Below are 120,908 nucleotides of genomic sequence, written 5' to 3'. Positions count from 1 at the left end.
TAGGCCTGTTTGTATTGTGCGGTGATGACAAGACAAGGCATTCAGCTGAGAGGAAACCGAAAGTCTGAAACCCTGTAAACAACAATCAAGACGTGATATTTTTAGATTTTCAATGCGTTCGGCCATAAATATGTTTTTATCACTTCTTCTGGGCCGACAAGTGTATTTGGACTGCTGGTGGAGGGACCTTCTACACCACTGAGCAAAACAAGAGTTTGTGAGCGCCCGTGGCCACAAGGAGCAGCTCTGAATGTTTTGTTGTCAGCACATTGGGGGGATTTTACCTGAATTTGCCACCTTTATATATCTGTTGTTTACCTGAGGCTGAACATCTCTGGTTTGTGTCCCGGGTCTCATCTTTCCGAGTGCACATGTTCTCCCTGTGCATGCAGAAGATTTCTCCAGGTGCTCTTGTTTTCAGTCTCGTAAATTGACGAAATGAATTATTAAATTCCATAGGAGAGTTTCTCTGTTTTCCTTATGATTTACGGGCTCAAATTCAAGCTGGAAAAAGTAATAGAAGATAAAAAATGGATGTTGGACATCTGATACAGTTCAGATTTGCTTCAAAGATGTTTAAATCTACCTGACTGTTTATTTTGGTGGCACAGGGGTGTAGTGGTTATCATTCCAGCCTCACAGTAAAGAGCACCCTGGTTCTATTCTCTGTGTTTGTATCTACTCTCTGTGGAGTTTTTTTTTTTTTGTCGAGATGCTGCTGCTTTCTTTGACAATCCAAAGACTTGAATATTTATGTTGATTCTTACCCACAGTCTGTGTTTGTCTGTGTTTGTCTGTACATTGTGCATCTTAACTTTTGTGTATTCGCTTTGGAGTCAGCTAGAGCTTCCTATTACCTTGATAAAGCCATATAAAATAATAATTAGGAGTTATATTAAGAAATATTTATTTTATTCTGACCACATTGTTGACACATTTTAGAGGGATTCAATATTAAAAATTATATAGTCAAGCTAAATGTTGCAACAAAATTCAACCCAACTTATGATATTAAAATAAAGCCTATCTAATGATCATTACGACTTTTATAATGACTGTTTGTACAGAGTTCCCCAGTGAGTGTATAAAGCGTCCATAAAATTTCAGTAAACAGAAACATTCCCACTTGAGTTGCACCTGCACCACAACCACCTGGCAATAAATCTTCTGCAATTGGGGAGTATGATTACCATCTTCAGTTGGTAGACTGGCAGTTCTATCTGCTGCAAAGGATTGGTCATTTACAATAAATGTGATATAAACGTGATATGACAGAATATCATCAAACTTCCCCTTGCCTCAAAAATAAGCTTGAAGGTTTGGGTATGATCCAATTCCCTCTCTGAAATCGCTGCTGTCAGAAAGTTCTATTCATCTTCTTTTTCATTTTCTCTTGTAACCAGGAGCTGTCAGGGCCTGGGGGGGCTTTGCCTTGCAGTTTGCTTGGCTACATTTATAATTGGACCCTGTCAACAGTGTCCGGTGCAACTCAAGTGCGAGGTTTGTTATGGCAGCTACTGTGCACTGATTTCAACACATGCCAGCTGTGAGTTGGTTTGTATGTCATTAAGGCATAACTATAGGTATGGCGCAGACACAGTGGATACACCCATGAGCTTCTGGATGGAATGAAAATCATCTAATGGCGATCAAAGGAGACAGAGCACAGCTGATGTCAAATTCTTCCAGGCAATAAAAAGCTCTGGGGGTGCTCCACATTTACAGGCAAGCAGAGGTATGTGTGTACTTGCAATGTACACAAAAGACTGTCGGGTTCCTCGTGCACACAGAGCAGCTGAGCTTCTGGTATATAAACCAATTCCTTTCCCCTTAATCTTGCTGACTACTTAACTGAATGTAAAAACAAATTCCACGGAGAAGATCAAGGATTTTAGGATGACTTCAAGACTTTGTTCAACTGTCTTTCACTTCCCCTTCAGATGCATATCTTAAGCTACTCTGTCAGATCTTTGATTCCCACACAGCGGTTCTCTTTGTGCCGACTTCAAACTTACTTTTGTTAGAATTATTATATATTTTGACCTTCCTCGCTGCATTAAGAGGTGCGGTGCTCCCCTAATCAGCACTGCTTCTCCAGGCGAGTGCTACAGGAAGAGACCGGATCAAAACTGAACATGCCGAGAATCAGAGGCGAACGCTGTGCCGGTCGATGCTCTGACATCCAGGAGGACCTGTGTGAAGACAAACAGGCAATGGCGCCTATAAACAGGAGTTTAGTGTGCAGACGAGAAGCTGGGGACGTATACAAATGTAGTGTTCATCGCTTCATAGCGAGATGGTCGTGGGTTTAATTCTGGGCGGGGACTTTCTGTGTGAAAATTTTCATGAGCGACTCTGATTTCATCCCACTGTCAAAGTGGTGACCCCAAATGATCTGTCTCTCTGTATTTGCCCCATGATGGAGGGGGCTTTTGTGAGAATGTGCCAAAGATGAGGTGTCAAGGTTCTCATGTCCACAGGAGGTGTGTTTCGGATTGCAAAGGATGTAAATAAAAGTCAACTGACGGCCGCCACTCTGATCTGATCCTGGTGGTTGTTGGCAAAAAGAGGCAAATTAAGAAAATGGGAGAGACAAGAGGTTTATGACTCCTCATAGTCCCATCCAATGTCAGCGCAGTTTGACCTTTTCAAAAGTACAACAAAAATGTAAAAACAATTCCTGTATTTTTGTAAACCAGATTAAATGCATTCACCATGCACTTACATGCAAACTATGAGCGTGACACTTTAGGTTGAATTTTGACATGTTACATAGACTTATCTTGTGGTAGATTTGATTTATTTCTAAATCCCAGGGAATTTCATATCCAAGTTGATGCATGTGTAGAGCAAAATCTACATCCACAGTACAAACCAGGAGAGGGAGACAACGCTCTTCTCCAACAAAATGATTGTTTCCATACAGCTGTACTTGTGATGTGTTTTCTTCACTGATATCCATATCGACCCACGACAATGTGACAGTTTTAAAATGAGATTTCACATGGATCAAATAGTTCGTCTGATAAATACAATGTGGAAATGTAAGAGCTGAAAGCATTTCATTGCATATGAGAGGCTTCTGCAGTCTGGGCCTTGAAGGATGTCTTAGAAGTAAATACCCTCTACCCTCTTTTCTTTTTTGCCTATCCGAGTTGACGCTACATCCTACCGGGCTCCGTTTTCACTGCCCAGAATGACACAAGGCAGCTCCATTTAAAACCTGACAAACGCATTCCAGCGGAGGAATCCGCCAATTGGCTGAGAGGAGGGCGTGACTCCGCGTTACTCCGGCAGAGCAGGAGTATGAAGTTTAGGTTATCAGTCAGTGCACAGCTGCTTGGAGAGAATGGTGCACCTCGGCGCGCATACGTGCGTAAATTCATCCAGCTCCGACTTTGCACTCCTGCAACTTTAACCGCGGTGGTGCGCGTTTCTCTTTTGTCTTTGGATTATTTCTTTTCTTTCATTTTTTCCCCCCTCCCCATGCAAAGGCTCATACGCGTAAAGTTGGTCTCCCGTGCGTCTCCGCTCTCCAAATGGCTTGGATTATCTCCCCGCATCTGCACGGGACCTGCGCCGCCTTGTTTCTGCTCGCAGCGCTTTTGACAGGTGACGCGTTCTCACAGGTTTCGGACAGCTATGGATTATCATACGCCCTGAGGTCCGAGCTGTCAGAGGACACCATATTGGTCGCCAATAATGGGATCCGTGTGCCTTTCGGGAGATCAACCTTCATCGATCCCATCAACGATCTGGTGATCCAGGTTCAGCCCGGTGATCGATGCAGCATCACAGTCCTGGATAACGACCCGCTGTCCCAAAAGCCCGGACACCTGTCTCCCAAAAAGTTTCCGTGTGAATTTGGACCCAACGACGTGAAGTACTCTCACTTTGGCTCCAGGAGTCCCCCGAGGGACAGAGTGAGGCTGCAGCTCAGGTATGACACCCAGGCGGATACAATTATAATCCCCTTCATGATGGAGGTGGAGGTAGTTTTCACACAGTTGGAGGTGCTGACTAAAAACATGCCCCTCACGGTGGAGAGACTGCTTGGCACAAGTAATCCCATTGATAGGAAGATTCTGGAGTTCACCTATGACAGGAGTACACAGCAGTGCAGAATAGCCTCCCTCTCCAGTGGGAACGTGCTCCCCAGGTATGGCAGACTTGTGGATGAGGACAGCCTGGGAACAATGGTGGACTGTGATGAATTTATTAAAATGAACACACACTATCAGCACACTTTTGCTTTGAAGTCCCCCAACAGAGATTATATACCCATGCTTGTGGAACTGCATGATAAGGAAGGCAATTTGCTCAAGCAGGAGTTTTTCCAGATTTTGGTGAGAATTAAAGAGGGAGAGGACAACACGCCTCCTAAACCCAGCTTTGTTGCAATGATGATGATGGAAATCGACCAATTTGTCATGACAGCAATAACCATGGATATGTTGGCAGCAGAGGATGTTGAGTCTAATCCAGACGAATTAATTTTCAACATCACGTCCCCCCTGTCCTTCGAGGAGGGCTACATAGTGAGCACAGATGATAGGAATTTACCAATAACCTCATTTTACCAAGGAGACCTCAAAGAGCTGAAAATTGCATACAAACCCCCTGCTGTGGACGCAGACACTGAGCGGATTTTCCAGATTGAGTTCGAGGTTGTGGACACAGACGGGGCTGTGTCAGACCCTTTTGCTTTCATGATTGTTGTTAAGCCCATGAACACCTTGGCCCCTGTTGTTACCAGAAACACGGGGCAGTTACTGTACGAGGGTCAGTCCAGGCCTTTGTCTAGTTCACAGAATTTGGAGATCAGCGACGAGGACAATCTGGAAAAAGTCAGAATTACTGTTATTGATGGATTGAGGCATGGAGAGTTAACTGTTGTGGGCACGAGGAGGAAATTTTTCACCCCAGCTGACCTGGACTCTGGAGTAGTCATCTATCAACATGACGGCAGTGACACATACAGTGATAATATTATTTTCAGAATGACAGATGGCACAAATGAGGTGGAGTTTCTATTTCCCATCACTGTCGTACCGACGGACGATGAGCCGCCCATAATAAATGCCAACACCGGTTTGATTTTGTTCAAAAATCAAATGATGCCAATCTCCTCGCTAATGCTAAGCGCAGCAGACATCGACTCGGAGGACTCCACCATAAGATTTACTGTCGAGCCTCCGTTTTCCACCGTGGGTCAGGTGATGCTGCGTCAGTCTGAGGCCCCCGAGGACCCGTCCACCTGGAAGTTTAATACAGTGGATGAAATGTATGAGAAAGTGGTCAGTGAGTGGCTGCAGCAGGACGTCACCGACGGTAAACTGTTTTACAAGCACATCGGGCCCCACAGCACCGGCACAGTCATGGATCAGTTTGTCTTTCGAGTTCAAGACGACAACGACCCTCCGAATCAGTCGAGCGAGAGCTCGTTCATCATCAAAATTCTTCCTGTTGACGACCTCCCGCCTGAACTCTACCCCGGCACGACCCTGCAAATGACTGTGCATGAGTATCAGCTTACTTACTTCCGAAAGAAATTCCTGCGCTACACTGACCTTGACTCGGAGGATCGTGATCTCAAATTCACAATCATGCAGCCACCGACTGACACCGACGAGAACAGCGCTGTTGCACTGGGAGCACTGGTTTTAACCGAAAAGCCCAACACAGAAGTCACGACGTTCACTCAAGCACAAATTAATCACCATAAAATTGCCTACAAACCACCTGACCTGGAGCTTGGAATCACCCCGCACGTGTTGCAGTTTAGGTACACAGTAGAGGATATTTCTAGAAATAGCATAGAAGGTATTTTCACAATATTTCTACAGCCGGTTGACAACAAGCCACCTGAGATAACAAACTCTGGGTTTACTGTGCTAGAACGTGGCAGACACATCTTAACAAGAGCTGAGTTGGACACCTCAGACACAGACACAGATAGTGAAAAGATAACATTCACTATTACTCAGCCACCGCTTCACGGCCAGATCCAGTTTACTTTCACTGACATGTCAAAAGGAAATACTTTCACCCTGCAGGATATTGGTAACGGTATGATTTCCTACATTCATAATGGAGACGAGTCAACCGCAGACTCAATACAAATAGATGTCAGTGATGGTATACACATTGTCCCGATAACAATAAAGATTAGTGTGAAGCCGGTTGACGACGAGACTCCAACTATCAGCCTCCCAGCTGGCACTATTGGCTCCTATATCGACGTGCTGGAAAATGGGGCGACAGAAATAACAAGCAATGTTATTCAGGGAAGGGATGAAGACACAGACGACTTCCGTTTGACCTTTATCGTTGAAGATCCGCCTTCATTCGGCGAAATCCTGGTCAAAGGTGTTCCATCTGCCACGTTCACCCAGGCTGATATCATTAACGGCTTTGTCGTGTATGCTCACACCAGCGGAGAGGTCGGCCTCAGCACAAAGGAGGACTATTTCAATCTCACGCTGACGGACATGTCTGATGAGTGGACTGTAGGAGGAAATAAGATCACAGGTGTCAGAGTGCACGTGACTATTCTTCCTCTGGATAGCCAGGCCCCGGAGGTCTTCGTCGGACCCCAGTTCACAGTTTCAGAGGGAGAGAAGAATGTCATTCAGATTCTTCATATAAGCGCGAGTGACGTTGACACGCTCGATGACGACCTCCTCTGTACGATCATCGTACAGCCAACTTCAGGTTACGTGGAAAATATCTCTCCAGCTCCAGGCTCTGAGAAATCCAGGTCCGGGACAGCTATTAGTGCTTTCACCATCAAGGACATCAGACAGAATCACATTTACTACGTTCAAAGCATTCACAAAGGAGTCGAGCCAGTGGAGGACAGATTTACGTTCAGATGCTCTGATGGCATCAATTTCTCTGAAAGGCACTTTTTTCCTATCTCCATAATCCCCTCTAATGATGAAAAGCCAGAGATTTACATGAGAGAGTTTGTAGTTATGGAGGGCATGAACATAGTCATTGACACTCCCATTCTGAACGGCGCTGATGCAGATCTCCCCTCTGATCAGCTCACGTTCTTCATCTCCAAACCCCCGAAGCACGGATTTATTCTCAATCAGCTCACCACCGGCACCGTCCCAGTGTCTAACTTCACCTTGGATCAGATCAGGGAGGCCTCCAGCATTGTGTACGAGCACGATGACTCAGAGACCACAGAGGACAGCTTCAATATTGTTCTCACAGACGGCAGGTTCAGTGTGGAGAAGACAGTGATAGTTATGATTATCCCCGTGGATGATGAAACTCCGAGGATGGCAATCAATGACGGCCTTGAAATTGAGATAGGTGATGTGAAAGTCATCAATAGCAATGTTTTAAAGGCCACGGATCTGGACTCCGAGGACAGCCTGCTCACTTATATCATTCGCTATGGCCCTGCTCAGGGGTATTTACAGAGAACCACGCCTTCTGGAGCAATGCAGAATATTACAGTTGGGATGAATTTCACACAAAATGAAGTGGATCAGGGTTTAGTCATTTACATTCACAATGGACAAGAAGGAATTCGAGACCTCATCAAATTTGATGTGACGGATGGCATTAACCCTTTGATTGACAGATACTTCTACGTCACGGTGGGCGGCATTGACATGGTTTTCCCTGATGTGGTCAGTAAAGGCGTGTCGCTTAAAGAAGGAGGCAGAGTGACTTTGACCACAGATCTCCTCAGTACCAGCGACCTGAACAGTCCAGATGAACATTTGGTTTTCACAATCACCCGAGCGCCCATGAGGGGTCACCTAGAGTGCACCGACACACCCGGGATGCCCATCTCATCCTTCACACAGCTCCAGCTGGCCGGGAACAAAATCTACTACATCCACACTGCTGACGACGAGGTGAAAATGGATAGCTTCGAGTTCGAAGTGACTGATGGCTACAACCCCATTTTCCGCACCTTCCGCATCTCCATTGCAGATGTAGACAATAAAAAGCCTGTGGTGACAGTAACCGGCCTGGCGGTGACGGAGGGGGAAAATAAACTCATCACGCCCTTTGAGCTAACTGTGGAGGACAGGGACACTGCTGACGGACTCCTGAAATTCACGGTCACTCAGGTTCCGGTTCATGGTCGCCTGCTCTTTAACAACACTCGAGCCGTCACCTCCTTCACGAAGCAGGACCTGAATGAGAACCTGATCAGCTACAAGCATGATGGCACCGAGAGTTCAGTGGACAGTTTCTCCGTCACAGTCACCGATGGCACTCACACAGACTTCTATGTGTTTCCTGACACAGTGTTTGAGACTCGAAAGCCCCAAGTCATAAAAATTACCGTCCTCCCCGTAGACAACGGGGTGCCACAGATTATAGTTAATAAAGGTGCCCCAACATTGCGGGTTCTCGATTCCGGTCACCTGGGGTTTGTGATCACCAGTAAGACCCTTAAAGCAGAGGACAGAGACAGCATCCAGGACACTGTGACCTTTCGGATTACCGTAGCCCCAGAACATGGCTATCTAATCAACTTTGACAGGGGAAATGCGACTATCACCACCTTCACACAAGGTAAGGGAGCTGCTCTCTAACACTTTATTTTGGCATCCTACTGAATTTCTAATTTGTTACAGCAACATTTTCTTTAAATTATCACTGGTATTTCATGCCAGTTAAAGCTCACTTTACATTTACTCACTCTGCTAAATGCACTCCCCATCAGATTCTTTGAAAAAGAATTAAAAAAATGCTGTGTTCAGCCTGAAAAGGTTTTTCTTTCACTCAAGAGAGTGCCTATTGACTCAGATGAAGTGTGCTACTGCCTCAGGCTGACCCGATCTCACTGGAGAATCATGTTTCTCAAGCAAAACCTTATGTATTTCACTGTTGTAAGTGGAGAAATAGAGAATTGGAGGCATGATGAGAAACAATATGATCATGCAAACATGTCAAGGGGAGAAAAAAAACATAGTTTGGCTCCCGAAAAATCATCAGATTTCTAAATAACCCAGAGCCTGACAGACTTACATCTCAAACAGATAACAGGAGTGTGTTGGTAAATGTTGAATATCAGGGTGATAGCATTAGTGTACAATCTGTGTCCATGTGTTCTCTGCTTTTATTTACTGAGCCACTGTGAGATGCTTTCCCCCAGAGGCCCGTTCAATATTTCAAGAGTTCTCACAAGAGCAAACAGACAGTAAATAAAGACACTATCTCCAGGGCATTTGGAGATCTTGGCTTTGCATTTTTGTGCATTGGTCCCTTTGAAGAGAGTTATTTTGACATCAAATATTGAAGGCGGCACAAGTGTAAACTTCCCAATCTTCTAGATCCAGTAAAATGAAAAAAATCTTGTCAAGCTATCAGGATAGCAAACAGACAGCTGTGATAGAGCCCCCAAGAGTCAAACTATTCTTAATGTTCAGTGTCATCCAGGAGTCTAATAGATATACAGCACTTTTTCCTCCAGTCGGTTTCTTCTTTCAAATTCCCCTGATGCTATCAGTGTGGACGATTCATCAAACAGCTTCACTTTGTCTTCTAAAGCCATGTTTAGGAAGATTCACTGACAAATGGTCTAGAGAGTAAATCAACATATGTTCCTACCTGATGTATTGTTTAGTAAGTGTGGATATTTATGAAAACTGTCTCATCTTTTCCAGCTGATATTGATGATATGAACATATGCTATGTTCTGAGGGATGGCGATAGTGCAACGAACGACGTCTTTTACTTCTCAATTGCGGACAGTGGTAAGTTGTTTTATTTAAAATTCAATTGTTGTAGCTCTTCTATATGTGTTACCCGCTCAAGTGAGTCCTTGATTTTGTGACTTTTGAGGCTGCAATACAGAATTCTGTTCACTTGGAAATCAAGAAACTCAGATTTCTCTGAAATGGGAACAGCTTGGATGCATTTCACATTGTGCCTAATTAAGCGGAATAATTTTTTAAAAAGGTGCGCGTGAATATGGGAGGAAGCTCAAAAAGCCCAACTTTAATTTCATGTGGTTTATTTTTTTCTGGCAGAGGTAAATGAGAAAACAGGATTGTCAGTAAACAAGTGAGGGGGGGGGGGGGTGTACCTGTTGTTTCTGCCATGCTTTGTTGATTCTCTTTCAACTGGTAGCACAGAACAGGAATATTACACCTTATTAGGAATATCTATTTTAGTCACACTGCACTTTATATCTCAGGTAGGACATTCTTATAACAGCCAGCCGTACTCACTCATTATTTTTGAGACTAATGATTGATTTAGAAAGTAACTAATTAGTGGCACAAATACCAAAGACTCCCTCTCTCCTGTAGATCTTTAATCAGCCTCTGGTTTGAGGCAGTATTGGTAGTGCTGGCGATTAGTGGCGGCAGTGTGCCTGACAGTGTGTCCTTTCTGCTCCCCTTCAGCTGCAGTGGTGGAGCACAAAGAACCACTCTAATAAGGGCCCTCTTTCCCCACAAGCACCTCAGTGGGCCTCGTACCCATTCTCACATTTCTCATTTCTCGGGACTAATCTGTGGCTTCGGTGTAATAACACACAGGTTAAAATCAATGCCAGCAGGTGGGAAGGGTGCTAATGAGCGATGACTAAGATACTGAATGGCGGTTTTATTCACCTGAGTTGGTAGTGAAAGTGTTGGGATCATGCAGAGCTCCTTTTGTTGCTGTGCTGAGTGAGGTTTCATCAGTCCTTTTACTATTGTCTCACTTGGCTTATTTCTCATGAATTTGTGCTGGCTTTCTCTCCCTCTCTGTCAAGTTCTTTCACCTTGAAATGTTGCTTGATGGTTGATGACATATTTGTGGCAGTTTATCTTCCTGAGCTGGCAATTAGAGCCACTACTTCACCACCCTCTACAATCTCTTACATTACTTTTAGACTACACAAGAGCACCCGAAACAGCTTATTCTGTCCTTGGTCATATTTGTATGTTCGTGCAGAAGGGTAGCATGAGAATCCAACTGTCAGATTCAATACATATCTCAAAAATGTCACCCTCTGACGCAGAAATCCATTTTTTTGGTGGCTCCTAAATTGCTGAACAAATCAATAAATAGTGTTATTGGATGACCCCGTCTCTAGGAAGTCGCCACATACTGCACTGCAGCTTGAGAGGCAGTCAGTGGACATTTAAAAAAAAATAAGATTTAAGCTGTGCTGGTGGCTACCCTAAATCCCCAGACAGAGCCTGCAGCTCTTTGAACAGCCGTGTTGTGGAGGAGCTGAATGGTGTTCACTGGCACACAGCTGCACTGTGTCATGTTCAGCGATGGAAAACATTCTCCTCCTCACTTCAAGTTCATTGGGAAATCTACCAATTGCACTTGGCAGTGTTTGTAGGTTTGAAAAGCTACGTTTCATGTCGCAGCTGCTCGGCGGGGTTCCGGGAGTTTGTGCCAACAGCTGTGATGACCTGTGAATGTATGCACGGTTTTAAGTATGGGCATGGACTTCCTGTTGACTTGCTTTCCAAGATATGCCTCACTGAACGTGCAAAGTATGTATTGGAGCACATATGCACCATACAGATAATTAGTTGAGTTTAAAGCCATCTATCACCTCGGTTTTGAGTCTATATTGCTGCAGTAAGGCCCCGTTTACGCAGTGTTTTGAGTGAAAATGCATCGTTTTGGCGTTTCGCATTTAGATCACAATATTTTGAAACTGATGTCTATTTACATGACAATGGTAGAAATTCTGAAAGCAATGTCATTTTCATGTTGGGCGAGTGGTGGCTGATGTTTGTTTTTGTAATGAAGCCAAAAGCACAGAAAACAATACCCTATAAACATAAACAATGGCGAGTACACAAACATTGTATGTACAGAAGAACTATTGCCTATGACCATGATGTGCATGCTCAGTCGCAGTGTTTCTGCTTCCTACACAAAGACAGAACCTGTGCATTTCCGCAAAGTTGTCTTAATATATTGGAAGGACTGTCTTGTTGGTAAGAACAGCCTTTACACTTTCAGTGAGCCGCTGCCTCCTTTGCTGTTCAACTGTAAATAGTACGTTTTAGCCCAGATTCGAATCTACGATGTAGTGAAATTGCAGTAATGTCATTTGATTTAAATGTGCACATCAAGATCAACGAACGGTGTCCAAAATGTTCTGTTGAGCCGGATAAATTATGCTTATGTAATTCAGACTGTTTTCAGTCAATTAACTTGGCTACATAAAGTCAGCAGATGGGCTATTCACCACAAATAACAACACAACAATTAGGCTGCATCCCAAAGTGCTGAGCTTTTTTAATGAGTGATTAGTCTGAGTTTGAATAAAAACGCTATGACTGCAAACTCCTCAGGGATATCAGAAACAGAGGAAATATTGAATTCACTTCTAAATCGTATTGCTCACTCAGTTTAATAGTCTTCAACTTTGTAATTATGGCCAATTTGTAGATGTTTATGTCATTTTATCTTTTCTCCTGTGCCTTTTTATTGCTTTTTCTATTCCAGAAACTGCCACAGTGAGCATCCGCAACTGTATTTAAAGGTGTTTTTGCCAAAGAGGAAATGACAGGGCTTATTTTTCTAAAGCTGCTTGGGTGTCTCACTATTTGTCAAGCTTGTCAACGCTTCAAGTAAATAATCATAGAGGACAGAAATTACACTTATTAAAGAGGCTATTTTTGAGACACGTCACACCTGAACACGAAGCCCACAAACGGACGGCCAAATTTCCTCATTGCCGAGAAAGCATATTGGCTACAATTCAGTTGGTGTCAGGACATTTGTGTGTGTCTGTATCTGTTGTGGGGGCCAACATCTGTTTACTCCCTCACAACAAACATCAAGAAATGTATGTATTTCTGAGGGGAGCTGCTGTAAAGTTGTGGTAAGGATTAGGGCTTAAACTATGATGGTATCCCTTTCTTAATTTGAAATATGATAGGTTGTTATATACATATTCTGCACCTGTCATAAATATAGATTTTTAATTTCAAATGGTCTCCTTTACACTTCCATAATTACAAAGAAAAGCATAATATGTAGAAAATTCATACTTTTGTCCTGTTTATACTGCACTTGTATCTTCTTATCATAAATTCAACAGAAAAAAAAATCAGAAGGAAAATGTTTCCCAGACCTGCTGGGAGGAATCGATGAGTTAAGGCTATGGGTGAGCAAGTTGTAGCTATGATTGAATTTGTAGTCAATCTCAGGAAATTAATGCAATTAATGGAAGTAGGTGTGTGTGTGTGTGTGTGTGTGTGTGTGTGTGTGTGTGTGTGTGTGTGTGTGTGTGTGTGTGTGTGTGTGTGTGTGTGTGTGTGTGTGTGTGTGTGTGTGTGTGTGTGTGTGTGACACCAGCTTAGACATCAGTTTGAATACATTCTGAACCATGTGGACAAAACTGCAGCCATCTAAAGGAAAAACTTGACAATGTGAGTTATGATTGTGTTTTAAGGCAGGACTACTAAACCTAACATTGCTCATGGGCCACATTTCTTCACACGGAAAAACGGGTAGGATGAGATTAAAATGAGAGTGTCTCAGAGATAAATTGTAAAAAGGACATCTAGTGCATGGTTTCATGACAGGCTGAACTTGATCTAGCTCGTCTGTAAATACATCAAAAAAGAATAATGAAAATCAAAAAACATATTCTCATTTTCAGCGTCATTTTGCTTAAGCACATGACACTGAAAATGAGATGAAAAATGTTTTAGCCACCTAACGTGAGACTTGGATCTGCGTCTTCGCTTTAATCGCCTCCAGTCTGACTGGAATGTCGATGTTGCTGCAGACAGTCACAGAGGTGCTTGTCACTGAGAGAGATGATTACTCCCATCATTGAAAAGCCACTCTCGAACACGTAGGTTGATCCAGAACAGGTCAAGATCTTTGCACGTAGGGTGATTGTGAGTGGCGGGTATGGATTGCATCCAGAAAGTGGGCGTGGATTCATCCGAATGCTTCTGCTTTACAGCATGAATTTTTTTTCCGTAATTCAATCAGCTCTTACAGAAACATTTTTCCTTTGAAACACCAAACCTCTCACAGTGCTGTGAAACATCAGTCATATCAGTGTTGTATGGATTTTCCACCATTTTAATCACTGAGGCGACCGGCTGTAGCTCATTAAAATGACTCACTGGCAAGTTCATCCAAATGAACAGAGAGAGCAGGTCCAAGTGAGACGCCGGTGCCATTGACTGACCTGTGAAAGTAGGTTTGGGAAAGTGTGCAAAAATTATTGTCACCAAGCTGGTTTCGATAAAGAGAACGCTTCTCTATGAATGCAGGAACATCATTTGCCAAGACAGGCTGCAATTTGGTGTTTCCCCGGAGCTTCAGATTTGGGGAATTGAAGTGCTTAGTTGCTGTCTGTCTGCCAACTTCTCATCATTACATAATAAGAATGCATACTCTACGCAGTGAAGGCTCAAATCCACAAACTTCTCCGATACGATGCCTCTGCTCAGCCGAGGCGTGAAACGGTTGGGAGTGTAGTCTCTAATGTAGGGAACCACTTTACCCTTCGTGGTTTTCAGTTCACCTCCTTTGATTTCGAAGCAGCAGAGCAGTTCTTGGTGAAGAAGACGACGGTACGCAGACAAGTCGGGAAATGCATCTCCTTTTCTCAGTATCGTAACGAGCTCTCTTTCTGTTCTACTATGGATGGAGCCCCGTCGGGGGTAATTGACACCAATCCCCCCCCCCCCCCCCCCCCCCCGAATCAATCTCTCTCCCTGAACCCTGGAAAAAACTCCATGTGTGCCAAACAAATGTATTTTCCTCTTGTTTGACCAGTCAGTATCAAGAGAGAAAGAATTTCATCTGCTATCAAAAAAAGCGACACATCGGTGGACTTGTCAATGGGCCAGGATAAAGTGCGTTTGATCAAGGTCGTCAGTCAATTTCATGAACAATTCGTGTAGAAAAAAATGTTTTACACACATCTGCTGAGGGTCGAACCTTAAAGCTGCGGTTCAAACATCTGCCGGGTGATCTCAACTTTGTTAAACACAACAAAAAGGGACCAAATGCTCAGAAAATACTTTTACTCTCCCTCAGTGAAAGGCCTCCGACGCTGCGATCCTGTCATTTTCTTTACAGCTGAATCTCAAACCAGTTGGTTGACCACGGAGATTTCCAGTGAGACTGCATATTCTGTCTTTTTCTTATATTGCTGCTTGGTCGAGAGTCAACGTTTGGAAGTCTTTGTGACAGCTGTCAGGGTGGCGCTGGAGATTTGAACATTTATGAAATGGACTCTTTCTTCAAAGAAAGCACACTGGCTTGTTATTTACCTCAACAAAAGCAAATCTCATGACTACTTCAGGTGTTCGTCACACAACTTGTGTGTAACTTTCCTGAAAGCAGCCATGAACTGTACTTTGATTAGTTTTCTTTTGAGTTGGGTTTTTTTTGGTGGTTAGCAAAGTTGGTCTCAGTTGGTGCATTAACCGCCACCAACTGAGAGAGTCCTACAATTGCAATATTTGCCTGCTTGTTGTCAGTAGGTCAATTATATTGTCCTCTGCTGCTAGAATGTCATCAATTCTTTGCCTTCATTAAAAAAAATGCTTACAGTTAGCCACATGCTGCGCCATCCCAGCGTGCTACACCATTATAGCATGCTACGCGATTACAGCGTGCAATGCCGTTACAGTGTGCAACGCCATTACAGTGTGCAACACCATTACAGCGTGCTACAGCATTACAGCGTGCCGCATGCAGCCTGCACCTTGAGCGGTGCAGCGTTAAGGTGTGAGCTGAGGTCCTATTTAAGCAACATTTTGAAGTAAAAACGCAGAACTTTCATTGTGTTTTGGCCTCCAATTCACACAAAAACAGTGTTTGGAGTCACTAAAAATGCAACTTTTTGAGAATAACGCTCAAGGTGGAACTTTTTGATGAGGCGCCGACTGTGTTGTCCACTTCCTGAAACACTTGGGCTCCATTTCTGTGGAGACTGCGGAGATGTTTGTAATATGCTTGTGCACCACAGCTAGTAGTAAATAGTGTGAGTAGATGGACAACAAACAGAATGGCGGCCTCCAGTGTCGTGTCCCCCAGTCCATTTTCTCCCGGGACTTTGTAGTTATATAGTTTACAATCACTATAAAAACAATCCAACTATTGTTAATGTTAATATCGTATTGTTCTCTGAACGCACACATGTTTGATTACAAAAACAAGCAACAGCACCTACTAGTGGCCCAACATGAAGAGTACATTGTTTTCGGACTTTTATTGAATGAAAATGCTAAAACGATTTGTTTTCACTTGAAACGTTGCCGTGTAAAAAGTAATGCCATTGTTTAGATTTCAGTTATTTACAGATGGCTGTAGAGTGTGGAGATGTACACCTGACCACTGAGGACATAAATGATACATTTTTTATGTGAAAACTTGCTTCAAGGTCAGACTGAAGGGAAGAGCTGTGTTCGGTCAGAATGAGGACTGTATTTTTTTTTTTTTTAAGGAGCGGTGAGGTCGAAATCTCAAAGCAATATTCCCTAAAGGTATGGACACAGTGCTTAAGTGTGTAAATGTGTGTGTGTGTATTTGCGTGCATGTGTGTGACTCTTGTCATTCTAACTCAGCTAATTGCTCTGTTTCGGTGGGCTCCAGGCTTCCCCCTTGTCTCCTGGGGATTCAGGTGCATTCAGGTGAGCTTACCTGAGCACACACAAGCCCTGGCATTCCCAGGCAGTTGTTTGTGGAGCTGAATCCCTGTCTGTCTCCAGGCAGTCAGTCAGCATCTCGGATGTGCTTAATGACAGACACACGGCTGTGGTCTTTGTTTTTCATTCCAGGCACCCTCCAACTGCCTCTTCTTTTTTATTCACTGAGCTAGAAAGAGGCAGCCAAAGATTTTTAATTGTTTGGTTGGTTAAAACAAAAAAAACAAAAAAGGATTTTCTGAAGGTCAAACTCCTCAGGTATGCCTAAGATGCTGTGCGTTTCCCATTAGACTAATAAAATGCATGCTGCAGAAGAAGCAAAGAGTATGCAGGTCAATAATTCAGATTTCTTTTTTTTGGGGTTGAGACGGTTCTGCAGTGTACAAAACAAAGCGAATTCCTAACCGAAACATTTTTGTTTTCCTCACGTCGAAGCCCTTGAAAGGGAAGATATGTTCTTTCCTCTCGAGTTTCTCACTACATTTCTGCACACTGGAAATGTTGTCTCTCTTTCTGCTCATGGGAACAGTTGAGGTCATCACCGGAACTGAATAAATCAGTTATATTTGATTTGTCAACATCTCCCACGTTATCGGTGCGTAATCGCTGGCGACACTGAGTGCACACTCCCATCTCCGTTCTCTCCCTTCCTATTTGATTCCAGGTAAGGTGGGATTATCTTACTCCCCGTGGCGTGCTAGAGCAGGGGAGGAAAGTAATGTAGAGCATGCACTCGCACGCACTGTGTCGTGGTTCCTATAGACTTTGTGTACGCTACAATATCTCGCGCAAAGGTGATGACTCAGCAGTTTTGCAGTGCGTTCCCATCCCGTTATTAATGAAACTGTCTCCTCTATACTTTTCTTGGGGGGTATAACATTCCTCTGTCCTTGGCACCTACGATATGAATCATATACATAAAGTATGCCGTAAGCCTCGGAAAATTACATATCTGGTACAGTAGTGTCTTAAAGAGGTTTTAGCTTGTTGTGTTTTCTTCACAGTCCATCTGTGCTGCCGCTGATAAAGTGCTAGGTAGAGTCATTTTACTGTTATGGTAAAAAAATAAAAAATAAATGTTTAGCTATAAAACATCTGGGAGTTGATTACAGAGCTATTCCCAGGCAACAGCTGCTTCACTTTGGGGATGAAAAAAGCTGAACTACAGAAAGGATTTAGGCTAATCGTTTTAGTCGGATGTGATTTGCGTCTCTCGCCGGCCCCATATGTCGTCAGCAGCTAACTTTGTGTTATCATTTTTTTTTTTTTGTCATCGTCGGTCTGCATTGCAGTTGTGTTTGCAGTGTTTACTTACTCACAACAAGGTGCATCTGCAAAACGTATATCCCTGAATGCACGTGGGAAAGAGCAGAAGAAGCAAAAGTAAAAGAAGTTGCAGTGACAAACCTCGTCTCATTATCTCAGGGCCATCTAACGGATCTCTTCTCAGAAAAGATTAAAAAGTCATTATTAGTCATTGGCTCATTTTTCAAAGCAAGTAAGACAAAACATGTTGATGAGAGGTTTCATTCTTTTATATTAAATTAGCTATTGAATTATCTGTCTCTGTCTCTCCTCTTGCATTTCCAATCATTGTTACCCTGTTGTGTCCTCTATGTGTGCAGATTATGGGTAAGCAGGCCATTTAGTTTAAAAAGTGCTTCAGATGTCTCCTGCATGAGTGTGGAGATAAAACTGTCACCAAGTGTAATAATACTGAGCGATCAGAAGCTGTAGCAGAGCAATGAATGGATGCCATTTACTCTTATAGCGACGTCGTTCCTGCATAAGGACACACAGATTTAGATTCGCCCTCATTTCCCCTCCAGAAAACAAAAGGGAACCCCTGCTTGATGATTCTCCTCCGTGCCTTGATATGCTGCCAAAGTCAGTGTATGGCTCCAAGGTTAACAAAGCAGAGGCAAATTCCCAAAACTATAGAAACCCCAGGCCTGGGCTTGTTCTGTGGATGATGCTGTGTCGTCATAATTGCCTTAGGATATCAGTCGAGCAGAACTGAAGTTTTCCCTGCTTTGAGTTCGTAGATAATCCTCATTATGTGAAGAGAGAGGAGGAGGAGGGGGGGGGGGGGGGGTTAGAACAGTTCCAGACATTTAGAAAATGCATTTACCCATGTGTGTTTACCAAGTACCACAACAACTATTCAGTGCAATGAAAGATGAAATATTCATAAATCCAACATCTATACTACTGTGGTGAGGCAGTTCCAGGTGACTATGGGTGAGGGTGACACACACACAACACACGTTAATGTTTATAATGTGTTGTTCTCCGTGCACACGTGTTTGTATTTTCATTACAAAAAACGTACAATGTAAATGTGAAACATTTCTGAAACAAAAAAGCAAAAACAATATGTTTTCACTTGAATTTTTATCGTATGAGCATTTCCCCCCCGAAAAGTTCCATCTTGGCAGCCCTTCTCAACAAGTTGCGTTTTCATCGGTTTGACTGCCGTGTGAACGGAACTGCCCTGAAACGCAGCAAAGGTTTTGCCTTTTCACTTGAAGATGTTGTATAAATGGGGCCTCTTGTTGAAAGGCTTTGCGAGTAGAAAGTGGCTCAATGAAAAATATTTCAGAAAATGTTTTTATAGGTAGTTGAAACCTTCAGCCCTGAATAGCCAGACTGTCACGATGAGTGTAGGACGACCAGAAAACAGCAGGAAATTTGAGTATCGGTAATGGAACAGTCGCCACTGTGACATATGTCTTTTCACAGTAGAAGTGGCTTTTGTTCACTTTTTGTATAAAAAAAAAAAAAAGAAGAAAAAAAATCACTCTGGATGATGTGATTTTTGGCCCCTCAATCCCAGCGGTGGGCTGGAGCCGCTCCGCTCTCAGCCCACCGCTGCATGATAAGCCTCTGACAGCTGTTCTCAGGCTGTAGAGTCACTCTTCTCTCCAGCTGAGTCTGGGCTGCACGATGGCAGCCCGACATTGGGTTTACACACACACACACACACACACACACACACACACACACACACACACACACACACACACACACACACACACACACACACACACACACACACACACACACACACACGCGCGCGGGAAATATAACAAAACATCCAGCAAGGGACCAGCTGCCTGATTCTATAATCAGATGCTGGGCATCAACTGCAGCATAATTGATAACTGTTTTGTCTTTGATTTCAAGCTGTTGTCTCTTTTGATTAAAGTGCTATGCGGCCAATCAGGAAGCGCTCCTGCTCCCCTCATTTTTAGCAGAATCATTGTTTCAGCATGCTAAGAAAATCCACACTTTTATACGGGAGCTGTTGCACAGTTTGATGCAAAAGATTTAGATTTTTCACACACGTGCCGGGAGCTTAAAGCATAACAGTATTTCAATTAATCTTATAAAAAAGGTGCTGGTGAAACCCTCTGGAGATCCTGGGCGCTCTCACCACCACCACCACCACCTCCGTCACCACCTACGCCAGGAGTGCAGCCAGATAGGCAGGATGTGAGGAGTCATCTCGTTGAGGAATGGGAGGGAAGAGCAGTCGGGAGGAGATGAAAGATAGAAGTGTTGTGTCGGTCCCCGTGTACGTGGGGGCGCCGCATCAGGCCCTGCAGCGACAGGGTGAATGTGCTGACGTGCAGCTCACTCTCTAAACACCGCCTGTGCCGACAGGTTCGAATGCAGTAGGTGAGCCCAGCGCGGACTTCGTCTGCATGTGAACGGAAAGTATTTGGGTATTCGCCACAGACTCGATTAGCTGTAAACAAAAAATGTCTCGGTGCAGACTCCCCGTGTGAAGCCCGCATCCGGATCCTCTACGTTTTTCTAAAAATATGAGCCAGCCATCCGACTGCGCGGTTATTTAAGTCGGCGAGCGCTCGCGTTTTTTTTTTTCTTTTACCTCGTGTTCTCTGCGGGCGCCTACAGTACGTCTTTGAAAAGTCAACTTTTAACAGGCGGCTAAAAAAAGACGGGTTTCCAATTGCAGTCTGTAAAAAAGCGCTGTGATCAAATGACTCGTAATTCAAGCGAGAAACAAGTCGTCTTTTTGTGTTAAAACGTAGCCGCAGCCCCGTAAATCACTCACACTTTTCCAACTTCTGTGTTTGGAGAGCCGTGCAGGCGGCGCATCTCCAAATTAAACAGCCCGTACTTTTTAGCCGTTCCACTTTCAACCTGCTCACAACCGCTGATCAAGTATTCTTTTATCTACTATTCTGTGTAATGCCAGGAAATGTGTCTTGGATTGCACGGCTGCCTCTTCTGATTTCACTCTATATTATTTTTCTGTCTGTGTTTGTCACATTTAAGTGTGACAAATACACACACACAAAAAAAAGAAGAAGATTTTTTTGGAATAGTATGTGAAATGTCCAGAACTCAGGAAAACCCTTCCCCCATGAAGTATACTGAGGAATGTCTTGCTGCCTGAAATGAACTGGACCATGCGTTGGCTTATCTTGGTTTTCCAGGACACGAGCTCCAAGTGAGGAGGTACATATTGGCGAGCAAACAGTTTGAGAAGGAGGCAGGAAGGACGAGTCGGAGGGTTTGCAGGTCTAGACACCTGAGCAATCTGAGACATCGGCCACCTTTCATCGCGTGAATTCTAAAGCAATTTGCCAAAGCTGTTATAATTACCTCTAAATTATTCTGGATCACTCTGGAGGTTATCACTAGTCAATGATTCATGAGCGGCGAGTCTTCGGGGAGAGAGAGTGCTCAGTGATATTGAAGAGCTTGTGATTTTAATTCAAACTTCACGTTTAAAGAAAATCAATCACATATTAACCCTTTGTCACACGTATGGCTATATTCGTTTACGCCATGCTTCCTGCCCTGTTTGTGAGAAAATAAAGGGCTGGTTGCGTAAGACATTTGGAATATGTGGAAATAACAAGAAACAACAAAGCATGACACTTTTGCTTTAAACTCCTCGACAAAGAACAATGTCATTTCCCCCCTTTGCATTGGAAAAGCACAGTCTTATATAGGGAAATAATCCTATTAGGGACACATTTGGGAAATACATAATGTAGGAAAGTATTACTGAACAGTGTCAGTATGCAACATATCTCATTTAGACAGTTTTCAACATATCGATCATTAAAAAGGCTAAAATCGGGTCAATTTCACATTTTCCCACAGATTACGTTACACAAAGGCTGATGCTTATTCACATTTGTGATTTTAAATAGTTTCAGACAAAGAAATACCACTTCAAAGAGTTCCCACAGTTGAAATTTTCTCTATTTCAAGTATTTTTCATTTCCTGCCAATTCCATGTAAATATGCATCACTCTCAAAATATTGTTCTGTAAATGCCATCAATCATTTCTGAAATGAAAAGGCAAAAAAAAGTGTTTTCGCTTGAAACGACTTTAGTGTTTGAACTATAACAGTTCAAAAGATGTTCAAATTGCTATTTATTAATTTTACAACCTTTATTTTACAAAACCTCATTAAGATTAAAAATCTCCTGGCTCCTGGCTCCAACAGGCAGCATTAAGGTTCCAGACAAAACCGGCACATAAAATACATTAAACATATAAAAACAAGTAAATACATAAAAAAAAAAACTTTAATTGCCCCCACATTAAAATTAAGTCCGTCATTCAGAACATCTGCAGAAAGATGTGTCAAAGCAACTTTTTGTTAAAAAGATTCTTCAATGGACTCTTTTTAAGTCCCCTCTTCTTGACAACATAGGATCACATAAGTACTTGGTACCTTTTTTTTTTTTTAATGCAAAAGGGATTCAGGTGTGTGTAAGCAGTTTTGGGTGAGAGAACAGTGCGTACATACTGTATATTTGTACACAATACAAACAAATGCAATAGAAACTACAGTACTATGAATGGAGACCCATACATTCATTAATATTCATTAATTTTTGTGAGTTCTGCACGACTGTGGTATAAATATCTCTTAGTACATGCTGCTTTTATTCACCATATTTAATCATTTTCAGTGTTTCAGAGATGAAAGTCATTACATCTCTCTTCTGTGGCTGATCCGTATTGTGGTCTCCACAACAGGTTGTGCCTCTTTGTGGTGTAAGCTCAGTACACTATAGTCTCTCAGGAGGAGGAATTTAAATCTCCGTTTTATGCAGTGTTGTGCACTGCACATACAATTGTTGCATAGTAATAGGTTTCGGCATGCTATTTGCCACCAGCACAGCCACAAAGCTAGAGAATTAATTCCTCCAACAAGAGGATCCCTAACATTGCACGGAAAACTTATTTTCAAAGGTTCAGTCGTCAATTGTTTCACAAAGACTTTTGGAAAGAGAGAAGTTTACAAAGATTCAAGTGCAATGAAACATTTGTACTTGCAGTGTGCAAATTAAGTTTTGCATGCTTAGAAGTAGTCTTCTTTTAGCACGCCAACACATATTTCTGAATGCCGGGTTTGTTCCCAAGCTAATCTCCAATACAATATGACAAGGAGCAGACAATAACAACACCACGGCCTCAGACATTTCCGTCTTTTCATGAATGCAGAACAGCATGCTTATCTTTAACATGCAGGTTTGCACAGTTCTCGTCGATGGCGCCTTTTCACAAGTCATAAACAAAAGAGCAAGAGTCATTTAACACTTCTTTAGGATTTACCAGTTTGGCTTTTGAGGGAGTATTTTGTCCCCACCCCCCTTTCAGGAAAAAAGCCTTTCTACATTTTTTTTTTTTTCAGGATTTGCAAGTAACAGCAGTGAAATGCAGCGAAAGCGTGTTGTCATAAGTGAAACCGGTGTTGGGCCAACCCCCCGAGCAGAGACCTGACAAACACTCCGCTTTATTAGTATGGAGCTCATGAGTCTGTGGGACCGGGATGGGGTTTTTATATTCTACGGCCTCACACTGCTGCTTTCAGCAAACAGTCCACCATTATTCGGTTTGACAAGTGAGCAAACACTGTGCATTCAGGGGTCACGAAAAAGCACGTCCCCCTCTCTTTGTCAGGTCTTGTCGTCCTGCATCCTTATGTTGCTTTGTTTTTCCGCACATTTTCACACTTCCACCTTGTTATCCCGCAGCCTCTGTTCTTCTCGGTTCAGTAACCAGCAGTATTTCGGAGTTAAAGTACATTGAGCACATGCACTTTGTGTATTAAAGCTCTGTGAGATTCGTGCTCGCTCGCTCTCCAGTCCATCACCATCTGCCATGACCTAGAATTATTTTACTTTTTCCAATATATGCTAAAACAAGTCTTTTACAGCTTATTATTTGGTGAATTCTTGTAGTGACTTAATGTATGACACTTAAATAATTATACACATGTTTTGCCTTATGCATCGTCATCGGTCCATTACAGAAAATTTGCTATGGCTACTTCAGTAAAGTAAGCGCCTATACCTTAATACTGTACATAATTGACTGGTAATGAGCGAGAAGCTCCTAATTTTAAATCCGCACTGACCTTTTTCTGTGAATGCTGAAGAAAGCCCTGTGGCTGCTAATTCAGCCTTTTGTTGTTACTTCCCTTCCTATTGTGAGCTCGGGCTTTTGCTCGCTAAACCGTGTGGCTGACAGTTAATTAAGACACTGGAGGCAGCGTCCTCTTTGACGGACAGGAATGCTATTCAAGAGCAATCAAGGAATACTTCGTCTGACCTCACCTATACAATCAAAAACAAAGCCTTCTCAGAGTACCGTTATACCTTTTTTTTTTTTTTTCTTCGGATCGAATACAAAGACGCAGGAGACTATTTTTATATTTTCGGTGTTGTACTTTTCATTCCTCGGACGTCTGTAACATTCGACTGTAAATTACTTATTTGTACGATATGTATATAATACTACCTGCTAACGTAAATACCTGGGGTTGCATATAAATAATGAACTTGTGCGTATGTTTATAGTACTCCATACAAAGGTTTAAATTCTTCATTGATTTACATTGTATTTCCTTGGGGGGGGGGGAATCTAACCATATAATACACTGAAGACACATTGATTTACTTCTTTAAACAAGCAGAATTTTTTTTAAGCTATGAGAAGGAGATAAAATACTCAGATTGGTTGACTTGTGTCTCTCTGAATGAGTTGTCCAGCATACACATGACCAAGCATACTTTCTACTACCATGTGTTTGGCAGGACACTGAGTGGCCTCGCTTGGAAAAGAGCACATCACAAAAAAAAGGAAGAAGAAGAAGAAAAAAAAGCAGTTCTTCAGCAGAGATATGTGTCCAGAGCTAATTAGTTAAAGCTACTTTTTAATCCTTCAGCTGTGTGGAAACGCTGTAGTCAAACTTCCAGTCGAGGATTCCCACGTATGAGAACAAAGTAGTTTGTTGACACTGAGTGTCTTTTGTTAAAGCTACCATCAACTTAGTTAATGTAACAGCTTAAAAAAAGACTTGAGTCCTCTTCATCAAGCTGTCATGTGAGATTTATCTGATTGTCTTTGTGTGTGGTGGACACGACACATGACGCCATTGGTGGCTGTGTGTGTGAGGACACCCGAGCATGAAGTGGACTCCCAGGACCGGAGTGACCTTCCCCTGCAATCACCATTACACAATATTTCTTCAGCCAGTGTTTCTCTACCGGACAACAAATAAAGGAGCCGAGGTTGAAATAGGAGCTCTGGGATCTCCTCGTTGCTTTACCGGGCATTAGAGGAGCTCTTACTTTTTAACCCCCCCAGAACAAAATCACTGTGTAGTTTCCACAACAACTTTGTGCAGCAGGTTTGGAATCAAAAACAGAAAAGGAGCACAAAGGGTGAAGGTTTGTGTTGCTTTTCTCACAGTCAACGCTTTCATCCTGTCCGGCTATCAGAGTCTAACACATTTACAGTAAATGGTCTTGAATTTGCTTTCGGTGGATTTTAATTAGCAGTAAAGCACAAAGCAAATATTTTGCAAGCATCGCTTTCTGTGTACATCATCTTTCTTCATGTTACTTCACGTCAAGTATCATCATAAGTTAATTCAGTCAAGGTGCTTCTTGGTTTTGTTTCATAAACACTAAAGCCATTTCGTCATTATGTTTTAGTTTGTAAAGGTGTGAAAACCCACAGGAGACTTTATAAACACAAAATCCACATTAAATTGCATCAAATACAAGAGCATCATGTTAATACAAATACTAATGCATGGATGAAGAAAACTTAACACAGATGTAAAAGCTGGAACATAAATTCAAAAGGAACAAAGTAAATGCAAAAGCCACAACACAAATGCAAAAGCTGCAAAATGAAAAGCCATAATGAATGTGAAAAGCTGCAACAGAAGCATAGAAGCTACAACTAAAATGCAAAAGCAACGGCACAGATGCAAAAGCTGCAACACAAACTAAAAAACTCCAAAACCAGTGCAACAGGCGTAGAAACAGCACAAATACAAAAGCTACACCACAAATACAAAAGCTGACATAAAAGATTCAAAAGCCAGAAATACAAAAGCTGCAACACCAATGCTGCAGGTGCAACACAAATGGAAAAACAACAATATAAGTACAAAAGATATAGCCCAATGTAAAAGCTGAATTACAAAATTCTAAAGCCACAACAAACATGGAAATACAAATAAATATAGCAGGAATTAAAATCGGCAGTACAAAAGCTGCAACACCACTGCTAGAGGTGCAACACAAATGCAAACATTTTATGGCATTTTGCTTATTATTTTTGGAAGCTCTTGAGTACACCACCTACCTCTCGAAAAACAACCATCCTGAGTTCAACAGTTTTGCTTTACCTCCTTATATATAATGTAAACGTAAAATATCAGTGATTCTATATTTGATTCAATATTTTACAATAAAACTTAAAGAAAATGACAAAGACCATTGGCTTAAGAGGATGTCTTGCACTTTTGTATTGAAATACTCTTTTATTGCAGTGATCCTTATATATATTTTGAAAAATGTAATAAATTATATACACACACACACACACACACACACACACACATTAATATATGTAAAATTCTACAGTAACAAAAATGTATATTTATGTCACTGATTGAAACCAGTGAGAATATATCACAAACACCTGAGTGGAAATAAAATCCAATACATGATTAATACCTTTCTAACACCTTTATTTCCCCACATGCTGTTCAATTAGATGATGGGTATTTCTGTCCCTAGTATTCCAGATTTGGAGAAGAGAGCTGAGCGTTAATCACCTCTGTAGTTGCGGTTCAGCTGTTAATCTCGGGGAACTTTTCCCCGCTGAGAGCAAAGCATTGCTGGGAGTCTTGCATGCCTCTCTGACCCGGCACTTTGTTCAGAAGCACCTCTGGCCTTCCTTCCTTCTTTCCTTTCAGGCTTCAGAAGTGTCGCCTCGGAGTGACCGCTGTGTCAAAGTGAACTCGGAGGCGACGGCAGCCAGAATGGCCTCCAGAATAGGAGGGGGGGTTGGGGGGGGGGGGGCAATTTATGGCAGGCCGTATCCCTGAAAGGCTGAGCTGCGAGAAAAAGGCTTTCAGGCCTGTGAAATCATAACCATTTTAAATCTTTCAAGCCACGGCCAACTCCCTACTCGTTACTGCAGATACAAGGCTTAGGGTGATTAGACCATATCGCTCTCTCGCTCTCTCTCTCTCTCGCTCTGCTCTGCCATGTGCTCTTTTTCCTTCAACAGGATTATCATATCCCTTTTCCCTTAATTGGAGAGGTGAAAAGTATGCTGGTATCGTCTGGTACACAATGAACCTCAAAGACAGGCCGTTTTATAGACTTAATTAAAGTTGTGAAAATAGAACATGTTTACTTTGCACTACAGAAATGAATCTGGTTTTTTTTTTCCTCCTCCCCTAGACAAGATTAACTATTGATTTTTGTTTTCTGAATTATACTGTAAGTCAACTGACCATGGGTCCAAAGTCAGCCAAAAAATGTGTATTTTCAAAGCCAACACTACTGCTATAATAGACAATTTTAATTAACAAGATTAAAAGTTTCAACACTCCCTACAATGCTGCATGCACTTGTCGCTGTAAGCGGGGATCTTGTACTAGCTGTACAATGCATAGGCTACTCATCCAAGTATACAGGTATTTTTAATAGTTTTGCATTAGATCAATAGAAATTGTTCAATGTTGGTTTGCATCCAAATGAGAGTTAAATGCTCCAATATGCTACATTTGGTGAAATGTTTTCCACATACTGTTTGATGTTAGGACTAATAAATTCACTAGTCGATGATAAACAAACTCAGCTTGGAGAGCAGGTTTGAGTCTACGATGTCGATCTCGCATGAAGTGAAGGTGATTACTGGTTTGACTACATGAATAAGCAGTAGGGACGTCACAGATAAACCCTGCTGGTACCTTCTGGAAACTAAGCAGCCATTCAGCCATTGTTCTTATCGTATCATAATATATGATATCTAGTACTTATAGTATTTTCTCTCTACCTGGCTTGAAGCTGTTTTGGGACTTCTTGCAGCTTGTTCACCATACATCATTTATCAAAGGTTACTTTTTTTTTTATACGTCATATGATTTCTAATTGGTCAGAAATATGAAGTGGGTGTGGCTTAATGTGGAAATATGGATGAGTTCCCTCTTTATGTCCATCTTTTCACTGAAGATTTGCACTTGAATTTCTCTTGAGGAGAAAAAATAAGGATGGATGGATGGATGGATGGATGGATGGATGGATGGATGGATGTATGGGAGCTAAATACTAGCTTTCAATGCCAGTGCAGCAACTCCTTATGCAACAATTCAAACTGAAGCATCGTGAAAACTGAAATTAAATGAAATGTCCCTCACTGAAGCAGTTTTACAAAAAACCCATCTTTCATAAAAACACTTTTGACTGTCTAATAAAGCAGGTTTTAGAGGTTAGGTAATACAGTCATTTCACCGTCAATTTAATCGTTTTATGGTTCTTTTTTTTTTTTTTTTTAATTTCTTCTGTCACTTTTTTTTTTTTTTATTAAAAACTATAACATCTAATTCTATTTGGGAGCTGAGACCTCCTAAAGCTGCATTCAGTACCGTTGTAAGAAGATGTTCTGATACCAAACCTACGTAAGTTATACTTTGCCATAGTTAAGATTTCATAGATTTATCACTAAAATGAAAACGTTCCTGGCTTCATCTTTCTTTTTAATTGTATTTCATTGGATTCCTTCATCCTGTTTAATGATGAAACAGATCATAGTGTGGAACGCAGTTTCGGTGGACATGATCATTTAGTATTTTTAGATGTACGTATTGTGTCTCAACATTCATCTGCGGCTCTCCGTTGATCCTGTGTAATGAGTGAAGCCGGGTCTGTGGGCCGCCTGCCCGTCTGCCCGCCTGCCCGGCTGAATGAACAAGACCAGGGAACTCGGGGCACCGTGGCCCCGCGCTGCTCCACGGTGACCAAATAAGGGCCGTCTGAAACATGTATGCAGGGAGGAGACGGGGGCCACGGAGTTGGCACGGCGCAGCTTTTCACATTCTTTGGCCTCTTTCAAAAGGCTCCTGTCCTTCATCGGACAGCCAGTGTGTGTGCGAGTGGACAAAAGCTGTGAGGCTACATGGAGAGAACAAGGGTTTTGTGGGATGTTCATGCACAAGGTGACTACGGTTGAGTGGAGAGAATTGTAAAAAGGTTGACACTTTGTTGGCACAATTTTTTTCCCTGCAGCAGTTGCAAACAGCTTAGCGGAATTAGGGAAAACAAATCAGTGAATTATTGCGGTGCGGTGTGCAGATGCAGTGATGTCAGTGATATTAAAGTCCACTTTCACACGCAGAACTCGGCTCAGCTGTGCGACATGTCGATACTGTTTCACTAAAGTGTGTCTCGGCGCTGTGAGACTTGGTTAAAGATTAACCGTAGTGTTTTCCTTGGGGCCTCTTTGAAGTGGACTTACTCCAACCCCTGCTTATCTTAATTAGAAAGAGATCCAGAGGAGTGAAGGAGTCCTCTGGAAAACGAGCACCTCCACTCCGCCGCTCCCTGAAGGCCACGCCGCAGCTTTGCTTTGCCCAGACTTTTCAGGTCTCCTAAACTCCATGTTTGCTAATGTCACACCGAGGTTGTTCTATAAACTGTGACTGTAAAGCTTTTTTTTTTTGTGGTCTGAGTCCTGCTATAGCGCTGTCATGGGAGCTGTAACTTCTTAGACCTTGCTGGATATGAAAAAAAATGAATTATTAATAGAGCGGGTTTATGTTTGCGGAAAAGCGTTAAAGGCAAACAGGTGTTTAACGTGATTCATCTTGAAAAGAAAATGCCTTTTAAGCAGTTTAGTTTGACGTATAGGCTCTTTTCCCAGTGCCATGTAAACACCAAGGCAGGAATCCTCCCCGTTTATTGTTGTATTTTAAATATATGAGATACTTGGGACACATTCCACCTACGATGAGTCCTGGTCTCTGTCTCGAGTGTTTGATTCTGCTTATAATCTGTTGTCTTCATGTTCTTTAATTATAATTTGAAGTTTGGACCAACAGCAGAATGCAGCCTCGGTGAAGGACGGACTCCACGGCAGGCAGTGTTTACCGCTGGCATGTTGGCTTTAATCCAAACTGTGTAGGGAGGTCCTGCCACACGTAGGTCACCTGTCTCCACAAGAACACACAGGAAGCCGAAACCCTCCTCCATGCTCCACCGCAAGAATGTACCACTTATTATATATATCACATCTCCAAAACAGTCCCCATTAGCAGTTAACAAAACACAATAGGAGTCTTTTAGATGTGTTGCCTCGATGACACCGAGCTGCTTTCAGATTGAAATGTCTTTCTCATTGCGAGCCTAACGGCCCATCTCTGATTTGATTACATCAAACCTAATTCCACAATAACTGAACAATGTTTTCCTTTTGCCATTCATGTCTAGCAATGATTTTTATGCGCAAAATGATAAAAAGATTTGGCGCGGCACGTTGCAAAAAACACTTTACGCATGAAGTGCTGAGCATTAGTGGCCGACGAGGAAACGGTTTGATGTGATGACTGTGGAAGCGAGAATGCAAAAGCACTACAAACTAAAACTCTGAATTGCCATCTTACGACTGCAATTATGTTCGAGCCGTCTGGATTTATTTAGATTTTTACGGCTATAGAATTTAAATAAATGGGCAATGATGAGTGCTTAAGTATTGCTGGTTGTTTTTGAAGGTGCATGAAGTGTGAACGTTGTTGTATGATTGAATACCTGCCATTAAAACCTGCCCTAAATGAACCTTTTAACATTTAAAGACACAATCAAAGATCATCACGATTCATCTGGAATGACCACCATCACACTCTGTCGCCTCGTAAAATTATATTTTGACATGTTTCTATTCTCTTCCTATATATTAGTCTTAGTTGTGTGATAATGCTTCCTGCACTTGATGGCATTTCTTAATTGTTCATCAAGTAATAATGTTGTTTGTTGATACTTCTAAGCCCATTGCGAAGCACAGGCAGCTTTGCAGGGTGTTGTACTAACATCAGAACCAGCTTCAGGTTGAGCAGGAAGACGTGAATAACACGCATTTTATATCATTACCTGTTAATTAAATCTGGAAAACAACTAAATTACTTTCATGTTTACCGATGTCACGTATAGGCCGACATCGGTACACAGGATCTTTAAAAACGTAAACATTTGTCATTGTTTAGTTTTAATAGCAACATTTAATAGATCGCTTCCTAAAAGTAAACACTTTATTCAAAGGCCAGAGAGACATTAGTGTGTACGGATATGGAAAGTGGTAATTCGAATAGCAATGCCTATTTTCTAGCACAGCCAGAAAGTCTGTGCTCATGAGAATTTAATGAATTGTAGTATATTGCATTAAATTATTCACCCTATTTGTTAATCTTGCAGGACAGAGAAAAAGTCTGCAGCCTTTTGTCCCCATTACTCCCCCAGTCTGTCTCAACGTCGCTCTGAAGTGGCTTTACGGGATACATAGATAAATAAAGGAGGCGCATGTTTCTTTTATTCTTCGCGGCTTCAAATCTTCTATCTTGTTAAAAGACATCAAAGTGTTCATGTTTTCATTATAGATTAAGGAGCGAAATGATTCAAATGAGCTTTAGGTTTTCTTCAACAGAGGCCGGAAGAAGAATACACTTTTGTCCTTGATGCATCATGCTGACTTTCTGTCCCTGTTCTTTGAGTTATGGCACAACTTTGTGGAGAAAAGAAAGAAAGAAAAAAAAAAAGATGTAAGAAGTAATAAGGCCAAGTTTTACTCTCTGCAAGAAAATATGTGCACGAGTAGACGAAAGGGAAAAAAGCCTCAAGCACACACACGCACACACACACAATAAAACACCCACGGTGAATGTGTATAGGTTTCACACGGCCCAGCGAAGGAGGAAATGGACACAGTGGAATGGTTGGCTGGACGTGACAGGTTTATTGGCTGTAACAACGAGAGCGGAGACTCTCAGCTGTGCCTCCAACATAAACAACAGCACCACTTCAAAACCTCCGGACAATGTCCCCGGATTCTCCCGGCGCTTTCACTTTTATTCATCCACTTTCAGCGCTGCCAGATGTTTAGTGGCTCACTCATCTGGATCTCCACACACTGGCAGAGGCAGTCGGTGGGCTTAAGACTGCAGGCTTCTTTTATTTTTAATTACTATTAAGCAGTGTAGAATTCTTTGGACTGCAAACGGCGCTCTTGAAATTATAATATTAAAATGTGGCATACTTTGTGTGTGCATGTCTTTGCAGGTTTCTTCTGTATCCGTGTGTGTTTGAAGCCCAGCTTTGAGTCTTTGTGGTCAAATGGTAGCAGCCGTGCCCTCCAGGACTTTAGCGCCGGGTCTTTGAATGCAACTTCAAAAGGCAGAGAACAAAATAACCTCGCGCAGACAGGAAACAGCCACCTTTTATCATAATTAGAAATGAAGCAATTAGATGGCACAAAACCCGCTTTTTGCGTCGGGGGTGTACACATCTCAGACCTCCCACTGAGCGCCGGCTCAGACACAAAGTCCAGTCCTAAAGGTATCTAAGGAATCATTCCAATAAACGAGGTTTCACATTTTCACCGGAAGCACGAAATACTGTGTTAATTTAGAAAACAATTTGGGATTATATAGACATGCTTGGGCTGTTTTAACTTTTCTCCCCTGTTCTTCTTTTTGCCGCTCGGTGAGCTTCAGGGAGCCGTTTCTAATAATCGTATTACTTTTCTTTGTTTGCAGGAGGCAACAAGCTGAAGAACCAACAGTTCCGTCTGAACTGGGCTTGGATTTCTTTAGAGAGGGAGTACTACGTGGTGGACGAGGAGGTCAAGGTCCTGGAGGTGGTACTGAAACGCCGCGGATACCTGGGAGAGACGTCATTCGTTAGTAAGCGATGGATGGATGGATGGATGGATGGATGGATGAACTGTTTTACAAAATTTTGACAGCTTAATATATTGTTTGCATATTCAGATGCTCTCAATGCCAGGGGCAGACGGATAGATCTAAGTACATAATGGAAATAACATCCTAATTATACAAATATGAACAAAGCAGTTATTCCATTGATAATTGTGCCACTTGGTAGTCAAGTGGTTTGCACTCTTTTCTAGTTCAAGTCTATTCACACAATTCTGTATTTATAGTTAAGATAAAATAAGATAAGACTTTACTCCAAATGTCGAAAGTCAGTTATCACAGCAATGTCAGATTACACAAAATCTATGAAAAGAACAATATTACAGAATAATACATTTTAGAATAGGAAATGTAGACAATAATAAGAATTTGCAATAAAGTGGCCACTTGCAGCCCAATTTCATCTTCAGAGGACCAGACTGGTAAAATACTGCCATAATAACCTTTAAATGTAAACTTTAATGTTTTTCTTTGTTGTAAGTGCATAATGAACGTAATGAAAATGTCTATATATTTTCATAAAGCCAAACGTTTACTATGGAAAATGATGACGATCTCTACACAAAGCCGATTTTAATTAAACCTTCTGGTGCAAAATACAGTGAAATGTCCAAAAAAAAGTCTCCTCCAGCTGTTGCATTATGCATATTTTCTCCAAACTCCCCCTCGTCAGTACATGCCTTTACTCCAATATAAGAAATACTTTTCCTTTCAGTATATTAATAATTAAATCACAGGGCCACACTGTGATGGAGTGATTTGCACTGTTCAAACTTCGCAAGATGATTTTCTCTTTGTCCAAAAATATTCACGTGAAGGTGATTTTTGAATTGATTTTAGCTGTGAATGTGTGTGTGTGTGTGTGTGTGTGTGTGTGTGTGTGTGTGTGTGTGTGTGTGTGTGTGTGTGTGTGTGTGTGTGTGTGTGTGTGTGTGTGTGTGTGTGTGTGTTTGACAGACCACTGACCTCCCTTTCCTCACTGTGGGCTGGGATCGACTAGAAACTGCAACTGATCCCCTATTTTTCCGCCTTTAAAACATCTTTGTTGTTTCACAGACTTCTTTTTTTTTTCTTTCTGTTCTCCTCACAGTTTACTTTCAAACAAACAAAGAAACAAGCGCAAAACGCCTCCCGTTCAGGAAGTATCTATTCACCAGCGGCAGAGCGCCCGAGGTTGACATATTGATGGGCGAGCACTCACAGCACACAAACAAAACCAAACACTCACACTTTCATATATTTTGCCACGATCTCAGGGCGGGCTCCAGATGCCCCGGCAGGTCACGGCCTTTCACCTCTCGCCTCTCGACAGTGTTTACGTTCCAATCACACAATGGCGAAGGACAATTCGGCCACACAAAACGTAGGCACACGAAAAAAAAGGGTCAGCTCAAGTTAGTGGCCTTAGAGAGGCGCCACTCCAAATGTTAGCAGACGCAATTTATAGGCCAGAACGAAACCGACAATAAAAAAACAAACAAAAAAACCCCAAAAAACAACAACGAGGTATTTATGAGTGGCAGGAATTCCTTAACTCCGGCGCTAGTGGTGCGTTTTAGTGGGACCATTATTTTTTCCCCCATAAAGATGAAGTATTATTAAAATGACTCGATGTTAAAGGTCAAATCCCTTAGGATCATTTACGGTAGTATTGTCGGTATCTTTGTATGCCCCACGGCCCGAAGACTAATGAAACATCTTGGAAGTCATATGCAAATTGTGCTGACCTTTCCAGTGTCTCGTGCTGCCGAGCAGATCTGCTCTACCTCGGCGGAATTAAAACTCCTCTCCTGAAGCGTTTATTTCTATACGGCGCCTCGGGAAAATGGTCAACAGTAATTCACAGTGAGGAGAAAACTGCCAAAGACACAAAATCTAAGGAAAAAAAGAGAGAAAATGGAAAATCTACTGAGAGAGAGAGAGAGAGCACCCAAAAAAAAAAAAAGAAAACTAAATCCTTTTGCTGAGTATTAAACAACAAAACAGTATATTTTATAGAAGGATGGTCGGGCAAATAATCAAAAAAATTGTCATTTGTTTTGATTTTCTGGGGCGTTGCTGCTGTTTTATTAATGCTCACATTATAATTTAATGAAGTACTACTTTGAACTTTGAATGCACTGCGTTCAGTGCTCAGAGGAAACTAGCCTTCGCGGTTTTTTTTTTATGTAAAGGATGTTTGTGTGTTTTTAAAACACTTTACATGATGCAGTTTTATTACTTCCTGATGAAAAGTTCATAAAGGGCAGAACGACTTTGTTGAGTTTAAGGTACCAACAGCAACAAAGTTCTCTCTCTAAATTGCCAGATCCTTTTATGTTGTCCATTTTTTAATTACAGTGAAAATGCGTTTACATCCTCCGGTGTTTATTCTTTGATCGTACACCGCTCTGGAATATTTTCTTTTTGAATCCAACCAGGAAGAACATTTACACAGGTGATTAAAAACCGAGCAGACCCCTCTTAGATCCCCGTTTATCTGTGATTTGCCAAAGCGTTAACACTTTTTGTGATGTATATAAATAAGCTGCTTTTAACTGGAGCTGTAACGTGAAGTTTACAACGTGACGCTTTTTGTTCATCATTTACTCTGGTGAGTACGCAGATGACTTGATATAACTTTAATTCTCAGTCAATGTCAGGAGCATTTTAGAATTTTTTTTTTGCTCTCATTGTAACCATGTGGGTTTTTTTTCTCTCATTCTGCTAATGCAGCAAGCCGTTTTGATTAACTGACACCAGAGCAACCTCGCCATTTCAAACCATCTGCCTCGGCAGAGCAGTGACTGATCCCGGGTCGGAAGACGGCACGTTGTCGTCTTCCTACCCGGCCCTGCGTGAACGAGCATTGATCAGAGGAGGCCGCCGGTGGGCTGCTGCTTCACTGGTCAATGTGTGCACCGTGGAGGTAGCGCCGGTTTGAAGGCTGCACCGAGCCCACCTGCTGTGAGACCGCTGTGATCACGGCCGTCCAGTGCAGGATCGAATGAAGGGCAGATTATGCTCTCTCCCTCTTTCTCCTCTCATAGCTGCTCTTTGAAGACAGCTGATATTTCAAGCTCCATTGAGCACGACCATTTCATCTCGGCACATGCGTACGGAAGTATTTTCCTTCTGTCTGTACTTGAATCAAAGTGTATTCCATCAAAGAGTGAATTGTAATTAAAAAATAAATCTTCAGTGTATTTCACGGTGTTTTATCGCTTTCTGTGACTTCCGTGCCTCGTTCCCTGGTAATTCCTTGTTTTCTACATTTATGGGAGCTCACCGGTTGGCGGTGGGGTGCGGGGAGGCCACGGTTCTTTCTATTTACTGCCGGAACCCCTGCTGCTTGTTGTGCGTCCAGTTAGCAAAGACAATGGAGAGGCTGTGTGACATTTCGCCGGCTTCAGTGCTCCTGCTCAACAGGAATCCCGCCAGTGTCACAGCAATGGTGGCTATAAGCTCCATCAAGCGGCTCGCATGCTGAAGGTCAGACGGCGCAGGTCGGCCTCCAAACGCTCCGGCTCTGGCCACACTGGCATGAGGGACGGCTGCTTTCATTTCAGCCATGATCATTGAAAATACTGCGGCTGGAGAAACTGCACCGAGATTTGCAGATATGTTAAGTTAGATTAACTGGAGCATGACGGTGTTTTTTTTTTTTCTTCAGATTTAACTTTTTTTTTTCTGCTTTTTTTAAAATTTGCATTAATTATGTGCGTTCATAAAAACTGTCTCACAGGCTTCACAGATGCCAGCTGATTCTGATAATGACATGATGTTTTCCATGTCCTCCCTAAGGTATCGGCACGAAGGACGGCTCCGCAGAGAAAGACAAGGATTTCCGCGGGAAGTCTCAGAAACAGGTGCAGTTCAACCCGGGCCAGACCACGGCCACCTGGAGGGTCAGGATCCTGTCAGATGACCAATACGAGGTGTCGGAGAAGTTCCAGATCGTTCTGTCTGAGGCCGTGATGGCTGCCCTTGAGTTCCCGGAGGTCGCCACTGTGGAGCTCCTCGACCCTGATGATGGTCAGTAAAAAACTCTGAAAGTGGACAGGGCACATTATGTGATTACTGATTGGTTAAACGATATACCATGAACGCTAATTGGACAGGAGATATTGATTGGACAAGATATGTCCCATAATCAGTGCTGATTTGAAAAGGAGACAGTATTTGAGTACGAATTGGACAGAAAAGATACCTGTTGATTAGATAGGAGACGTTGAAGGAGTGCTGACTGAAGCAAAGAGATTCTATGATTGTTTGAAAAAAAAGCCAAGAGTTTATGTCTCTATAAGTTTTGATTGGACAAAGGACATTCTATATATGCTGCACGAACTGGAGATATTGAAGAAGTGCTGATTGGACAGGAGACTTTCCACAAGTTTTGATTGTATAAGGTTCATTGTATAGGTCCAAAGACATACTATTTGTTCTGATTAGACGTACAAATGGAAGGTTTGGCTGATTGGACTGGACCAAGGACATGTTGCCTATTAGACACTGAAGTTGGGTCGATTGAATACGAGACATTTTACGAGGGCTAATCAGATAAAGGACATTCTCTCATTGTTGAACGGACATTCTACGTGCATTGATTGGATCTGAGACATTAAAGGTGTGTTAATTCAATAAGAGACATTGTATGAATGCAGATATTCATTGGGCACTCCTGGCAGTTGTGTTTTTTTTGTTTTTTTTACTGATACTGACTTTTCTCTCTGGCTCAGGGCGTCGGGGGGGGGGGGGGGGGGGGGGGGGGGGTAAACCATAGATTTAGAGCATTGATCAGGGATTGTCTCTTATTCCAGTGCATCAAAAGACAAATCACCTTCAACATGTCATTTTATTCACAAGAACAGTGAATGGATACTTTCAGCCGAGAGGCCGCCATATCGAGTCGAACCTCGATTGGATATGAAAATCGCTGCCTAATGAGGGAAAAGCAAAGTGCAGTCGCGGCGAGTATCTTTCCACCAGGGTGACTCAGCAAGGTCAAAAAAGGAGATGGTATAGATCTGCCTCGCATGTGAAATGATCGTAATGCAAATATGGAAGTGAGGGGAGCAGAACAGATGAGCAGTCTGTCCAAAAACAGCGCGGCTATAATGGAGAGCTGCATGATATAAATATTGATAATGTTTCCTCGTGGCTCTCGGGGTTTCGCTGGGTGAAAAGGAAGGGTTCGCTGTCAACAGCGTTTTGTTAATTAGCATGTTTAGGTTGAGTTTGTTTCACACACACACAAAAAAAAGGGAAAGCTCCAGAGGACTTTCAAAGAACTGGCAGCTTATCGCTCTGCACAATGTGAAATCTTGTTCTTTTCATTCCCTCGTGCCGTAAATGACTTATTTATCATCCTATCTCAACACTGTTTGGGTTAAATTTCTCTTTCAGGAGCCAAAATAAACACTGAAGTCTATTTAATTATGTTTGATTTATCGTTTAATATCCTGACTATGGTAAAAGTAAATTTTTCCACAGTAGAATGCCAAAAAATGCTCCAAATGATATCATGCATACACTCAACTATGTCATCTCAATGAATTATAATACATTATAATTTTCCAATATGAGTAGTAAAAATCTAAACTCAAATTTTTTTTAAATAATTCATAATATATTGAATTTGTGATGTCATAATGATGTCAAATACAATTTGGAAAATTCGCAAAACTTTTCAGTTTGCCTGTTAAGAGTGTAGAACTAAATTGCAAATTGACATTTTCAATAATAGTGTAATTTTTTAGATGCATGTCAATGGAAATAAGTACAATTTTGTCAATGTACATACCAACATCCGTTAATGTGAGCCACGGTGCAAGGAAATAGAAACAAATATCTGTGGTATAGAGTTAAAAGATATGATGGTCTGCCGGTAAAACATTTAATGATGCTGTTTGTGAAAGGAAACTTTTTACATGATGCAATTAACAGGCGTTGAACAAAAGCGTGAAGCCCATGTGATTCACACTGAATCTTGTTCCACAGGTGAATAAACAGATCTATCTGCCTGCTATCCAGTGTGAGGCAATTACAGGTGTGATATTTGGAGAAAATGAGTAATGACAAGATGTTGAATTCTGATTTAAACAAAAAAAAAACCATAATGGAAGTTCCATCAGCAGAGCTGTAACGACAGCCGCCATCGGTTCTCATTCCACTCCGGTTCTTCAATGCCAATTATGCTCAATCTGATTTGATTTGAGCTTTTCCCATTTCTTCATCTCCGCTCGCAGTTCACTTCACGTTCACTTTATCACATTTGATTTGCATTCCATACGCAGGAGGTTTCCTCGCACCTGGGGTGTCAGACGCATATTTGACAATCTATTCAGCCGAAATCACATCAACGCATGAAGGTCTAACATGTTGATGTTTCCTTGCTTTTTTTGGGGGGGGTTTTTTATTTTTCACGTCCAGAGTCAACAGTGTTTCTACCCTCGGCCGTGTACAACATCGAGGAGGACGTCGGCGAGCTGCTGATCCCCGTACGCAGGAGAGGAGATGTCAGCCAGGAGCTCATGGTCATATGCTACACCCAGCAAGGTAACAGTTAATTCAAAATAAAATATGAGCTCAGCATGTCATGTCTTTGTTTTAATAATGCCTCTTGACAGATTTAAAGCTATATTATCGGCACAGAAACTTCTCATCACACCTTCACATCAAGGGTGTCAAACACAGTTTTCTTTGGAATGGCACAGAGGGTTAACATGATGAAAATGTCCATATTTTAACAAAAACGAACAGTTATTACCGAAAATCACCTTACATTCACTAAGCACAATACAAAAAGAGCCATTCATATAGTAAATAATGTTGTTTATTATGAACATACCAATATACTGTTTTGTTTTTTGTTTTTTTAATTACACACCTTAAAGTTTGGGGATATGGTAGAATTTAAGATGGCACAAATAATGTATAAAGCAATAAAAAACGGCGACCTGTAAACATGGGGGGGGGGGGTTTGTAACTTTAGTGGCAAACGAAACTTGAAACTGAATTATGCTCGGACCAATTTAAAAAGTATGCGTATTTCCATTACTGGGGTGGTTTTGTGGAATTGTCTTGGTCTTTTGGTTTTGAAACAAAGTATGAATATAACGCAATTTAAATATTTTTCTCCAAAAGATATATCTTTGAAAAATATAGAACTGAAGAAGGAGAATGTAAATCTCACTAATGCTAATGGCGCTTGTTCATTTTGGGTTGTTTTTGATTTATTCTGTTTTTACAAATAGCTTGATTGGAGTAGTTTTGTGTTTTTTTTTTTTTTTTTGTATTGCCTGTTTAGTTATTCTATTTAATTTTTTTCATTTGTCAATGGTGAAGAATGGGGGGAGGACTTGACAAGCCTATAGGCTTCTTCCTATCCCTTTTTGAACGAGTCAAATGGTCAAATGTGTACTATATTGAAATTGGATTCTTATTTATTTGTATTTATTTTTTCTTTTCCATTGTTTCATCTAATTTTAATTGTTCCTTCGTTTGAAATACATTAATGAATGAATGAATGACTAAAACTACATGACGCCAATTTCAATGAAACCTTCTTATGTAAAGTGAAATAAGTCGTCCAAAAAAATTCCTGTAGCTGTTATTTAATGCATCACTGATGTCTCACTGTTGTGTTTTGTCCACTGCTCTTAAGATATTTTTTTACCATGTTCTTGTTGGTTTGGCCAGATTTCCTCCCACGGGCCTTATGTTTGTTACTGCCCTGATCTACAGTGTTTGTGATAAATAAAAAAGAAACACAGCTTTGTACACACTTACCAGTAGTTTTGCGCTCCAAGCGCTCAATCACAGACAATTATCTCAACGTGAGGTACGTGAAGATTTTCATAGGAAAACAGTTTGAAATACAGCTGATTAGTGCATCACAGAAAGAAAGAAAAAAAGAAGTTGGTCTGCCTTTCAAAAAAAGTGTCATGTTGCATTAAAATGATTGGCGGAGAGTGACCGTTACTCAGCAGAGTGGTTCGTAAATCCAGAACAAGCTTGTGTTCATTGTTCCATGAAAGAAAAATGAATTTCCACAATAAAGGACATCATAATTACATATTGATTTTTGGGGGAGTGGGGTGAAGAAAGAAAGAAACTCGTCTTGTGGTTTGGCTCGGATCATTAAATTTGCTCTCTCCATAATTCATTCTTTTTTTTTCCTTTTTCTTTTTTTGGTTTTGTTTTATTTTGCAGTTTCGGCCACAGGCACGGTCCCCACCACGGTGCTGTCCTACTCTGATTATATCTCCAGGCCCGAGGATCATCACAGCATCCTGCGCTTCGACAGGGGAGAGGCAGAGCAACCCTGCAGGGTGGTGATCATTGACGACTCCCTGTACGAAGAGGAGGAGAGCTTCAATGTCACTCTCAGCATGCCCATGGGAGGACGCCTGGGCTCGGAGTTCGCAACGGCTCGGATCCTAATCGTTCCCGACATGGATGACGGTGAGATGACATCACACCCATGATACTGGAGGTCAAGCAGACTGCAGATTGAGATATTACTCTGGGAATTTGTGACAGCGTCGATGTATTCCATTTAAAGTTTCACTTTTTGTCTGCGCAGTCAGGTCGATAAATATTTGGACTTTGACATAATTGTCAGCATTTTTTGCCTCGTCTGCTAACACTTCATCTTCTATACCACTTCATTCAGCTCGGGGTCATGGCGGCAAATCTCGGCTCGCCACTCCATCACAGGGCAAACACATAAATACAGTCACCCACAGTTTGGACTGTTAATAACCAGTGTACTCAGTGGAAATGGCTCCACACAGAAAAGTCCCCAAAGCTCGATTCGAAAAGGGGGGGCGGGATAACTTCTGCTCCACTATGCCAATACAATTTTTTTTTCTCTTTTTTCCTGTCTTTTGTAACTTTTCCTTCTTTTTTTCTTCTTTTTTCCTTTCTTTTTTCTGTTTTCTTTCTTCTTTTTTTCCAATGGGTTTAAAATCAAACAAGATGTTCAAACATTAGGTCCGTGTTCTTGTGGAAAATATAGACATTTTCACCACGTGTACTCACGTATCGTTTATATTTAAAGGTTTTTATGACACTAGTCATAAAAACCTTCAGGATGAAGCTTGGTTTCCTGTGGCCCTTGAACTATAACGTGTTTGACCACTCTGTTTATTTTTCCGTATTATATGCAATAATTCATAAATCATATTTCACCACTTACAGTGGGACAAAACGTTTACCGTAAAGCTCAAATTATATCTGAATGTCTTCAAAAAGCTTCCATAATCCTCTTTCCTCCACCTAATCAGCACATGGAATTAAGGTCCTTCAATAAAATGTTTTTGTTTTTTTTTTATCAGAGAAGTGAGGTTATTCACAGTTAATTTGAAGGAAACAAGAATAAGATGATTGGAGTTGATCACAACTAGTCAAATTCAAGTTCATTTCTTTCTTTGATCACTTTTGCCGTCTTTGGTGACAGGAAGTTATAAAGGCAAACGCAAAGGTATTTATAGAGCACCGTTCAGACATAAGGCGATTGACAGTACTTTACTAAGAAATATAAGAAATACCAATCTAAGGGGGAAAAGCAGGGACACCACCATTCAGCTCGATGCACCCGGTGCAGTCTAGACTCCAAACAACTCCATCACTTCTCTCAGTCACTGTTAAATATACATTTAGCTGATGTTGATAGAATATGTCTTATAATACATACATGCTGAAAACTGTGTCCATGTCCAAGTATTTATGGGATCTGCCTTTGGGTAAGCGCTCTGACAGCTGAACAGTAGCTGTGAGAAAGTTTTGCAGATGCAATAGTTTGCAGAAAACATTTATCCAAATGGAAACGTTGGAAGAGGCAGGTGGGCAGACAGACGGCACACACGTTGGTGTGGATGTGAAAAGTGTGAGTCTTTTTCTTTTTTTTTTCCAGCCTCTGTTTGTGCTGCTCTGCCAAGTTTCTCGGAGAGAAAGCGTTTGAGTGTGCGATCCTACCTTCCTGGAGGCAAAAGCCTTTATCTCGTATCTCCAGGCTCAGACTGGAGGGCTGATAGTCTCCCATATCTTCCTGACGCCTCTTTGTTCCCCCAACACCTGACGGCCTCTTCTCAGTTCTCTATCGCGCAGACAATCTCCAGAAGCACTGCTATGAAGTCAAGACTCTGTGATCGCAGGCAGACAACACTTGAGCTGAAAAAACCCGGCATGATTGCACAGCTGTCTATTTTAAAAAAAAAATTTTTTACTTCCTCGAATCAAAACCCATTTGAAGCCAAATAATTCAAATCATGGTGCAACATTTGATTCGGGCTTCCGTTGTTAGTTTCTGAAGTGGGAAAAAATCATGACCGCTAGAAAATGAGTTATTTTTACATCGGCAGCATGTCTGAAATATATTTCGCTACTTTAATGGCTCAACTGTGTGAGAAAGGAGAGCGAGCAGTCAAAAACTCCACAGGTCAAGTGACCATACTCCGTAACTTCTGCATTTATTCCTCTTTCCTCCAAACTTCTGAATAAAGCATAGGATCCCTTGCATTGGATTGATACATACATCATTTGTATTGTGCACTTAAACGTTGTGCAAACATGTACTCGATACTGCTGGCTATTCAAATACGAGGTATTTTCTGCACCAAGCCACAGTAAACAGTAGAACTGAGGTGTCATAAAATGTGAAGGCACTCTTTCACAGATTTCTATTTTCACATTTGTGACCATTTTTAGGGTAGAAATGAAATTCAACAGACATTATTTATATATATATTTTTTTAAATGCAGTTGAAATAAGAGACTTCAAAGAGGAGCCGTTACCATGTACGAGGTAAACAATACGACTTCATCACCTCTATGATCAGGGGGAAGTGAGTTCCATACTCTACCTGTGCAACCTGCATTGAAACCAATACAGGAGCATTAATGCAGTGAGCTGCGGCATACATGAACAATGCAATGCCATTGTCACCTTACAGACGCATGTCTTTGGATTTGGAGAGTCTACCGATGTACCGAGTGAAAATCCACCCATGCACCGAGGTCAAACCGACGAGCGTCCTACATTGAGGCAGTGTAAACCACTACCCTACCATTTGGTCCAAAATGACAGGTCCCTCCGATTCTTTACACACCAAGAAGTATTGAGAGATTCGAAGACTATTTTTATATTTTATATTTTGGCCAAAATCACTGCTGAGGATGTGAATCATCTGTCCATGAACTCGTCTTTGACTCCTCGGCTGCAGTTTTCAATTCTGTTTCAGAGCCCCAGCCCGTGTAACGGGTTATTTTCTACTCTTATTCCCATGGCAGCCAAGGTAGATACACTTCAAGTGCTCTGATATACTTGAGGCTGCAGGAAGTTACGTAGTTTGGAAAGTTTTCCTCTCAGTGGCTGCATCCAGTATAACTGGAGCGCGAGCATGGGGCCTTCTGCCCTCTTCCACCCGTGGGTATTGACTCCAGACTGCTTAAACAGCTGCTGAGACACACAAGTTTTTTTTTTTAATAGGACCGACAACAGCCAACAACCTTATGGCATCGGGCTTGCTTTACAAAAGAGTTACTCCTCCAGTGAAGCTATTCGGTTACATTGCTGTAATTTTTATGGATGGCCCTGACTCAAACGGGGCAAGTCATGCGTGGCTTTACAACCGCCAGACGCCTCACTTATTGAAGACATTATTGATTGTTCTGCTACTGGAACAGTTTCTCTTGAGCGCGTTGTGCTTGCAGAGGCACCAATTCTGCGGTTTATGTGGGTTTATGTTGCTTACCTCCAAAGTTAAACTTGGAGTGCAACCCCCTCTAAAAAGGGTGATACTGCATCACAGTTCCAATCACATTACGTTGTTTGTGATCAGCGTACCTGTAAAATAAGTGTCCTTGGGTAAAACACTGAACGCGCAAGTTTTAATGAAACGCAATTTCATTAAAATATCGATACCAGCTTAATTGTCTACTAATTGCTTTTTAATCACAATTTCTTCACAAAAATGAACAGAGACTTGCTGGACATGATCCAGTTAAGCAACCCCGTGACTCCCTCAAAAACAAGTTGAACCTCCTCAGGAGTACCCTGAGAAAACAACGCCTTGACAGTTTTCTCACCTACAGCTCAATACGCAATAAATTCCATCTGTTGACTGGTGCCAGTAAGACGTGTTTAAAAGCTGCACAGGATGTTGAAGAAGAAGAAGAAGAAGAAGAAGAAGAAGGTAGAGCCAAGTTTCATTCGCATAGCAGTGAAATGATAAATTATATTTATGAAACGTGTGAAAGGGCCACGCACAGAGCCCAGGGGTACACCAGTGGAGAGGGGAGACGGCTGTGATGTAAAAGATTGTAACAGAATGAAATGAGTGCGACCAGAGAGGTATGATTTGACCCTGGTGGTGCATGTGATCGTCTGATGGATGCCAGGCTATGGAGGAGGAGGAGGAGGAGGATGAAGGGGGAGATGAAAGTCAGAAGATAAAGCCAAACACACCAAGAACCTCTACTTCTGACATGCCGCTGATGAGAAATGCAGACGCAAAACGTGACGGGGGAACAAAATAAAAAGAAATCTTTGTATTTATCGCAAATGATCATTATCTTAATCCTCAACAGCATTTTTGAATGTTCACGTCACACCGCGCAGTCCTCGAAGCTACAGAACAATTATTTCGGTATTGCGTTTTATTTATTTTGGATTACATCATTCCATCTGTTCAATCAGTTTCACTGAAATATGAAGTTATGCTGAAGTTTTGAAGCTTTGTGTTTCAAACAAATTCTTCCTCCAGTACATTCGGAGCTCATTTATCTGATTTCCTTTCATCCCCCTTTAATCACAGATCACACCATCGCCTGACCCAATATTAAGCCATTGTCGGCGCCAGCAACTGTTTGTCATTTTCAATCGGGATCAAGGCTGCTTGAAAAAGCGATACTGTATATCAATGAAGCATATAGACATCATGGTTTTTGTAATAGGATAAGCTACGTCAACCTTGTGCTGTGGAACAATAGCAAAGGCTTAAGAAAGTTTTCTCATTTATTGTTGGCAGTTTCTTTTCTTTTTTTTCTTCTGATTAAAAGCATTTTGAACTGCCCGAAGTTACAGGAGGCAATTTTATGATTGCTCTTCTCCTTATAGAAAGTCAGCCAGTGTGTTGTCTCAGCTGTTATAAACAATCTGTTGCCCGAGTAAATCAATTTGTTCGTGGGTCGGTAAATCAATACAGCGTAAAACTGAGATGTAAATTCCCTCCGAAGATTTAAGACTTCCTGGAAGACCTTTACGTATATATTTGACGTCCTCTGTGTATTATCACTTTCCAACATGAGAAACAACGGCGGGATAAACTCAACTCAGACTGACAACTAACATAAGCAGGCTCTGCTCAGGTTTATTACTGCGTTATCTGCAGCCGTGTTTTCTAAGCCTCCGGATGAGTGACAACCAAAATCGTCTTACTCCTGTCTGTTGCCAGAAAGCACTGAAATCACAAGGGTACACCCATGTGCCATTAAGGGGAGGAAATATTGAATGCAGCCTCCCTCTCTCTCTCTGTTTTCTTTTAGGAAATACGCCTTATTTTCCAACTGTGACTCTTGCTGTTATCAAGATTTCCTGTGTGAGATGCAGAGAAACCGCGCCTGCAGCGATTGTCCGTCAAGTTTCCCAGTGCTTGACATCAGATCTGCTGCTCTGCACACACACACACACACACACACACACACACACACACACACACACACACACACACACACACACACACACACACACACACACACACAAGGGCATGCATGGACCTATAATGTGTGCGAAGTCGGGGCCTATAATTTTGGGATCAGGTACTAAAAGTTGCTGGAATCCACTGACTAAATGGAACGTGACGAGCAGAGAGAAATAAGGCGGCGTCAGCCATCTTTGTCTCCCTGAAGGAGGCGGTAATGAATGGCCACTTCTGTGTTGATGGTTGGAGTAAATAGTAAATAGCTCTGAGGCAAGCGAAGCAAGAAGAATCTCCTAACGAGAGAGTACAAGAGGCAGCAGATTCACTCCCAACTTTCAGGTGACCTGTATTGGCGTTGTGTTAGATTTAAGTTACCCAACTTCGCCTCTCAGCTCTGCACCACTATATCTCAGACGGAGGCGAACAGGGGCATCGCATTCTTCTCTGTCGTCCCTTTTTTTTTTTTTTTTTAAGCACCTGCCCCTGCTAGCGAGAGGTCTGTGCTGGATCTCCCCAGGTGGGCTTTCAGCAGCCTTTCCAAAGAAGTGGGCTCCGATGGAAACACATACTATGGGTATGAAAACCATAAATATCATCTTTCCGTCCCAGCAAGGCAAATTGATAAACTTGGAGCGTCACTCCCTGCGAACACCCCGGCCACCAACGAAGGTGCAAGCATGTACAAGAAACCACACAAACGCAGCAGATGGTGGAATTTGTATTGTTCTGCTATGAGCCTGATGTTAATCTGATAATTTGCGGGATTCCAAATGAGCTCCTAAAACCTCAGCAGGGTGATGTTTACCGCACTCACAACCAGTTCTGGAAACCTGTGGCATGGAGGCGACGATGTGTTTTCTTTCCGACCAAAACAGTCATTTCAATAATTAGCACACCTTCACCCACGAAGAGAGAGTAATTAAGATCAGCTTTGCTTGAAATGAAACCCACCAGGCTTTTGCATGGCTCAGAAAGTGCGATTTCTGCTTTTTGAATGAAATTCTGGCAAACAACAAGGAGAACAGCAGCCTAAGAAAACACCGATGAAGCACTCGCCGGACTCTCGAGGCATTCATTTTACTTAAAAGAACTTGAGTAAATCAGTTAAACCACAGATTTTTGAAGCAAAACTCACATACCACTTTTTTTTTTGTTCCAATATTTTTCACATCATAGGATATAGTCTTACGTACTGCTGAGATTCATTGGCAAGACAGCCTGTAGTCATCTCGTCACTCATTTTCTCTCCCAATATCCAAATATATGTGCCAATTCTGATAATTGACTGCTGACATTATGATAATGCTGTTTACTTATAGAAAGATTCCACTCTGGGAGATTCAAGAAAGTTGCATTTATATTCACTGTGTTAATTTGATTTGTGTGTGTGGGGGGGGCAATTCCCTTGGAAATGTATAAACACCATCTGTGTTAACTGACATGATGCAGGGACTCTCCTACACAGAAATTTCATGCAGAAAGAAAATAGCATGTTAGGAAAGAGACTTAACAGGCAGCAAGCAATGTTTTCTACTCCTTCCAAAATAATAAAACGGGCAGGAAGGCAACAAACAATTACACACAACAAATAAATATCTTAAGAGGAGCAAAACAAAACACTGAGATCCGAGCTGAGATATCCATGATGCGGAAATGAAAGACAGATACCTCTTTGCTATCAAACTATCCTCAAAACCATGCTGTCATGGTACATTTGTAAAAAAAAAAAAAAAAAAAATGCATATTGCGACAGCTATAGAGGAGAAGTTTTGGGGATATTTCACAATATTTTGCACTTGAAGGCTTCGTGTTGAGATTGTAGCCATTTTCAATTCTTTAGTTTTGTGAAAATATAGACATTTCAATCACGTGTACCACCACATATTGAATTTAAAAATTTAAAGGTTGTTAAGGCACCGTTTTACAGGTCCGTCCCACTGAAGATAGAATGTGGACTATATGTGGCCCCTGAAATGAAATGTGTTTGATGAGGATATAAACTGTAATTAGCAGAACACTATAAACCTGCACTTGTTTCATATTACAAAGATCTGGACCAGGAGATTACAAAGACAATGACCCCCCCCCCCGCCCCTTCATAGAGCTTTAAACCCCCCGACTGTCACGCTGCACATGCTTTGTCGTGGTTATTTATGAGATAGTTGCTCACAGCTGTTGGGTATTAAAAATATAGAGACAGCAACTGCAACACTGAAGCTCATTCTACAATTTCATCGCTATTATTCTCACAGTATACTGAGTTTATTGTTATTCTTTTAAAAATTCCAAATCAATTTGGAAAAGCCGTACCCTGACCCATAGATCTGCCTGATCTAAACCCCCTTTTACACGATTTTTTTGGCGTGAAAATGACCACGTACACACCATTATGCAGAGGGAGACACTTTAACGCTGCTGTTTTGTTGGAAAAACTCCTCTTTTCGTGACAAGCTTACCGTTAACCTTTCCACTGTTAACAGAGTTTTACAGCATTCCCATGAATAATGATGGCCTTCTCCTGCATGAAATGAATCTGGCAGCAGCTTCGCACTGGAACACTGTAAAGTTTACAAGCTGTCCGGCTCTCCTACAGCTGCAGTCCTTTTGAAAACCTGCTATTTTCCCCCAGTGGGCAGACCATCTGCACGTAAACGACCACATCCTTACAGTTTCCACTCCGCCCCCCCCCCTGCGATGGGCTTTGGAGAGACTTGTCCTCTCTTGCAGAGGTAATTGCTGTTTGATATTGACTCTGCATCCGGGAGAATGTTTTAGCGGTGGCGGACTGAAAGACAGGAGAATGCTTGTACAGCAGGACCGGTGTATTTATAGTCTCGTGTCACTCGCCTGTAAATTTCGCCACGTTGTGAAGGTATGATTACGGCCTGTTTTTAACAGATGGGCGGGTCCAGTACGTGTGCTGCATATCCTGGATGGGGATGAATCGAGGGGGAACTTGCAAGGCCCTGTCATTATGTCTCACCTGGATTCTTCATTCTGATATAAACAGATGTCCACACACTCAATCAGAGAAGTGCTGGGGGTTTTTTTTGTTTTTTTTTTATGTCAGCTTGGGAAAATGATCATGGAGCCTCTTTTGGATGTGTTTTTTGTTGTTGTTGTTGTTGTTGTTGTTGTTGGAGAGCGATTCTCGCTGCACACAGTGGGCAGGAGAGTGTTTCTTTTTTGCCTAGGCTCAATTGGATTTCACTATTAGAGAAGCCACTTCGCGCTGTGGGAATGTCACGCAAAGTTCAAGTGAAATCAAACAGTCAGTGGGAGTGTAACTCTCCCCTCAGGGATGTCTCCGTCTCTTCTCATGCTTCCCCTTTTTATTTTATGTTCGCACGCACGCACCACTAAAGATATTTCTGCTGTTTGCCATTGTTCTTCCAGCATTTTGAGCAATAGAGACTCCGTCGTGATGATTCTATTGAAAGTGGTCTGACTTACAATTCAAGTTTTGATTTCAGAAAATGAAACCTTGATTGATGAAAAAGATGAAAATCGAGCAAAGTATTCAACCAGAGAAAGTTATGAAATTACAACCAAATAAGAATCACTTTTACATATTATGTAATTGCATAAATATAATTACTGTGCTGTACATTGAGTGACAGTTCTGAGTGCTGAATGCTCGCTGTAGTGGTCCAGATTGGGTCCATGGCAAATGACACCATTGTGTTAATTATTCCCCCTGCTGATTCTCACAACAACTTAAACTAGCCTTAACTAGTCTTAATTAAACATGCTTGTTAAAGTTAGAAAATGTGCTGGGTTTAGTGCGTTTACCAGCAGAACATCAAAAGATATTCTTTCAGATTACATGATCAGAACCGCTGTTTCTCCTCATCATTCTACTCCACCTCATTCAATCTACTACAATCCAGCGAGGAATGCATTGAATGGCATTTTACATTTTAAGATATCGTTTCTGAAAAAGGAAAGATTTTCATCATTTTTATGCTTTATATCAATTTAATTGTATACTCATGTCTGAGTGTCCATAAATCTCAAGGCTTGAAATGTTCAGAAGTATCTGTGAAAAACCAGTATAAGTGGGTGTATTTGATTAAAAAGAATAAGAAATATTGAAAGTTGTATCAAAAAGTTTATTGAAGCAATGGTTTGGACTATTCTTGATTTCTCACAGCGAGAAGAAGTTACAATAATCAAATTCTGTGTAAAGGTGAAAAATTAAGTAACATAGGAGAGATAAGTCAAAGTGGTTATTTTTTATAATCACAGCATCTATTTTCAATCTCAATGAGTTATTTGTCACAAAATCCAATCAGTTTATTGAGATGATATGTTTATCTTTCAAAAACCTTGAAGTTTTGTGACATGTCTAAATTCTTAAACGAGAAAAAAAAAAAGTCCTAGACTTTACATCATTTTCCAGAATATAGGTCTAAATCCGGCACATCTTCAGCGTGTATGTAACCTTAGAAGTGTTGTGCAGTGTAGGAAGCTGAGACTGCTGCTGCTGAGCCCGACCAGGTTTACCTTTCAGTTAATGGCCCGTAGCCCTTTGAAGCTCCCTGTTTGTCTGCTGCACAAGCCTTATCTGATTACTGGACTAGTACAACAGGGCCCGAGTTCCTGGCTGCCAACCTCAGGCTGGCAGATCTGATTACTCCTGCGACCGGGGACCCGGAGCAGGCAGCCAAAACCACCTTTTGTTTGGCTCCTCTGTGGGGATTCTCTCCAGCAGCTGCAAGCCCCTTGACGCAGCGCTCAATGTCCTGGCGCTGCGTTCAGTATAGATTAAAGTCTCTAAGTTTTCTGTCCTCCGCCTGCACTTAGGAGTAATATTATTTCAACAGCAGAGATGGCTTCTCAAACCTCAAGGCTTTGCTTTAAAGGCTTTTCTTCTCTTAGAACTTGCCTCTTCTTGCTGATATTGAGCGGCAGCAGCTGCTCCTGCTAAACTCGACTCTATCAAAGTATCTTCCAAGACTCAGAGTACACAGGAGAATGATTATTTAGCGTAAAATAATAAACAGCTCTCCCTTTTTTTCTTCTTTTTTTTTTATACCCAGCCCTGATCAGTGATTGAGCCTGGCAGCGCCGTTAATTCTCTGTCTCTCCTTTTTCTTTTTCTAATCCTGCCCTCACGCTTTGGTTATAATAGATAACATAATCATCACCGACAACGGTATGGATTTGTTTTCGTTCAGTGCGTTTATCGCTCAGCTGCACATTCTCCGTTTTGCCTCATGCACGCGATGAGAAACGGCTAAGCACCGTCTTGTAGGTGCAGACTTTCATTGTCATGGAAACCACAACTCCTGCCCATGGCCGTCGCCGTTTCACTTAATTTATTCATTATCTGGTCGCAGCTGCTTTCAGCCGCGCAACATTTTTACTTCTCATTTGCGCCGTGTTCTCATTCGTGATAAGAACGATATATTCAATCAGTTGAGTTCAAATTGAAATTGGATTAGTTCTTGAAATGGCCTAATGTCCGACGCCAACACGTCGCGTCCGTGGCGATCGCTGGGAGAAGAGGAGCTCTGAGAGGGTTAAACAGGATAGCAGAGAGTGAGTTTGGCCACGGAGGAATCTCAGCTCATAGAAGCACTAATTGCAGTCAGGCAGGCCCGGGCTGGCACATTGAGCTTTCCGTCCCCCAGACCTCCTGTCAGGTCTCCTGTCTGCCGCTCAGACCCGTCGCTATCAATGCTCCAGCTCCAGCGCCAACGCTCAGCCAAAACAAAAACCTGCAAATTCAGTTACGCCTCAGGTTGCTATTTGTTTTTTAAGACTTGTTGCAGTGGCGGCGGAAAACATGAAGCCAGGAAGCCAGAAAGTGCTGTTTACCATCTACAATTACAGTGTCGACTGTCTTCTGCTGATTCGATGGAAATGTTCCCGCAATTCTCGTGTAATCAGAGATAATCTTACACTGTGCATGCTTTCTATTAGAGATTCAACCAAGCAATTACATCAGGCATTCACATATCAAGGGGAAAAAAGAGATGGAGCTTATCCTCCTGTAAGTTGTTTTTTTTTTTTTGTAATGTTTTTTTTTTTCTGTTTTGCTCCCAGATCCTGTCTTCTATTTTGGGAACACAGACTACCATGTGGACGAGAGCGACGGCTACGTGGAGGTGCAGGTTTGGAGGACGGGCACCGATCTCTCCAGAGGAGGAAGTGTGACAGTACGCTCCAGGAAGACGGATCCTGCCTCAGCCGACGGTACGCGTCCTCCCTCTGACGGCGACGTGCTCGGATCAACGCAGAGCGCAGAAAACAACAGACTTAAGTCGTCGCCCTGTCAGTCTTTGTTTTTCGAGGACTTGTCGAGAAGACGACCTGGAGAATGTCAACATTGTCTTAGGCTGGGTGGGTCGGGGGGGGGGGGGGGGAGTGTCTCTGTCGGGGCCGTGTCTTGCAGACACTGAATCTCCTTGTTTTGGGGGTAATGGTACTCTGAATACTCTGAATGAGTACAGGGGGCTTCAGGTTTGCATACCAATTGTTGTGCGTGTCGGTAAGTGCTTTGGACTGGTTGCTTTCTCCTCAAGTCTTTCCTACAGCTTCCATTATCTCCTGCCCTCAGGCAATCCTCTCTGCTTCACACACAGACTCTCTGCAGCACTGCCTTCTGCCTGTGTACCGGCATCTAATCATATGCAGCGTGGCAGAAATCTCACTCTTAACACACATAACTGGGTCATAAGTACATGGAGGTGAAAGAAAAAAAGAAAAAAGGATAAAACCTGCAGGCAAAAGGGTGAGCTCTCAATACCAAGATGCTTCAAAGAATGGCGAGTGAATAGCGGGTTTGCGCTCAAGGAGATGTTCAATTCTTGCAGCGCGGCTTTAATCACGCAACAATTTCCAGCAGTTCGTATCTATCTACCGCCAGATAGAAAGAGTCATTTTGTCAGCAGTCAGGCTCCAGTCTTTCATCTCGCTCTCGGCTTGACGTTAACAAATGAATTATGAGGCGACGTGAGAACTGCTGTCGGAGAAAAGATCAAGTACTGTAGTCCATTGGTGATACATCCACTGTATCTAATCATGTATGTGCGTGCATGTGTGTGTGTGTGTGTGTGTGTGTGTGTGTGTGTGTGTGTGTGTGTGTGTGTGTGTGTGGGGAGCAGCTGGTGTGGACTATGTGGGGATCAGCAGGAACCTGGACTTTGCGCCGGGGGTCACCATGCAGACGTTTCAGGTTACCATCCTGGACGATCTGGGCCAGCCGGTCCTGGAGGGCCCGGAGAGGTTTGAACTGGTGCTGCGGATGCCCATGAGCGGGATCCTCGGGGAGCCCAGCAAGACCACCGTGCTCATCAACGACTCGGTTTCAGACTGTGAGTACGCTGTTTGAGAAGTACTGCTCTAATTTAACATGTCGAAAAAAGAAAAAAAAACAGGAGAAGAAGTCAAATTTATTTAATCCCATCCAAAGACTTCCTGTTTCCTTGAACAAAATAAGTCTTTGAAAAGGATTAAAGGATTTTGTACTGTTCTATTTAAAGTACAGTCTGGTTATTAACCGTTTTTATTGTGTATGTCGAAAAATATATACCTTTGTGTATCAACAAAGATTTTGCTTTTGTATTTCAGTGCATACCAGTGCTTGTACTTTATTACTTTTACTTCAGTAAAGGAAGTAAGATATTTTATTGACCAGGTACATACACTAAACAACATTTATTTTCTTCTCTTTTTCTGACGTGTGAATGTCTTTTCATTTTATAGCAGACGGAGTCGCACGCGGTCCATTCTGTTGTACTGAAGCGGTTGCACTCTGATGTATTTTACGATGATGATTTATGGCTTTAATTATGTTCCAGTGCCGAAGGTGCAGTTCCGCGAAGCCGTCCACGTGGGCAGCGAGAACTCAGGACAGATCTCAGCCGTGGTTTACCGTAGTGGCGACGTCAGCTACAAATCCACTGTGCGCTGCTACAGCAGGCAGGGGACGGCCCAGGTCATGATGGACTTCAACGAGAGGCCCAACACAGACGCCTCCATCATCACCTTCCGGCCAGGTGGAGCCAGTTGGAACGAAGCTCGTATGATCTGAGATATGCAGCTACTAATTCACGTTTTGCTTCTCAGGTGAGATAGAAAAACCTTGTGTCCTGGTGCTGGTTGATGACTCAGAGCACGAGGAAGAGGAGGAGCTTCGTCTGGTGCTGGGAAGCCCCAGGAGTGACTCTCCTTATGGAGCGTCGATCGGACTGCAGAATGAAACACTCATCAAGATTAAAGATGACGCAGACAGTACGAGTCTTCTGCTTCTGTTTACTTCTTTTTTTCATTTCCATGAGTGAGCCTGTCGACAGACACTGATCAGCATCTGAATTACAAAGGACCAAATGTCTTATTTTGTCTCTACACTATCAGAATTGTTTTACTCCTTAAGCATTCATTCAAATCAACTGGCACTTTGCAATAAATACTATAAATATACCTGAAATAAGCTGAGTCAACTTATTTAGATTTCAACTATCACGAGCCTGGGAGAAGTGTCCTTTTGTCATTTTGGCTATTTTTCAAGAAAAGGTGTGGCGTCGTATGTATCTTAATTAATACATGCCCCAATCGTGTCATCAACTGTCCCTTTTTTAATAAATAAACTGCACAAAAACTGTTACAAATAGATTTTATTTACAAGAATATAGTCCTATTTCTGTGTTATTGCATTATTGGCTGCAGTTGTTTTTTCCCAATCAAATGAGAAACAATTCCCTATTTTGAGACAAGCAGTCACACAGCCGTGAAAGTTGAGGGTGAATTAAAAAAAAGAAAGAAAGAAAAACGTGCATGCATACAGCTGCAGAAAAAAAATGTAAAGCAAAACACTTAAATAACTATGATAAGAAGAATAAACACTATTTCCAAGTGCTGAATTAACATGTGCTTTACAGAAGAAAACAAAATGTAGATATTAAAGTATATGTAAATTAATGGAAATGTCTGAAGTGTGAAGATTGATTGATTAATAATATCAGATCAGCTCAACCTTTACATGATCTTATGTCCTCCCAGTTGTTTTATTGTGTTCATTTCATGTCTGTGCTTTTTCTTCTAGGGTCGATTATTAGTTTTGGAGAGACCAAGTTCAGCGTGAACGAGCCAAAGGAAAAAGGCCGAGTGTCGGTGGTGAAGATCCCCGTGCTGCGTGTCGGAGACGCCTCCAAGGTCTCCGTCGTCCGAGTTCACACCAAAGACGGGTCTGCTACATCCGGGGAGGACTACCATCCCGTCTCTGAGGGTGAATAATTCTGCCAGACACTTTTATTAGGCCAGCTGTGCGCTGGAAATCAGCTTGGGGAAAAAAAAACTATATAGAAATATTTGTTGTGTTTTTCCCCTCTGGGCAGACATTGTGTTCAAAGAGGGCGACACGGAGCACTACGTTGAGGTGGAGGTCTTATTTGACGGCGTGCGAGAGATGAGGGAGGCCTTCACGGTTCACCTGAGGCCAGACGAGAATATGGTGGCCGAGACAAAGGTGAAAGCCGAGCGGAATCAGTGCTGTTTTTACTTTGAAAACGCCTGTGCCTCCTTTAATATGTGTTTAATTGCTCTCGTTTGCCAATGAACAGCTGAGTAAAGCCATCATTTACATCGAGGAGACAAACAGCATGGCAGACGTCACGTTCCCATCAGTTCCCAGAGTCGTTTCTCTCCTCCACTACGACGACATTGAAAGGACAAAGGACTCTCGACCTGTGGCTGGATACCCAGTCGTCTGTGTCACCGTACGTCCCCACAAACAATTATTTACTCATTTAATCATAAAGGGTTTTATAAAATTTGTCAAGTTACAAGCCGCTAAATCTGCTGCCACGGTCACTATATTAAACATATTTTAGCGACCTGAAGGGAAAACACGCCTTTTAATGTATTTTAAGTGTTTATATATGAATCCTCCTTTTCAGGCCTGTAACCCCAAATACCCCGACTACGACAAAACGGGCTCCATCTGCGTGAGCGAGACCATCAACAACACCCTGACCCGTTACCGCTGGCTCGTTAGCGCCCCCACTGGCAAGGACGGCGTCACCAGCCCGATGAGAGAAGTGGATTTTGACACCTTCTTCACCTCCTCCAAACTCATAACGCTGGACTCAGTCTACTTCCAGGCTGGTTCCAGGGTTCAGTGCGCCGCCAGAGCGGTGAACTCTAACGGGGACGAAGGTCTGGAACTGAGCAGCCCCGTTGTGTCCATCAGCGTCGAGGAGGGTGAGTGACGTCCATCCAGCCTCGATAAGCAGCTGCTTTCTGTACTTCGGTATACACAGCCACACAAGTGTTCTGACTGGTGGAGTTTTTTTTTTTTTTTTTTTAGGGGGAAACAGTAAATTGGATGTTTGCTTGTGGTTGCAGGAATGTGCCAGCCTCGTGTTGCCGGCACCGTGGGGGCCGAGCCGTTCTCCGCCAGGCTGCGCTACAGTGGAGCGGAAGACGCAGAACACCCCAACCTCATCAGAGTGACTGTAACCATGCCTCACATCGACGGTAAGAGGAGTACTGTGTGTGTTTTCCACATGGATGCGAAAAAAAAAAAAAAATCAATGTATGGTGCACACAATCAGCTCATTCTGACACCAATAAGGTCACACTCCTACACACAGCTCAGCTAAAACTGAATTGATTGTACGTGTAAGAAAGGCCATAATGAGGTAAACAAACATGAGCTCAGTTTTTTTTAATTGCACATGGATCCCAACATCTCTGAGCGATAATATATTATGATGGCAAGGGGGAGTCACTGAGATATTCTCAGTCATTAACTCTTTATTGGGCACCTTCTCCTGCATGTACGATTAGTGTATCCAATTTAAAGGCATTTTAAGATTAGATTATAATTGTAAATTGCACAGAATGGTGTTTATTTCAACTGTGTTAAAAATGTCACAAACGTCTAAAAAGAAGATTTAGAAAAAATCCCAAGGGTGATATTTTAATTGGTGTTCTAGAAAAGTCACATAAACTGAACTCAATGTAACCTTCGCCCTAAAGCTACGTCTCAAACTTTAAATATATGTGATCTGGTGTGGATCCCTGCGTTTTGGGTAGATTAGGCCTCAATTAGTGTTGTGTGCATTATATTTTGGGACATCACAAAAAGAAAGACAAAAGGAAATGGTTTAACGTAAAAAAAAAAAAAAGAAATCAGTACAGTCATTAAAGGCCAAAACATAAAATTGCAACCAATCGGATTTAAATGGAATATATGTATTGAAAGCTTGGCTCTATGTGTGACTAATCAAAAGAAGCTCCTTCATTCAATTAATTCTTTATTTTTTATCTTGTAATTCAACTCCTTGTTGTGTGCTCTCCCACAGGAATGCTACCGGTCGTGTCCACTCGGCCTTTATCCAACTTTGAGCTGACGCTGAGCCCCGACGGCACTCGCGTGGGCCACCACCGCTGCTCCAATTTGTTGGACTACGCCGAGGTCAAGACTCGCCACGGCTTCCTCACCGAAGCCACCAAGAACGCCGAGGTCATCGGGGAGACGGCGCCCTACCAGTACAGCTCCTCCCTCAGAGGAACCAGCACGCTGCGCTTCTACAGGAACCTCAACTTGGAGGCATGTCTGTGGGAGTTCACCAGCTATTACGACATGTCTGAGCTCCTCACCGACTGCGGCGGCACCATCGGGACTGACGGACAGGTGAGCAGCTGCACCTCTGTGCTCCAGCTCACCTTTGACCCCCTCTTCAACTCCAGACGAGGCGGAACGAGGCGGTTCAGTGCAGCCAGGGGTGCGATTTGAGACGAGGAATGTCGTCTCTGTTTCTGCTGGTCTGTCCCATAACAAATCATTTACAGCCACATTCAAACCTGGCTTGCCTTTTTGCTTGAGAGATCTTAACCTCTGAAAAGTTCTCTGTTACTGTCCCTGGATCCATAGTAACTTCTCTTGTAATGCCTAACCCAACACTGCGCCGCAGTTACACGGGAGGCAAGGCCAGTTTATTTACAAAGCACCATTCAAACACAGTAACTTGTACCTTAAATTAAGATTAATTAAAGTAAAGCATCGAAGGAGCATTATCATTCTAATTTGAATAATTAAAGAGCCTGGGGCTGATCCCTCATGCAACAAATTTAAGATAGAAATAGGATCCCTAATGTAATTTGGGTGTGCTTAAAACTCCACAACTGTTGGACATTGATATATTTCCTAAAGATTTTTGGGGCTATAATGTGCTCCGCTCTCAGGACGGAGGCAGCCAGGATCTGGACGAGCTGCATCTGTCTGCTGGTGGAGTTATTGGTCCTGTCAGCGTGTTGGGATAATAACCAGCCGCCTAATAAAAATCATCTTCATCTCTCTGCCTCTTGCGCATTGTGCTCTTTGCAGCAACAGATGGTAAATGTACTATTTTAAAAAAAAGGGATCCTTAATCTCTCCGTCCTCCTGGCACCCATGCCTCACAGTCTTACATTTGCATTCACCTTGGAAACATCTTTTTTTTTCTCCTTCACTTCTGTCTCTTCAATTAAGGCAGAGTGTCGATTAAAAGCAGTCCTGGATGAGTGCAGGGTTGCATTATTGTGCAGGCGTTCACTATAATTCCCATTGATGGTTATTATTTCAATCCCTGAAGCACATGCAAATACACTCTCGCTCCGTATGCATGTAGGACTGTAGTTTGCTCTTATAATGGAGGTTTGTAATTTTATATGGCTGCAGGATTTTTTTTAATACAAAAATAACAAAGGATTCACCCAGGTGAGATTAAAAAAAAAAAAAAAAAAAAAAAAAAAACCTTCCTCAACAAGTGGAACATTGTTGCCTGTAGTCACGTAATGGAAATGGAAATGCTGCCGTAATAAACGTGTCCTGACAAGAAAGCCGCCAGTCGCATAAACTTTACCTCCTACGCCAGTGATGCATTGAGGTGAGAACAACTAACATAATCAATGCATTTTCAACACCTGGTTTCCTTTACGACACAGTGAAATTTAAACTAATTGGATTCTTAACTGTGTTATGACAAGGGTCGCTTAATTTATTTAGATTATTAACGGCTGGGGAGCTGTAAAAAAAAGAAAGTGCTAGGAGTGACTTTTTCTGCCCCTTTCCATGTTTATAAATGTGTGAATCGTGTCGTGTGATTGGAGGATTGTACCCGAGCAGTCTTGGGGGGGGGGGGGTTATTGCAATACCTAGTATATGGAAACAAATCTCCATTTCTCTGCATTCTGGTGGTTTTTCAATTTTCAAGAGTCCATACTCGGCGTAGGAGACGTATGCATGCCAAATCCTGTCGGCTGCAGGATAAGGAAAAAAAAGGACTCATCCATTTGCAGGGGTGAATGGCATATTTTCAGCTTGTCTTGTTTGCTATGTCTCTATGCAGTGTCGATGTGTAGAGTGAGGCCTCACAGGTTCACTTTCAGCATGTGTACGACAGGATCGGGTTGGGGGGGGGTAAAACAGTAACGGCTATTGTCTGTAGGTGCCCCGTGACCCCGGGGCTCCTCTAAGTAGGTAGGCGTGCTGACTGGGAGACAGCTCTGCGCTGTCCTGTCACAGTGCAGGGCTTAGTGCCCAGCTTAACAGGACCACAGGAATCTATTAAGGCCCAGCAGGATTTGTCAGAAGGCCACTCTGCTAATCATTTGCCCGGGCTCTTTAATGCCCAGAGGCATAGGCACGTCTCCACACGAACGCAGAGCCAGTGCAGGCAGGTACCGCTCGCAGGTCAGCGCAAAGTGCAGATACCAAAGAGTGCTCCCTCTGAAGACGTAAACCACTTAACAAATGCGCGCAGCGACACCCCATGTCCCCAACACAACAAAACCCAGTGCATTAATGTATTGCACAGCTTTTTTTTTTTTCTTTTTTTTTTTACTTTCACCAAAAGCAGATTTGAAATTTGAACCATCTTGCTGCTGGAATGATAAAATATGTCATTCTTCCTCTGCAGCGGTTTGAATGCATGAAGTGAATCTATTAAATATTACAGCTATAGATCACTGACTCAACCTAATCAGGAAATATTAAAGGGATGATAGATTTCTCTTCAAAATGTAGTTGAAGTTCCTAATATGTGCGTTATATGTATCTTCAAGGTCGAGGAAAAGTGGAATTCTTGAAACGAAGCAGTTTATTGTGCATTTATCTATCCTTTCATCCATCCCTCGTCAGTAACAGCTTCATCCAATTTGAGCTCAATCGCAGCTGACTGGACAAAGGCAGGGTACAACCTGGACAGAGCAAACAGAGACACACATTAATCAACTGTGGGAAATCTCAGTGTCTCGACTGGAACTAATGAGATAGTGTGCTGGCCACTGCACCTCAGTGTATCCTCCCACCGTCATATCTTCACGATAAAACTAGGTCACTGTGTGAGGCTTGATTTTCCTTCCACACCCACACATCTTTTTTGTTTTTGTTTTTGTTGTTGTTGTTGTTTTTCCCTCCAGGTGATGAACCTGGTGCAGTCTTACGTGACTTTGCGGGTGCCGCTGCACGTGTCCTATGTGTTCCACTCGCCCGTGGGTGCAGGAGGATGGCAGCACTTTGACTTGCAGTCGGAGCTGAGGCTCACATTCGTGTACGACACTGCCATCTTATGGAGGGACGGCATCGGCAGTCCGCCGGAGGCCGAGCTTCAAGGCAAGGACGGAATAACACATGGCTGTGGATTTCTTAAATGTCTTGTCGACTGTAAATAAGAGAATCGTCAAATCGTGAACGGCCCCTCACTGTCATTGCAGGCGCTCTTTACCCAACGAGCATGCGTATAAATGGCCAGGGACAACTTGTGGTCAATTTCCGCACCGAGGCTCGCTTCAGAGGGCTGTTTGTGTTTGCACACGCAGGTACAGTAAAAAGACAACATTTAATGGGAGGCTGCTTTATGGCACGTCATAATCTCCTGCATAAAGCCGCACAAGGCCAGTTTCTTTATACGGCGCCCTTCAGACACAAGCAAATTCAAAGTGCTTCACAAGAACTTGAAAATACACAAAACTAAGACGTGAGAGGAATATTAACGTCTTAAGAACGTTGGTCCAACCCTAAAACGATGCACGAAGCGTGTACGGATTTAGTGATGTGTCATGTCAAATTAAACAGCAGAACTTTAACCCACTCTTTTTTTTCCATCCAATATATAAATATATAATTTTTAAACAAAGGTGGACTCTAAATAGGCTCACGTTAAATAGGTTGAAACCCAAGTTGACAAAATTCAAAAGAAAACATTTTAAATATTGCATTTAGAGAATGAAAAAATAATAGAAGAAGCTGCCAAGTCTAAAAAATTATTTTTAAAAAAGCCAGGAGAGTGACCTTGTGATGGCAGCTCGAACTGTCTTCAGATTATTCAAGAGGGTATTATATATTTCAAAGCAAAGGCTACCTCACATTGATCACTGAATAACCCAGTTCTGATCTGTGGGCTCTGGGTGCTGATATATCATCAAGTGAACATTTTTCTTGGTAGGCTTAGTGTAGAGTTGCTGGTATTTCTGTCTCATTGTTGTTTTTTCTATCAGCTTCGCCGCTCACCTCCATGGTCATGTGTGCGGACCACCCCGGTTTGACCTTTAACCTCAGCCTCGTGAGGAATGAGCCCACCTACAGCCAGCCCATCCAGCAGTGGACGTTCACCTCAGACTTTGCAGTGAGGAGTCCTGTTTGCCTCCCGAAGAGCTGTTTTAATAGTTTTCTGAGCTTTAGATTCTCACTGAGGATAATTCCTCCTCTCAGGTTCGTGACTACTCAGGCTTGTACACAGTGAAGCTGGTTCCCTGTACAGCCCCCCCCGGCCTGGAGTACACCATCCCTCCTGTCTGCAACCCCAGAGAGCCCCTCACCTTTGACATGGACATCCGCTTCCAGCAGGTGATTTCGACAAACATTCACACGAAATGTGTCCATCTGTTCGTCAGGATGACACGCTTGTGTTCACTGGCTTACTCCAGCTATCACACACCCATCAGTTAAATTTGAATGAATGTTTTGAGAACATGAGAACAGAAAATCCATGCATGCACAGGGAGAACATGCAAACGCTACGCATCTCACGTGTTCACCACTAAATCACTGTGCATTATCAAGACAAACATGAATAAAGACACTATTTAATTAACTTTTAGTAAAACAACAAAAATTAAAACTTAAGGCAAGGCCAGCGTATGTATGTAGCGCCATTTAGACATGCAGCAATTCAAAGAGCTTTACAGGGACATAAAGGATATACATTAAAACAAGGAGATTAATAATCTTAGTTGATTAAGATTATGATTTTCTTTATTAAATATAAAGGTACAAAAAAAGGTAATAAAATAAGTAAAATCTATTGTTTACTGGAAAGCCTAAGCAGATATTAGTGTTATAAGTCCTGGTTTGAAAGGAGTGAGTGTGTCAGCAGTGAGTTTGTTCCACAGGTGAAGAGGTAGGAGCTGAAAGCTGCTTCACCTTGTTTCTCCTGACTCTTACTTAGTAAAGTTCTTCCTGAGGACTTCAGGGACCTCGATGTTTCTCATTCTACAAGTCAATCTGAGATGTCTTTAGGCCTGAGACCATTCAAAGCTTTGTGGACAAGAAGTGAGAGTTTGAAGTGGATCCTTTGACACACAAGCTGTGCAGAGATTGAAACTCAGGTGTGATGTGCTTCATCCTCCTGGTATACCACAACAAACATGCACATTTTACCTGGAAAAACCCAATAATCCCACATGAGCAGAAGCCACAGCAGAAAAGGAAAACACTTGTGTTATTTACTCATCATTTCCTGGAGGCCTCACTCTTGAACTCCTATTTACTTCAGTGTCCGTCTCCATTATGTATATCAGTTAGAAGTCCAGAAAGGAAACTCCCTCCTGGTTCCCTCCTTCTAATCAAGTACTTATTAAACTACAACTGCTCTCATTTACTTTAACACAAGCAAATCCCTCATCAACACTCACTTTAGTCTTTTAAGCTTTGCCTTAAGCTGTACAGTCATTCTGGTTTTCAGCATGTGAAGGTCTACTCACCTCAGGATCAAAACGCCACCGCAAAGCAAGTGGTTCTTAATGTCAAGACAAACCATGAATTTCCTATGTTCTGTTAACTCTGTACAAACTTCAGTGAATTTGTTATATATCTACTGCAATCTTACTCTAGTTTCAGTACATGGATCAATATTCCTGCCTGTTATTGTGCAGAAACAGACTAACATTCCATCAGTACAGCATTACAGAGCAGGCACGCCGAACAGCAACAGCAATTAATGGAAACCATACAAGCAGGTTCAGAAGAGCTTTGGCATCATCACAAAAACCAAAAACAGAATCATTAAAAATGACTTATTTTGATGTATTTTTGATGGATTTTTTTTCCTGTGGTGCACAGGAAACAGCACTCTTTCATTATTAGGATCACTGAATCAAGAAAGTATAAAGAAAACATCAAGACAAAAAAAAGACCAATATCATATTACAATGTAAAATATATTGTTTGTATCATAATCTGCCTAATTTTACACAATATTATTATGCAATATGTAGTATCAAGTTGTCATGGCAAGGTTTTCCATCATAGCGTGATGATGTTTCATGACACAATGATATATACCTCAATATAACATACATACATACATACATACATACAAGTGTGAAGTGGAGTACCAGGGGCATGGGGTCCCATTTGGGGGACCAGGGGCATGGTTCTCCAGGGGGCACAGCTGAAGATATTTTGTCTGAGGAATGTTTCATTTTGACTCAAAATACTAATTGGTATTAGAAAATATTTCAGTTCAATTTTTTCATGGATTTATTTGACTTTTGTAGCTGTAATTTTTTTTAACAATTCTTTGTTATTTACAGCCATATGCTGCACACATAATTTGCATTTTGTCGACTTGGAGCCTCTTCAGTCCCCTGAGACTCAGTGTTTGATGGAATATGTATAGAAAAGGGATAAATAGTGAGAAATCCATATGATAGAGTAAACCAAGTTTCAGATGAAGGTTTACTGATGCAAATCTGCAACAAGAAAGCTTGCTCTACATACTGTATCTTCATGTGCTTCCTGATTAATATCTGTCTCCAGTTATATTTATGTGTTTTTGTGAACCTTGCCTGTAAATATGAGTTGCTTTTTTTCTCTGTGTTTGCAGGTGAGCGATCCTGTGGCCGCTGAGTTCAGCTTGAACACACAGATGATGCTACTCTCCAAACGGACACTCTGGCTCTCAGACGGCTCCATGGGCTTCGGACAGGAGAGTGACACCGCCTTCTCACAAGGTTATCCAACAACACCCACATATGAAATATCGATGGGACACCAGCTGCTGTGTTGAGCTGTGTGGAAAAAGGAAATAATGCCAATCATCTTTTATTTTGTTGCTCTGACTGGTTGCAGATCAAAAAGAACGCTCTCTGTGATAAATATTTCAGTTTATTCAGCAGGAATATTTGGTAATGTTTCCTGACACAACAAGATAAAAATAATGAAAGGAATCTGAGATGTGTTATTTTTATATTTTTGACATTTTCCCCCATAACAAGCTTAAATTATAACATTTTGAGCTTGAAAAATGTGGATCGGAAAATTGTGATTCAACCTATTGTACAAGTTAGAAAGAAAAGTTCTTCCAAACTGTCATTGCATTCTCATTATTGTCCTTTACTAAACTATCATATGTACATTTATTAACTTTTCCATCCAGTGAATGAACTGGTTTGTTGTTGTTTGTGTTCAGCAGGGAAGAAAGCTGTTCTTTTCTCTCCCCAGGTGACACGGTGTATGTTCGGGTGATGGTGGATCCCGTTCAGAACCTTGGAAATTCCTTCATCTGTAATATAGAGAAAGTGTTTCTGTGCACCGGAGCCGATGGTTACGTCCCAAAATACAACCCCGGCAACTTTGAGTTTGGATGCCTGGCCGACGCCCCATCGCTTCTCTACAGATTCAAGATCATTGTAAGTAACAGCAGGAGCCCTCTTATTATTTTAGAGTGGTACACATGGATGTCATACTGGATGGAAAAGTGAGTTGTGCTGAAATCCCCGGTATTTGTTTCACACTTGCAGCTCTCGCTTAGGAATTGCACATTGTGCAGCACATATAAAACCACTCTGGTGGTGGTGTTTGGGTTGCCTCCAGTCATTATCTCATATGATTACTCCTCTCCGATGAACAGCATTTGCTCCTCTTATGTCCCAAAACACTCACAGCTGCCCCAGGAGATGTTCAGCCCTCTGCGTCCACACTGAAAATTAATCACCTCTGTGCAAAGATGCTGCTGGCTGATCCACTGGAGTCGGCAGTCAGAGCAGCATTCAGGCCGTTTTTGTCTGCCCAACAATGTTATTCCTCTTTTCTAGGAGCAGTCATCACAAAGTGCACGGCCACATGTGCAACGCAGCTGATAACGTCATTTAGCAGCACGTAGGAGAGCCAGAAGCTTTCACTCGCGAGTTGGCAACACTTTTAGCTCTGCGAGCCTGAAGTAATTCCCAACAACTGTGGCCGAACTGGACCCAAACCAAGAAGCAATTTGTCTGACAACTTTATCAACAATAATGTGCTTGTCTGAAATAAACAGGACATAGAAAGCGCCTGCTTCTCTGTGCAGCAGTGCAGCATGAATGGTAACAAATACGTGAGTAATGTGTTGTGCACTGAACATAGTGCTCCTCATATTTTCATGAACTTTAATGATTTATTTACTTCAAGGCCATAATTAGATTGAACAGCTTATTACAACTGAAGTGAAAGTGCAATAACTCACTGTTAAACCTTCCTCCTTTTATATAGCTAAGCTGTACATGCACAGACATAAGTTTCCAATTTAGTTGTTTTGGGTTTTTTTAAGTATGAGATGAGATTTCACCATTGAAAATGAATGGATGCTCTTTACTCGCTTCATAAGCAGTCCACTGCCTGGATCAGTTTTAATCGGACTGATTTCATCCCTGCAGGACAAGGCCCAGCCAGAGACCCAGGCGCGGGCCTTCGGTAGCGTGGCCTTCAACGCGCTGCTGGCAGTGGACGACCCGGCTGCTTTAGCTCTGGTGAGACAACCTGGAGCGGACGGCTTCAGGGTGGACTCCTCACCACTCTTCCAGGTCAGTATGAGGCTCACAGTGAGCAGATATCACATATGAACAGTCACTGAAGGCTTTATACTGTATTAACAAGATGAGGTTTGTTTACTTGGAAAGTTGTTTTCAATTAGAATACAAAGTTAAGAATGGTAAGTGGTCACAAGTGAACAGTTTCATGCAAAATGTTTTTAGATTTAGAAAAAAGGAGCCAGAAATAAATTAAAATTAACAAACACTAATATCTTGATTCCTTTGTGGAAAAGGTTAATAGTAGTTTGAATAATGTATTATAAAGTTGAAAAGAATTCTTCAGTGTAAAATGTGTGATGAATTTGTAATTTAATTTAATTTAATTATTTTTCCAAATCACCAAAGAAAGAACAAAAAACAACCCTAAAAAATAATTTAGATTCTCCATCAGTGTTATTATTTTCCCTGAAAAGGAATAAGTTTAAACTTATCCAATTGGCTCTTTATCTCACTCAAATGAAGTTACCAGTAAAGATTCTTCATCAGTACCCTGCTGCTGAATTTTTTAATTTCCAATAATTCTTATGATTCCTCCAATCAAATGTCAAATATATACAGCTGCAACTCATAAAACTTATATTTATATGATGTTCCAAATATTTTAGATTAAACACACAAAAAACTGATTTGCTGTTTTATTCTTCATCTTTTTAGCTCATAAATCATGAAAACTGAAAATACAAGTTTTCAAATTGTTAGACTATTTATTGACTCTTGTTTATCCAATTTTGTTCAAGCAGAGTCCATAATTATCAGAATAGATATGTAGAAATTGCTTGAAAGTATTCCATTTACAGTACAAGCTATCAATAGAATAGAGGGAGCGAGGAGACAAGGAATGGAAGGAGGAGTGAAGGAAATACTGGGGTTGGAAGGAAGAGAAAGGGGCAGAAGATGTTTGAATGGTTCCTAAAGGCCACAGGACTATTGGGAAAACTGCAGTAGAAGGAATAGAGTAGACTATAGAAGAGGAACAAGAAGAGAAACAGTCATCAGTGTCACAGGGCTGCTGATAAGAGAGAGAGAAAGAAACAGTCATCAGGGACGACGAGAGCTGTGGGAAACGATGAAGATAGATAAAACCAGCAGATGGCGGTAATGCAACCTTATGGATACAAACTGCAGTTAAACGCAAAAGAAGAAAAATGTAAAAATACCAAATCAAATTAAAGGGTTAAATATCAATTTATACCCAGCAAACGAGTATATTTTTATTCAATATGTTGGACCTCAGCTCATTATAAAAGCTGTATAAATGTCTAAATTCCCCGCAGGTGGCTGCAGGCAGAGAGTGGTACATCCACACCATCTACACGGTCCGCTCTCGGGACAATGCCAACCGCGGCATCGGGAAGAGGAGCCTGGAGTACCACGCGATGAGCCGGCCCGCAGACCCGCTTCGCCGGAGAAGATCCGCCAGAGACACCCCCGACATCGCTGAGGAGATCGGGGCGGACAACAGCCGCGGCACCAACATCTTGCACATCGCTCTGGACCGCGGCGGCCAGCGCAGGACGAGTCCCGAGAGGGAGATCTTCACCAGAGGCAACGTCCCGCAAGAGGTCAACCAGCGGGACGGCGACGACCGCCTGGTGCTGATCGTCGGCGTCCTGGTGGGCTCGCTCCTCACGGTGCTCCTCGCCATCGTGGTGGCGCTGCTCGTCAGGTCCAAGCAGGAGAAGAAGAAGAAGAAGAAGAAGAAGGAGGAGGAGGTGCCCAGGAGCTCCGGCAGCGCCGAGCCCATGATGACGCACAGCCCCAGTAACAGTGACAGCTCGGAGGTGTAGCTAAACACACTGACACTCGTGAGATTCCGTTTTTTTGTTGTTTTGTTTTGTTTTTGGTTTTTTTTATTTTGCAAGTGCCTCACATTTGAAAATTGAAGATTGAAAAAACAAGAGCTTTGAATCCATTCAGCAATCTACTTGAAATACTGCGTGACTTCCTCAAGCCGGGAGGTGAGGGACGAGGAGACGGACCCTGTGACCAGCTGTTTGAGGCACTTGTACAAGACGTCACGACTCACGAATTCATCGGCTTTTGATGCCACTTGATCCCAAAAAAAGAAAAAAGAAAAAAAAAAAAAAAAAAGCAAGGGTGTTTCTACGCTTCCAAAGGTGCTACAGAGGATGCCTCTTAACTTGAACGGCGCATGGCCTCGTGCTTCAGGTCAAGCTGGAGCTGGATGTTTTGTTTGATTTGCTGCGCCAAGACTCTGTCCACTGGTTTGCCGACACTGGAAGAATCTGTCGGTCCGTGTAGAGAACGATTTGTCCTTTAGATGATTCAGTGTGTGCCTAAGAAGACGTCACGGGATTCTGAGATTTAAAGATGTAAAATGTTTGTCCTGTGTGATCAGTGTCACTCAAGTGAAAACAGGGCTGCCAGCTTCCGATTCAACTGATGGTGAGATGTAGTTTTTGACAGGAGCTGGTGCACAAACACAAACATCGGAACAAAATCTGAGACTAAAACGACTTTCTCTCAAACAGAACAATTCAATATAAACATGTTCAAATGGTGATAAAATTCATATTAATTGATGGACAAGACATTAACTTGCATGTATTTAACAAAATCTTCATGATTAATCGAAGTCCAGCGCAGAAAAGTTGTAGACTTGAGTGTTTGAAGGTTCAAACGGCTCAATCCGAACTGCGCAAGTCCACAGATTTCCATCAATTATACAACACGTGTAAGAAATTATGCTGAAAATGGATATATGACTAGATCTATACAGGTTCACTGGATACACAGGAGTCCTATTGTACTTATAGTCATCTTATTTCACCTTTTGTCTCTGCTGTGTGGAATTTGTAATGATGAAAGGCACAAAATCATTCCTGAGCACAATACAAGATTCACTTTGTATAAGACTGACCCTAACAGTTAAAGTACGATGAGTAAAAAAATACTAGATTATCATTTATGACAAAAGAAATCCTTGTAATATTTAGAAGATATCTTATTACTTCTGCCACTTGTGAATTGATTAATGGTAGAAGTAGTGGTAGAAGTAATATTCTGCTTATTGAACACTGCATGTGTTTAGTCAAACTTATGAAGCACAAATTAAATATTTAATCTATGTAACTGAAATCTATGTACTTTCAGTTATGTTATGGACCGAACTCCAACCCACAACCCATCCTGCTGTGAGACAAAAGTACCAACCACTACGCCACTATAGCAACGGACCCCCATTGTAAAACAAAACAAAAAAATAATCCCCCCAAAAAACATGCTTCTTCTCATGGTAAATCATTACTTTAGCCAAGACGTATAGCATCAGGAGCTGGCAGCCCTAAATATCTATACAATTTGAGTGTACACTGTTTTCTTGTGCACATTTTTTTTGCATGCAGGTTTTTTATTTTTTTTTATTTTATTTTTTTTGTATTTCAAGATCCCAAAAAAAAAAAAAAAAAGGTCAAAGTGCTGATCTGAATTGTGACAAATGTGTCTGATCTGCTGTGTTTCCACCCGTTTTGTGTTTTCCAACAGCAGTATTTATCAGTAGCTGTTTGAATTTTTTTCCCCCTCCTCCTGATATCTGGTAGTTGAAACACTGGACGGTTTCACCACTGAAAATCAAAGCGGACACTTTAAAAGAGTTTGGACTTTGTCAGGACAGCTGGTCTGCTGCGGTGTACAGTGTAGTATAGCAACGGCTCCAGATCTGCTCATCGCTACGCTCACTCTCTTCCCGTTAGCTTCGTAGACGCCGCCGTGACTCCAGGCGTTTCCGCCGCCGGCGCCGACCAGTCATCTCACAATTCACTGAGGAATTCTCCCCGATTCACTGCTTTTAAATGTATTTATTTATTATTCTGTTGTTAATCCGACACAAATCAAACACCCTTTTTCTTGTTGATTTCTAAACGATATACAGTAGATGTAAACAGTTTGGAGAAATGTGTGCATTAAATTAAAGCTTTTTTTTTTTCCTTTAGTGTTTTCCTACATTCAGGCACCAGATTGCCAAAAAGTCTGATTACCTCTGACTGCTGTATCTCCTATTCAAACACTAACTTTGTAATCACTGCTTTATAAATGTCAGCTTTTATTTTTTTTTGCTTTTTGTCATTTTAAAATTTAAATCAATTCTATGCAACCTGTGACATAAAAAAAAAAACCCTTCATGAAATGTTTACCCAAACTATGTTTTGTTGTTTGTTTCAGTGCACATTTCGCCTGCTGATCGATCAATGTACTGTGGTTCTTTTACTACTCTGATGCTTTTTATTATGCACAGTCATGTATGTATGTATGTATGTTTGTATATACATATGTATTACAAATAAATATACCATTTGGATGTTTTGGGGAATGGTTATTGTTAATAAAAAAAAAAGAAAAACAACAACCGCATACTGTATGTGCTCTAAGTATTTGTAACGCAGACCAGAAGCACAACATGGTCTGCAAATAAATAATTTTTCAAGAAAAATGTGTGTCGTTTTGTGTTTTGTGCAAAGAATTAAAATAAGACAAAGACAATTGTAAGACCTTACTTTTTTTTTATATTTGACTACTTTAGGTTTCTGTTATTTATGATAAAACTTAAATTTGTACAAATAATGTGACTATTCAGGCCTTAATATACAGAAGTCATGCTGGTCCGAGTCCTGAAAGGGCACATTTTGAAAAAGTAATAGCACCACCTATGGCAAGTGGAAGTCTAAAGCATTATATTTTCACATATCATGGACCCAAACTTTATGATATCACCCTTAACATTTGACGTTCACTGGATCTGGATAAACTATGTGTCTCCGGTTGCATCTAAAGGAGTGAAGGTGGATATTTACGTCACAATTGGTGACATAATGTTTTTCCCCCCAGGATTCTGTTTAGCTTTCAAGGCTTCATGCTTCTCGTTACACTGCCCCCTACAGGTTTGGCTGCTCATAGCAGCTCCGAACCAGCCGTACGTATGAAGATTTTTTTTTTTTTTTTTAAACGTAGAAGGGGAAATATCCCTTTTTTTTTTTTTTTACAAACCAGGGTATGTGTAAACGTGGCCTGTGTCTCCCACCTGTTACTTCGTGTGTCCAGGTCGCTCCTCCTTTATGGGCAGAGAGGTGAGGCTGCACACCTGATTCACATCAGCAGCTTAAATAATTACCTCACCTGCCACAATCTCTAACTCTAAATCATCAGCGTCAATTTCATGCATTGCTCACGCCAAGTTCTTGCAACTTGCACGGGGGGGGGGGGGTTCAAGTTGTGTCAATTTTTTTGATGATTTTTTGAAAAATGTTTTTTTTGTGTAACAGAAGATGTTTAAAGTGTATTAACATCCACTGCAAGAGTTCAGTAAACCATGTGCTTTTATTACCAGTGCATATTCATAGAGAAAACAAACTCGGTTCAGGTAAAATGCTTCTTTGACAAAAAAAAAAAAAAAAAGAAAGAAAAAAGGTGAGCATTTGACTCCTACTTTAACATTTCTGCACCTGTTTGGCAACAAGTCAAGGTGAAGATCAGGTGTGTGAAGGCAGCCGCTTCCAGGAGGACTTTCTGGGTGTTGAAGGTAACGGAGTCGCACCAGGAGGCCGGTTTTCAGCTGCACCTGATCTCTCCTCCTCTGCTGTGGCACCTTGATTTCTTACAATAGACAGAATGAACAGGAGGGGGCAGCAACTGGTGCACTTCCTGTGGAGTGACGTGATGCAGGCAGAGACTGAAATCAAGCAGATTAAGATCACAACTGTGTCATGGGTGATGTGTTTTTAAGCACTGATGTCGTCACTAGTGGTCATTTACATTAATACATTTGTAAACCTTTCTCATGTGAAAGTTACAACTTAACAAACACTGTAAAACAGAATTCATATCCCATCCCATTAATTTTTTTTAAAAGAGCCAAACTGTATTTGCACAAATCAAGAGTTTTCTTTCCTACAAAGCTCCTTTCAAGCCCCTGAACTCCTGAAACCACGATGTGAAAACTTGAATTTCGGATGGATTTCCTGAGATATGCGTATTGGTTTGTTTGTTTTTTCGGTCAGGTAGAAGCACTTCGCTGAATAAAGCTATTGAATCTTCACATGCAAAATAAATCCTCAGATGAATGAGTCATTCCTTTTGGAGAAATAAACTAAAAATCAAAAAAACAAAAAAAACAACATATTTGTTGTTGGTTGTAGCTTTGGAAAAGAGCTGCCCATGTGCACAAACCTCCTTTTACATGTTCCAGATGTGGGTGGATAGTATACTGAATTCTGCTTTCAGGAGAAAGTTAAGGTGAAAAAAAAAAAACCTAAATCATGCACATCAATTTAGAAAAATAATTTTTAAATGCTGAGCTAGTACAAAATAAAATAAATTAGCATTTCCACAGTCCCCACCACCCCTTTTCTTTTAAAAACAACAGGTATCAACAAAAGGAAGGAGAAGAAAAAAAAAAAGGTTTCTGTGCTGCTTACATTAGCAATAAATATGACACTCTTTCTTCATATAAGCGTGTGCTGGGTATGTTTGAAAAGCACACTCTGTATAACAGCTGCCATACACACACACACGTTTTAAAATCCTTGACTGCTGCACTCTGAGTGTTTCAAAGTCATAGCACATTACAGAGTGATCTAATATACACAATGTACATTCATGTATATACAGTACATACAGCAAATCAATGCACAGATGGTGGTGGCGGGTTTTTTTTTTTTTTTTTTTTGCTTTTTGTTTTCTATGCGAGATGTTTGGTGACTGATACATTTTACATTTCATTGCTGGAGAAGCGTGCAGCAGCTGTTCATTTCACTGGTAAGCGTTAAGTAGTTCATGACAGAAAAGCAACCGAGAGGCGCGCCGTGTCATAAAGGAAAAGAGGGAAGAAGAAAAAAAAAGAAAAAAAGGTCATGCATCTGAATAAGTTATGGCTGATTAAATACTTCCATCTATCCGCTATCCTGTCTGGTCTCGTGGTGATAATCCCGTGAACAGTGTACGACACACAAAAAGAGAAGAAAAAAAACGAAAAACGGCTTAACTTGTCCCTGGAGGACGCTAAATCACTCCCAAAACAATAATAATAATAAAAAAAAAAAAAAAACCTTCAATACACATCGTAAACGTAAAGTGAGGCGACACTTGGAGATCCGCTGATGTGCACATCAAAAGGCTGCTCTGGGGGAAAAAAAAAAAAAAAAAAAATCATTGCACCCTGTGGAATACATTTGTTGTGTTGTCAGTGCTCGGCGGCGAGGAAGAGGAGGAAGAGGAGGATGGCTTGTGTCCGGTCTCTACTGCAGGTAGCGGTACACCTTGAAGCAGTGATTCCCGGAGTCCGCCACCGCCACGTGACCGTCGGAGGTGAGGGCCAGGCCCTGGGGGCCGTACAGCGGGTCGGCGGAGGTGTTGATGTAGGAGAGGAAGGACCCTGAGCTGTCAAACACCTGGCGAGGAAGACAAACTGGATGAGTGGGTGAGACGGCTGGGGAAACCTGCTGCGTTCCTGGTCGCTGTCCTGTCTCTCCCACCTGGATCCGACTGTTGCCCCAATCGGCAACGATTATATTCCCGTTGGCGTCCACCGCCACCCCCGTGGGGGCGTTGAACTGGCCGTTCCCCTCGCCGTGGGAACCGAATTTAAACAAGAACTCGCCGTCTGCATTGTACACCTGTCAGCCGGAGCAGAAAACAGTCACGCGTTAGAGAAATCACACAAGATATCACATTATACGGATGTCTAGTGATCACTTCAACAATTAACTCTAATCCACATAGTAATCACATGAGCTGCACTTTTCTGAATAAAAACCTAAATGTTTGTCTTTTTGCACAACTTTTTTTCTTTCTTTTATCGGCTACTGTTTCCTGTTTAACATTTCCTTTATGCCTGTACTTGTGTCTTCAGTGTGTTTTAAATGTGTTTTATTTTATTGTTTGGGGCCGTGTTAAAGAAAAGTTTCTGTCACTGCTCGGGACAGACAATAAAGTCTATCTATCTATCTATCTATGATTATCTAGCCCTATATTCCTGTTTGAACTGAACCCAAAACATATTTAGCTGTCATTTGTGTTCAGTTTCTCTTATGTTTGCTGTATAAAGTTGATCATTCTTATCATTATATTGCTAAAATTACACAATAGATAACAACAAAGACTTTTCTTCTTTTTGTTGTGTCGTTTATCTTTATTACAGTGTATTTATTAGTTTTTTTGAGATCTATGCATGTATCTTGGAGAAAAATGAATGAATAGACCATCTAATCTTGCTAATCATTGATAAACATTAGTATATTACTAATTACGAATGTAAACAAAGCCAATAAATCCAAAAAGACTGCTCATTTTTGCTTCAAAAATAAGGTTTGAAATGAGATTCACAGCATAAAATTAAGCCAAGTTATTGTTATTACTACTTTATTATAGTAATTTTATTTCTGACTTAAAACTTTGATAGGGACTGAATAATGATCCAACTGATCTGCTCTATCCACCAACATACAGTCGTGTTATCATAACAACATATATGTGAGAAAAAAAAAAGGTTAAAGACCTTAAGAAGTCATATTGTGGCAAGAAAGGTAAAATATTTGGATTTTGTACTTGAGTATATTTTAGAAAGTATTTTTTTTACTTGAAAGTGAATCTGTCATTTTACTCTAATCAAAGCCTTAAAAAACAAAACAAAACCTGTGTATCTGTACTTACCGGATCAAATGAAACATGTTCAAACTGCCCCCCAGCACATTGCTGCCCCCCCCCCCCCCCCCTGAAATATCAATTCAAGTCATACCTTGACAGAATGGTTATGGAAGTCTGTGACCACAATCTCATTCTTGTTATTGACGGCCACAAAGTGCGGACCTGGGAAGCGAGAAGGAAGCAGCAGAGGTGAGTCATCGGCTACTTCACGACAGACCGGAGGAAGTCAGACACTATTTCTGGACTCATTCGGTCACGGTGAGACTCTGAGAGTCGATGTGGGACAAGACGTGAGACGTGACGGTGGTGATGCATCAACACACACAAAGACAGAACAAATATTTATGCTCTCCACTCACAGTGAATCCATTACTTACTGAAAAGAGGGCCAGATTTACTAAGCTTTGTTTCCAGTGCAATGTTTGCACCACTTTTCTCTAAAAGAAAAGAAAAGTTTCAAGTGAGAAATGAAATTGGAAGAACGGGTGAGTCTCAACTTAAATCCAAAGGTCGGAGGGGCAGCCAGCGAGGGTTCGGGTTAGGATTAGGGTCGACCCTGCCAACACAAGCAGGTTATCGTTCCCAGGGCGTGAGGCAGAAACAATCATCACATCTCCTCATGCATTGACGTGCATCATGAATCAGACTCGTTACAACTATGGCGCCTGGACGCATGTTCATAAACTGAAGGACTTTTAACCGTGCAGCTTTGGTTTGGTGGTTTGGTTTTTAGGAGGCACGGCCAGAAAACAACCCATCGACACATCTTTAATGCGAGTCTGGCCAGAAGAACATTTCTCTCAATGAGAACGTCCGACACTTTGCTCATGGCAACTTTGCTCATTTCACCTGCCGAACGTCTAAATCACTGAAACCCACCAGAGGGTCAAGGACTATTGTAATTCCACATCGTCTCCGGGAGCTGGTTAAGAACTCCCCAGCTGATTCAAAATGCTGCATCAGCAGAAAATGCTTCTTTTTTTCTGTGAGAAAACTGGCGTTATATAAATAAACCTGAATAGAATTTAATATAATTTTGTGACCACAAATTGACAAGTTATACCATTGTCACATACGTTTTCTCATGAGGTGGAAACTGTCTACAGACGGTATAAAAGGAGAGTAAGATGCCTGCGGTGCAATAGGAACTCTATAAAACAAGACTGATTGAATCGGATGCAATTTGTGTGCCTCGATGGAATAAACCTGGATCAGATCAGTGTGTGTTTCTGCATTCCTTGTGACGAGATGGGAAAATATTCCTCGTAGAGAGACATGAACGTATTAATCACGTCTATCAGGGCATGTTTGAGAGCATACATGAGAGATAAGACGTCCTCATCTGCTCAGAGAAGGCATATCTTCACTGAGGAGAGATTTACATTCCTCTAGTAGGATCATTTCATCATCTAATTGCGAGGGTGTTCAGAAGACAAAACAGTAAAAATGTGTCGATAACAGTAGTAAAGTCCTTCAGTGCAGTTCACTTTATTTAGTGCAATAAAAGAAAGATCAAGCACGTGTTAGTTACTATAATTAAGCAAGCAGCTACACATGCATACATCAGACAGTCTTTAAAATAAAGGGTGCAAAAGCGTGTGCAAATCAACAATCCTGTGGAGAAAGATAAATAAAATGCGTAAATCTGGCCCGAGTGCATGTCCTGATGCAATGAGGATTACCACTACTGCCGGAGGAGGAAGTATCACCCAGAGATCAGACCGCAGATTATTCTAGCAGTACCTGCAAAATGTCTGTCTGATGTTCCTCTGGCGCCGAACTTTGTCACCAGCTTCCCGTTGGATTGGAAGATGAAGACACAGCAGGCCTTGTTATCGACCGTGATGATATGCCCGTTCTTATCCACGGCCACGCCTTTCGGTCCCATCAGCCTCCCCGCTCCAATCTTATTCTGCGACGACGACGGGAACGGTTCAGTTATTCAGGCTTGCGGCGGTCGGAGGGCTATAAACATTTCTGTTTTCCCTGATTGAGACTCACTGACCTTGAACTTTCCATCTGAAGAAAAGATGCTAATCCATCTATTGTCGTAGTCGGCTACGATTATGTCTCCATTCATGTCTACTGTGACCCCCGTGGGGCGCTGCAGCTGCCCGGGGGAACGCCCCCTCACTCCAAACCGCATCTTAAACTGCCCGTCGTTAGAAAATACCTAGCGAAGAGAGGACATGTGGGTACTTTGACACGCAACACGTGATAAACCATCCCGTTTGTCCCGCAGCTTGAGTGGATCACAGATAATAACCTGTATACACTGGTTGTTGCTGTCTGCCACCACAATCCGCCCGTTGCTTGAGGTTGAGATGCCTTGAAGGTTAGTGAATTCTCCTTTGTCTCGCCCTCTTGTTCCTGTCAGATAAAAAGGTGTTTATTCAAAGCGTTATTTACAATGACGCGCATATCACTTTGATAAATCCGCGAGCACTTTCAGACAACGAAGTGTAACTAAAATACTCCAAACGATCCCGAGATGTGCGATGAAACTGCAAAAAGGCGCGGTTATTCACGCACCGACTCTGTAGATCAGCTCGTCCTCGATCGGGTTTTCCTTCTTCTTGGTGGTGCTGTACATGCTGGAGGGCCTGCGCACGGCCTTCTGTCGAACGTGACCCCCTCCCCCGCTCGGAGACTTCACCCTCCGCTTCACGTCGTCCGGCGACTGCAGGACGTCGGACGGCTTGACGGCACGCAGGCGGTACGGACTCCCCCTGACCGGCTGCTCGTACAGCAGCAGGGAGAAGCTGAACTCTCCCTCCGAGCGCACGGTGTAGCCCACCTCGTAGGTCCCGTTCTTGTTGTCCGCCACCTCGGCTTCGGTGCACGCCCCGTCGGCGGAGACGATCTCGGCCCTGAGGGCGGCGTTGCCGGTTTTCACGAGCTCCCCGTCCTTGTCCTTCGTGGTGACGGTGACGGTGGTGTGCTGGCCCACCAGCGCGTGGCGCAGGCCCTCGCCGGTGGCCACGCTGGTGTGGCCCACCGCCCCCGTCGTGATCAGGACCCCCAGGTTTTGGATGGAGCGCCTCAGTCCGTCCGTCTCCACTTGGCACTCCAGGTGTCCGTTCTCGTGGGGGTGCTCGGGGAAGTTGTGCCGCGCGAGTGCGCTGACCCGCTCGCCCATTTGTTTCTGCACCAGCAGCACCTCGGTGGCACTGCCGTGGCTCAGGGCGTGCTCCGTGAAGTTACAGCTGCTCTGGATGTTCTCTTTGCCCTGCAGCAAAGATGTCAGCTGGGACTGAAGTACCTGGAAAAGAGAGCAGGACTCTTAATAAGGGGGGGGAAAAAAAAACGTGAAGCAGTTTCATGTTTCTCAATCACCCAGACTCTGACCTTCTGCTTGGTGCTGCAGATGTTTTCCACCTCAGTAATGAGAGCAGTCTTGCGTTGGTGTAAAGCCTTCTCCAGCTCGTCGAATGTGTTACTTATTTCAGTCACGGCCCCATTTTTCCTCTCTGTGAGCTGCTTAGAAATTTCATTTACAAGATCGATGGCAGCTGTCAGCTGTGGTAACCTGCCAGAAGAACGATAAGCAACAGATAAAACCTCCAAAACCTGCAGTCTCTGTGATTCTGAAGTGTCCAACAGGGACGAGAGATGTGACGTGGGGCCGTACCTGTTGCGCACAGTGTCCAGCTGGTTCTTGAGGGCTGACTTATGCTGCTCCAGCACGTCCCTCAGAGGAACCGTCACATGCTCCCTGTGCTCTCCTTCTGTACACTCCAGACACATGGCGGTCTCACATGACTCGCAGTAAAACTCCATCACCTGCAGGTGGTGCAGTGGAGCAACAGACACAAGAAGACCATATTTGGTACCTGATCACAGCGGGGAAAAAAAAAAAAAAGCAGCTCTGGTGGAAAGCATTATTAGATATTTGTTGTGAGAAGTCGTTTCCAATCTGGCGTCCATAACACACAAAGATGTTCTCATCTGTCAGAACCAGAGAACCAGATTAAGACTTGTGAGTGGGTGTCTCCTCCAGCTTTTGGCTTCACTGTAGTGATGAAGTGGGTTGTGCATTTCTCATTAAACGTAATCTGCTTCGCTCTCTACAATGTGGCCTCTCTCGGCGTCCTGGCTTACCTTGCCCTCGTGGTTTGGGCAGGACAGGGACTGACAGGTGGTTGCCGCGGTGGCCGACTCGAGGACGCTGCCGGCCTCGGGTCGGCTGCACTCGGGGTCTCGCTGCAACACCTCCATGAGGTTTGTGATGAAGAAGTTGTTCTGCAGCGCCGCCACGCCTTTCTCCGGCAGGATGGACGTCTGTCTGCACACTGGACAGGACAGCGTCAGAGACTGGGGAGGGATGTAGTTCTGAAGACATCTGAAATGAGGCAAAAAAAAAAAGGTTGTTTTTCTTCAGGGCTGGAATGATGTATAAGTCCCTTTTATCATTACATGGAATTAGTTGTGGTCGTTAACAGTTTTAGTGAGCACAGTGTGAAAAGTGTCTATGGAAATCGGTTAGTAATGCCAATGAGGCTGTGGCAGATAGAGGGCTGCCTGTTTTAGTGTGGGCAGTTTAGTGTCTTACATCATGCAGAGGCCTCAAGGATGAGCGAATATCTGGCTCAGGAGATGGGATTTTAGTGATTTTTGGGCCAATTATTATGCTTAATATTTCAGATTCTGGAAAAAGAAGCTCATCATGATCTGCCATGTGTACATTTCCGACGGTACTAAATACAGTACTTTATTCAGAGCTGGGTACATCACAGATACAAAATAAGCCAAAATACTCTAGAATTTCATGAATCTTTTGCTAAAATAGTAAAAAAAAAAGAATATTGTTGGATATGCATTTACAGTTTTTTAATCATTTATTATTATTTGTTATTGATTTAGTTAAGGGTCATTATAACAACACAAAAGAAACAGCTTAAATATATCATCTATGTTAAGTCGAATATTGTGTCGATAGATCGATAGATACCAATTGTTGCATTTTTTTACTCTATGGTGGATTTTTTTAAACTGGTAACTGTCACATTTGATTTATTTATTTATTTATAACAGCGTCACTACTTACTTCTCGCAGAAGGTGTGCAGGCAGGGCAGCACCTTGGGGTTGTGATAATGATCCAAACAGATGCTGCAGACCAGGAACTGTTTGTCTATCTGCCTGACCACGGGGCTGGTGCTGCCGGTCTCACGCTTCGCCATAGTGACAGACATTCACAGGGAGCACGGGGACCAGTTAACCTGCACACAGGGGGCGGAGGAAACCGGAGACGGGTCAGATATGCCTTCAGGAAAAAAAAAAAAAGAAAGAAAAAAGAAAAGACCAAACAGCGTGAGGAGGGCGTATTCCAAAGAGTAAAGGGAAGGAGTGAGTCATAATGCTGCTCGGCGAATGAAAACGTCATCTCCTAAGTCCTGTATCTGCTGGCAAACGGAGCTCTCCCTAATCAAACTGTGTCCGTATGAGCACATTAGCCAGAGGTGGTTTGACTTTATGAGCAAAACGTGTGATCACCAGTGCAGGGGGAATATTTCCAGCCATGTTCCTTATATGCCTGCATGCTACTACAAGTACAGGGAAAATGCTGCAAGCAAAAATATCATCCGCTCATCTTGTGTTTCACCAAACACGGCGTTGGTTTCATTATTTAATCTGAACTCCAGATGAGTAGGCGCCTGCTGGCTCTCTGTTCAGATGGTACAGTTGCTGTTATGTGAAACTATATCAGTGGGTCAAGTGCAGATTAACGCTGCATGCCAATGATATGTTGTACATCTGTCATATTATGCATAAGCACATACAGGATTACACGCAGCTCAAAAAACATGGGCCGCCGGCTTTGATGGGGTCGATAAACACTCCTTTACATCACATTTGTGACACCGACTGTCGTTTCTCTTTTAGGATCACTCTATCCTATGTAACTGAACAAAATTGGATCGATTTATCGTCACAAATACACATTTCACACACTGCAAACACCTTTCTTTAACGTTAGGCCTCTTGTTGTTTTATAAAATATTATTTTGGTTGCCTCTCCTGTATAAAATCTTGCTGCCCAAGGAACATTTGCTTGATCTGACTCCAGGACAAACATGCGGAAATATCTGCAAAACAATGTGACAAGCCAAGCTGTTCGGAATCCTTCACTCCAAGAATGAATAACACAAACCCAGGAGATGCTTATTAATATGAAACATATGAATCTGAATCTGAATCTGGAAAGCTGGAGAAAAAACTTTGAAGTCAATGTGACAAAAAACTGAATCTCTCAATGGCGGTGTACTATTTTCAATCTCGCCTTCCACCCAGATCCTTTTACACCTGGTCTCCTGGGATGAGGAGGTCTCCTCCTGGAGCCTCGTGCTGGTTTTCAGCTCACTGACTTGTTTGAGAGGAAGCCGAGGGAAGAGGAAGCTTTAAAACGCCACTCCCCGAAATTCCTTCCAGTTCCTTCCCCAGACTCGGAGCAGACGGAGTTCAGTTCAGGGACCACCTGTCTGTGTGTGTGTGTGTGTGTGTGTGTGTTGAAATTCACGGTGAGCTGCACTGGCGTTTCCCCATGAGCAGGCAGGCCTGGGAGGCAGCTGCCCCTCACTGCAGAGCCACACGAGCTCCAACAATGGCATTTCAGCTCAGCAGCCCACACCTCGTCCCCCTCCCTCCCTGCCTCCATCTCCACCTCTTCCTCCCGTCTATTATCCCGTATAACATTTTTAATCTTCCCACTCTCAGCCACAGAAATGCACTTCGTTGCCACAGACATCTTGCAGATGGAGATTTTCTCTGACATGCAGATTCCATTGTTATTACCGCCCGACTGAGTGGGGAGCCCTTTTCACTGTCCACACAAGAAGCCCTTCCCTTCCCCGGCCCTCTATACATGCCTCCCCCCCGTCCGTTGTCTTGGAGGGGAGGGAAAGAAAAAAAAAAAAAAAAAAAAAAAGGAAAAAGCAGCCCTCCCCACCCTTGGCTGCGTCCTCTCTACATGGACGCTGAATTGGAGCAGCTGAACGGTGACATCAGGAGGAAGCGTGATGAGCCAAAGCCCTCAGGCTCCGCCCCCTCGCAGGCAGGCAGGCTGGCTGGCTGGCCTCTGCTGCTGCCTTTAGGATTGCAAAAGTCTCCCCGCCTTCACTTCCCTTCCTCCCTGCCTGTGTCTGCTCCCCTCCACGACTCCCACTCGCCTCCCAGCAGGAAGAAGATCCGTCTTCAAAAACAGTCTCTCCCCGACAGGCAGCCCTCGGGAGGTCGGTGTGCACAGGCGGGCAATTTGTGCAAAATGCATCGATTGCATGACTTACTCTGACTGACATATATCAAGAACGATCAGGTGCATAAAGTAACGGTGGCAGCATTTTAACAGCCACATTCAGCCCTTACGTTCAAATGTGTGTTTTATTTTCCAATATGAATGAGAATGAATTTAATATTTAAGGAATAAAACGTCACGAAAGTACCTAGAATTCAAGACAAATTACAAATGAAGATTGTAGCTCATTACTGATGTAATATATCATATTATGGATGTTTGAGTCACTTGGTTGAGATGAAAATCAGTAGAAAGGAAAACAAAATACAGAGAAGCATGTATCTATTAGCAACTATGATATAACTTTTCCTCAGTATCACACTAATTCAATGAAAAGTTCGTATCCGACTTAATAAATTTGATCTGTTCTTCCAAAGACAAAAACAAACAATTAGTACCAAAAATGACAACAATCTCAACATAAAGTCAATTCTAACAATAACCTCTGGTGCAAAAGGCAACAACAACAACAACAAAAACACAATCCAAAGTCCAAAAATGTATGTTTTCTTTAAAATGTTTACAATTTGTTTGGTTGCTTGTCAGGCTGGATTGGAACTGGATTGGAGCTGGATTTAGCAAACGGGCCTTATGTTTGACATCCCTGCACTAATGTGTCTGCTCATAGGAAAAAACGACTGAATAACTGCAGCTCGTCGAAACATTTCCACATAAAAACACAATCTTTGAACACGATCAACCTTTACTATTCCACAGCATTCAAGTAGAAAATTGCCGCTTTCCAGTATATGTAGACTCATGCCTCCATTATACTGTAATCCACAAGCACACATGATTAGATTGCCTCAAGGGCTTTGTTTTGACAAAATGCATCATCAGCACTTTGCGAAATCAGGTCAGTTCTCCTCGTCACGCCGAATCGCTGCTTTTTCTCCCCGGTGTCTGTCGCCGCGGAACATGTCACCTGCTGCACGAACAAGAACGGCGTCTGCAGATTTTCAGCCGTCTGTCTGCAGGGCATCGTTTCACCACTCTCACCCCGCAGCACACTTAAGTGGCTTACTGTACTCCTGTAGGGTCAGGCCCCGTCTGCCGTCTGGCTTCCCCCCCCCCTCCACGTTCAGATCACACCATTGTCCGAGGGAAAACGTGCGCAGTGAAAAAGAAAAAGTGGTGGTTTGGCCGCGGGGCCGGACGGTAGAGCAGCGAGTCGTTTGTGTGCAAAACACCTTCCTCTTTACGGATATGAGTCTCCTGTACACATTGAGTTTGTGTGTTTTTGTTTGGTTTTTTTTCCCCAGAAACAGGAGACGACAGTCAGAGAAAACACGTCTCTCCTTCATGAGTCAAATAATCAGTCGAGTGCATTCCACAGATTTACAAAAGAGAAATGAATGCATGAATTCTTCTTCCCTTCGTTCGTTAACTGGGGGAAGAATGCGAACGAGGAATGTGTGATACTCTGCTCGCTGAAGGAGGAAAACAACCCAGTTGTTTGGTAATTCTGCATTATTACAGGAAGTGTACAACCATCCTTTTTTTTTTTTTGTGCCGACTCATCAAACTGGACTCGATCCCAGTTGACTCTGGGCGAATGCAGGGTACAACAGGGCAAACACACACTCGCATTATCACCTACACGTCAACTTAGAGTCACTAATGAACCTAAACTAGGAAGCAAACCTGAGAAATTGTTAAAAATAATCCAAGAACAAACAGGGACAATAGGCGAACTCTACAGTGAAAGTCTCCAAGCCTGGAAGTGCAAAACACCATCACGCTGTGCCTCCTAATAGGATGATGAAAGACACTTTTTCATGTACTATAATAATCATTATCCCTTTTATTATTCTTTCATACGTATTAACACATGAATGCCTTTATGTTATATACACGCATGGTCAACGTTTTGGTTGCTGGGTTGCTTTAACCATCCAAAGTCTGATAATTTCTAAACAATTTGGAGTGAAATGTATTCATCCACCCAACTTTTATACCACTTAATCTGTTTCAAGGTCTCAGCTGACAACAATGACCGAAAGACAAATTAGAAACCCGAGAAGAAAATCCCAAAAATAGAACCTTTTTTTTTTTTTTTAAGTTCTTGGTAAAGTTTAAAAATACAAAAGTGAAACTGGCCCTTTAAAAGTGCTGTGATTTTCAGATTGTTAATATCATTCCTTAGCTGTGACTATTCAGGAGTGCAGGATGTTTGCACTTCCAGGGCCATAAAAAGCATTTTCCTCTTGCCTTCCTCTTCCGCATGTCGAAGCAAGAGACGGATACCTTTTTCTTTCTTCCGACTGTATCCACCAGTTTAAATGTAGATTTGAGTATAACAGGATCAATGTTTTGGGTTTTTTTTGCATCCGGCTGTTTACTGACCGGAGAAACGTTGGCGAGGTGTCAGTGCTGAGCTGAAGTCAGAAATGAGGGCCCTTGATGTTGTTCCTCTCAAGATTGTGTTTAAATATAGACTCCCGTTTAGGTTTCCAGCCACATCTGTTGTGTTCCTGCTCATGTGTCATCCTTTAAGTAATTGTTCCGGGCCTCCGACTGAGCTGAACAAGCCTAAAAATAGATGAATAAACTCGGTATAACTGATAGATGGAGTTAAGTTTGACGATGGGAGTTTTTTTGAAGATCACACAACATCCAAATTCTTACGTACGTTTCTGTAAATGTCAAATTAAAGGGACTTGTCAAAAGCTGTCAAAGAGCACCCGCCCGGCCGTACGATGACTCATCAATCATTATTCACACAGCACAGAAACTTCTCCTCAAACTAACAAGCTCTGCTTCCACTCCACCGCACCGGATGAAGGAACGTGTCTCGATGCATCAGCGTCGGTCAGAGCGGTCGCAGCAAGCCGGCGCAACAAAGGGCGAAAAACAAAAAACAAAAAAACAAACCCTCTCTGGCAAGTACAGCCAGCACATGAGGTACACCTCTGTGAACTACTGCAGTCTATAAAGACGTGCGGTGGGTTTGACGCACAGACACACGTGGGCTGGGGATGTCCGGCAATGGAAGCAGACATTTAAGGGAGGTAGGATCTGATTGAGGAACATCCTTTCTGAATCACCGACGCCGGCAGGAGGCGTCGCGTCTCGCAGGCAGCGGGTCTGCGGCCTGATGAGGTCACGGGCTGCAACCTGCAGAGTGAGCCACACACTGAGTCCAGTCTCTCGGACAATGGCAGTGGTTCTTAACACTAAAGTAATCAAAGTAACGACGGCGTTGATGAATCACTCGGCTGGAAGTTCTCAACAATCCAGAAATGAACTTTTCACCATCTCGATTTCGATCTCCGATGCCTGGATTGTGTTTACTGTTGCACAACGTCTGCATCTCTCTGTGTACTGACAGTGGAGCTTCATCCTGAGATTATCAACAAACAATATAAAAGTCTCATGTAATATTCATCATGTGCCTTGAATCATGTCTAATGAGGATATAGCCGAGTCATCATATCTTGAAAGAACTTTCAACAGTGGAGGGTTTTTTTGGGTGTAAATAGTCTGAGAGGTACAAAACAATTCACCTGAAATGCGGCGTTCAGATTGGACTTGATCAACTATAACTGTAAAGATAGAGTACATGTGAGAATCGAGCAGATGCAGTCAATTATTAATGTGTATATCTACCAGAGTTAGTTGTATTGTTACTGCTGATTCATGCATTGGTTCCTCTTGTCTGCATCATAACAGAGCTCATATGAGCTCTACGACATCCGCCTGGACCTCCAGCATTGGAATTCACTGTAATAATTGAGCTACATACAAATTAAGAGATCAGCTGGTTCACAGCCGTTATTTAAAGGTTTCAGGAAAAAGAGCCACTGTTAAGCCACTTTTGAGTTAATATAGCTAAATCTTTTACATTTAAAAATCATTTTTAACCTAATCTACCTGGTTTTACCCATAAAGTCCAACCTGACATGAAGTCATATGAGCCAAACAACACGTTTACGGTCTCATTTAGGAGCGAGGCTTTGCATCTGACATTGAAGTCATTTGCATTTTTCTTTTTTTCTTTTCTCATTTGATGTTTATGCAAATTTGAAAGAAAATCCCAAACTGTCTGTAGCCTTGCATTAAAGGTGACGTGATTTCTGACCTTTCTGTGTGGGTGATCATGACAACAGGTAGGCTTCATGCTGCTTTCTGACGGCCACACGTCTGTCAATACATCATCTTTTCACTTCAACAGTTTGCACTGCCCCATGTGCACAGGAAGGAATAAAGCCCACATAACACTTCTGTTTGCCTCGCAGTGCTCGGGCCTTGTATGCTGAAGCAAAACAGACATAATCCCAACGCCGTGTTTGCAAACTGGAAGGATCCCTGCAGCTCTGACGCAGACGTGTGACCCCCCCCCCCCTGCTGAGACTCTGCCCTCTGGCGCAGCATCCAGGACCGTCTACAACCTCCCCGTGACCCTGCGAGCATCTTCCCAACACCTCCGGGCGTCACACCGGCAACTTCTTGGGATGCTTCGACAGGGAGACGAGCAGAAGAGCCGTCAATACAAACCCGGTTGAGCCGTCTGCTGACTGTCCAGGCCTGAGGTAGTAAAAATGATGCATTGCCTCAGTGCTGTTGCTGCAGTACAATGCAACACAGGGAGCCATGAGGGGGGGGGGGGGGTTATCAGCAGACAGCACCCAGCACCCCCACTTCACACACACACACACACACACCCCCTCCACACAAATCCACACCACACAAAAAAAAAAAAAAAAAAAAAACCCAAAACAAAACCCAGTGAAAGATCACTAATCCTGTAGACAAAAGCGAGAATATGGCTGATTCCAGAGCCCAGCCCCGGGACTGCAGCAGAGATGCCCACCTGCCACAGCCTGCCAGCCTGCTGGGAGCTAAAATGGAGAAGAGTGTGGGCTGCTTGAGGAAGCAATGGACAATCACATCACTGCATTTATTTATTTATTTTAATTTTTTTAGTGCAACAGTTGCTTTTAAAGGCGTTATACTGGCACACAACAAAAGAAGAAGGGGCATGTTGGGGGTGATAAAGCTTGATTACACAGACGCTGCCTGGGAAATAGTGATCAATTATTCATCTGCTCCTCCACTCATTGTATTATTGAGAGCAAGGAAGAAGAAAGGAAAAAAAAAAAAAAAAAAAAACGTGGATGAGAAAGCAGAACTGCGACCGCGTGAAAAGGAGAGAGCGTGTACTCACATGAAGGAGGGAGAGGAGGGTCAGCATCGCAGGAAGATTCCCATTGTCAAGAGTCCAGATCCTCCACGAGACAAATCCACAGACGGGGAGACAGAAAGGAAAGGGCAGGGTCTGTCTGGGGGAAGAAGGGACAGTGAGGAAGAGGACGAGGGAAAGGAGGAGGTGAGAGGAGGAGCTCGAGGGTTGGCATTGGTCGGTTAGAGGAGGGAGTGGGGGGGGGGGGAGGAGCCGTTTGAAGTCCGTGGAGCTCGCGCAAGGGGCGGGGAGTATGCAAAGGAGGGGGGAAATCTCAGGAGCTGAATGAGGGATCAGGCTGTCTGCTGCAAAGGGGTGTGGCTTAGTCAGACCCCGCCCACCTTCCTTATAAGGACAAAGGATGTCGGCTGTTGCCTCGAAGCGCAAGTGAAGAAAGATGCAAAATAAAGAAAATTTAAAAAAAGATTGCGTGTAAAGACAGAGCAGAAACCAAAAAATTGAGCCAATCAGTGTTTGAAATGCAATATGTATATTTGTACTGTAGTGTACCGGTTTTATTGCATGCATGAAGCAAAGATATGTAAAATTGCCTGATATAAAGGAGGTTGTATGGAAAAGAAGTAATATAAGTGATATTGTGCAATATATAAAATTTTTTAATCAAAGTATTGTACTGTATTGGGTGGAGTAGTGGGAATAAAGCAATACTGAGGCCCAAGCTGAGAGATCTGTGAAAGCTGGCGTTCATATCCAAACCAGGGGAGTAAGATATAAGGCCAGAGGGCAGAGGATCCAATCCTCCAATTTTAAAGTAAAGAGTGACTATTTTTTTTTTCTTAAACCACTTCCTTAAGAGTAGCGGATACAATGCATTACTGAGACCTGAGCTGAGATATTGGCATAAAAGAGAGCAACCTCATTGCGCAAAGCCATGCAGTCAGTGTGAGTTTGTAAAAAAAAAAAAAATACACTCTACAACAGCTAATTCTTCAAATTTGAAAGTTCACAAATGATGTGAAATGCTGTAATTGCATTGATTTTGAGAAATATTTGCTGTGTGTTTTACCTACTAGCATCAACAAAACCGGATTTAGATGTTTTCTGTTCACTATATTTTACTTCATAGCACTTAAATGAAAGAAATATGTGGAGGTGTCTAAAAATGTGTCAGCCTGTGAAATTCCTCTTGCAATGGTTAAAAAAAGGCAATAAATCTAATATTTATTGGTGGTTGTGTTGGAACAGGTCATCATTCCAAAGGTTGTTGGTTCAATCCTCTGTCTTTTCCTTGTGCAAGTCAAGCGCTTTGCATGATTGATGTGTGAATGGGTGAATGTGACTATCAACCCTTTAAGATTGCCAAAGCTCTAAAAAGATGCAATGTAAGAATTTACTATGATCTCAAAGCGACCGGAGGTGTGAATGAATGAAAGGTGGCACCGCATTATATGGTGTGTTGCTCTGTGTGGGGCTGCTGCAGGCAGGAGGGGGTGAGTCTGTTGGGGGAGGGTGGGGCTCCAAGGGGCAAACACAGTCATCTCTGGATTTTAGTCTGCAACATGGAGTTGCCATGGAGACTGCCTCCAGTTTAGTCAAGATGGCCGCTGCAGTAGTGAACAGCAAAAACACTGCATGACCAGCAAAAATGGAAAAAGAAATGAAAGAGCCCATATTAATGTTCATCTGGTGATGAATTACTTCAACTAAAATAGTAAAAAAAATACAAAAACCAAAATTAACAAACACAATAGTTTTCATGGTTTAACAAAACTACTATCACCTACGTTCCAAGGTACAATACCTTTTTTTTTTCTACCATCAATACCCTATAAAGTCAGAACAGGCTCCTAAAATGCTTGAAAATGACAGGATGCAGGGATCAGGTAGGCTTTGATTGGAATAATTTCACATCCTCTGTTCTTATGTTGTGCTGTGTCATCATTAAATACAAACATTACAGGGCGGCAGAATCATTAGCATCATTGCTCACATGAGGAATATAATTAAACAGAACAATCAGAGCCGATCACATATTTCACAGATTCTTTATTACACTGGCATCTTCAACAAGTGAACTCAGTCATTCACTGAGGACTGACACAAAGAACAGAGTTTTCACCTTCAATAACATTTCAGTCTTATAAATACTTTTATGATATAGAATATTAAAAAAAGTGTTGAGGTTACTCCGGTTGGAGTGACATCTTCTTTACTTTATAGTCACACTCTTGCCCAAATAACAGTGACTCTAGAATCAGCTGCTTCTATACAGCAGAAGTTGGAACAGACATAATGAACTCCTCCACGCTGACCTGCTGATGTCTGCTGGAGGTGTTTGGATTGTGTGTGGGCTCCCTGCCGGCTGGCACTTTCTATCCCCAATACCAGGTGTTGGCTCCTCAGCCACAGTAATCTCTTCTCAAGTTAATTTGGGATCAACACCCTTTGCTTTGCTGCAGAGCGGCGTGCGTGGTCCAGCTTCTCTCAGACACAGGCCACCTTTGTAACATTGACCCATTTACTATTGAAAACAATGGTTGAATTGAGGAAGAAGCAGAAAGCAGCCGCTGTCCTCGACATTTCTGACATGCTTCTGTGACGACAGGATTGAGATGTAGTCAGAATGTAAATATAAAAAGATTAAAAAAATAAAATAAATGTAGTGATAAGCTAGAGTTGTATAAAAAATAAACAAACTAGAATACTTCTTTATTATCTGTTTGAACTCTCTTTTCTTTCCATTCTTTCCAATTAAGATTCTTCCTCAGTACATTCACAAACTGTTTTTGCCTAATTTATCATTAGGATTTCAGGAAAACAAAATATCTGTGTCCTCTTTTCTTTTTTTTACATTACAGATTATTTGAAAGTCCACAACGCCTCTTTTTCCATCCTACTGTTATATCACCCCATCTAGTGGCCATCTATCGGCACAACATACGACACACCCTTTTATTTAAAGGATTAAAAACACTTTTTAATCATTTCAAACACCTCCCTTCATGTTACACCTCATAGGCATCCATCCAATAATCCATCTTCTACACGTTCTTTACCTAACTGACTTTGAGGAAAACCCGGAGCCGATCAGAGGGGAAACCCTGCACAGTGTCTCTCACACTCACATCAAGTATGAAGACAGCTTATATCTTCTCCCTTTTCCTTGGCTTTTTCCTCAGTCCTCCATCCCACCCTATCACAACTTATTTCCTTCACTACATCCACGAATCTGCTCTGAAGACTTCCTCTTCCCCACCTTCAACATCCTCTGTCCAACATATCCACTATCTCTCCTCAACACTTGTCCAAACCATCTCAACCTCTTCAGCTTCATCTCTGCGGCTCGATCTTTTAGATCCTCCCTCGTCTCCAATTGATGACTTGCGAACTTTTTCCTTTCGCTCTTGCTGGTGACTCGTCCCAGACTGATCCCGTACGAGCGTCATGTCTGTGATCCGAAGCTTTGCCTTGGCACACGTTTGACACCGGATCCCCTTCCTGATGCTACGGTCACTGTTAATCCAGATTTGGGACTGGTGCCAGAGGTACACAGAAAAACAGCTGTTGGTAAAACTAGAGAAACACCTTGCGTGCAAGGGAAAGAACCTGCTCTGAGCCAAACCTGGCATATTTACAGCACTGGCTGTCTGTTCATTGATATGCACTGTCCCGTTCAAATAAATTAATAAATGAAATGAAATGAAAAGTGAAAAATTGCAAACACAACACTGAAAGGGCCCAAGCTCGTTATCGAGCCGGGGACGACCCCACTGTGGGAAAATTTAATCAATAATAACACTATACGATCACCAGGACAGCCCATTATAATGTATCTCGTCTTGAGTTCTACCCAATGGTTTAATAGATCTGATCCATGTTGGTGTTCACACCCCGGTCCCTGAGCCTTTTTGGACAGACTCCTGGCCGTTTTGCTGTTTACTCATTTCGCCGAAGCGTTTGAAAAGGTTGAAAAACATTCCTTGGCTTTCAGTCTTAAACCAGGTGCTCCTGGGAGGAATATTCTCACTGTTCGTCTCCAGATGTTTGTCTGTGGTCTCTGTTGATTTGTCTGGTTGCTTAACCTCCAAACACCCTTCATCTGGTTGGCCTGAAGAAACCGAGGGTTTGGGTTTCTGTTCGGTGGAGGGAGACGTCTGGTCCTGGAGGTCAGCAAAGTTAAAAGTCGATTTTGTCGGAGATTGTCCAACACCCTCTCCCGACAATGTTCTTTTTGCTTGTGCTTCAGGTTTTGGAGATCTGACTGGAGGTTGAGTCCACAGATCATCTTCCTCTCCCTCGGTTTTGGGGACTTTCGAAGGCAGAGTGTGGCGACGGCAAAGGTTGCGTTTGGAGGACGCCTGAGGGTCAAGAACAAATCGGAATAGATCGTCATTATTCTGATCGTCAAGGGACCTTTTTGTTGCTTCGTCAAACGTGTGCTGACGAGGCAGGCGGCAACTCGGACTGGGAGACTTGAGACTTTCCAGTGAGTACTCTCCAGACGACGCGCTGCCACGACTTCTCTGGTACTGCAAGACTTTTTTAGAAGCTTCACGCAGCGTCTGAGCCTCCTCTTCAGTATTATCCTGCAGATCTTCCTTACCGTCATCGGTGATGCACGACAAAGGTCTGACTGTTGAGGGAACGTCAGCGGTAATCTTTTCAGGGGGTGTAAATCCTTTAAAGTCTTCACTATTGGATGTTTTCATTTCCCCTTGTGGAATAATGTTGTCTTCTTCGCTGCTGTCGCTGTCCTCTTTATTCGTCTGAGTTTCATTTTGCGAAGAGGTTTTCACGAGTTCAATTGCTGAATTCCACTCTTTTCTCGCTCTTTCTTTAGGACTGAAGGCTTCTCTACTCTTTTGATCTCCAGGAGGATTCAAAGTAATTTCCGACAGGCTGCCATCGTCTGGGCTTTCACCATTAGGACTGCTACTCCTCGGGCTTCCGTGACTCGAGGACGACTTCCCAGATCTCCTCCTGGAATTACGCTTGGTGAGGAACCGCTGCAGTATGGACTCCAACGCAATCCCTTCCATCTCCTTGTCTCTGCTGGAGCACGTCGCTGTCGACCTTCGCTTGGCTGCGTTCTGCAATCGGTCTCTGTGCCTCCGCTTCACGTCGGCCACCTCCCGAGCTTTGTTTTCCTGCAGAAAACCAGTTATTGAAACAAGGTAGGATTTTTTTTTTTTTTAAATCAAGTGAGCAATAAATACCAGTGGATGAAGGCTCACCTGCATGGCTTTGGTAAATCTCTCACAAAAAGACTTGAAAATGGAGCAGCACTCATCAAGGTTGAACTTCTGGGGGTCCTCGCAGAAGTACTCCGCCACAGAGTCACTGACCGACTGCAATTCCACAAGCTCCGTCTCCGTTTCAGCCAACCAAACCTCAGCTTCCTAAGTGGCACACCAAATCAGAATAGTAGAACTGGTATTTCAATGTCAAGATTCACATTAAAGTGAGCCGGAGTTTCTTGTCACCTTCAGAAAATCCTCCATTTGTGCCTTCAGGTCTTCTTGCTTTAAGGTGTCTGCTTTGGCCTTTTCTACTTTCCGCACTTGTCTTTTATAATCGGCTTCAACGTCACCTTGGTTTACTCTAAAAGACAGATTTACATGTCGTGAGAAACACTGCTGAACGAGTCACAGCAATTACACTAAAGTTTAAGGTACATTAAAGGAAACAAATCTTGTTTACCTCGCTCCGGCTTCAACATGCTGGAGCTGTTCTGAGAATTTCAGCAGAGCCATGTCTGCCTTCTGGGCTTGCTGCAATAAGAAAAGTTTGTATAAAGAGGAGAGTTTGCATCTACAGGGATTATGACTCCTTATTGCAATCTGTTCAAAGAAATAAGAAGAGGTACTTGCCATCACAACATAATGCATGAGATTCATCCCAGGTTTGTTGGCTTTGGTGTCAGCAAGCTTCAGCAGAGATGACATCCGGAAGCCAATGGCACTGCCTGCATAGCCGCCCTGTGATCAGGGTAAAGATAACAATCAGGAGATCTATTAGTCACATGCTTGATTGTATATGTAGGACATATTGCAACAGGGAGCTACTCCAGCAACTGTGTGTCAAACAAAATAGGTTATTGTATTTATACTTGTATATACAGGGAGAGAAAAGTTAAAAATAAATGTGTTAAAAATGATTGCCATATTTTCATCCAAACATAATGAAGCCATAATAAGAAATAACTGCCAGATTCAAAGAATCTTGATGTGTTAAAAAAAAAAAAAAAAACAATAAAAAAATCAATGACAAATTTACAGTATCTAAAAATCACAGAATTTAGAAAAATACAGAATCTGTATTTATTTAAAAATGAAAATCACAATAACAAAATGCAAATTCACAGAATCCTTATGTACATAAACAAGGAATCTTGATGTGTTAAAAAAACAAGTAGAAAATAAACTTGAAATATATATATTTTTTTATCATATTCACACTATGTAAAAAAGGGAAAAAATTATGAAATTAAAACGCATGTGCTTCTATGTACATAAGAAACGATAATGTTTCAGTGTTTATGGCAATAATAATGAGGTAAGGTATAATAACAAAATATATAATTAGATGGACTAATACAGAAAAAAGACTTAAACCTATTGAATTACATAATTCATACTCACAGCATTCATGTAATTTCCTGTTTTCAGCACCAAACGAATAACAGAGTGAAGATGATCAGACTCCAGCAGCTCTGAAGTGGACGACACATGTTGTTAACTCAGAAATCGGTTTATAACTCTTACTTCAGCAAAAAAAATTTTTAAAATAGACCAAAATAACAAATCATGAATGCACCAAACAAGAAAACAACAATACCTCGTCCAGCAGATGTCAAAGTCTGGATTAGTTCTTTCATTTCATTCATGAGGGGGAAAAATTCCTCTTTCAGCACCAAGCAGCTCAGACGCTCTGCGTAGCTGACAGACGCAATATTTCCCACATTATTAAACCATCACAGGACACTTAGCTTACGTAATTCATTCATTTATTATATTTACCTGGGAATCTGGACCAGCATGAGCATAAACCGATCAGCCTCAGGAAGGGCGGAGCGGTCGCCGTTAAAGCTGACGAGCTGCTTCACCTGCATCGAGATTAAAACCACAAAGTAATAAATAAAAACTATAGTCAGACTGTGGTTTAATGAGGCACGATTACAAGCGACGTGGAAGTCAGATTAACGTGACGCAACAGAGGAGTGAGTTGGTACCTCTCCTTCTTCTGGCAGCAACTTGCACATCTCCTGAAGTTTTCCACAACCGAAGCTGTGACTCTGTCCAGACTTAATGTCTTCTATCATGTCTTTTAAGGGCCTACGGAAGCAGAGAATTTCATCTGGATTAGTTGGAAGGTTGGACGTTCTGCATGCTTGGTAAAGTTTGGCTGCTGGCGCCGACAAGCCTCGACCTGCTCGAAATGCTTCGAGAAACAGAAACATTTCTGATTTCAATTCCCTGGAATGAGTAACCAGGCAGGATGTGAGGATGTTGGGGGGGGGGGGGGGGGGGGGATAATTTCACTAAAATGTGCACTTGGAAAAGTGAGAGAAAGATTTCTGGTTGCACAATATTACATCACTGTGATTTCCGTTTTTGCATATTGAATGTTTTCCTACTTTGTGCAGGTTTACTGGTAATCTTTTGTTTTCATTTTTTTCAATTGTAAATGTCAATTTGCACAAAGCATTAGATTTACAATGCCTCTCAAGAGTTGCGGTGCAGGGGATTGAACCTGTTGGGGCTGAAGAACAGAGCAGATCCGACCTGTCAGGACTTGCCGGCTTGCAGAAGTTTTGTGAGCAAAGATGAATTGTCTGTCTCATCATGTGTTGTTTTACTCTGGAAGGCTATTGTGCAAAAAGCTGATCACACCTTAGGAATATGACTCTCTGACTCACCGCTTGAATTGCTTCAGGAAGATTCCAATGTTCATGCTCCTCTTGGAGCTCAGGATGGAAATCTACGGATCATAACAAAACACAGGCCTCAATGTAATCAGTCGGAAAGATAATTTCAGTATCGGCTCAAACTGTATGTCTCACATTCGAACGGCACCTAAAACAAACACTTTGCTCCAAAGGTTGTGATTTCAAAGAGATGATTGTACCGAACAATCAGGCCAAAGGTATCACTGATTATATTTTCTCTTTCTGAAAAACCTTGTGCATCTAAAAAAAAACAACAATAGAGTTTGTTAAATACAGGAGACTACAGAGACGGCAGTACCCTCCTTTAGCAAACAGATATGAAGAATAGTGACACTCCACCCTCATATTCTGAGGTTTTGCAGCAACATGTGATATCCAATATAAACACTGCACTACGATTCTTTGCTTTACAGGCTTATTTTTCTGGTTTTTCTAAAAGAAAAGGTGCCAAAGTTTGATTTCTATTCAACAACTGTAGGTGAAAAGTGAACGATGCTAAGCAAGAATACGCAAACACCCACTACTTCTACCCATTTCTTCGAAATATTGTGTTGTATCTATAATAATTAGCTACTTGAAGACGATTGCCGGTGTGAAATGGCAAAGTTTGTGATTGGTAAGGATGCGTCCTGTTCTTTACAAAAGCATGCAGTAGCTGCTTTTCTCACTGTTCTGTAATCCAAACAGGACCAGACATTACAATCTCTGTCTACAAACTCTTGGCCTTTCACTGAGGGAAGTGCTTCAGTTCCCAAACATCGTCACATGCTCACCATTTCACCCCCTGCGGTGGTGGCCGGCAGGCCCCTCACACTCTGGCGGTGGGTCGACTTCAGCTGTTGTTGTTGTTGTTGTTGTTGTTGCTTGTGGCTGAACAGCTCCTCCATGCGATCCGTGTCCAGCTCGTACTCTCCGTCAGTCTTATCCACCGTCCAGATGTTGTGCTTTCCAACCACACAGTGTTTGGGGAGAGTTTCCCAGTTGAAATTACGCATCTTGGAGCGCCGGCGCCCCAAGTTTGTGTTGAAGCCATGCAGAGGTGGAGGAAGGCCAGGTGCTGGAGGAGGAGGAGGAGGAGGAGGAGGAGGAGGTGGTGGTGGTGGTGGAGGAGGAGGAGGAAGTGGTGGTGGTAGGCTTGGACCTCCTGGTTGCATTTTTTCAAGGAAGTGTCAGCAGATTGTGGATGCAACCATGCTCTCAATCCCACAAGAAATCCAGATTCCAGTGTTTTTTTTCAGGACTGTGAAGCAGCAGTTTGTCCGGACGAGACAAATGCTAAACACTGTCAGCTGGGATGAAGCAATAAGACTGAAATAAACACAAGAGGGTGGAGACACAGCTTTACTTATTCCCATGTACACATGAAGCAGTCTGCTAATGGATAAAGCAGCCACCACCTTTCCTCACAGTATAAAAATGAGACCTTCAGCATTGTCGCTGAGACATACACATCATTTTAACCGTCCATATTTCCTCTTAAGAGCCATGATTTAGATGGTACCCTGCTGTCATTTATAAATAAAATACATAAATAAAAGAACAGATAAAACAATGATAACAGTAAGTGGAATTTGAATCCTTTTCAAGTTTAATCAACAAGCGTTTTTAATGTTAGACTCTTGTTTACATTGTTTTCAGGTACAACTTTTGAGGGATAAAAAGTAAAACTTACCTCTGCACACAATGAAAGAATCTGTTTGTATTGGGGTTTTTTTTCCCTCCTCCTCTTTTGTTACTTTTTCATTTAGTCCGTTCAAAGCTTCGGAAGTCGACACTGACATCAAGCCTGGATCTTGTAAAAGTGTCGAAACAACCTGAGAGTGGCCGGCACGCCCAGGTAACTCAGCTCACTCATGACAGGACGGCCCACACCTTCCCGTGAACAGGAAGTCCATGCTTTATGACTTACTGAAGTCTGCCTTTAACCATTTATTCTGAACTGAGAGGCAGGAGAGAGTTTTTTTAGTCCACCAGCCTTAATGGATATCTGTGTGTGTGTGTGTGTGTGTGTGTGTGTGTGTGTGTGTGTGTGTGTGTGTGTGTGTGTGTGTGTGTGTGTGTGTGTGTGTGTGTGTGTGTGTGTGTGTGTGTGTGTGTGTGTGTGTGTGTGTGTGTGTGTGTGTGTGTGTGTGTGTGTGTGTGTGTGTGTGTGTGTGTGTGTGAGCACATCAACGGGATTTATGGACTATGCCTGAAATAGACTGATAGGGGGGAAAACAATTGATTTTCTTAGGGAGATTCTCACTACTGAATTTCTGTCATCACATTGCCCCCTGTTGGTCCCTCAAAGCCTTTGAAAATGTCATTAAATAAGTCCAAATATATGTGTTACAGGGATTCATACACTGAATTTCTTATTTAGGCTAGAATTCAATTTCGTTATCCAAAATAAAATAAAATAACACACGTGGCATGGTGGACATTACAGAAAGAAGCAGTAAACCAGCAGGAAGTGGGAAACAAATATCACAATAACTTGTTGCTTTAATAGCAAAGTGCATGTTCACCAAAAGTATAAACTAGATTGTAATCATCACAGTTCTAATGAAGTCATACGTGTTATTGGAAGTATGGATGTTTTTGGGTGATTGTGATGAAGCCTGTTTGAAACAAAAATGAAATGCTGCTTCTCCATTTCACTCCGTTTCCTCAATATGTTCCCCCAGCAAACCTGACAGTCATTGTTAGTCAACCACCATAACCACGGCCACATTTATGACACTTTGATCTGGATACGCAAATTAGTAGATCATTGACGTTGAGAGAAAAATCATGGACCTTTTGATTGTGGTGTATTTTTTCTATATATTCTCATTCCGCAAGTGGCAAATAACATTTGCAATAGTGATATACATTTGGAAGCATGACAAATTATTTGATCGTCCTGCAGACATTCTTTGCTGGCTTGAGATTCAGCCAATATGGGGATGTTGGTGGATGTACGTGAGAAAGGTTTTATATTTTGTGAAGCAACAGGCTTTTACTGATTTTTGCTTGAATGATTTTTTTAATTTTCACAATTTGCTTTGGGCTAATTTTGCCCCACTCCGGTCTAAACATCAAGTTGAAAGAGTCGAAGGTTTACATTTCATGTGTTGTGTGCATTATGTTCCCTCCGGACGCCGTCCTCATGAAACGCGTCAATTTAACTCAATTAAATGCAACAAATCATCCAGCAGACTTTATTGGAAAAGCAGAACAAGTTAAAGACAATCAGCGGACTATAACTAAAAATAATCTGCGTAACATACGCCATGTTACAAACGTCTGAATAAATAACACAAAAAAAGACAAATGTACTCGTACATTCAGTCTATGGAAATTGTTTTGTAACCTAAAGTGCGTGTGGCTCCATGTGTTTAAAGTATTTCAAACAAATACTTGATGTGTACCAATATTTTGATTCCTTTATGACAGTTGAGACACGTACATGTAGTATTAAAGTATCTAACATATGTATTGATGTTTAATTACTGCAAAATATACAATCAATTTTATGATTTTTTTCCCCTTCTGGCTTGTTTCCATCTGTAAACTCTGGAGTACAAAAGACAGTTCTTTTCCAAAGAAGCCCCATTTATACCGACTGAAGATCAAATAATCATGATTGTATAACAGGTTTGTGAAAATGTTGATTTTCATTGTACATATTTTTTTCCCTTTTGATGTAAACTGACTATTCGAGGTGCAGGTATTCCACAAAGTCACGGCAGAAAGAAAGTGGGATCGTTTTGAATATCATGCCTGATGTCTTTGACATTAGAGACATTTCACAACTTTTTAAAAAATTAATTTCCCACCAACATTCTAATCCGATTTGTGTAATTCCTAAGACTCATGAAAAGAAACAAATTAATGCAAGTGCAAAAGTGCCAAGGGGGAGTGTCCATATAATGTGAATAAATAAGTGACATCCATGGAAATGATTGTGCCAACTAAAGATATGGAAAGTTGTAATGCAACAAAATCGCTCTATCGATGTAAGAAATGATACAGAATTAAAAATAATAAAATAAAATAAAAATATTCTGGCCGCTACTGATCCTACAACTCTTTACTTTTCACGTATAACTCTCTCGTCCCTCTTCTTACTGTACATGTGAGAACCATCATTACTGCTCCTCCAGCCAGGAAGGCTTGTCTGATCCCGGAGGCTTTAGCTTCACATTGAACTGTATTAGAGTTTGTTCCAACTGCTGCTGGTTGCCAGCAAAGTAGGCCGAGATGGCGTTATGGAAGAGGAGCAGCTGCTTGTGCATCACCTTCACCTGAGGAGGGGGGTAAAAGCAGAGGGCGCAAACAGTCCCGTCAAACTCCGAGTGTAAAAGGAATCAACCCGCGAACGGACTGAACTGAACAATTTAGACCGGGGGTGTCAATCATTGTCGCGATTGTTGTAATTTTCAGAAGTAATTGTGGAGTTCTGTCAAAATACAGATATGCACTCTGCGTCACAGCAAAGAAAATCCTTCAAATTTCCATTTAAAGGTTATTATGGCACATGATTATCTGCAGGACTGGAGCAACTTTCTTGTTTTGATTTAGATTTTTTTTTTTAGTAAGAGAGCAAAAACAAATTGACGTGTTCATATATTTCAACTATGTTTTACAAAACAGTCATCAGCCATTTTATTATGACCACCGGAAAGTGAAACAAGCAACACCAGGTGTTATCATGGCACCTGTTGGGAGGCGAGGTGTATATATATATATATATATATATATATATATGTATAAAAAAACGTTGTCAAAGATGAAGTGTTAGAACGACGACGGAAAGGGATCAGAGAGACACTTTAGTTCTGATTAAAAGTTTGTATTTTCCTTCTCAGTTTAACGCCTTGAAATCGGCCATTGCTTGCTTTCCAAATTGTGCAGATTTTCATAACTTCCTGTCTCAATGCCTCTTTGGATAAAACGACTTACGGATTAAGTATAACGCTGCCACACAGTGAAGGAGGGAGGAGCAATGTTTGATTCAAACATAGGAAGCATCAGCTAAAGATCCTCATCTCATAGCGGAAGCTTGACACCGTGAGGTGAAAAGTTAATAACACAAGAGGCTTTTGCCGGTTTCCATGATGACGGAGTTGGAGCGTTTTGGGAGAAGTTGTCAAAAAGCTGCATTTTCAAAGGACCCCAGAAAACGCAACAAAAGTCACAAACACATGCAGAATCTGCTTTTCAGTGGAGCAATCACACAACACCTGTGCCTTTAATTCATTTATTTTATTTCCTTATTTAACCTTTGTTTTCTTAACTTTCACATTTTTATATTTCCTCGTTTATACTCACCTTCCTCATCAGCCTGCATTTGTTGTGGCCCCTGTTTGAATTTAGAATTACCCTGAAGCTGAAATGTGCACTAAAACTAAGCCACAGTTGCCTTCCCTATTAGGCCAGATTTAATGACGGATTTACAAACTAATCTAAGCAAACTAATGGATGAAGTAGATTTAAATGTCTTAATTTCTCCAAAGTTTAAGCAGATTGATAATAAAAAAAAGTTTCCGTTTCTGTTTTTAACAGCGTCACACATCGTTGTTTTGGTTTTTTGATAGATCCAGCATCTGTTTTGAAAGGCCAAAAGTTTTCTACTTTATGCGACTTGAAACAAAGCAACAGTGAACATTTGAAACCAACATCCACTCCTTACCTTTCACAAAAACAAGGCATAATTTAACAAATGACTGGTGTGAGAAGGCCGGGGACAGATTTGAAAGCTTTCCTGCAGGCTTGTGCTTGTTCAGACTTTCTTCCTCATTCGGGGCAACTGTGTCAATGTGGATTTTAATGACAGGAGGAACAACATACTTCCCTCCCTGTCTCAAGCCTTGCCGCACCCTGCAGGCGGGGGAATTAGTGTAATCACATTCAGGAGTGAAGTCATGGCTGCAAGCGTGGAGAAGAGTCGGGGATAAACACAAACGCATTGGGTTAAAAGTGAAATGTAAACCACACCTTGTTCTCCTCCAGGAATTTGAGCTTGATGGTGACGTCACTGCGCAGCCTTTCGTACTTGTCTCTGTGGACCTGGTACTCGTGCTGAGCCATCTCAATGCGCACCATGGCGGCTGCATCCCTCGGACCCAAACCCAGCTCCTCCAGATCGGAGCGATAGGCGTCAAACTCAAGTCTGAGCACACAAAACCAATCGAGGACGTTACACATGAAACACACTCAGGACTTCCAGCTTTACCCCCCCCCCCCCCCCCCCAAGATATTCTTACCGTGCATTTTCATACAGCTTGATGGTCATCAACGTATCCTCCATTGTTTTGTTGACCAGGGTGTCGATGCTCGACACAAAGAAGCTGATGGCACCGAGCAGAGACTCTCCATTCTTACACAGCAGCTTCTGTGTTTCTGCATTATACCCAAACTCATCCTGCAAACACACACACACACACACACAAGATGTTTTACCTTCCCTTCCATCTGTATGCAATATGTAAAACTCATACATCTCATACAATCTCGACCTGCAGCTCTGGCGACTTCTGGCTCAGGTCGGTGAAGGTGTCCCCTAAAGCCTGCTGCGTCTGCACCATGCTCTGGAAGTGGCTGGTCAGGGCAGTGGCCAGACTGAGGATGTTTTCGTACTTGCTCTTGGTGTCTCGTAACACGTCGATCTGGGCCTCCAGTTCCAGGTCGACGGTCCGTGAGCCTCGGCCGAACCGCTCCGAGAACATCTGCTTGGTGCACTGCAGGGCCAACACAGAGCAGCGAAACAGTGAAAACAGTGTCGGCAGATAATCCGATGGAGAAAATGTCAGCACAGTTACACAGGTTGTCATTTCAATGCAGTGAATTATATTTTTACGCTTGTCGAATGTCCTTGTGGTGGTGTAGTGGTTACCGCTCTCCTCTCGCAGAAAGAATATCCCCAGTTAAGAGTCTGTGTCATTCTGACTATATGACCTGGCCTACTATATTTTTGAGTTCCAGCTACATGTGGCTTAATGTATTCTGCCGATGTAAATAGTTTAATACAAATCCACTGTGATCCGTACGTTGTGAAACAAATAGTAAAATGAGGACTCTACGCCGAAATTTTGTTTCTTTTCTTCAAATTCCAGGTTTGTCACATGTCGTTAAGACAGTTAATTAATAGATCATTATGAAGATAACATTTAACTGTTGCTCTAAATGAAAGATTTAGAGTTCTAGTTATTAATACATTACAATGTAATTATCAAAATAGTACTCAAACTCAAATAGAATTCATTATAAAGTGATAATTTTACAGATCTACACAGAGCTCAATACCTTGTATGTGTTTATGCCCCATTTCTTCACACTGTCCAGCTTCTCCACAGCCACTCCGCGAGTGACTTCTTCAGTTGAATTAGTGTTGTGATTTGTCGACCCTAAGAAAAATGATGGGCAGAGAGAGAGAGAAAGATGCAAGTTTGAGATATTTAATCCTACCTGTCCTACATGGTATCCTACCTGCCAAACATTTAAACTGGAGTGGACATTAGGTGGGTATGAGATGGAGATGAGTCGGGTGGTACCTGGATGCTGCTCAGCATGATGGGCAAGTCGACTGCCACAAGACTGACTGTTAGGCAAGTTAGCGCCTCTGGATTTCATGCGAATGTCTGAAATGAGCATGGCGGTGATAAAGAGGACAGAATGAGAAGAAGAAGGCATTAAAAAAAAAAAAAGAATAACGTAAATCGGTGCTATGAAATGTGGCAGTGAGACATGGAGCTAAAGTAGAGACAGAAAGCCGAGAGGAAACCTTTAAAAGGTTTTGAGCTAATAATAAAACACAGTGCATGCTTATCGTGCAGGATGAACGGAGTTAGAGAAGAGGGGACTTTAAGGGACGGAAACAAAAGAAATAAGTGGCAATGAAGTCGTCATCCAAAGTGCATTTGACAGTACGAAATAGGACGTCAGGACAACATCTCAAGCGGCAGCCCTGGAATATCAGGTTAGTGCAACCCTGTTTCTGCAAATACATTTTGCACTTGTCTGAAGCTGTGAGTCAAAAACAGGTACAGGCAAAAGATGCATTAAAGTCCCTCTCATCAAGCAATGCTGAAACCTTGTGATAGGGCCACAACAGACAAACACGTAGAGGTTAACTGAGAAAACAAATGAGGGGTCGTCATTGTGCACACAGCCACCTGGTCCGGGTGCAGGGGCTCGTCTCCTGTCCAGGTACTCGGGGTTGAAGCGAACTGCCGGCCCTGTGAAATATGTTTGTAAAGCAGGAGCCTGAAGGTCAGCAGCTCTCCAGTGACTCATTCACATAAAGAGGAAAAGCTGTTGAGGTGCCCCTTTTTAACGGAGCATCGCGAAGAAACGCAACACCCACAGATACTCTGGCACGACAAACGCTGAGGGAAAAAAACTGGAAAGCAAGGTCGTCTCTATCGAGTGGAAAAACACAGCAGTCTGAAAAAAAATGTGTATCTGCATTATATTGACACACAGTACAACTCACTTAATGCAGACATGCACGACATAGGTGTCTGTGGACATTGAATAAAGAGCGACCCAGTACCTTTAATGGAGCTGGTTGGAATGATGCCCCCTGCTGGTCCTCCATAACCTCCTGACACAATGCTGGTTTCATTCAGGTTTGGTCCCGAAACCATCACCTGCTGCAGATCCTGCAGATTAGATGAAAAGAACACTTGGAAATTAAATGAAGAAGAAGAGTGATCAGAATACTTTTCACTGTATGTATATGGAAAGAGCGTTAAAAGTTAAATCTACAGAATAATATTACTTTCTTTGAAATACAGATCAAGATACATAATCTTTTTTTTTTTTTTACCCAACATAATCGTTCTCATCATCATCCTCATCAGACTGCATATGGCTGAGGAAGATTAGGGAAATATATTTGTATATATTCGTATAAATGTTTTTGGGTGCCAGGTTGTAGTTCGAGATTTTAATATTGAAAAGAACAGTTTTGTTAAATCTCTACAACCAAAGAACCTGAAACGTTTATTATAACATTACTTTTTCTGCACAGCATTTATGACATTCTTTTTAGCCTGTTTTGTGACTCTTTTTCCGACTATTGTTAGTCTTCTCAGCCTATTATACAGTTCTTCAGACTTCAATCATCCATTCTACAAAACAAAACCATTTTCCCCAAATTTGCATTGTCGTCTCTTTTGTTTGTACCTCAAACTGCATTGTTAACATTTGTTTGTTTTATTTAAAATATAATAAATAAAAATCAAATTACTTTGTACAAACAAATAAAATGAACACTTAAGATTTGCAAAAATGAGCTGGAAGAAGCAGAAGCATATTAAATCCTCCTTCCCTTCTCCAGCCTGTTTGTATCCTGTGATTTTTCTTTTGAACGAGAATGAACAAGAAAATGAACTAGATTAGTAAATTTTAATGCTTTTGACTGTGGAGTTGTGTGATCTCTGCAACCGGTGTCATGATTGACCCTCCTTATGGTCCTTTTTTTTGCAGTATAGACAGTGAATGTAGTGTTGTTTTGCAGTCATTGCCCCAAATCTCTGCAGAGTAATTTATATATGGTGATATAACCTCAGAAACATAATCTACTACCAATATTCTTACATCAAATTACAGCTATTTGGAGGAGCAGCTTCTCGACCTGCTGGGCTGTTCCAGATCCAAGTTTTAATATAAATCAAACCAAGACTGACAGCTTGTGAGGAACAAAACCATACATCATGTTATAATATAGCTGCCACTCCAACACTACATTGATATTATTAGAGGAGCAGTGCTGCAGGCCTGGACAAACATGGTTAGACAATACTTGACCTATTCTGACACTGTTAAACAAAAACAAAAAAAAACAAGAGAGAGAGAGCGATACAAACACAAAATGTGCATTTTGATGACAGAAAAGCTGAGTGACCTGCTCCAGGCTGTCATCCTCTGGAAGAGTCCCTGTGTCTCCATTGCTGTTAATGGGGATCTCCATGGTTGCAGCCTTGCTCATAATGCTGTCTGCCATCATGCAATCTCTGCAAGACACAAACCCACACTCGTGTCACGACATCAGTTACGGTATCTTGTAATCTGAGAGACGTCTAATCCAGCAGCAGGGGGCTTACATGGATGCTAAGGGTGCTGATGTGGCTGCTAGCGGGATGCTAATGACAGCTAGCTTCCAATCCGAAACAGGAGGCGAATAAAGTCCACCGGAAGGTGGTCTGTAAGGTTGAATAAAGCCGACGGGGAAGCGCCGCTGCTGTTAGTTGTGATTCCATGCGACATGCATGCTTGTTATCTCCGTTTTCATAATGTTTTATCCCGTTTTCATGCCTTTTTTATGCCGTTTTCATCATCGTGTGACAGAAAAAAATCCCTGCATCCAGCTTTACTGGTGGCACTTCAAAGTAAAATCTTGGTTTGAGTTATCTCACTTTATTTCCCTTTAATTGAATTTTAAAGCAATATGCTTTCACACACTGTATATAAAATAAAATGTGTAAGCTGTTTGGTGATAATTATTTGTACAGATTAAAAGGCTGGAGGCGGTTCTGTATGTTGATGCTTTTATTTTGATGGACGGCGTTAGACGGAGCACACCCCCACCCTCCCCCCAACCCTCAGTCCCCTCCCTCTTCCACGTCGTGCTGTCGACGTAGCGTTACACTGTCTATTCCGTTACCACAAGCTGCAAAAGAATTTCTTGAAAGACATAACACCCATGAATCTCCTGGGGAGTATGTTAGACTGTATGTATGTTTTTTTTTTTTGTTTGTTTTTTTTATGTCCACAAATTAACCTATTTATCAATCACATTATGACAATAATAAAATCAGCTCACGACCACCTGAAACATATTGCATGAATCAAAGGATTTCTGACTGAATACCATTCAGAGAAAGTTCCTTCTTCTTTATGCATTTACTTACAGCTCATCCAGAATGCTGCAGAGTCCTAACCAACACAAAGAGGATGCACGTCACCCCCCAGCTTCAATCTCTGCACTGGCTGTGTCTCAAAGGATCCACTTCATAATCTGATTTCTGCTCTATAATGCTTTGAATGGTCTCCTGAATACAGCTCAGATTTACTTGTAGAATGTGTAACTCTTCAGGAAGAGGTTTACTGGGTTTTCCCAGAATCAAAAGAAACTAGGTGAAGCTGCTTTTTCTTCCTAAGCTCCTCACCTGTGGAACAAACTTCCCCTGACTCGCCACTTCTTTTTAATCAGGCCTTAAAACACTAATATTTGCTCAGGCTTTCCAATAAACAATATGTTTTACTTGCTTTATTACCTTTATCTTAACGAGGTCTATATTTATCCTCTACTTCATGCATTTCTTAATCAGTGTTTTTTCCATAATCTTGATCAGTTTAGCTGTATTTCCTTTACTGTATTTCCTGTGCTTTGCTGTTAAGTGTTTTACTTTATTTTTATTTGAGTTGGAGGTCACCGGCAGTCACACTTTTGTCATCATCAGTATAAAGCCATTTTTCTTTCTTTTTTAAAACAATTTAGTTTGAGGGAAATATAGGGTGCGATGGTCACATCGTGGTTGGTCCTGTGTTTAACTCTCTATTGTTCTTTTTGGCTGGAATCTCCACCTCTTTTTGGTTGATACTTTAGGGATTAACTTTTCCCAATACATTCATGAAAAATTTATATTTTGTGATTAATGTCCTGAAACAATTATTGATTGTTTGGGGGAAAATCATTAGACTTTTTTTGTTTTTGTGAATGTGTTATTTGATAATTGTATGCTAAAATCCAATTGTACTGGCGCGATACATCTTTTATTCCTGACATCAAAGTATTAGAATACATTCACTGCTGAAAGAAAAAAAAGCAATTTTTTCCATTGCTTTTCAAAACAGGTTCAAACATTACATTACATTTTCAATCAATACTCCAAACACAAACTAGTATTTAAAACAGTACAAATCTGTACTTCATTAATGTTTTTTTTCATAAAGACTCAAAGCCCCGAGATGCAACTTTTTATTTCTTTCTTATTTTCTCTTTATTTCATCGTTGCACTGTCTTACTATTCATCTAAAAATTGTTATTGCTCACTGAATACAATATGTGCAGTTATCCTGTTGACAATGAATAAAGTTTATAAAGAAAGTTCCTCTTTGCTCCTGAAGATGTCGCTGTCGGCTCATTCCACGTCTCACTCACTGCAACTGTCCATCGGTGTCGCCATTGTGGCCCTGCAGGGGCTTCTGGAGCCCGAAGGGCATCAATCATCACAACCAGTTGCTGCTGCTGCTCCTCAAGACGTTGCATTGATTGCAATATTTCTGGAAAATCAAACTGTGTAAATACAGTCGTTTGTTTTGAGATGAGGAAGCGCCCTCCAGACAGGGCCTACCAGCCAGTAAAGTGACCACACGCACAATTATTTGCCTCATTTGTTTCAATCAGGGATGCATGAAAAGGAGCACATGGTTTCCAAACGCAGAGGTTTCTGAGCAATTTCTCCTGCCGAACAGAAGACCAGCGCCACACACACACACACACACACACACACACACACACACACACACACACACACACACACACACACACACACACACACACACACACACACACACACACACACACACACACACACACACACACACACACACACACACACACACACACGTCAGACCATCCCTACAGTTTAACTCCCAATGATGTGCTGATTACCAGTAAGTGACTTATTTTCCAAACATGTAAAATCTGATGTCGAGGAAACTCCTCCTCCTTCTTCAAGACCAAATTTGATTCATGTTTCCCCACAGATCAAAGCCAGTTAGATGGCAAATGATGAGGCCGTGTTATTCATGTTTTCCCCTCTAATCAACAGCCGTCAAAGTATATTTGACTGATATGAGATATCCTCGGCTTTTGATCGTCCTTCCAGATAAATAGATTTGTTGAACATGTTGTCGGAGTTGCACGATGCAATTTCCGCTGTTATCTGCTCCTGCACTCGCGCTGAGGTCAAACGCGAGCGCCTTGCCAATCGTCCGGCACTCCGTTGATTCCCTGCCTTCATCCACTTACAAATGATTGAAAATTAGATTATGTGTCTGAAAATGGTTTAAAAATCGGATGAGCACGGTTCAGTCAACCAGTAAAAAAAAAAAAAAAAAAAGCAGTTTCAGTTTTCTCTTGAGGAATGCATTCACCTTCTGTTTGGCAAAACTGCTCCGCATGCAGTTCTGAAATGGGACGGAAAGTCTTTTATTGCGAGGTTAGGGTTAGTACTAACCACCAAACCACTATACCATAGGAAGAACTAAATCACAAATTAGAAATGAAGAGTTGAGCGACATTCTCCCAGTTTGTACATGAGTGGTGATCTAAACATGAAGACCTGGAATGTTTCCGTGGATCAACGTCGGCCAAAGGTCAAGGAGGTGAAGGCTGACCTGTCGACACACCACAACCAGCCTGCATGCACATTTATTGGGCCATTTGGTATCAGTAAATAAAATCTGTCCAGTTCAATTTAATTCAATTGAATTTTACTTCTGCAAACACCAAATACGACACAGTCATCTCAAAGCACTTATACAGCAAAAATACTGCTCAAACATTAATGGCACATTCACATGACTGAGGCCAAATTTAGTTTTTTGTGTATTTTGGAGTGAATCCAGGAATGTTTTTTCATCCTGTATTTTAGTTTTTTCCAAAGTCACTTAATGGAAGTATGTTTTTCATTTATAACACCACTTCACCTTGTAAATCCTTTGTAATCAGAGAAAAAGGGCACATTTCTGTGAAATAGGCATGTTTCTGGTCTTTTTTTTTTTTTTGGTTTGTTTTTTAAGTGAATCAAGCAACATTGCCTATTGGCAGCAGACTATTACAACATGTTTCGGGTTAAAATAAACAATTAGTCGGCCAGTTTATGCATTTTTCACCAAAGAGCTTGAACTGAAGTGACTGAAATCTAAACATAATGACCCAGTTAAAGTCGTTCACAAAGTTGGTCTGCCAGCTATTATTGTGCACTTTGGTGTGTGTGTGAGTAATTGAAAGGGTATGTTCTGACTTACCATTTGTACAGAGTCACCGACTCAACATCCTCCAGCTCAGGTATACCTCTGACCTTCACATTATTCATGGGCCACAAACAGCCTGTCGTTGCTGCGGCTTGAATTTTAAAACCAGTTGGTTTTTGGAGTGGAAGTAGAGAAACTTCAGTTTTTATTTTTTTCAGGCATTGCACAAGATTGCAAGCTGCTATTAGGTAATTAAGGCTTATTAAGGCAGTGTTTAATCATAAAACTCATTCTAGATTCATCATGTTAATGCAATAAACATCCCAGATCCTTTGTAAGTGCTTTGGTTATGCAAGTTGTCAAACTCTCTCTGCTCCTCCTGAGGTCAACATTTCAGGACACTGAAATGTACATTTAATGTTGCCTATAAATTTAGAACAAGGACAAAATTAAATGTTAAAAGGTCTGGGGCGCTGTCTCCTCTGAGGCTGTACAGCATGTCACATATCTGTGATGGGAGCGTGAGACCAAAACCACAGCGTGGCCCTCCTCCTCCTGTCATTTAACAGAATTGTTCATCTTGGGGTTTTTTTGTTTTGTTTTGTTTTTTTAACGATCATTAAGCATGCTTCCAGATGTCGGGAGGGAAATTCATCGTCACACACAGAAAACAGGAGTGAAACAGTGCGGCGCTGCCTTCATTCGCACTGCATGGGAATGACAAACATCGCTCAGGTTTTTATATTGTGTACCATATGGAAGTCATTTTTTAATTTTTTTTTTTTATTTTGTAGTGTCTTTAATGTGCCATTTCAAACAATCCATCACCATCTTTCACAATTTGTGGTTCAATCAGTGCGGACTCGGAGAAAAGAGCAATTCATCAATGTGATGGATGCTGTGAATTTCAGCTCTAAATGGAGACAATACATAATCTAAAACATTTTATATTTATATTATATGTATTCTCCTGACTGAAATCAATACTCAGAATAACTTTACTTCACTCATGGAGCAAAACAAAACAATAGAACTGCTGGTCAACGTGTAAGAAAACAGACACGTTGACAAATAAAATACATAAAAACTGAAGCGTTTAAACCAAAAAAAATAGATCAATAAAAGTAGTCGAGACAACAAGAGACAACTTCTCAAACTGCATTAAACCAGAGGATTTAAAAACACGAAGTGATTCGACATGCCTGATGTGGAAAGACTGTGATGACTCTGGGGTTTTTTTTGTTGTTGTTTATCTTTAGTCTCGTTCTCATGTTTTCTTTCCGTCTCCCTCACGGTTCCTGTCGTACTTCATGTTGATGTGGTTCTGGATTTAGTTCCTAATGACGCTTTCTGTCTGGTTTCACGTCCCTCGCCTGTTTATTTCAGTGACTTTTCGCTCATTTCTCGTGGCCTCTTCCTCCTTGATTGTTGTGTCGAGTCGTTCCGTCTCCAGGCTCGTCAAGTCAGACCGACGCCACGTTTGCGCAGCAACAAGTGAAAGCGGAAGACTTTCAATTTTGTTTCTGGGGGTTCTGTTTACATGACAACGGTTCTCGGACCCTCTGAGAGCTCAACTTATTGAAAGCGGCTCCCAAGGGGGAACTTTTAGAAAAACACTCCGACACGTACCCGACCTGAAGACAAGATAATTTTCAGTGTCTCTGTCGTTGCCGTGCAAAGCGACATTGTTTTCAAAATGTTGTTGTGTCAACATGAACCTTTTCTGAAACTAAAATGCAAATTAAAAAAAAGAAAATCTGCATTTTGTTTTGAAATGATGTGTAAAGATAGCCTCAATGTGCACTCAATCAATCTGATTATTATCTAATTTCTGGAGTTATTGAATTATTCAAGTGCTCATGTAAGCAGCATAAGCTCTATTGGGTTTTATCTGACAGATATTGGAATAATACCTGAGCATTCTGTTGTTGAAGAAGACAGAAGAAGTCAAACACAATGTGCAGCAGGTAAAAGACAACTGAGACCACAGGAGTGTCCCATGTTCAACAACACAAGGCCAGATGTTTTTAAAATAATGGAAACTTTGAGTTTTACGTCACTACTTACGCACTATGAAAGAACTCCAATGACAGATGGAAACATGTAAAGAAGGTTTTTAAATCACCACATTTCTGCAGTGCATGTAAATGCATTTCAACTGTCTGATTACTCCGTTATCTCATCTTTTTTGTGGCCATTTCAATGAAGTGTTGGGTTTTTCTTCTGTAAATGTGCCCTCAAATGACTGTATTTGGCGCCGTACAAATAAAACTGAATTGAACTCAATGGCTCGGTATCAGTTGGTTTCCTGTGATCTTTCCTGTGTGTTTCCCCGGCTTTTTCTTTTCCTGGTCCAGTCTGTTGATCAGTGTTCCTCATCTGTCATCCCTGCCTATTTTGTGCCCCCGGATTCTGGTGGCTCTTTTGTGCAATTTTGGATTTTGTTTTATGCTTCACCCTTTTTAAGAGGTCTCCTGTTTTTGGGATGTTGTCATCGTCTTCAAAAAAAAGATTGCCTTTTGTTTAGTTTACCCGTCTCCGGTCGATTTTCTCCAGCAGAAATCCAACAAAGGAAACTAATTCCACAGTTTGAAGGCATCGACTGAAAAGCGCAGTCGGTCCTCGGCTTCCTTTATGACTTTGACAATAACGTAGAGAGCGGCGTGGCGTTCGGCCGGAGCAGGTCACTCAGACACTGGGACAAGGTTTAGAAGACATTTCAAGTGAAATAATGAAAAAAATAAAATAAAATCGGCTTGAAAGCAAAACCCATGAAGAGTCTCTGAAATTGTGCTCTTAATTTTTTGGCACAGGTTAAAAGTGGAGTATTTTGAAGCAACTGCAGGCCGGTCACGTCGGGCCAGGCCCAAAACAAAGTGCACTGCAGTAGTCCAAGCAAGTCATAATAAAGGCATAATCATAAATTCATACAATGAAAAAGTCTCAGCTACAAAGAAAGCAAAGAGAGTACGTCCACTTTCGTAGGACAGGAGACATTATTTTGAGTGACAGCTGTTTTCAAACAGATTACCGCTGACAGAGACTCTTTGTTCCAGTTTTTTTTTTTTTTTTTTGGCATCTAAAAGCTTTTATTTAAGGATAAACATGGTGCTGTCAAGAGGACGCCTTTAAATATTATTTATTCAAACTTACTCCCAAACAATTGAGCAAAGTAATATCTGAAGACATGGGGGGGGGGGAGAAAAACAAACTTCAATGAAATATTAGAGTGACATGGAGCCTCTCATCTGTACAAACCGCCTCTGTTGCAGAGAGCACGATGGGTGTATGGCGTGAGAGTCACAAAAATACAGGCTACGCCATCGCTCTGATGGTTCCAATTAAAATGTCACCTGCGTAATCAGAGGGACGACCAGTCAGAGGCCACAAATAAACCTAGAGGGGCAATTTAAGCGTCGTAAATCCCTCCAGGGGCTGTTGGTATTTTCAGTGGAGTGTTAAAGTAGTTGTTATTTGTTTTCATGAATGCTACCTTCGGTTGGCACACAGAGAGGCTGTGGTCAGGGTGCGCACGGAAAGTTACGTTTAGTTTTCTTTATACTGTTTACTCGCTGTGTCGTGCAATTTTCTGTAGCAAGCCTCCAATTTTGCAGCCTCGTTCATTTTGGCATTTTTCTCCGACCGTGAATGAGAATTTTCATCGGGGGGGTTCAGACACTGAACCCAACACTGCTCCCAGTGGAGTGACAGTGTCTTGCATGGCAGCTGCATCTATTGGTGTGTGAATGTGGGTGTGAATGGGTGAATGTGGGCTAAAAATGAACGATTATTTTTCAAAGAAAACATTTATTTTTCAAACACACAACAGTTGCAGGCAAACACAACACTTTTTTTCTTTTTTTACATTTCACAGTATTTTGCACCAGAAGGGATCATTAAAATTGGCTTTGTGTTGAAATTGTGCAAAATTTCTGCCGTAATTGTTGGTTTGGTGATAGACATTTTCATCACGTACACTCTGCACGACAGCAGAGGAACATTTTAAGATTAAATTTCAAGGTTGTTTTGACACCATTTTACCAGTCTAGTCCACTCAAGATGAAATTGGTCTATTTTACAGCACTGGTGAAAATGCTCCCTCTCAGTCATAGAAGCTTTTTGCAATCATAAAGCATGGAATAATACTACAGAACAGAACAGAACACATTTATTGTAGTTTTTCTCAGGCCTTGTTTACGGGACAAAGATTTTAATTGAAAACAACAATGATGCTCGCAGCCACTGAATAATGGTTCCCAAGGTGAAACTTTACAAAAATGCTTAGACTTTGTCTTTGCCGACACGCTATTACTGCACATGCGCACCACGGCCTGGCAAATAATTGTTCTGCACACAAGAGAGTGAATGGACAATAACGACAATGGCGGCCTCCAGAGTGTCGTGATGCCGGGTCCAGATTCCAGTCCAGCTGTGAAGAAATCAAGCTTAAATTATGCGTATGAATTATACAACATATTGCAGAGAAAAGCAGAAAAATTTTCTCAATTTTGTAACCAAGCGTAACAAAGGGACCCCTTACCATTTATTGCTGCAGAACGCTCCTGTTCCCTCATCCTGCATTTCGAGGTGTGGACAGTGGGAACATTATGGCACACAAGCACAATGCGGGCATCTTAAAGTCACAAAACTACTTTGTAAAAACAAAAAAAAAAGAAAAAGACAGGGTAATGGAAACCTGTAAAAGTAGTGTGACATCCAACCAGGAGTATATTGTTAAAAAAAAAAAAAAAAAACCTGTGTTTTGATAATCATGCAGTTTTTTCAATGTGATTTTCCTTCAAAATACAACATAATTTATTTAGCAATGATGTTTCGATACAATCACTTTTTGGCGGTGGTGGAATAAAGGTTAGGTTCAGCAGCCACAGCCCTGGAATTTTCCTGAAACATGAGGATCTCGATCCAATGTGGTGATACAGGGAACAACTGAAAGCCAATTACATTAAACATAAAGGTCCAATATATACAAATGTGGTAATTTGCTGTTACTTTAAATTTGATTGTATTTTCTGTGTTACTTTTGCATATCTGTTCAATGCTGCCTTGGTGATGGTATTGATAACTCCCTTTACTTTATTTTTGCTTTTATTATTTTGTCCAAACCTCCTCACGTTGTGTGTTTAAAAAGATGTATCTCCAGCTCTTCAAACCCGCATCAAACCAACCTGGATACAGAGCATAGAGGCCACTTCTTCTTCCCGTTTTACCTAAAGCCTGTGAGAAAAATGGCTGGCAATAGAATTTGAACTTTAAAGTCATGACTTCACTTTGTGGTAAACAGTAATGTCACGTCAAGCTAGTTTGCCCTAAAAGGAACTTTTCATTGTGCTTGCATGAAAAAAACCAAAACACCCAACATTGTTAAAAGAAACGGTCTCTCATAGACACTCCTCGTCTTTCACAGACGACTGGGCATGCAGTGGGATTCAGGATTACTTTATAAAAACTCCAAAAGCAATTGGTTACAATAAAAAATAAACAGTCTCAGGCAAAGTACCTAGAAACATTCAATATTCAAAATACTCTATTACCAATGTGTCATAACATACCAGGGGTTGTTTACTCACTGTTTTTGTTGGATAAATGGATTTGGGATCTGAAGTTCACAGGTTCAAAACCTCACAGCTGACATGTTTCCACTGAGCAAAACCCTTTGACCCCCAACAGGGAGTTTGTTGCATATCATGCATCTTCATTAAGTGAATATGTCGGCTGTCTCAGACAATTTTTGATCAGAAAATGACATGAAAGCTAAGAAGAAAAAAGCTTTTTGTTCCAAGAAATGCATCATATTTATGTATTAATATATTATTTTGAATATTTACTATTGGAGAAGGGGTAGGATTAAATACATTTGACTTCTTCATAACCCTTATCAGGCATGTTAATTTTATGTCTTATGAAAGTATGTATATTAGCATGTGTCCTTTTACTCAAATATAGATGATGTATTTATTTTGTGTTAATATATGTCAATATTATTAACAAGGGGTTCATATATGGATATTAATATGTAAGTTTGTATATATGGATATCAGAGTCTCTGTGCTTGTATACATTTTTCACATGGCTGAAATGAATGAATTAACATATATAGTTGTAGTTAATACATTTTGAAAGGAGTTTATTGCTGCTTGTTGCCAGACATAATAATGAAAACAAATTTCCCCAAGAGGACAGTTTGACAGATGCACATTTAAACCAATGCATGCACTTCGCTCTGGCTGGTTGTGTTTAAAGACAAACGGTGTGATAGGAGTTGCAAAAGTCTGCTTAAAAGCTTTCGGTCCTGTTTACTTTCATCCAAGAGATTATTTCAAACTGAAGCAGTTTGTTTTATTTTTTTGGAAACCTAATCTGAAGCTTGATCTTTCGGGATGCTGCCCCCCACCCCCCGCCCTCTCTGCCGATTGCGGCGTTCACTTTCTCGTCTTCTACCAGTGTCTCATTAATCTTCACAGCCTCGTGTGTTTACACAGACGGCGGTGTATCGTCCTTTACTGCTGGTAGCAGTCATGTAATCTTGGTGAAGCTGGTTATTGATTCCAGCCTCGTATCTTGGTCCTTTTGTCTGGACAATTGTAAACTGAACCTCGTCTGCTTCCACCACAAACCTTCATAAGTTGTTTAGAAAGTCTGCCCGCCTGCGAGTTGTGTGGTTTGGTCTGTTACAGTCATCGGTGGTAGTTGGCGGGGTCAGAGGAGGGTCTGCAGCTCACCTTTCCACAAGCGTCTTCCCCTCACTGCAGTGTGTCCTGAGGAAACTACATAAAGCTGAATTATTTAATAATACAAACTGAGAGCACTCGTATGAATAAAATGCACATTGAGCCGTTTATGTAAAGCAATAAAACTATATGAATTAAGCCATAAAAGCAGGCTGCAATTTTCTGGAAGGGTGTCTGTGGTGTACATACACAATTCTGCGTAGCCATTTTCCAACAGAGCATAACATTATATTTCACCGGCATAATGATTAAAGCTAATTCACCAACAGATCAGACGCACAACATATACATTTATGCATTCTGAAATCTAAGTAAAGCAGAATTGTCAAACCTTGCATGAGTGAAACTCATACAATTAACTGTAAAGTCATCCAAAGTCATGACGAGCAGAGTCGTAACTTTCAAGTTGCTGAATCTGTCTTTTTGAATAATAAATCAGATAATGTGTGCTAATTACAGGCTGGTACTTTGATTAGTCCCATCGTCATCTTTGTCTGAAATGTTCTGTTTTTATCGTAAATCGTGTCTCACTGTCTTTGGCGGCCTTCCTGGTGATCAATGTGTTTTTTGAACCGACTCCAACAATGACACAGGATTCCTGCCACTGATTAAAGTATTGGTTATGTTCAATTTAATATCAGAGTACCGATCAAAAAGTCTTAATGCAGAATGACTACAGAGAAAGTTACATTGGAAAACTTTACTGAAACCATTTTCCAGAATGAGAACGTACTGTATGTACAGATATGCTGCAGATAGTTGAATCAACCTCGGCTCAGAGGATGAAATGTGCTTTGTTCTACAACCTGGAAGGTTTCCGGACATTTTTTCAGACTCCTGCTGAACTTTAAGGCTCCGTTTACGAAACGACGCTTCCAAGTGAAAATGCATCGTTTTCGTTTAAGGAATGTTTCGCATTTACATGGCAACAATTTCAAAACAATGTCTGTTCACATTTTATGTAAAAGAAAACCGTTTCCCACAGTACTACGGCTTCTGTTATTTCTTCTTTTGTTCATCACTCTGGACACGACTCCACTGGCCTGTAGGCGTCTTCCTCTCTAAAATCATAGCATCGGGCGAAATGTGATAAAACAGACGCAGAGGCTTGTGACGTGTTGATAAAAATTTTACCCTCCGTCGCCTTTCAAACGGGCACCAATCAAAATTTTCCCTATACAATAAATACTTCATTCATTCGCTCACACATTAAGGTTCAAAGCTGCGTCACAGATGTGCCTGTGTCGATTAACGGCTCAAGTCAGGACTTCACCTGTACACTCTGCCAGGTTTTACCGCTTTTATGAGGGGCAGTACATCAAAATGAATGTCTTCCGGTTTTAAAAAAAATGATTTGTAAATTTACTAGAAGTTATAATTTGAGGCCAGTAGCATTTCATATGAATCTCCAGCAGAGAAGACATTTAAAGAATATTTTATATCCAAGAGCAAGAAGTAATGCAGAAGTCAGCTTTCGCTCATTTTCTGCATTCCTACAAGTGAATGTCCTTTGGATAATCCACTCACACTGCACCAATGTTAATCCTTTATAGGGCACTTAAACTTTTGTGAATTCAAATTTAAATCCTTAGCTACTTTGTAAGGATTTCAACCCAAAAATGTTTCTCTCGTGGCCCTTCTGAAGTTTGCGGAAATGCTAGTTTAGATCATAAATATACAATAAAATCAGTTTTGAAACAAGGGTGTCAAACATTTCAGTTCAATTGCCACATACAACATTTTGACCTTATTAGGTCAGACTGGTAAATTAGTGCCACAATAACAATAACAATTTAAACAAGTTTTTTTTGTCATAGCGTGGAGTGTACATGATGAAATTGTCTATATTTTCCACACACAATCTCAACATCAAGCCAATTTTAATAAAAAACCTTCTGGTGCAAAATACAGTGAAACATCCAAAAAGATTAAAAAGGACTTAATGCCCAATCTCCACCTGTCATTCCGAGTTCTAGCTCTTTTCTGCTGGTCGCAGTGGTCATCAGCTGGTAAATACTACACCCCTGTGGGTTAGGCCTCCAGACAATGTTTTGAAGTGAAAATGCAAAGCTTTGGTTGTATTTTACCATGATCATTGCATAGTTTTCTCTGCATGAACATTTGTAGTTTCCTTACAAAAACAACCATCAGCACCTACTCGTGGCCCAACTTGTAAATACGATTTATTTTAAATACAACTTTTAAATACGAGCCATTTCAGTGAACGAAAATGCAAAAATGAATGGTTCTCACGTGAAACGTTGTGTAAATAGGGTCTTGGTTATGAGCTTCAGCAACAACTCAACTGATAAAAAACCAAAAAACAAAAACAACAGACCATCTTCTATAGCCATCATTTTGAGTATTCTGCGACACAGATCTGAAGCACCAGGACATGTAATTATCTGGTGGCTGGAGCTCTTGTCTTTTACAAAAATGCACTGAACGTGCCGACACCACTGGTGTGAGAGGAGGCGTTGAGTTCAGGCGTTGCTGTCATGACATAGAATGTGTGAGCAGATGTTGTAAAAGTTGTAATACGTCGTAACAGATTGCAAATATTCAGAGAGCAATAGATTTTGGCTCAAAAGAGCGCCATCCTCCCGTCTCATTTTGTGGCACGTCTGAGTGATGCACCACTCTTCAGTGTGTCCAAATATCTGGAAAAGTTTCTCCAAACAATTCCTTAATGTCCCTGGCAACGTGTATTGGGTAGTTGTGGTTAATTTAAAGAGATTATCTCTCGGGTGTCTTGTGATGGAGGCATGAGCTATGTGGCTTATTTGGTTACACTTCAGTGTTTTTTTGAAGATCAGCAAATTCAGTTTTTGCTATTGGGATTCCTTCTTTGCATCTTTACATGTTTCCTAGCATTCATGAATCACATGAATATGCCACCATGAAGCCGGTCCCAGTACTTTGCAAGGAACCGCACTGCAAAACATGTGAATTTTATGACTACATTCATCTAGTCTGCAGTTAATTTATTGTTTCAATCAATCAAAGATGCATTCATCTGGAAAGGTTCCAGTTTGGTTACGTATTGTACATGGCTAGTGCCATAGAGCATCAGGGAATTGCAGGGGGACCCAAACGCAGACTCACAGAGTTCTTAAAAAGACACTAGTCAACTAAGGACTGGGGGGAACACAGGAACCTCAAGACTGGGGGAGGCAGAACACAGGGTCAGCTGCGTCCATGATCGGTTGGCTTGTTCTGTCAGGGAATTGCAGGTGGACCCTAACACAGACATAAAATCAGACTTATTGAAGAAAAGTCCAGGAACCACAGAGGACACAAGAGCAACATGACACAAGACAAGCAAACAAACAGAGGGAGAGGGTTTAAATACACTGGGAAGGGGTGGACACAGGTGGAACTCAATGAAGGGAGCACACAGAGGGAGAAGGTCATTGGTTAATTGGAAACACAAGGTGAGCCACACAGGAGCAGGCAATGAGGCCTGACAATTAGGGTTATAATGTTTTCCAGCAGGGATGTTTTATAATTCTATTTATTCCAGTGAAGAAATATTGATGTACTGTACATATGCATTGGAAATTAATGAAATGAGCTCTAGAACTCTGCATCCTGAAACCAAGAAAGAACAAAAAACTAATATATCCAGCTTCTCTACTGAGAAATTCTTTCTATTTTAATATTTTTTAGTTGAAAATGCGGTGATAATAATTTGTTAATGAGTAACAGAGAAGTGGAAAGGTTCTGATTTTGATGTGGTGAAAGACAACTCAGCTCTTCTCAATATCAATGTATGGATGAGCCACAACATTATGACCACCCATTGAAGCCTGCCAAAACTGCCGTGATCCATCAAGACAGTGATTCTGACTCAGAGACAAAAAGATCCAAACATTAATGGAAAGCTCCAAGTACAAAAATTACATGGAACAAAACTATAGAATTAACGGGGCAGAAAGTGGACAGGCCAAACAGTCTGAGTTTCTATTCAAACACACAATGTTCTAAGACAAGGGACTGACACAGCAGAACGAGGCTGATTTAAGACTGGAAATGAGACCCGAAACACAGGAGGCAGCAAGGCTAAGAAACAAGCAGCAAAAAAGAAAAAAAATAAGAAGAAATTTTCAGAATCTTCAGTTGTTTCCACAGTAGGAAACAGACAATTGGATGAATACGGGAAGCTGGAGTGTTTACACTGAGCAGGCAGGTGAGGGACTGGCTTAAAGACGAAGAGAGCAATGGACGAACAGCAGAGGTGGACAGCCACACCCTGTAGCAGGGGAAAAACAAACACAGACAGGGGTGAGAGACAGACGAATAACACTCGGAAGAAGGGAAAACACCAGAAACAGGAAGGGAGGAGGAAGGAGACTGTGATACTCTGCCGCTTCCTGGTTTGTTGATGGAAATCTTGAACTTGCTGAGTTTCAAGATTAACTGAGTCTCTGAAGCTGGGTTTACTTGAGAGACATGGAAACAGGATGTAACCTCACAGAGGCAGGCAACCTGAACTTGATTA

At 41.9% G+C, this 120,908-nt stretch overlaps 4 protein-coding genes across 7 annotated transcripts; 1 reads left to right on the top strand and 3 right to left on the bottom strand.

The window, feature by feature from the left end:
• Positions 1-3,539: 3,539 nt before the first annotated feature.
• On the top strand, positions 3,540-69,327 carry frem2b (FRAS1 related extracellular matrix 2b; the record flags this gene model as incomplete). The annotated part of the gene is made up of 24 exons (XM_080512859.1): positions 3,540-8,550; positions 9,645-9,734; positions 32,736-32,882; positions 36,699-36,929; positions 39,327-39,452; positions 41,109-41,360; positions 52,652-52,801; positions 53,713-53,922; positions 54,409-54,606; positions 54,677-54,841; positions 55,653-55,835; positions 55,945-56,075; positions 56,170-56,325; positions 56,506-56,809; positions 56,954-57,085; positions 57,916-58,247; positions 61,016-61,208; positions 61,310-61,414; positions 62,093-62,220; positions 62,307-62,441; positions 64,702-64,828; positions 65,319-65,506; positions 66,509-66,655; positions 67,939-69,327. The coding sequence occupies 24 exons, from the start codon at positions 3,540-3,542 to the stop codon at positions 68,449-68,451; spliced, it is 9,354 nt and encodes a 3,117-aa protein (XP_080368985.1). The 3' UTR covers positions 68,452-69,327.
• Positions 69,328-73,222: 3,895 nt separating this feature from the next.
• On the bottom strand, positions 73,223-80,515 carry LOC308135472 (tripartite motif-containing protein 3-like; the record flags this gene model as incomplete). 2 transcript variants are annotated; one of them, XM_080503484.1, is made up of 12 exons in its annotated part: positions 73,223-74,067; positions 74,152-74,292; positions 75,414-75,484; positions 75,700-75,759; positions 77,066-77,234; positions 77,328-77,495; positions 77,589-77,692; positions 77,855-78,584; positions 78,671-78,851; positions 78,954-79,105; positions 79,424-79,664; positions 80,370-80,515. In XM_080503484.1, the coding sequence occupies 12 exons, from the start codon at positions 80,513-80,515 to the stop codon at positions 73,915-73,917; spliced, it is 2,316 nt and encodes a 771-aa protein (XP_080359610.1). In that variant the 3' UTR covers positions 73,223-73,914. The 2 variants fall into 2 exon arrangements, with proteins under 2 accessions (XP_080359610.1, XP_080359611.1); XM_080503485.1 differs by lacking the exon at positions 75,700-75,759.
• Positions 80,516-89,865: 9,350 nt separating this feature from the next.
• Positions 89,866-96,700, bottom strand: fhdc4 (FH2 domain containing 4; the record flags this gene model as incomplete). The annotated part of the gene is made up of 11 exons (XM_080510791.1): positions 89,866-92,904; positions 92,992-93,156; positions 93,241-93,358; positions 93,458-93,524; positions 93,624-93,735; positions 94,399-94,469; positions 94,595-94,695; positions 94,777-94,862; positions 94,989-95,091; positions 95,676-95,737; positions 96,479-96,700. The coding sequence occupies 11 exons, from the start codon at positions 96,698-96,700 to the stop codon at positions 91,642-91,644; spliced, it is 2,370 nt and encodes a 789-aa protein (XP_080366917.1). The 3' UTR covers positions 89,866-91,641.
• Positions 96,701-98,873: 2,173 nt separating this feature from the next.
• Positions 98,874-105,973, bottom strand: LOC308142816 (arfaptin-2-like). 3 transcript variants are annotated; one of them, XM_080513399.1, is made up of 10 exons: positions 105,779-105,973; positions 105,580-105,688; positions 104,224-104,332; positions 103,844-103,906; positions 103,223-103,309; positions 102,975-103,075; positions 102,188-102,409; positions 101,936-102,093; positions 101,667-101,841; positions 98,874-99,973 (listed from the first exon to the last, which is right to left on the bottom strand). In XM_080513399.1, the coding sequence occupies exons 2-10, from the start codon at positions 105,679-105,681 to the stop codon at positions 99,818-99,820; spliced, it is 1,173 nt and encodes a 390-aa protein (XP_080369525.1). In that variant the 5' UTR covers positions 105,682-105,688; positions 105,779-105,973; the 3' UTR covers positions 98,874-99,817. The 3 variants fall into 3 exon arrangements, with proteins under 3 accessions (XP_080369525.1, XP_080369526.1, XP_080369527.1); XM_080513400.1 differs by lacking the exon at positions 103,223-103,309; XM_080513401.1 differs by lacking the exons at positions 103,223-103,309; positions 103,844-103,906.
• Between the last annotated feature and the right edge of the window lie 14,935 nt (positions 105,974-120,908).

Source organism: Blennius ocellaris (genome assembly GCF_963422515.1).
Source record: "Blennius ocellaris genome assembly, chromosome: 2".
Lineage (NCBI taxonomy): Eukaryota > Metazoa > Chordata > Actinopteri > Blenniiformes > Blenniidae > Blennius > Blennius ocellaris.
The sequence above is the reverse complement of the archived record's forward strand: the minus strand, read 5'-3'. Positions and strand labels throughout refer to the sequence as shown.

Excerpts from the sequence above, each read along its gene's own strand:
- LOC308142816 (XM_080513399.1), bottom strand. The coding sequence starts at position 105,681 with ATGATGGCAGACAGCATTATGAGCAAGGCTGCAACCATGGAGATCCCC. Across the intron at positions 104,333-105,579 it reads AGGATGACAGCCTGGAGCAG|GATCTGCAGCAGGTGATGGT; the intron begins GTCACTCAGCTT and ends TCTAATCTGCAG. Across the intron at positions 103,076-103,222 it reads TCATGCTGAGCAGCATCCAG|GGTCGACAAATCACAACACT; the intron begins GTACCACCCGAC and ends CATTTTTCTTAG.